General features: G+C 34.6%; 2 protein-coding genes across 4 annotated transcripts; one reads left to right on the top strand and one right to left on the bottom strand.

Annotated features, from left to right (window-relative positions):
• The first annotated feature begins 20,636 nt into the window (after positions 1 to 20,636).
• On the top strand, positions 20,637 to 31,242 carry ASCC3_1 (activating signal cointegrator 1 complex subunit). Of its 2 annotated transcripts, XM_051217445.1 has the most exons (10): positions 20,637 to 21,051; positions 21,113 to 21,198; positions 21,237 to 21,356; positions 21,400 to 21,452; positions 21,486 to 21,611; positions 21,667 to 21,878; positions 23,559 to 24,279; positions 26,255 to 26,326; positions 29,092 to 29,248; positions 30,520 to 31,242. In XM_051217445.1, exons 7-9 carry the CDS (start codon positions 23,692 to 23,694, stop codon positions 29,203 to 29,205), a joined length of 774 nt encoding a protein of 257 aa, XP_051064846.1. In that variant the 5' UTR covers positions 20,637 to 21,051; positions 21,113 to 21,198; positions 21,237 to 21,356; positions 21,400 to 21,452; positions 21,486 to 21,611; positions 21,667 to 21,878; positions 23,559 to 23,691; the 3' UTR covers positions 29,206 to 29,248; positions 30,520 to 31,242. The 2 variants fall into 2 exon arrangements, with proteins under 2 accessions (XP_051064846.1, XP_051064845.1); XM_051217444.1 differs by having other exon boundaries at positions 20,637 to 21,356; positions 21,520 to 21,611.
• Positions 31,243 to 35,081: 3,839 nt separating this feature from the next.
• WC2_17 (blue light receptor) lies at positions 35,082 to 113,886 on the bottom strand. 2 transcript variants are annotated; one of them, XM_051217443.1, is made up of 10 exons: positions 112,504 to 113,886; positions 69,857 to 70,042; positions 66,156 to 66,209; positions 64,381 to 64,836; positions 58,799 to 58,948; positions 53,407 to 53,742; positions 52,653 to 52,739; positions 50,821 to 50,916; positions 39,777 to 40,253; positions 35,082 to 37,902 (listed from the first exon to the last, which is right to left on the bottom strand). In XM_051217443.1, the coding sequence occupies exons 1-10, from the start codon at positions 113,701 to 113,703 to the stop codon at positions 37,186 to 37,188; spliced, it is 3,759 nt and encodes a 1,252-aa protein (XP_051064843.1). In that variant the 5' UTR covers positions 113,704 to 113,886; the 3' UTR covers positions 35,082 to 37,185. The 2 variants fall into 2 exon arrangements, with proteins under 2 accessions (XP_051064843.1, XP_051064844.1); XM_051217442.1 differs by lacking the exon at positions 112,504 to 113,886 and adding exons at positions 72,048 to 72,122; positions 82,134 to 87,128 and having other exon boundaries at positions 39,777 to 47,565; positions 47,768 to 50,916; positions 53,407 to 70,042.
• Positions 113,887 to 123,846: the final 9,960 nt, after the last annotated feature.

Below are 123,846 nucleotides of genomic sequence, written 5' to 3'. Positions count from 1 at the left end.
AGGTTAGAAAAGGTTGACCCTGAAAATACACATCTCGCCTTATTCCACGGATTTCCGTCTCTTTTGATCACTTTGAATATTAATAATCCTCTTTCTTCCAACTAATCAATGTTAATTTAAATGTCATTATGTAATTATTACGTAACGTATCCTTTCAATGAGTATTATATTATTATTATTGTAAAACGTATATATATTAGTGTAGAGCCATGATGAAAAACTAATTGAAAAGAAATTTCTTCGCTCAATTCGTTCCTTCTATCGGTAAGGTTTCAACAATTACAGAGCTAACGCGAAAATCACCCACGAAAAGGTTGTGTGTGATTTGTCCCAAGCAACTGTCCCTTGGGTACTGTGGTCACCCTCTCAGGTCACTAAGACTAACTCTAACCCTATCTCCTTTACATGTACCTCTAGAAGAACTCTTCCACGGTGTTGGCAACTGTGGAATGATAACGGTCTTTATACTTGTGACAGCATTCAAGTCCACTGACTTTTGATCAAGAAATTAATTTGTATAGGGTCAGTGTAAGTAATGCAGTGAATATACATCGGTAGACTTCTTACCGAATATTGAAAAGGAAATTGTACCACAATTTATTCGGGTCAATGATGTTCTCTGTATCTGTTATCTTTTCATTCTGACTCAATTTATTCTGAATTTCAAGTTAATTTCGTAGATTTTCTAGACTGATCCTATTGTACGGTCGAATTCATTCAATAACATGATATTAATAATTAGATATATAATATTTTGCAATTAACTGAACTCTGAGTTGAGATAACTATTCAGTGCAGATGGATCTTGTACAGAAGAAAACTGTATTAAATATGTGATGTTTGTTCTAAGTTTCAGTAATTCATTGGCTAGTTCAATTTGAAAACAGATGGGTCACATATTCTCGTCACTATATCAGAATAATTGAGGTTCAAAAATGAACGTAATTATGTACATGCACACACACTCACTGTACACTTACTCCTGATTGGTTGTTAACTATTTAAAGAATGCAATTCTATTTGGACAAACTGCATTATTTAATTTCGTTCACATTTGTAGTTATAGTAAATGTACGAAATTGTGAAGATTAAGGAAAAAACTGTGTTTATGATCAAGTCTGAACTAAACACAATATGTTTGATACTAATTGATATATATGGACTTCAGGACCTTCATATATCCCAATTCATACATATCTTACACTGCCAAAGCGAATTTTTGTACTCTAGAAATTCGAAAATCTCTCCCAAAGTTATTTATCTGCGTACATATGTCTTATCGTTGTTATAAATTGGTAGGTCTTGAATAAAGTATTAAAGTTTGTTTGTTATTGTCGACATATGTGCTGATGTGCTGTTCATCTGGTTCAGCTTTTTCATCAATAATGGCAGTTGCACATATCTTTGTGTAACGATTTAATTTACATATGTTGACTTCATATAAATGTATGCTTCCAATAGATTTCATAAACAACTGACCTCAATTTCAAAAAAGCATTAAAATTCTGTCTAATCAGTCGAATTATAATGTTTTATTATTTGACTGTTGTGATTGATGTGATTCCTTTCACAAAATAAATGAACGAACAGAACCATATTTACGTAAATATACCAGTTCGCAAGTTCAAAGCTGACATCAGTCACAAATACGACTCTGATTGGCTTACCAATGAATGGAGAGTAATATACAAACACCGATCAAGCTCGTGTTAACAAACTGCACACGTAACATCAAATTCTTTTCAATTGCTTCTCAACCTCTCCTGAATACTTATATTCAATTCACTGAACAATCCGATAGTAAGAATAAATCTTGCTACAAACCAACCAGTTTCGTCCTGTATAGTTTATAGTGCCTACTGTCTTGTTTTGCGGACACTAATACATCGTTACGATGCATCATGTCAAACAACTAAGTATTTCATTGGACTGTAATCTAAAATTAACCATAAATACCAAGTAACACTGACCAGTAGGGTCTGTTTGGAGATTTAGTTAAATCTCTGATTAATCACCTATGTCGACATTATATTCTCGTTTATAAAATATAACAAGGAGACTAGTTGACTTAATTGTGTATGGTGTGAATAGAGAAACAAAGAAGCTATGACAAACAACGGAGAATATTTTTGAGGACGTTACTTCACATGATTCAAAGCTTGTGAAATACTAACATTTATTTTTGTTCCTAGTTTATTCGGTAAGCCATCAAGTTCCGTCTGACTTATGATTCACTGTCATATCCTTTTCTGTTCCAAAGCTATTATAATTTAAACGTGGCCTTTGCTACCCTATTTTCCTATCCTAATCCCCAGTTTAGGACATAATCGTATTTTTCAAATTGTTTGTGGGCTGTGGTCATGTTAGTCGTCTATTTATTCATGTATTTTTTGCGCTAATCTGGACCGGAATCGGGAGTAGAATGAGTAGTCTTCCAGTTGACTCGTCTTCTCTCCCTCACACTCTTGTCAACCAATCAGGTGACATAATAGTCTTCGTCTCTCTACCCAAGGAAGTTAGTCTCAGTTCGAACTCATGTGTTTCTAGCCTCGAGTTTGAACCAGTCATTCCATCGTTTAAGGTCTTAATCTAGATTGAAACAAGTTATATTCTGTATATTAGTGGGTAGACAAACAAAGGACGTTACAGTGTAGAATACATTTTGACAATCTGGTTTTATATCTCCTGTCAAGACATAACGCGTAGAAAATCACATGTCAACAAATTCACATATGACGGAACTGTTTTTGTATCTTCACGTGCGAATCCTTTGGATTCCATTCTTAGAGTATGGAGGACCTCAAGTCACCAAAGACATCGATGTTTCCTAAGGTATATATATATATATATATATATATATATATATATATATATATATATATGAGTATTTGTACATTTTATCCAGTAGATGAGTGTGCCTTCTCGTCCTGTCTTGTGTTCTCACTCGAGTAGTCGGTTGATAGAATAGTGCACAGCGTCGTCGTTTATCAATATCAGAATACAGACACCACCCATCATGACAATTATCTTGCATACGCAAATAACTAACTTTTGTTCATTTGAACTTTATTGGCCCAAAATATTATTCTACGTTTTCGTAATCAAAATTAATTTTCATTGATTAACGATTTTTGGCATTCTTGTTTTGTCTTTTGGGGTATTCGAAACCTGTCGATCACTGGTCTGGATGATTCGACATAGTGTGCATTATTCTGCTTTTGAGTGGTTAAATATAGCCTATAGGGAACCCTGTTTGATCTTGTTTTCGCTTTGTTTGAGATTAGTCAATATGGCACATAAAAGATCTCCTGGAAAGTTTTGATTTCATGTTAATTGACATTAGAGTGTGAGCTGTGTTACAAATCCACTTTGCTGCTGTTATACTCACTATATTCATCACGTTAACCGAGTATGACAGTCAGAAAAAATTGAGTGTTGTGCGCTAACTAATAATATCCAGAATAGCCTAATTTAAGGCAAGCAGAACTTAATGAGCACAGGTGAACATACTAAATTTGGAGTACGTATTAGGCGTGGGATAATGTAAAAAAATCACTATCGTATACAGACATCACACTGAGGACAAATGGATTGGGCTAGAACCAGAATTTGAATGTTTCTGAATGTACAGGTAACCGACTGAATTAACTGAAATATATAACAGTAATGAAAATGGACGTATAATAGGATTGAATGAACACAACTGGACGAAAAAAATATCATTGTTAAAACACCAGAATTGGAACTCTTAATAAATGAAGAAGGAGCATAACGACAACGGAGCAAACCAGAAATTGCCTTTATTGCGTAGCGTATTGAAATAAATCCCAACTGTCCAACATGCCTCAACTGTCGGAGAATATAAAGATGAGATGTCATTAACCGATTATCATGTAGACAGGGAACTGAGCAGAAGCATTCAAATTCACCACATGGCTGAGCACAAGTTAGTCTATGGAACTGCATTAATCCATTTGATATTAATATGCCCATTCAGACATCGTATTCAGAGATGGGTATACAGTTGTGTGAACATGATACATCTGTACTGAATAACAGGATCGTTCCACAGCAATTCATAATTTGAAATACCAGTGTACCGTTAGAGAACCATCTTGGTCTGTCTAATCACATTCAACATCCATCACAATAGGAACGTCTTATCAAAGTTTCAAGCGATTTCAACTGAATGGAATAATCGAATTTCAAACATTCGATTTTAATATCAGCAAATTACCCTTCTTTCCTCCTACATATAACACTAAACTCATCATAATGTGAGTGGCGATGAAGAGAGATTACTTGGTAGTGTAACCTTTTAGGATCATACATCCCGTATTACGTCCAGTGCAAAACACTACGAATAAACACCAGTTCACAGAGGCGATTCAATCATATGTAAAATGATGTTTCCTCTATCGGGAGGGACATGATTTTCAGGTAAATTAAAAATCAATTTTCTGGAAAACCTTGATAGAAGAGATATAAAATAATCAGGATACGGAGAGCATAAAAGTTCAAATGTAATGATTTTACTGTAGAACGTTGTTGAATGAAAGTTAATTGCATGCCTGTTCATAGATCGCTCATATTTAACTTCCGATTACTGATGAGAAAGGTGAAATGGTAGTGTCTCAGGTCTCTAACCACATGTTCTTCGAAGCTGGACAAAGAAAACTGAGCCATCGAATACTTCGATATGGTCAATAAAAGTCACCGCCAGAGCACGTAATCGAAACAATGTGGCTTGGTCGTGCGAGCCCGGTCACTCTGTAGACTTACTGCTTTCGTATTAGGTATATTATTCTAGTACCACCCCAAAAGTATTGTTTAATTGTCTTGACAAAACGCACTACTGACGGTCACCATAGGACGAGTCAGTGAACGATGTGACTTCGACCTAGGATCTCATAGATTTGGCAGACATCATAATAAGTTAACATTGTTGGATCAGGTCTATCATATATGAGTAAGCTAATACCAGCCGTAAACCAGAATGCCATATATTATCATCATTTTGTGCTAAGCCTAAGCACCTCTCATAATTGTTGAGTGGCCATGCTTCAAGAATCAGAACTAAATATTTCACGTGTTACTAGTATATTTCTATGTTGTTTAAAAATTTATCTTCAGGATTTATCAAGCAAAAGAGGAATTGTGAATCTGATGTTACTATGTTTGTGAATGCGAACTTGTATCTTTTTGACCACGTACGTTTGAGGTTCAAAAACTATTTAACCAACTATTAAACCAACAGAATTGTTGGACAGTGAGATTAGACTTACGAATGACAACAGAAATTATGTATCGCCGAGAGAAGTTGTAAATTCCAAGTCGATTCGATCTGATATAAGTTTAATATCAATCGAACTTTCACGTGTAGCAGCCTCATACAATATGTTTTTCAGAGTTATTTGCTCAACGCACATCTGATAGTTAGAACATTATTAATATATACCAAAAACCGAAACCGAGTCTCTGGGGAATTCGTCCATTGATTTGTTGTGTATTTGAGCAGTATTTTGATGTTCAAAATGAATCTTGACAATCTAATACTTTCAGATTTTTCAAGACATAACTGAAAAGCTCTCATGATATCGATTCAGGAAAAGATAGTTAACCTTTAAGCCATTATTGAGAGCCAAGTAAATGTGAGGTTACGTAATCATCGGTTGAAGTTAGATCGTTGAATCGCATCATAGTTGTCGTTATATGCAAAAGGGAGGACCATAGGTTATCGAGATGGTGGAAAATCTCAAGATGTATCGTACGCTCAAGAGTTTGTTTACATTTACTCGTTTGCAAAGGCCAGTATCTTAATACGGGACCTGAGTGCGTACACTGCAAATGTTTTATGGTATGCAGATTCATCATCGTTTATGCATCCTGTGTGACAACATTTCTTCCTTCTCCTTTGAATGCGACACCTCTGTTACTGTCCTCTGTGTTTGCGCATATTATGTTTATTCATTCTGAATTGTTTTCAGTTATTATGTTATTGAGTTGTCGATAGATTTCGAAATTGTCCAACTTCTCGACGTCATTAAACTCTTCACAGTTATTCAACTAATATTTCTTGTAACTTTGCCTTCTGATGGTTGTTGTATCGGATTACTGCATTGCAATTGTGTCTGTGTAAAGTGACTACTTTTATTCAATCTCTCTGAGACAAGCGAATTCCCCATTTGTTGAAAAAGTTTATTATTGATGACTGACAACTCTTGGTACAATTTGTGTGAAGTTCTTATTTATGTTTGGGGACTTACCTGTTATGACCTTGGATGTCTGGTTTTTCCATCACACGATTTATCTACCAATCCGAATGCGACTTATACGAATCTTCACACTAGGCCAACCAATGACGTTCAACCGGTGTGGGCGGTTTAGCGTCCTTATTGGTCCTATGTCCTCCAAGCCCTTCAACTTGAGTCCAGAACACAATACCAGCTTCCGAATCAGAGCAGATCGTTTATTTCAGACATACCCTGTTTATATATCAATCAGACAGACCGCAACGTACCATAAAATAGGAAATAATATTTGTACACAAATAAGCCCAAAAAGTGGCTGTGAATGTGGGAGGCAGTAGTTAATAACTGAACATAGCTTAAGAACCGTAAGTTGTACAATAATAAATTATAGGTCAAAATAAAGCTTATCATAAAAGAAATATAAATATACATAGTGTAATTGTTGAGTAGTTATACAATAAGAATATTTATAGAATATTAGTCCATGAATAGTCCTCGGAAATTATCTGTAATTTAATCTTCACCGGATATAATATTACCTTTTAGTCGGACTGAAGTAACGTATCCTCTCTTATTGCAATAGAATATTTCTCCTTAATTGATGAGAATATTGCCACCGATGTGACAACTCTTTTGTACTGAGGCACGTCATAATTAGCGTCTGTAGCCGTCAGAAAGAGTTTTGTTCAGGTAAGTTCTACCTAGGTTTTTTCCAATGGTACCTCTTTTACAGCATCGCCACATCATTATGAGGAATTCACCAGTCGTTATAATCTTTTTAGTCTATTTGAATTCTAGAGGGAATCAGCAAGTTGAACAATAATGCAGATTCATTGAAACTCCTTGAAATCTCTATTGTGCATGTGGAGATATGACTGACAAGCTTATTTTGTAAATAGTTTTTAATATTATTTGTATTTATTTTGTCAATTTCTCACTGCATGTACATTTATCATTAAATTATTGTACCTGTTGTTTAAGTAAATGACCTTGAAGACTTTTTCCGTTGTGATACTACATAGCGTGACATATCGTTGCTGGTTAACAAATACACTGCTTCTCTCAAATTCCCCGTTCTGTTTTCATTCGAGATTGAGTTAACTGAGATCTAAAAAAAATATTATTTACATTCATAGACTGTGAGAGCAAATACACCATATCTTACTTTGGATTACACCACTGGGGAGTTCATCGATACGTTTGGAATTACCAAGCATCTATAATTGTGGATTTATTGTACCAGATTAAAGCCGAACACGCATCATTTTGAGTGAACTTAAGTAAAGTCCCATTTTTATTGTATTTGTAACATTTAACTGATATATATAATATTACTATTGTTTTTTTATTAACTTTGTTGATACGTTTTGTGTTTATATATCGTCTGGTCCACCATATGCATGCAATGAGTCTACCATCAACCTACTTGAAAAATCTTTCTGCGTTTCAATGTTTCTGTCTGTGCGCCATTACTAATGAACTGTGATTAAGTGTGAATTGGCATATCATGAAATTGTCTCACACATGCATATGCAGGTACACGCCATTTTTACAGGCATGATCTACAAATTACAACATTTGTTGGTGCACAACATGCTTCCCAACTTATTAAGTTTATAGTTGTTATAAAGTAGACTCATAGAGCGCTTGCTGTAAGCCATGACCTTGAGGAGACGCGTACGTCAAGTTTGTTCCAGACGTCAGAAGTTTCATAGCTGTGCCCCCAGAGCAAGATTCTGAAGAAGAAAAGAGAGAAACAAAAGAGCAGCAAGGCACTTGGATATGAACGCCAAACGTTGCTTAACATTGTGTAGTAGAACAGACAGAGGTATAATAAATTAGGTTAAATTCATATTATCTCTTTTTAGGGTGAAATTAAGTCAGAGGCTCCATATTAGAGAACGCAGTAATAAAGAACAATGAGTTTTGTCGTTGAACAAGTTGGAGTAAGCTCACATGAAGGAAGGGAAGTCAGGGTTGGTACAAGGAAAGCGGTTTATTAGAAGGGAGTGTGCATATACAGGGTGGAGTGTTAAGAATACTAATGACCATACCTTTTGTTGTTTAGCTTTTTCTTTTTTTTTGTCCATCCGATGCCAGCCACATAATCCTAGTGTAAAAGTCCGAGTTAGCATGTTATAGGTTGTCTTAGTAGAATAGCTAATCCAGTATGAAATTGAAAATATGAGTCTGAGTGGTGAGAGTAAAAAGACAATCTATATCACAGATTGATTGACTTATTCTCAATCATAAAGAGCCTGATACATTCAAAATGTTCTGCCCCCGCAAACACGGGTGGATTGAAGTCATCGCCCACCATCAATTCTTGCTGGTCAGTAACTCCACCCTCACTTCGGACGAAAATAAACCAACATTTCGAGACATCCTGTAGATCTATTCGCCGAATCCCACTAACAGTGAAATTTGGAAAAGTGACAAGTTTAGACATCAGTCCCAAAGTTCACCAATGTCAATCACAATATAGTCAATTCACGTCTTGAAAACTTTGACTGATAGACTTGGTGAACCATTTTTTCCTCGGGACGTGGACATGGATTGTGTGGACGCGTTCTTGTTTGGTGATCAGAAGAGCATTTTTGTATGTCTTTGTGCCAGTGTGAACAAAAATTCCTACGTGTGTGCGTTTAACTTTACGATAACCTTTGCATACTTTTTAATGATGCAGTTATTTTCAAAAAATTGTCAAGGATACCTCACTTATATTTTTATCTTTGAAGTTGTTGTTATTTTTCATACTACTTGCACTTATTGGTTTCTACGTACATCACCTTGTAGCGGTAAATAAATCCCCAAAATAAATAGCATTAAGTTTTCGACATTGGATGCTGACCATATGTTTTAGTGGACTCATCTAGCTGAAGGCGCTCGGTCAGGCATCCGCACCAGATCACGTGTGGTAACGCCGTGCTCAACATCAACCGCAATCGCTAGCCAGATTAGATCAGAGAATTCCGATATATTGGTCATCGCCAAATATACTCTTCCGATCTCCTCGACTCTGTCTTTTGATTTCTCTTGGTGGGAACGAAATATATTAGAAGGTGTTACTGGTAGAAGCGTTGTCAAACACTGAATACCTGTGACATCATCATTGGTGAACCCAACGTGATCTGGTACACCTAATTGTAACTGTGAGTCTGTTCCTTTTTGGGATTTTTTATATATCATTGCCTTATTTTTTATTTTTTTTTGAACATTGTGATTTTTTTTTTCGTGTTTTTTCTTGGATATATATTTTTTTCCCCTCGTTCATTATCGTACTTCATACTTCATCATGACTGAACAGACACCTAAAGTACTCAAGCTTAAGACTTTGTCCCCACCTTCGTTTCAACTGATGCCTTTCTGGCCCGACAACGTCGAAGCCTGGTTTTGCTACGCAGAAGCCGACTTCCACGAGCACGGCGTGATCGACACACGTGCACAATTCCTCGCAGTAGTCAAGGCACTACCGCGCGAATTCAACAGGTACGTAACACCTAGTATGTTTACTAGTGATGTTTCCGATCCTTACGAAATCTTAAAACGCTCGATTCTTAAACGAGGAGATCTAACCGATCGACAAAGGTTAGATCAACTCTTCAATAACATCGACCTGCAACACGGTTCTGCGACGGACATGTTGCAACGGATGAGAGAGGTAATAGGCCTAAGAACTTTCGACGAAGGTCTATTCAAACAACTCTTCTTGTCAAAACTTCCCCAACAGGTGCAAGCAGTTCTGGTCTCGTTCCAGAACAACGGCTTAGACGAGCTAGCTGCATCTGCCGACCGCATTCTAGAAATTACGAAGTCTTCTACTACCGAGGTATTTTCAGTCAAAGAAAAGCCTCACACGACTCAGAATGATATAACCGACTTATGTCACACACTCACGCGTTATCTTAGTCTTCGTACCGACCGTAAGAGATCACGCACACCACGTAGAAGCATTTCTCGTAAGCGATCTGTCTCTAGACCACGAGAGACAGATAACCCCGACTGGTGCTGGTATCATAACCAGTATGGAAAGCTTTCCAGAAATTGCAGAAAACCCTGCAATTTTCCCAACACGAAACCGACTGATTCGAAAAACAATTCGGGAAACTTCCAGGCCGGCACGCGTTAACGGCAACCGTAGCCGGCGAACAAAGCCGTCTGTTATTCGTCACAGATGTGACAACGAGAGTTCGCCACCTCGTCGACACTGGCGCAGAAGTTAGCGTCCTCCCAGCAAATCCTAACGACCGGCTTCACGAATCGACCCTAAACTTACAGGCGGCAAACGGAAAACCGATCGCTACGTATGGCAAAAGGTACGTTTACCTTAACGTGGGTTTACGCAAACCCATTCACTGGATTTTCGTTGTTGCAGATGTTTCTATGCCAATCATTGGTATGGACCTTCTACAACACCACAATCTGATCATCGATACGCGCAAACGGAGGCTAGTAGACGGGAACACTAATTTGTCCGTTTGCGTAACTTCTTTTACTGGTTGTAGAGTATCCCCAGTCACAGTTAAACATATGATAGACCCACTCTATCAACCACTACTCGATAAGTACCCTGGGATACAACAAACGCAACCGAGATTACCGTGTGTAACCAGCAATGTTACACATCACATCACGACTACAGGACCACCTGTATTCTCTAAAGCACGACGACTAGCTCCTGAAAAGCTAAGGTTAGCGAAAAACGAATTCGATCACATGATGGACTTAGGAATCATACGACCGTCAAGTAGCCCATATGCATCTCCGTTGCACATGGTCCCTAAAAAGGACAGCAACGATTGGCGTCCAACTGGTGACTATCGGCGATTGAATGCGAAAACCATTCCCGAGCGTTACCCGTTGCCTCACATTCACGATTTGACAGCTACCTTGGAAGGTACAACTGTCTTTTCGAAAATCGACTTGGTTAAAGCGTATAACCAAATCCCTATGGCTACTGACGACATACCGAAAACAGCTATCATAACTCCTTTCGGACTCTATGAATTTTTGCGAATGCCTTTCGGTCTAAGGAATGCTGCTCAAACATTCCAAAGATTCATAGACGACGTTTTTCGAGGTCTCAACTTCGTACACGCGTATGTTGATGACTGTCTAATCGCAAGTCCGGACAGAGAAACACATCTCAAGCATCTGGATCTTGTTTTCGAACGACTTCAAAAACATGGCATTACTGTAAACGTTCAGAAATGCCAATTCGGAACCGACTCGTTAGACTTTCTGGGACACACTATCGATGCTCAAGGCATTCGACCTCTTAGGACCAAAGTGGCGGCCATTCTGGATTACCCAGAACCGACCACCGTCAAGCAATTACGCACGTTCAACGGCCTGGTAAGTTTCTATAGACGTTTCATACCCAAATGCGCATTACTTATGAAACCTCTGACCGACCAACTTCGTGGAAATGCGAAATCCATTAATTTGGACGACACCGCACGAAAAGCATTCTCCACAGTTAAGGAACTGATTGCTAAAGCAACAATGCTCGCACATCAGGACACCCGAGCACCCATTAGCATCGCAGTAGACGCATCCGACTCAGCAATCGGAGGAGTCTTACAACAATGGGTTAACAACTCCTGGCAACCCTTGGCATTTTTCTCTAGAAGGTTGCTAGACACCGAATCGAGGTACAGCACATTCGGTAGGGAACTCCTAGCTATGTATTGTGCTGTACGGCATTTCCAACACTACATCGAAGGTCGTGAATTCACTCTTTTCACGGACCATAAACCGCTCACTTTCTCGTTAAGCTCTCCTTCTGACAAGTACTCTCCTCGTGAGTCTCGACAACTGGACTACATTTCGCAGTTTACTTCAGATATTCAACACATCTCTGGAGCAAACAATGTAGTTGCAGACGCTTTATCTCGTATAACTTCCTTGAACAGTTTCCAAGGAATCGACCTTCTTAAACTCGCCGAGCTTCAAAAGAAGACAGTGATCTTCAGCACGAGTTATCGTCCACAACACTTAAACTACGCATCAAACAGATGGGAACAGGTAAAGAAACCTTACTTTGTGACACATCTACAGGTAGGGATCGCCCAATCGTGCCGAAACATTATCGACGCAATGTCTTCAACACATTGCACAAACTTTCGCATCCAGGTGTTCGTGCAACCATCAAGCTTATAGCAGAAAGGTTTTGCTGGCCTGGAATGAATAAAGACGTGAGGGAGTGGGCACGCTCCTGTGTAAGCTGCCAAAAATCTAAGGTTATCAGACACAATAAATGTCCCTTAGGCTCGTTTAAAACTCCCGATGCCCGTTTCGACCATGTTCATCTGGATTTGGTAGGACCTTTACCAGATTCAAATGGATACTCTTATCTCTTAACCTGCGTTGACCGTTTCACTCGATGGCCAGAAGCAGTACCTATTAAGGACATCACTGCTGAAACAGTGGCCCGCACCTTCGTCGAACGATGGGTAGCAAACTTCGGTTGCCCTTCAACCATCACTACAGACCGCGGACGTCAGTTTGAATCTGATCTTTTCCGTCGTCTGACCACACTTTTAGGAATCACTCGCTTCCGAACGACCGCCTACCATCCACAAGCAAACGGGTTGGTAGAACGTTTTCACCGACAACTGAAAGCTTCGCTATCAGCAGCAAACGTTTCACAGTGGACCGACGCTCTTCCACTCGTCTTACTAGGTATCCGCAATGCAGTGAAAGCTGACATTGGATACACTGCGTCTCAACTCGTTTATGGAACGACACTTCGACTTCCAGGAGAATTCGTGGATCCTTCATCCTCTTCAATGAACATGGATCTAACCTCCTACACGAACAGGCTTACAAACGCAATGCGTTCAGTTAAACCTGCTTTCACTCGACCTCAATCAACTGATGTTTTCGTTCAACCTGGCTTACGATATAGTACACACGTTTTCATTCGTCGAGACTCGCATCGACGACCATTCGAATCAGCATACGAAGGACCCTTCAAAGTTCTTCAACGTGAATCTAAGTACTATATAGTCGATAAGAACGGAACAAACGATAGCATCAGCATCGATCGCTTAAAAGCAGCGTATTTAGAAGGAAATCCTATCCACGTCGATTTTCCTTCGGTACAATCGAACGACACGACTCCGACACTTACAATACCTCATCCGACAACCAACACACACGATGATACTTCGACAGTATCCGAAAATAAACTTAAAACGACGCGTTCTGGAAGAAGGGTGAGATTTCCAGAACATTTAAACGACTATTGCACGTAAGGCACTTCTCGACATTTTATATTATTTTTAAAAAAAAACAATTTTAATATGCTTATATATTTTTCTTTCTATTTAAAAAAAACAAAACAAAAAAAACAATTTTTTTAATGCTATTACGTGTTCATGAGTTTATTTTCCATTTTTTTCCGCCGACATTGTGCTTTTACGCACATACGAGTGTATTTCGACATGCACTTACATTTTCTTTTTTCTTTTCCAGGACGGCTGGAAAAGAACGATGACGTTTATGAGGATCCGAAATTTTCATTGTACATTTTCTTTTTTACTATGTTGTACCTCCGTCCCATATAGTAAGGAAAGACGACCAGACGCTGCTAAATTTAGTAAGCTATCAGAAGAGTGTTTACCAACGACAAACTCGTTGGGTTTAAACTTCTGGCTGGCCACGTCTTAGGGTCGTCACTGCCCCACTAGGGGGGGGAGTGATCTGTAGCGGTAAACAAATCCCCAAAATAAATAGCATTAAGTTTTCGACATTGGATGCTGACCATATGTTTTAGTGGACTCATCTAGCTGAAGGCGCTCGGTCAGGCATCCGCACCAGATCACGTGTGGTAACGCCGTGCTCAACATCAACCGCAATCGCTAGCCAGATTAGATCAGAGAATTCCGATATATTGGTCATCGCCAAATATACTCTTCCGATCTCCTCGACTCTGTCTTTTGATTTCTCTTGGTGGGAACGAAATATATTAGAAGGTGTTACTGGTAGAAGCGTTGTCAAACACTGAATACCTGTGACATCATCAACCTTATCGGAGGTGTTCAGTAAACTGTGACAATTTTTTTCGTTACTTTCTGAATTGAGAGACTAGCAGATTTGTTTTGGTTTCAGGTTGTTGGTACTCGGATTGATTGAATTTGTAGTGACTCACATTTATCACGAGAACACGACTGGTTTAATAAAAACAATTATTATTATAGCCAACTGTACCAGTGTTTGTTTTAATGTGATTTTGTTTAACTGTGCTAAAAAGCGTCCATTATTCACACACCTTGATTGTGACTTCGCGCGCATTCGGTTACGTTCTGTAACCAAGCTTGTATCCTGGCACGATCTCGGTATCCTTTCGATACCACGAGATCGCCAGCAAATATATCTCGACTTGGTCCATTAACTGCCTTCTGATATTTGGCTTCTCGGGGATTTTGTGGATTTATTTGGTTACGTTCAACTTTCGCCTTCTGACTTACTTGACACGTGTTTCTCTGTAGCGGTGTTCATAGTCAATTTCGACTCAACTCCACGCTACAAATTAAAGTAACATGCAAACGCTTTTTGTGTAGATATATAGTCTAGTTCGTTATTAGTACTGCAATAATAATAGACCTTATCCTAAAATTGTCCATTAATCATAACGTGACTATCTAATCTATGAGATCTTGCGTGGAAGTCACATAATTGGTAATTCTAACCCGTCGTATCATAGCAATCAGTGATATGATGTTTGGGATTTCTAAAGAACACATTAAGGCTTAACATACAATTATATTTTTAGTGCGAGTAAAGACAATAATAATAATATATGTCAGCAAGTGCAGGCATGATCTACAAATTACAACATTTATAGGTTCACAGTATGCATTTTAAATAAATATAGTCTATAAAAGTGAATATCAGTTTATTCCTTCAGATATACTGAGCAGTCTTCAAAGTGGCATCGCGTCCACGTTACACACCAGATCCGATCCCGGCATAATTGTGTTTACAGGATGACCACGTCTGCGAGGCTGAGCCACACCATCTAGTTGAATGAATGAATGTCATTGCGTCCTCCAATATTAACCTTTTCTTCGTGTGAATTGTTGAACACAAATCTTTACAGTAATCATATTCTCGGCCTCAAAGTTCGTGCGGTAGAGTCCAATGACACTACATAGGTATATAATCCCCATAGACTTTTGGAATCGTAATTCGTTTTTATTTCCCGAGACTGAAATATTCGACACTTTCTTTCGAGCGTATGTCTTGGTGGTATTTAGGTACTTTGTATAATTCATATTTGTAATATTTATGATAAGAGCAATTTTCAACCTGTACATAGCACTTCAAGCTTATCTGCAGAGAACGATGGGTTTCTAGGACTTAACTGGGCTATACGGAATCCATGCTAGTCCATCTTGGAATTAACACAATGAGTCATAACTTTTGCTAGATTACACTTGAAAAATGAAAGCCAAAAATGATTTGGTTAGTAATAGGGGGTGATCGGTGATCAACGACTAAGTAATCCATCGTAGTTCCCATAGATGTGTCGTAGTCATCTAGCTTCATTTTGGTGAACCCATCAGAAAGTACAATCATTATGATTCAAACAGTTAAAATTTCTTCACTCATTTAGGTAGCAGATCGCTTATATGTTATCCTAAACGCGTGTCTTTTTAGTTTTAGTTTACCACTGAAAAATAAGCGGTATTTTGGATTGAACGGAACGGCCAAAGTATATTCTTCCGTACAGCATACAAAACACACTTGGGTGACTCTCATTGAATTATATCGAAAAACAAACTCTTTGATCAATTTAAACGGTTACAATTTAAAAAAGTCATATAAAAGTACAAAATTACTCAGAAGTTGCAGGTTGTGTTATTCAGCCTAAGATTTCTATAGCAAACAATAACATGTTGAAGGAAACAAAAAAGACAATAGTGTTTAATAAATCCTTTTGGATAGCTATTCAGATTATTCTTTGCGCCACTGTTATATACGTGTTGAGTCATGGGGGCTAGGCTCAATTTCTTCAGATGAGGTGTTAAGCGAATTCGGGAACAGCTTTTAATAAGGCGGTCATAAAGAAATTGATTTGGAGTGGAACTGAAAGAGCGTATATTTTTTAATAGCTAATGAATATCAATAAAAGAGGCTGCTCGAACACCACATAGTCATTGTAGCGGATAGAACACACTGAAGGCACCTCTACAGTGTTTTATTGAATAGTATTGTCATTCATTTGTCCCTTTTCCCTGTCTTGAATTCTGACCTTTATTCAGGTCTCTTTTAACCACACTTTATGTTCCTCAACCTTCCATGTCTGGGCTTTAATTTTTTGACAACGGTTTGAGGTTTTGCTCTTATTAATTGGTTTTATTGTTGCTTGTTGCTGGACCATTGACAGTCATGCCGTGTTCGATCAAGCCCAAGGTTAAATCGCGGCTCAGCCGAAGGTTGTTTACGTTTGACCGCATACTTCGAAAGGTTACTGAAAAACTTGCGAACATACCTGATTCCATCTTGTTGAGAATATTTTTATTGATTCTCAGGTATCGAACTCTTGCTTACCAACATTCTCTTTTTCTGTTTAGAATGTTAATTTTTGCTAGAAAAAGTATAATATTTGAAAGGAATTTGAATTATCGTATGAACTAGGAATCCCAGAATTAACGCAATTGAATCAAGAACTACGACACAAGCACAAACGAATGTATTGTATTTGGAATTCAAAATCGAGCATTCAACAAGTACAATAGAATCATTAGTTAATTCGAACACCACAAAAAGTTTTGAATGTATAACACGCGCTGCACCGTCCGAGGAATTTTGTATATTTTTGATATGACTTTATTAAATTGGAACCGTTTAAAGTGATCATAGAGTTTGTTTTTCGATATAATTCAATAAGAGTCACCCAAGTATGTTTCGTATGCTATACAGATGGCGATGAAAATGTTTTTCAAATATGGCTTTAACAATTGTTAATCTCCTCCAACGCACTGCCAGCAGTGAGAGCGTATTACGGAAGCGTCGCACTTATGCGGACAAAAAGTGTATGGAAGTCGTATAGACGCGGACTAAGATAGTGTTAGCACGTGAATGTGGTCAAATTAATAAGCTTACGGAAAATTAACATGTATTTATGCCTTAAATGTCTGGGTGATAAAGTAGTCCGTTCTTTTAAGCGTCTCGAAATACTGCGCAAAAGTGACTAATCGTTTGAGAGTATGACAGGTGAATAAATCCTGGAAATAAGTAAGGTAGAATACAGCGAAAACTGATCTGTCGTGCGGAAGGAATAGCGAAGTATGAACATATTCTGATAAGCGTCAGTAAAGTACATGGAGTGGATTAGTATTTAATGGTTGTGCATTACCATGACATGGAGTTTCCGTTTGTAGGATAAGAATAACCAAGCTGTAAAACAATAACTGAGTTGATGGATGATACTGATTGTTGTTCTGCTGCTGATAATGATCAGAGGATGGAGAGTCACTATACGTTGTCGTTAGTATTATAACTAGATGCATTGATTTGTTGTTGAATCTGCATTAGTAGAGTGACGAAAAGAACAGACTAGTGACGGTGGAGACGAGATACTCGGAATCGTATTCACTTTTGGTTGTAAGTCTGAAAGTGGTTTGCGTCGTCGGAGAGAGTTGCGTCAGACCCTATTTGTTGAGAAACCATACTAAGGCATGTTGAAAATATTATTAAATATGATTTTTTGTGATAGACGAGTGAAATCGATTAGAATGTAATGAAAGAGAATGCATCTTTGAGAGATTTACTTTGAACTGTGTTCTAATTTACAGTGAGATGAGAACAGAATATTAGTCGCATTAGTTAAGTAATGTCAGTCGGTAATGAACGATGCAGCATGCAGTTATATATGTGGACAAATAGATAAGATGAACATATTCGTTACCGATCTGCTGACAATGCAGCGTCGAGTGTTTGATTCGTGCATGTATCATCGATTAAAAAATGGTCGAACGTTTTTAATTGGAATTTAGGTTTAGACTGTCGTTCAAAAAGTAGAAAACGATGACTGCCTAATACAATTGCCGCGAGTGAACACTGATTGCATATCGAGAGCATAGGTTCTAACTACTGTGAATATTACCCCAAACGTATATCTGTAATAGATTTGCAAACCTTTGGCAGAGTTTGGGCAGATGCAACCATGTCGTTATCAGCGTACAGGAGGCTCTCTCGACACCTCAGACTGCCGATTTGTGTGCATGATCATGTTACCAGACAGCCAATTTTCACAGCAGGTTGTTTGATGTGCGAGCGGCCGGTAAATAAGACCGAAGTTTACAAAATGTGATAACCTTATAGCTAAGAAAAGGGATGATAATGAATAATTAGTCTCATAGTGCTTTTGCTTTGATGGATGATTCAGAACATAATGGAGAACGATCTTATAAAAGGGTGGTTAGAATTAAGTGCATCCACAGACATAACAGGAGACGATATCGAAATGAAAAATGTGTATGTGAAATGATAACACAAAAATGACATCAGAATAATAAAATGAGACTAAATGACAAGAAAAAATGAAACCAATTCACCTAAACCTGGAATAATAAAACAACCCAATGAGCTGCAAATGTCTTAACGTAAATGCAATGTTCATAATATAATAATTCGATGAGTAAGTGATATCATTGCGAAAACATACCAATTTAATGTCGATACGATCAGAAATAATAATCTATGTCGAGTGATAATAGGACACCAGCGTGATAACGAGAATAATAATTATTACAGTCATAATGGAATGATCTGCTAGACAGAGTTGACTCAAGTACAAATTATCAGCAAGATGACACGATTTGAGCTTTTCCATATCTCTGATTAACTAGCCTCTCAGATGACATCGGAGTGAAGGTTGAGTTGTTTGAGAAGTTCGTTGACTAAGTCAACTACTTAGTTCATTCACTAGGTGCATAGAGTTCGGATTGTTCGTCGTCTATGTAGTTTTGCAGGTTGTATTTAGTTCGGAGTTGGACTTACCTTTTTTTGATGCTTGGTATCTGGCCACAGTTAGATCGTATGAAGATGCTAGGAACATAAATCTTCTTAGGACACCACAAGTATTCGGAGTCTGGCAACGCTATTACAATTTACATCATTATGATTTGAGCATACCAACCCAGTCAAGTCAGAAGCGAGGGGGTTCGAAGATATTTTCGGAAAGCTAGCAATATGTAGAGGAGCTCGCTTACAGTTGCAAGGGATGAGTAGCACACGTACTCACTCGTAAACTGATGTTGACGAGTGACCGGGCGCCTTTAGTTAGGTGTGTTCAGTAAAATTAATGTGATCAGCAGCAATGTCAAAGACTTGCAGAACGATTTATTTTGAGGATTTAATTACCACTAGACTTCTATCTAACTCCGTATATTACCCAGGCTAACCCCTTTTGTGTGACGGTAGTAATAAGAAGCCAAATGCAGGTTGCGTTAAAGGAATTTATTTCAAGCATTTGTTTATCAAGACAGACGCTCGAAATAAGAGGCTGAAAAGCGAGGCAAAATGAAAAACGCGAGTAAGCCAACTCAATTTGATCAACCGTAGTTCAATATTTATGGTCAGACAAACAGAGCAACATACACAATGAATAGGGTAATAAATACACACATATACACTCATACAAAAACGGCAAAGTTTAATAGGCAACTAGTTGGCAGGGCCAAAGTATGAACTAAGAAGTATGAATGAGCTGGTTTGTCCGAAAGTTAAGATAACCCATGTGGGCTTGACTTAGTAAATGAAACTACACAATCAATCCTAAAACACATTCCTGTAGAACAAAGCGAAGGTAATCCCGATATGATATGTCAGTTTTTGATTTGTGGTAAATGTTACGGTATTCTACGTACAGCTGAAACTATAAGGAATAATCAACTTGAACACGATCCATTTTAGTCCTCATGGCTCAGCTTTTAGGAGGTCACAGATCCTGATGCAACTGATTTGGAGTTTAACTGAACGGAAAAAGTTGCTTACTAACTCAGATCACCTTTTTGCCAAATGTTAAATGGTTTATCAGTGAATGCTATGGTTGTTATTATTATGATCAATAGGCTATTCAACTCACTTCCCTTTCGTTATCTCCGTTTGTTTGCAGATATATTTATTTATTTTATGAGTTGACTTATGTTTTACTTTTGGCTGTCTACTTTCCAATACTCTGTATTCTAGTTTTACGGTTTCAGACCATTCGTCAGGCTGGTAACGTTATGACCTTTGGGTCTAGTAACTGAAATGCCTCATAACAAACGGATTTGCTTAAAATTAAAATATATATACTCTCAAATAGCTATCGAATAATGTAGGACTCTTGCGGCTAAGTGGCTAGATTCGTTACGGTTGTTGTTTATTGGAGTGACCTTGACAAAGCTCAAAAAGCTGAGTAATTTTGGAAAACTGGTAACGTTCGACTGGTCTTAGGCTTCACTGAGGTGCAGTAAAATTAAGTGGACGGCACATATTTCAGATAGTGAGATATTAGTGTTAATTGGGATGTTGATCTGCAAAGTTTTGTTCACGTGGCTAGCATGCGTGTCAAACATGTTCAGTTACAGACTGTTTTAGCCTAGTATTCTGTTTATTATTGTAGTTTAGAAATAACCTTAGAGCGATAGGATACAGAGAAATGACAGACTGCTGCCTGCTTCATTTCCATGGATTCGTCCTCGAGCTTGATGGTCTTTGGGTAATAGTTCAGCACCTATCTATCGGTCTTCCAACGTACTGACCGAGCGCCTTCAGCTAGATGAGTCCACTAAAACATATGGTAAGCACCCAATGTCGAAAACTTAGAGCTATTTATTTTGGGGATTTATTTACCGCTACAGTACAAACGGTTTAGGCTGATGAATATTTCGACAACGGTCAGTGGTATTTCAGTGACTCTACTTCACTCTGTTTGATTCTATGGAGAGTAATAAACATATTCAAGATTGTATTCATGAGTAACAGTGAAATTTTCCGTTTTTTGCACAGACTGGCTTCATTCTCGAAAAATTCTAGATAGCAGCTTCCAAACCCTTCAAATATCACAATGCTCATAGATGGAAAACCTCGGTGGAACTGGCCGTGGTAAATTCTCCTGTAGTTCGTATTTTTAAAATTTTATCCCTAGATTTGTTCTCATGGAGTTTAAAAAAGCCAAAGTTGTCGTAGGAGGCGATTCCGGTAAGTAGATTAATTAATCATTTTTTAAACCAGTACATACAATTTGTAATAATTTTTTTCTAAAAAGGTGTTGGCAAAACAGCTTTGGTACACTTGATATGCAATGGACAAACTCTTCTTCATCCTTCGTATACAATTGGTTGTAGTGTGGATATAAAAGTTGTCGAATTTTCAGTTAATTGTTTTATCACTTACATTGTTTTTGTTAAATTAGATTCATGTATACAATAGTGATCCTGAAAAAGAACATCCATATTTCATTGAATTATGGGACATTGGCGGATCAAACAGTCATGAGAATACTCGTTCGATCTTCTATCAAAATTTACACGGACTAATATTAGTCTACGATTGTACAAATAAGAAATCACAATTGAATTTAAGAAAATGGTTATCTGATGTATTGGGGAAACCAGTTTTAAAGAGGTAAGCCTTGCAAATTGTTTACCCACCTATTCGTGAATTATAAAGGTCTACATATATATTTACATAGTGGTTAACTGACAAAAAGGTTCTCTACTCAAACTATATTCTGATTTTCTGTGATTATTTATTTATTTAAACACATAAACATTGATACAAGGAGGCACCAGATAGATATACGCCACATAGATCATTCGATTTGTGTGAGGGCTGGGATACTGTCCGGGTGCTCAGACTGAAGCAGGTGGTTCTCTTAGGGGGCCACATCCCAAGCCTTAGACCTAAAGGCCTAACCCACAAGGCAGTGGAGCATCGTGAGGAGATGCAGTCCCATGGTAGCCGGTGACCAATGATTGGTTCATACGCCATTTGTTCCCGCAGGATACTGGAGCCCATATGCACCATTGGTTTGGAATCAGGGTTTTCCAACTCCCTTGGGTGGACTCTCCATGTCCACCAAACCCGTTAAAGCGTCAGACATTCACTTTTCCTCCTCTAAATGTCGTAAACAACACCTCCACCACGGGTACTAGGTAGGGATGGCAAATCAATTGATGAAGTAGTGAAACTTCGTCAGTTGAGATGGCTGGAACACGTGTTACGTGTGCCCAACAACTGACTGCCCCGAAGTGCGATGTTTTATGGTGTAGGAGTAGGTTGGAAGAAAGCTAGGGGCGGCCAGACCAAAACATGGCACAAGTCCATGAGGTCACTGACAAGTGGACTGAGTCATGTTGGTAGGTGTAGACTACTTAGTTGGGGACCGCGAGATGATAGCAACCGATGGTTAGAGACCCTGAATGAAATGGCTCAAAATCGTTTGCAATGGCGCAAGTGCATCCACTCTTTGTGTTCTGCCGAATTCTAATCTTCTGAATTCATGTCTCTTTTTTCCTCTTTCCAAATTTATTTCACTGTATTATACTCCTTGAATAACATCTTCAAGCCTTAATGTTTCTGATTGCTGCTTATACTCTTACTACCTCTACCACTACGGAATTTGAGTCGACAACTGCATCTCTGTGCTAATGTGCTATGGCAACTCGAACTGATGTACGTACGTACGAAGGTCTACGTTGTTACTGACTGACTGACCCCCGCCATCAGAAGGCAATGAGTAGGACTTCTCTGGCAGTGATTGTATGCACGTGGCCGTGTGAGAGCATTTCGAGAGGGAGAGCGGACTCTCCCCACTCTCGGCCGTACCTAGGCATTTGTGGGCTTTCTGTGATTACAATAGGTGAATAAAAGAAGACTTTAAAACAGACTAGTTTGTCGAGAAAAATTTATGTATACAATTTTTAGTCGTTATCCAACGGATTATATTAGGTTCACTTCATTTCATCTATTGTAATCACAGAAATAGATGCATAGCTTTTTCGGTATGAACAACCTGGTACGTGAACATCCAAAAGTGTTTGTTAGGTAGCTTAACTGATGAGAACTATCTAGCCTGTATTCCTAGCCACTATTAACCTCTAAAATTGTATAATGAAATGAAGTGAACCTAATATAATCCGTTGGATAACGACTAAAAATTGTATACATAAATTTTTCTCGACAAACTAGTCTGTTTTAAAGTCTCCCTTTATTCATTCGGTAGTACTCATACTAATCTAACGTTTGTAATATCCTTTACTAGTTATAATTTCTGTTGTATGAACCTGATTTCTTCTAATATAGACCGGAGATAGATATTGGAGGAGTAACAGCGGCTGCAGATGGTATCACTGCTCCTATTACTACTACTAGTAGTTATTGTGGCGGTGTAAGTAGTGAAAAATATGGTAATCTAAAAGCAAATATAACAAGTCAAATGACCACTCTTCTGCCTATCTTAAATACAGAAACTTTGGTCAGTCGGTCTTTCACATCGTCATCGGAATCACAAACAAGTAACAATAATCAGCATAATATAAGCTATATAACTAACACGGTCTATCCACCTATTCTTGTTATTGGTACAAAATTCGATTTACTCAGTTCACATAGTCGACGGTCTGTGAATAAATTCACATCACGTTTTAATCTATCTACGTCACCATATATCCAAAATGAATTACCATCAGCTGGTAATTATCATCCATGTGTTCCAATGACGCCCAGATCATGTATATCGTCTGTGCAGTTTTTTGGAAATACTACACCATCAACAACAACGTCATTATCGTCATCGTCAACATCATGGAACTTAACATATCGTAATAATTATGCAAATGGCAGTGTTGGTGATGATCGCGAACCAACAAGTTCAATGCCACAATCGTTGTCATCATCAACGCAACAAAGTGTATATATTGATTTAAGTGATAGTCAAAAACTTTCATCGTCATTGTTGACTTCACCAACAAAAGACAAAACATGGAATTTCGCCACAGAACATGGATTTTCAGAAATTCTACTAGTAAGTTTATGTATATATATATATATATCCAACATCTGGGTGTTGGAATTTAGGGAAGTGTATGACTTAAAAAATTTAAATGGTTAGGTTATTTTAGATGAAGTATTTTTAGGTAATAACTTGTGGTCAAGTAATCAAGGTAATGCTTGTAAACACTTGGCTTTTATTGTTTGTGTGTGTGGCGACCACTGACATAACATCTATCCTATAAATATATGACCTAAGGTCATATAAATTGGGTTACAAAAATTTTAGCTTAGTTTGCGTAAGAGTGAGATTCTAACCTACAAGTTATTGACTGTTTGTCCGAGCCATCTTGATATAAGCAGGCTAGTTAATTCGGATCTGCGAGGTAACCGTGATCCGTGGTTAAATACTTTACGTCATATGATTCATAATTGTTCGCAGTGGTGCAGTCGCATTCAATCTTAATCTTCCTCTCTATCTTCAATTCCAGTATTCCTTCATTCAAATCTTTTCACTCTGTTGTTTCAAACAATGTCATCAATGCTTACTCCTTTTTAACATAACTGGTATGTTATTTCGATTTCCTTGCTACCGATCCTATTAATATTGTCTCTTCGTGCTCATGTAGTTAGTAACTTGAACCGAGCACATCTATACCACGCTTCACGTTGTTAGTGATAAGCGAACTAAAGGGTTAGAGCCTACATTCTACAGCAGCTACACTACATTGACGTGGGAACTCAAACACCTAGAGGGAAAAAAGTACCAATGCAAAAAACCAATATGAGAAATATTTGTTCGAATATTTTTTTATTCTCATCTCAAATTCTATCCTCATACTAATTGTCCACTTGGATTTTTTCTGTGTTTGGTGTCGACATTTTCACATGGTTGGTTCTCATAACTTACGTTATTATGAGATAGTCAAGATCAGAAACTTTTCAAACATACTAGTGTGATGGGAGACAATGAGAAGCCAGTGTGGGATTGAATTAGTCCTACAGATATTCTGCTAGAACTATAAACGCGATAATGGCGACCCGAGAGTATATGTGAAAGTTATAGTCAGAACAAGGACAACTTGACTTTAAATCTTATCTGTTTCTAAACGTAAAAATAAAAATTTGATTAGTACAATAATTAGAGGAATTATAGTTATTAAGTGGGACGCATGAACTTACCGATCAGTATTGCGTGTGATCGAAATGAATTAAAATCATGAGTCACACTAATATAACAGGATAACAACGTCCTTCAATTGGCAGGTTATATGTAACAGGAATAATCTACTGACACATCAGATCAGATCGACGTGGTGGACGTTTAAGTAACTATTTGGTTGGTTAGTTATGGACATAACTAACATCCAGAAGTGTTAGAAATTACCAAATAAAGTGAATTATCCTACCTGTTGTGTATAGAATATTCATCTGTATGCCATAGCCTTTTTGCTTGTGATATAGTATGATGTGTGGTATCACCAGTCCACATTGAACAAGTGCGAGACAAGGACACGGCTTACGCTTGTTATTTTATAAGACTTGGTGAAATGGATCTTAGACTAATCCTTAACTAACGATTCTGAATGCGTAAGAATAACTAAAGGATAAAAAAGTAAGACTGACCCCTGAACTACTTTCTCCTCTTCTTATTCGTAAAATACTGCATATTTACCAGGACCTACGAACCTCAGACACTCACGATATCGGTTTTAGTTAGCTACTGGTTGCACATGTGTAACTGAATTGTTAGTAATGGACCGCTGGACGTTGACCTATTTATATACAAGATAAGTTCAATAATCTAGTTTACTCGATAGTATCAGTTATTGTTTTAGCTCCTTTCTGCAGCTGAAAAGTGTATCACCAAATACATGTGGCAAATAAGGCTTCCAAGTATTCATAGTATTTTATTAAAGTACTGTTTTTCATCAGAAAGATTCTGCTTTTCTATTGTCTATTCTGTTAAATTAACTTGCAGCCCTTATTTTCACTTTTATATTTTAAAGAATTGTAATTCAGTCACTAGTATAAGTCCCGGAAGTCCACAAGATCTTCTATTAAATCGATTTTTTGATGAAGTGAGTTCACAGTTTTCTGGATTAATTCATTGATATGTAAATTATTTTATGTGATTGTTATTACGATCATAATTTTTTAACTTTACGTTAAAACACTGTACTAATTACTTCGAGAATATTCAACAATTAACAACTGTCAGTCAGTAGCAGGCATCATAGGACTGTGCACAGGTGTCCACAGACTGAAGTTAATAAATAGAATTTTGGAGTGATCTATTTACATACTTATGATCTCAGCTTTAAGCTATACACTTCTGGGTGTGTGCCTGTATGTGAATGAGGAATAGTCATGCAAAACAAATATCCGAATAGAAGTTTACGTACATGGTTATTTTATACAAATCCAGGAATATTTGTATGGTAATCAAATGAACTTGAAGTTGGACGAAAGATACCTGGAAAGATACTGAGACAAATAATAGTGTAATTATTTGACTAGTTGTTTTAGTGACGAACATAGATAAATCAACCGTTAGTTGCCCAAACACGTTAATAATCAACCGCAAGATAATTAGTGTGTCAAGTGTTTGGTTTTGCAAGAGAACTTGTTATCATATAGGGTAGTTACAACCTGAACTGCACAGCTCAATCCTATGATGCGACAACATGGGTACGAAGAATCCTGGTGAATGAGAAAGTATTTCTTATTTCTACTGATCTTATGAATAGTTATAGATTTTTCATGTGTTTATGTCTAAAAGTTTGGAACTGTAGGATATCTTATTGGTTATCAGTGATTCGTGTTACGATACTTCTGATTCGTAAGTCGCTCAGCCATACGCAACGTAGAACATGGGACGTGTGTACATAGGTTCAAGTTTTCACATTTGATTAATACTCAGAAATAAAATTGTCGGAGCGAATCTCAGACTAGCAGAAGTAGTAACAGTATTAGTAGTAATAGAAAAACATCAAGCATCTAATATATGGTTCGAGAATAAAGTATGAATCAATGGAATAAAAAATGTGTATAAGAATTTCGAAATGTTAAGATCTAAAGGAAGACAAAAATTCAATGCATCTGTACCATAATGAATGATTCTAACGTATCTAACCGGATACGTGGTAATAGATAGGGAGAATTCTCTTACTATTTTTAAGACAATTTAGTTTTTTATGTTAGAGTTCCACTTGACTTGAACATTCCTACCTTATCACAATTGATTGATCACTGGGTGGTGATCAATGTCATGCTTGTCTAGTCCTTATTAGTGCAGATCGAATGCTATCGATCATGTTGCAATGTGGCCACCAGTGTAGGTGACTCGACACTGCGGGCACTATGTATTGAGATTAGATGTTGGTTGGAGGTAGTCAACAGGAAACCCTGAACCCAGGTTTCGTGCTACTTGGCACTCGTCACCAAGGTGTACCTGTAATCTTGAGGGAACTGGTGCTCCCTGGCGGATTCGATCTCGTGTCACCCAGCTCCACAGTCAGAGACGTTACCACTGAGCTATCCGAGCCGCGACTGACCTCCTGTAGGACTGAGATTCAATCACAATTGATTGATCACTGGGTGGTGATCAATATCATGCTTGTCTAGTCCTTATTAGTGCAGATCGAATGCTATCGCGGCTCGGATAGCTCAGTGGCAACGTCTCTGACTGTGAAGCTTGACACGAGATCGAATGAGCACCAGTTCCCTCAAGATTACAGGTACACCTGACGAGTTAGCACGAAATCCAGGGTTTCCTGTTGACTACCTCCAACCACCATCTAATTCTACCTTATGCTTGTCAGGATAGATTTAGTTTTTTATTATGTAATAGTAAAATACGCCATACAATAATTTTTTGAAAACTTATTAATCCTCTTTTTCAATGTGTTCATACAACTTGAACAACACGATTTGCAATCCTACTATACAACATCCCTACCTTGTTCAGTGTATTGGTCGCCTTTTCATGGAGACTTTCTATTTTGCACGGATTTCACACTCAATTTTAATCTATTAGTCTTAAACATAACCTTATTCTGTTTTATATGTCTACCTTTTTTTCATATACTAGTTCAATAATTTTGATGAACTCTCCGTGTCCACCAACCCGGCTAGAGCGATGGACATTCGCTTTTTGTTCTATCAGTTTCGCAAACAACACCCGCGTCATGAGAAGGCAATGAGTAGGACTTCCCTGGCGTTGGCTGTATACGCGTGATCATGTGAAAGCATTTCGAGAGGGGGAGCGGACTCTCTCCATTCTCGGCTGTACGAGGGCATTTTCGGGCTGTAACTTAATAGATGAAGGCTATTGTCTAAATAGTAGTTTTAATCGTATTGATATAAATACTATCAATGGTATGAAAGTATAATCATATAAAAAAACTGAAGAACGACAACTCCATTTCCAACCGCCATGGTCTGAGGTTATCCTCAATGTTTTTAAGCTTTCATCAAGTATATTGTACCTAGTAATTTTGCGTCAGTTTTTCATTTGTTTAGTGGTTGATTATTGTAATATATCAGAGTGTAATTTTCATCAAACATTTTATTTCAAACAACGAAAGTTATTTGCGACTATCTGTTTGAAAAATGTCAAATGTAGTACAGCCTACTTGCTAGATAAATAGCACAATTATAGTAAATATTAAAACTTGAAATCCAATGTACGGCTTGTGAATCACTCATTGAACATTGAAGAATTTTTCGATCTAACCTCAACTATGGAGAGCAGTTAAACAAAATCACATTAATATAGTAATAATTAAAGAAATTTGGCATGTTCAGTCATTGTTTCTTGTTGTTATCTATTTCGTTAATTTAGGTAATCAATTACAAAGTGTTTTCCATGTCAATGAATTGTAATTTATCACCTGATCTATCCCGAGTTAAACGACGTCCAGTGGATTCACGCAACAATATGTATAAATACAATTGAATTGTGTATATTTATGCATATAAACTCCGTATATTGATAATATGTGAGTGATGGTGGTATTGTTGGACCACCACATTGTTATCGTTGTTCTTATTTCCTGTCCCACTGATACTGTTACTACTTCCACTAATTACTCTTAAATTTTTCTTGATAATCCCATGTCGTATCGATTTAATGTGGCAACTCAAACCAATATATATACCAGGTGTTACGATGTCTATAACCGACTAACTTTTAAGCCTTATGAACGTTTTTGAATTACTGTATCCCACTGTAATTTTGGAGTGATACATAAAGTTTGTTTGATGTCTTTGCAATTTAAGCCCATATTTAGTGCAGTTAACTCTGTATTACTATTATGTTTTTGCGAAGTATAACCTTTTGAGGTATACTATATCGGGATTTCTCACGCATAATAGAACAAATGAGTGAGCATTTTCTGTGTTACACATAGGCCGTTATGTAAGGATAGTAAACCGATCGATAATCTTTTGGATTTTCACCAGTCAATCTAGTTGTGACCTATGTTTGGATAAAACTGGGGTGTGATCAAACAAAGTTGTAGCATCAGTTGATGAAGTCGTTTGGTGAGTACTAGAAGACGTACACTTCTTGGTTTAAGGCTCATCCTATAAATTTAATTTATGGCTACATAGTTTTAGACGATACAACCCATAGACCTTGAGTTAAACACGTTGTTATCGGTTCACTTGTACTATGTTATCAGTCAGTCAGTAACAACGTAGACCTTCGTACGTACGTACATCAGTTCGAGTTGCCATAGCACATTAGCACAGAGATGCAGTTGTCGACTCAAATTCCGTAGTGGTAGAGGTAGTAAGAGTATAAGCAGCAATCAGAAACATTGAGGCTTGAAGATGTTATTCAAGGAGTATAATACAGTGAAATAAATCTGGGAAGAAAACAAGGGACATGAAGAATTCAGAAGATTAGAATGTGGGAGAGCACAAAGAGTTGATGCACTTGCGCCATTGCAAACGATTTTGAGTCATGTCATTCAAGGTCTTTAACCATCGGTTGCTATCATCTCGCGGTCCCCAACTAAGTAGTCTACACCTACCAACATGACTCAGTGCACTTGTCAGTGACTTCATGGACTTGTGCCATGTTTTGGTCTGGCCGCCTCTACCTTTCTTCTAACCTACTCCTACACTATAAAACATAGCACCTCATCGTTATCATAATTATTCGTATTAAAAGATTGTACATTGAACTTCATTTATGCTCGTTTTTATTTTTCTATAGACAATTTTGACATTGATCACTTTTGTTTTTTTCTCGTTCTCATTCTAGTTTTTCACAGGAAACTTCCTTCTAATCTGCTTATTTCATCAAGCAGTTATTGGTTGTTAAAATGATCTATGATATTTTATATACAAAATCATAATCATTCACTAACATTCCTTTTCTGTTTGTTCGGTAATTATTATTTTTTCTATTGCTCATTTTAATTGTCTATTTAGCCATCCATTGATGTTTTCAATTATGGGATCTTTTGTTCTAGTTAGTTTTGTTTTGAATTTGTAAAGGATTTATTTTTCCTCTTTTTTTTTTACATACATACTACTAATACTACTGTTCAGACATTGAAAACAAAGATAATAACAACTAAGGTTATTTTTATTGCGAATAATTTATTTTTCTTGTCAAAAGTTTTACACATTTGTACTTGCATTAACTCAAATTTTGTTTCCATAGGACATATTGGCAACAAAAAATAAACGAACACATGCACATGAGAATTTTTAAAGATATTTTTTGATTTCATTTTGATTAATGTTGTTCTGTGTCTTCGAATCTAACTTGTTAGCATAGTGCGCGCTGTATCTAATTCCTTTAATCAGTGTGACCACAGTACCCGACCATTGTTGCTACCTTGACGTGGTGGTCGGGCTTGCCTATCGTGATGAAGCAACCGAGCTATACTGGCCGGAACAACCGTTCCTCAAGGTCCTACCATGTCAGACAGGTCGGTTGAAGAGCGGTAAGACTAAAAGCACCATACCTAAGGTCTTAAGGCGAAGTCGTACTGCTGACTGTACAGAGGTGTGACGGCAGTAAGGTGTTTCCTTAAGACAACCAGCATGACAGCGATGCTGCCTTCCCACAAAGAGGGATGGGGTTAGAAAAGGTCGACCCTAAAAATGCACACCGCCTTATCCCACGGATTTCCGTCTCCAGCGGTAAGATCTCAACAAGTACGGAATTAACCCAAAGATTACTCAAAAACAGGTCGTGTGTGACCGACCTCAAGCAGATGTTTCTTGGGCATTGCTGTCACACTCAGGTCACTAAGACCACCTCTAATCCAATTTCCTTTTCAGGCACCTCCAGAAGAACCCTCCCACGATGTGGGCAACCGGAAAGTGATAACAGCCCTCATACCTCTAACAGCACCCAAGACCACTGTAAGACCACACTACAACCTCATCGATTTATACTAGAAAAAGCTAGACAAACATAACTTTATCATATACGAGAAATCAATGATGATTTGAATGGCTGAGTAGTAAAGTTTCGTGATATGCTCTCTAATCTCACAAAGAGAATATTAGATCCTCAGAATTACAGGTAAGATTTACTAAAATTCTAACAGGGTTTCCTGCCAAATATGTCAACCCATCTAACAGTAATTGATTGTGTTAAACTGTAAGGTGATAGCTTAAGCAAATAAACCTACAGTCATTCAGTCTGAATCAAACTTTTTACATACACGGATGTGGGCTCCTGGTTGGTGATACTGTTTACGTCTTCATACTCAGTGTGTAGTGGTAGTGATATTTCTTGTTAGACGTAATTTATGTGTGTAAGATCAAAAACCTGCTTGCCATCTACATTATTTATTGAATTAAAATGAGATGATAGGTAAATACTAAACCAAAGTGATCATCGGTAGACAGTTAGGGACAAATTTTGAAATTAACAATTCACTACAGGGAAAAGAACAGAATAACGACAGTGCAGTATTGAATAATTTGGTTCTAATTAGTGTTTTCAATAACCGGGGTTATGGCTTCATCTTACTCTTGCACATCAAAGGCAAGGGACAGCAAATCATGACAGAACTTCAATTTGTAGAATGAATTCACTAGTCTGCTTGTTTGGTGTTTCGGAAAGTAACTAATTGCGAACAAATAGGAGGGACGGCTTCCCTATATCGACAGTGGACTGTTCCGGTTCTTTTATGATGGCGAGTCTCGAACTAGAACAACAATCTAGTGGCTTTGTTGCAAGTAAGGCATCATGTGTCGCGGGTAATGGTGGGGTTTCATTGGAATTGAGGACTGATCTAAGATGGACAATTATTGAAAACACGCAAGCAATTGGCGGTCATCTCATTCTATTACGGAACTCTTCAGCAGTGCGCATCATCCACAAGCTCGCAGCCAGGAACCGAAAACAATGAGAGTTGGTCGTACAATGTTACGGATTGGTTAAAGCTAGACTATCCTGGCTAGGTAGTTCGGAGGTTGTGACTATGCTTGAGAACGAAGGTCCTGAGCTCGTGTGGTGTGTTCTGCAGAGAAGTTTCATACTGGAATGAGACGACTGTCCAATGCCACAGGGTTTTCAATGTTTTCCTAACTTGGATAGGTTCATCTTCCCATTCGTTTGGGTGCTTTTCAAAGATTTGTTCAATTTTCATGATATTTATCCATCAGATATAAGGCCACTGAAAAATAAAGAGCTCGGATTAGTAGTTATATCCTAATTCGAAGCTAACTGTTCAAAAGGCCCATATATGAATGAACTAAGGAATTTTTTAGGTCTCGAGTTAAGCATGACAAATTTAGACCAGTGAGTTGAAACCCTGATTGTCCAACTTTCTAATTATTCAGTTGGCAATATAATACACCAGTTAATCATTCAATATAATAACCAACTAATGAAGTCTGTTTTTCTGTTAGAGAAATTAAAGGCTTAATAAAAAAAAAAGATCAATTATATATTTGATGAGACGTCAGATCAATTGAATTATGGTTGGTTAGTTGTTTAATTGAAGTTAATTCAATTGACCTTGAACTCATTTAATGAATAGGTATACATATTTGTATAGTATAGAAGTAATTAATTATTTTATTTATGAAAAGAAACTGAAATGAACTAAAGTTGAACATTGCTTTCGTAATAATGGTTATTTTTAAACGTTCTTGGCGAAGTATGAAAGGACGAATGTGAAGGAAATAGTAGTAGTATTCTATGGTTGGGAATGACCCTGTCTTCCTAAAATGTTAGTCCAATGGTGATGAAATAATTGAAAAAATTGATTTCGGATTGAAGGTCATAATAAGAATGACGTATTCAGATGCCAGGATGATCTCGTTGTATCAAATGAATCGCTCATTGGCATGGTTGTAAATTTCTGACTAATACTATCTCTAATTGTATGAAATAATTTACATGTACGTGCCAAAGCATATACATTGGACGAACAGAATGAAGAGTTAGTGTTTGCATATATGAGCAACATTTCACAGAAGCTTAGACTAAAAGGACAGGACGTTTACAGAGGTACTACTACTGACTGTGGTCATGATGTGGACAAATTAGTCTTTCAAAATAATTAATCAACCAAGAACATCCAACTTACTACATTTTACTGAAGTATTACAAAAAGATCTAAAAAGAATTTACGCAATCTAAAGCATTCAGTTATTGATGTATGGGCGAGAACGATAATGATTGATTGTCTACTTAGTCAAACATGTAGATAGTCTGACAGGTGTTAGGTAAGTTATCTATTCCCCTATCCATATAATTATTATCATTGATTGTTCATTGTTGTTGGGTTGTGTCGGGTTTTGGTGTGGAGATATATTTACATTTTAGTCAGGCTAATCACGTGTTCTTGATCTGAGTTGTGTTGGAGTCCTGTAGAATGGACACTGGGAGGGAATCTAGTGTAGATATTCGTCTAAGGTAAATTAACGTCCCATGTGTGTAAACAAAGTAAAACCAACCGTTATAACAGTTATCAATCATGCCTTACCATGGTGACCTCGTTCAAAAATGTTTGATGTGCAATTGTTTTATTTCTGTGACACTAATTATTGATTCTCACTTCTTATCTGATTTCTAGTCAGTCAATTTTATTTTATCTTCTAAGGCATACATTAATATTTCATTTCTAAATAATTCTGTCTCTATGCTTATAGATTTCATTTCACAATATTCGTATATTCAATCTCATAAGTACTCACTTTATTTAACAAATGAATGCGTGGAGGCGCACTGCTGAGGAGTCCCACAGTAGGACGAAACGGCCGTCCAGTACTTCCAGGTTTTCCATGATGGTTTAGCTTCAACTGACTCATGATCTTAACCATTGAAATGAATATCTCTTGTTTTTTTTTTCAATACTATTAATCTCATTACGTTATTCTTGATTGATGGGAACTTTTCCTATATAAAGTATGTACACTGATTAATCTACGAAATCGGTAGTTTACAATCGTACTAAGAAAACTTGTTCCTAGCTTTTGAGATAGTGGAGAAGATTTGTAGCTCAGGTGGATGATTTTGATGGAGTTTTGTACTTTGAGCCGGATAGTCTGGTCGTGGAGCTTTCATCGATCCTATGAACGAAATCATCAACACAAACTTCAGATAAAAGTTGATGATGTCGTTCAGAAAAATGATGAGAGCTCCACGACCAAACCATCCAGTTCAGAGAACAAAATCGATATTGTGTAATGAACAGAGGAAAATACCCAGTAACAATCAGATTGTTTGATGTGTTTCGTTTCTATATATTTCACAGCTGAAAATTATTTTTCATTAATGATTGAGAAGTCAAGTGAAAACCACTTTTTTCTTGAGATGGTTAAATTATTGTTTACTTTAATGGAGTGATTCTTTTTTAAACCAGTTGATCAAGTAATGAAAAGATACTAAATAAAAGTTTTTGAACCAAGAATAAATGAAATGTAGCTTAAGTTACAATACACTTGGTGTTGTTTTACTTGTATCTTCCGGAGTGAACATCAACTCTGCAATGCAGGTACATCCAACTGATGAGTTCCAAATAGGACTAAATGCACATCCTGGATACCACTGCTAGCTACTATCCATATTTGCTTAAGTAACAATATTTAGTTTCTTTAAGTCATTCAGTCATGCTCAACCTATGATTAAGCAGACACTCACTTTTATTCAAGTTACCAAATCACATCAGCAAGATGAGATCTAATTATCAAAAGCAACTTCATAGTAGTTTAAGTAGCAATACTATCAGTGGTTGTAGGGAGGCTTAGGTATAGAAAAGATGAACGCGGAACAATATGTATAAGATCATTTTAAAACTGGAAGTCTAATAGAAGACATTGAGGGAATGCATATTCACCATTGCGATTATTAATAAGTCAGGTCACCAAAGTCTCTAACCTTTGGATACAGTAATTTCGCGAACAGTAATAAAGTATTTGATTGAGATCATAAACCGATTGATGTTTAACCACCATTGAAAGCCTGGAAGCACTGAACAGCCGTTCCATCCTATCAAGGGACTTCTCAGCAGTGCGCATCCACAGCCCCGCTCGTGGGACTCGAACCCAGGGTTTCCGGTCTCGCGCACAGACGTTTAACCTACTGGACCACTGAGCCAGCATCCAGCGGTGTTAATTTCTAACCTCAACCAATCCACGAGATTGCGCGACCATCTTCCATTTTACTGAGGTAGATACCTGTCTCTACCCGACATAGATAACCTCCGCTGGTCACGGCTTCTCACTAGAACTCCGAGAATTCCCTCACGAAGCTAGTCGCCAGTGAGCACATGATAATTTTGAGGATAGGGGTTGTGGAGACTAATAAGTTTGATAGGTTCGAATCCCGTAAGCGGGATCATGCATGCACAGTGCTGAGGAGTCCCACAATAAAACAAAACGGCCGTCCAGTGCTTCCAGGTTCTCTAACTACCCATTGATCACATTAAATCAAATGTTCGAAATAACCAGATAGTTATATAAATATATCTCATACTAAAGCATCTTTAACAATAAACACATACATATACCACCATAATACAGAATAGTAAATTGTTTATCTAAACAAAATTTGATTTTCTTTTTCATTACAAAATAATCATATATGGTATATATTTCATTTTATTATAAGCAAACATACATTATTTCTTCAAAATGAAAATCATTGACAAGAGTAATTGAAAAGCAACATGACTACTACTACTACTACTACTATTACTACTACTAATACTATCACTACTACTATTGCATCAAAATTGATTCTTAAATAAGCAAATTATTAATATTAATAAGTAGCATATTAGTAGTATATGTATAATACTTTTCAATAAGCACATAAGCTTGACAGCATAAAAAGTCATAGAAAGAATGATAATTATGAATAATATTCAATTCATAGTAATAATAACTATCATATTGTTATTATTACCACAATTGTTCCAATCAACTTATATCAATCATAAAAAATAAATTTGATTAGTCAAACTTTTCTTTTTGTCGAAAATGTTACAGAAATCAAAAAAATGTTCAATTATGAGTATATAAGTAGTAACATTATAACAAATAATGAAACATTCATTTCTGTTCACAACAACAATAACAATAAAGGAAAAAACAAACGGCAACACAACTTAAACATTCAACAATCTACTCATCAATAGTCGGTATGGATAATAGATAACCTGAGGGGGGTGTAAAAACAAAAAAGAAAAGAAAAGAAAATATTTGGTACTTATCAACGAAATAACAGAAAACAAATTTTTCTTCATTTTCATTCCGTTTTGTTTAAAATAAGATCAATTTTGTTTCTATGTGTGTACGTATTTATGTGTGAGTGTGTGTATATATATATGTATATATATACGAAATGGGTTGTTATAGGTATGAATGAAAGTGTATTTAGGGGATATTCATTTATTTATTATAAATATAAGAAAGTGTATAATAATAACAACATTCAAATTGAATTGAATTTCTATGAATTTGTTTGATTATATAAACATATTCTAGCTACACACATTGTTATCCAATCTGGTGGTGCAACTGATTTCAATAATGATGTAATCATATCTGAATAGTGATATTTATGTTGTATAATTTCATATAATTGTTTGATTAAATCATTGATACTTTCATTCATTGAATCATATTGAATATTCATTATTGTTAATAATGATTGTAGATCATTAGTCTCATTATGATTATCATTATCAATATTAGCTGGTTTCTCATTTTGTTTATTATTTTGTATTTTTTCATAATGTTTAAATAGTGTTAAACAATTGGATGGTGTTAATATAAGTAAAATATGTTCTGGTTTTAAGTTAAATTGGATTGATTTATTTTTATCTAAACATTCACTTAAACTTAGTAGTACATTAAGTTTAATACAAGTTAGAAATAGATCTACACATGGTTGTGGTTGTTGTTCTTGATGAGGATGATGTTCATCACTTTCTACTTTTTCATGTTTTTCAAATAAATTTAACAACGTTTTCAGTGTTACAGCTAAACTAATTGAATGAAGTAATTTATCATCTGAATGTTTCTCTGTATTATTTTTGCTTTCCAATGAATGTCGATTTCCTGGTGAAGGTGTTTTTGTAGTTTGATTATCTAACCAATTTGTTAATAGTTTATCGATTGTTTTTTTAGGGAATCTGATTTTTTGTGAAGATTCGTTGGCTGTATTCTGTATTACATCAAAAAAATTCAAAAAGTTATATCAGTAAAAATATACACGTAATCATTATTGTCTTGTTGTTTAACTACTTTTTTCTTTATAAGTAGTTAAATGTTGCTTAGAGCATTTTTGTAACGAGGGTTAAAGCTATGATTTGGCTTTAGGATGCAACGGTTTGGTTTTAGCATTCAGAGTAAGGATTTAGGATTAGAACTTAAAGCTAGCATCAGGATGTAGGATTGACAATTTAGATTTACAGTTAAGATTATAGTTTAAGATTTATTGTTAAGATTTAATATTAGGATTGTTTTTTCGGTTAACCTTCATCCTAATACTAGGCCTCAATCTAATTTCCGGTTCTCAAACCAAATCCAAAAGTCTAAATCATATTCCTAACTCTAGCATAAATTACCTAATCATAGTTTATTCATTGAAGTGGATCATCTAAGTTCGATTGACGATATTGTGTTTCGGTTTATACTTTGTGACCCTGAAATGATCTGATCACACCTGATTGGCTTGCCTTTATATTTCAGCTTTACTGATATTTGGACAGTTGATTATTCACGAAAATATCATCTGAATTTCATATGTTGAAGGCTTAGTTTTTGTCTAATGCATGCAATTTTTGATATAAATGTATTTTTAGAGTCATATCAATAATGAATCAATGTTAGATCACCATTGAAAATCTGGAAACACTGATAAATGTATTTTTTTATTTTATTATTTTCAATGTTATCGGCTAATCGATTCTCAATACGTTGACTATATTCCATGTAAAAAAGCATTGAGTTATGAATAATTTAGTCAACCGTAGATCTTGATATCTAATTTTACATCCTTTGGATAAATAATAGCGCGTATCATTCAATTTTGTTTGTTTACAGTCATTATTAAGAGTGATGGAAAGTGGTTAAGATAAAGTATATATATATATATATATATATATATATATATATATATATATATTCCGTAGACAAAAGATCAGATGTTATATTCCAGTGTTTTTGTAACTGATTGAAACATAGTACAATGGGATGAAGAAAAAACGATCCTTATTCGGTACGCGCGTTTCGTCTTATTTGGGACTCGTCAGCTGGATGCACCTGCATCTCAGAGTTGATGTCCTGGATTCCACTGTTAGCCACCATCCATAATTGCTTACAAAAAGCTTGTGAATTAAGGCAATATCGAGGCATACACACAGTATGCACATATGCCAATCACATACTGATCAATTGCAGTCTTAAACCTCAATGGGAAGATACAAGCTGAACAATACCAAGTGTATGCTTATTTATATTTAGTTATATGTCATTCAATGCATGTAACTCACTTATGTATTACAGTAATAATTCGAATAGCCAAAAAAAACTGTCATCATGAACTAACTTCTGTTATACAACTACTGAAATCAGAAAGCAATAGATAATAACTGTTTTGTTTTCGCATGGAGCTTTTCGTTATTGACAGTCTATAAACTAATCAAGAATCTCCTGGTGTTCAGTTAACCACTGAACCAACATCTATTGGCTTACATAATCAACTTTATCAGTCTGTACTATTATGCAAACATCTCCATATATATTATTTGGTAGATAAATACCTCAAATCTGAAATAGCTAGATACTAATGACCTTTACTTCTTGCTTGCAGATTTCTGAAACTAGTCGAATTGATTTAGATTCCATTAGACTAACCTTTATTTAAGTTTATCAAATGACCTTTAGTTCTCACTACAAGTCTTTGAAATAACTCTAAAAATAAGTCACTGATAAACATCTGGATTCCATCAGAGACTAATCTTCATTGAAGTTTATCAAATGTAAGAAAAAAACAAACAAACAAACAAACAGTCAAGAAATAAAGAAACAATTTACCAATACAACATATTCATAGTTTGTATTCGGTTCACAAACAACAGATAACTCATTCCAATCATCAATTGTACCATATTTATTCCATAATTGTTCATTGAAATGTTTTAATGGAAATAAGAATGTAACAAATTCACCTTTTAAATCTAATGAACGTAATTTCATACATGTGAATAAATATTCTGATAAACAATGAATGAATAATTTCGAGTTCTCATTGTTATCATGATCGGTTAATGATAAAGGGATATTATTCTCATTTAAGTTATAAAGTAATGGATGTATAGTTTTCAATGCATCTATCAATGAAGCTAATGATTTTGGTGAATCGGAACGCATTACTTCAGCAGACATAGCAATATTGTTATTATTATTATTATTAGTAGTAGTATTGTTATAGTGGAATTTTGAAAATCGTTTATTTTCTGTCATTTTAGCAAAATATGGTAAAGCTAATGCATCAGGTTTTGTGGATCCAATCTGAAATATGAACAGAAGAATAAAGAATACTATTATGATTGTTATATCCGAATGAAGATTAAATCACGAGTAACTTCTGAGACATATTAATTGACTAATATTATCTATACATTCTTATGGTATAACTATTCAATAATTAGATTATGTTTATTTATATTCCCCTTATTATAAGCTTTATTTTGACCTATAATTTATTATTGTACGATTTAAGGTTCTTAAGCTATGTTCAGTTTATTGACTACTGCCTACCACGTTCACAGTCACCTTTTGGTTTTATTGTGTACAAATGTTATTTCCTATCTTATGGTGCATTGCGGTCTGTTTGGTTGATATATAAACCCAGTATGTCTGAAATAAATGATTCGATTCGATTCGCATAGTGGAAACTGGTATTGGTATTCTGGATTCAAGTGGACGGACTAGGCGGACATAGGACCAATAAGGACGCTAGGCTGCTCATACCGGTCGAACGTCAGTGGTTTTGGCACAGTGCTAAGATTGTATAAGTCGTATTTTGATTGGTGGATAGATCACGTGAGAAAAAGCCGGACATAAAGTCACAACAATGATCATTACTGGTAATAGATTGTAAGTTAACCAAATATTATGTTAGTTCAACAATTATTATTATTATTATTACTATTAGTGGCTTTATTCAATACCATATTTTTGGTCCAATATAGAATTCTCAGCAAAAGGTATTTCAACAAGTTCCCTTTTCTAATTTCTTGATCGATCATGATGATAAATATTGATTGGTCGCCAGCTTAGATATTAGCAGTTCAAAAATCAATATTTGAATAATGTCTATTGTTTTCGATGCATATTGCCAGAAACTACGCTATCTCTGATTAGGCTCTTTTGTAAGTTGTACAACGAAATGTAGTGAATGTTTCACAAATTCATTTATACAGGTTATGAGACTAATAGGTATAATGATGTGTTAAAACATACAGAAAAATAGATAACTTATTGAAATATTTAGATGGCAGGAATACGTAGCTCAGATATTCAATGAGGTTAAAGTTTAAATGATCATAAGACCTTAATGTAAAGTTGAAAACATTTCTTAACAAGTAGTCCTATCATGTTGGACGTTGATCATAGTTGAAAACATATTGACAATAATATCTGTTCTTGTGTTAATGATATCTATACCACTTTGAATAGCTTCAAAAATTAGGCATTATTTAACAGTAGTTTATATTTCTGGATCCTTGTGTTAATCTGATGTCGGAGATAGTTAAGCATGAAAATCTTTGTCTATTTTTTTTACTATGCTCCTATTTCATTAATTCTTCTGTTATTCAGTGAATAATGTGGTAAATTTTATTAGTTAAATTTATGAGTTGATTAATATAAAAAACTTGGAGGTACTGGACGACCGTTTTGTCCTAGTATAGGACTCTTCAGCAGTACACATTTAACAGTCATTCAATGATTCCAGGTTTTTCATGATGGTCTAGCTTTGATTAACTCATCAACCCAACTATTAAAAATTGCTACAATATCCACAAAACCCTCTTTCTGATAATAATTATCATGTGCTCACTAGTGACTGGTTTCATGAGGTCTTTCCTCGAGTTCTAGTGAGAAGCCGTGACCAGTGGAGTTCAACCATGTGTATTGTAGAAACAGTTACTCACCACCGGTGGTGCAATATCGTGGATTGGTTTAAGTTAGACATTAACACTGCTGAATACCGCTTCAACGATCTGCAGTTTTAGCGTTCTTGCGCGAGACTCAAGGTCTCAAGTCTGAGTCCCACGTGCGGGGTCGTGGATACGCACTTCTGGTGAGTCAAAAATCAGGACGAAAATGCTGTCTAGTAATTTCAGTTTTTCAGTGGTAATCTAGTTCACATTGACTCATGAATTCAACTATCAATAATAAATCTATTCAGCCGGTTGTGAAATTCCCTCTTTTCAATGATAATAATCTAAAACAAAGAAGTATGAATGACCGTTTCGTCCTATTGTGGGAATCTTCAACAGTGAGCATCCATGATGCCCGCCTCACGAGATTTGAACCCAAGACCTTTCAGTCTCGCGCGCGAGATTAATTTGTAATAAGTTGACAAAATTTATCGAAATAAACAGTTGAATAGAGTTAGTGAGAAAAAAAGTAACCACAACAGATAATATGATTTTAAGTCAACATTTATGTATAGATTAATTTGTGCACGTTTACTATTGTGTAGTTAAATTGTTTAGTTATGGTAATTGAATAAGAAAAACAAAAAAAAAACTAGTAATTGATAAGTAGAACTAAATTGATGAGAACGTTTTAGTTTACATTATGGATTAGGAAAAAAATATACAGTTGAAAGTCAACTTAGTGGTTTAAAGGTGAAGTGGTCAGTTGAAGACTTCAGGGTCTTAGGTTCAACCTTTGGTTAAGTTTCAAGTAACACTGTTGAGAAGTCTGAGATTTGGATGAAACAAGTGTCCAGCATTTCTTAGTTTAAAATGTTCCCCCCTCCTCTTTTATTTAGTTATCGATGTCAACTATAAGATATAACAGTTGTCATCGATTAATATATAGGGGCTATTACTGGTATGTTCTTATGTCCTGTTAGTTGTCACGTGACAAAAGTACCTATTAGAACACCGACCTATATGACCTTGGCGCTGTGCCAAACCAGTTAATATTCACACTGAGACTGGAACCAACTACATTACACTTCTACCAAGTCTTCTAATTTGAATTACACTGTTACTCACATATCATAGAATAGAAACTGATGACTATAGACTATATAGCGACGATGTGCTCAGGATGCACATATGTTTACAGAAACTAATAAATTGCTATACTTAACGTCAACAATGGAGCAGTATATACATTTAAAGAATGAATTGAATTACTTGCATTTATTATTTATTTATTTAAACACATAAACATTGATACAAGGAGGCACCAAATAGATATACGCCACATAAACCACTCCAATTGTGTGGGAGATGGAATGCTGTCTGGGTGCCAAAGCCTAAGAAGGTGTTTTTTTAGGGTGCCATATTCAAAGCCTTTGACCTAAAGGTCTAATCCACAAGGCAATAGAGCAACGTCAGCCAGTGGAACGTTGTTAGAGTCTGATGCTCTTTCGACTGAGCTAACCGGGCTCGACTGGTGGGCGCGGCTTGTTACCCTTTTACTTACATTCATTATGTAAATAAATGTTGAGTTGTTAAACACATATTTCAATAATCACAAAATGTAATTATACTTGCTTAAATAAAGCTGAAGAGGTATCTCATAGTTAATTACATCGAAATTCAAGAGAAACGAATTTGAAGTTTGGAAAAATACAACTGTACTACTTATGAGTAACTAGTTGTTCATCGTATAAATTTCGAAAGTTAATCATAAATCAACTGATTATTGGTTAATACACCTGTTTGATTTTAATCAACTTCAGGTGAATTGTTCTGGTAAGTGTGACAATCATTATGGTATTTGATATAATGTTACTGATTATCTGTCGTTTTGAAAGAAAGAAGAGACTAATACACTGGGATGAGGATGAACTCTATATGCTTTCAGTAAAATCTGTCAAGATCGATACATAGTTGAACTACATGGTACTTTGTAAAAGAAAGAATCAAATGCATAGTTACTAGGTTTAAAGAAATACCATTATTCTACGTTTCATTGAATATTCACTATATTATATTGATTTATTTGTGATAGAGGGGAAAAAGCAAGTATTTAGGCATAAGCTAGGGTGAGCGCAAATTGAAATTTTCTACTAAGTAAAATAAAACCATTCAGGTGTAAATCATGTGAAGAACTTGAAATATTGTGAATATATGCAGTGGGAAATCAAAGAAATCCATCTAAGTTTCCTAAATGTTCTAGAATATCGTGATATGGAGAGCCAATCAAAAGTAGCTTAATGAGAAGGTCAATCGATAGCAATCAGAAGGGACCTAAAGGCGAGTGGATTTCATCGGCTAAGAAATAGGTTGGTTTACCAAAGATTAGAGTGCCATGTGTACAAGTCAGTATTTATGTATTTCATTTTGTATCCCAATACACTATCTCGCTTACTCTTATGTTCTCGCTCAAGTAGTTAGTTGGTGGAGCGCAGGTGGGTTAGTATGTATCATACCGTGTATCAGTATCAGATTTTGAATACTTCCCTTCACAACACATCTGATCAATGACATATATATCACCAGCTACAACTATCGCAAGAAACTGAACTAAAGAGTAGACTAAAACCATTAATTTGAAAATTGCTTGGAATGACGTGATATTGAACAAGATTATCAATGAGTATTTCAAGAAATCTGAACATGGTTAACAACATTTGAAACTATCTTAGTAAATGTACACAACCACACTATCAATTGGTAGTTGGAGGTAGTCGACAGGAAACCCTGGACCCAGGTTTCGTGCTACTTGGCACTCGTCAGCAAGGTGTAGCTGTAATCTTGAAGGAACTGGTGCTCTCCGACGGATTCGATTCCGTGTCACTCAGCTTCACAATCAGAGATGTTAACACTGAGTTATCCGGGCCGCGACCGACCTCCTGTATGACTGAGATGTAATCACAATTGACTGATCAATGGTTGGTGATCAATGTCATGTGCATCAAGTACTTCTTAATTCACATCGAATGCTATCGACCAAGTTGCAATGTGGCCACCAGTCTAGGTGACTCGACACTGAGTGCACTATGTTGAGATTAGATGGTGGTTGGAGATAGTCGACAACCCAACTATCATTCATTGTTCAATAACAAATCAAAATGAAATCTAGCAAATGAATTTTGCAAAGGATTCTATTTTTCATGAGTTTCCTACTGTTAATTGAATCATGGTGAAAAAAAGACGAACTGTGCGCTTCTTCATGTGAATTCAGCAGATGGTTGTTATATGCGTAAATGCGTGAACGGATTTGAGAATGATCATATATTTTGCTACCTCTATTGTCTAAAATAGTATGTTATAGTATGTTACTATAGTTTTAAAACCACAACCTGAAATTCTGATTCATGAAATTCGATCAGTGCTAAAAACTAATCAATTTTGATGTTGGCTACAATTCAGTAAATCATCAATTTCAAACACCTTAGTTTTACAACAGACTAGCGGCCACCTGAATAGCTCAATAATAACCTCTAACATTGTGCAACTGAATGAATCGATTTTAAATCCCAAAGCAAGGATAAGTTTCCTGTGGATTGTATATACATCTTGTTAATGAATATTAAATAACATGGAACCTGGGTCGAACAAAGTTTTTTGACGACTATCTTCAATTGGCTATCATTGGAATGGATCTCAGTCTACAGTGATTGAAAATTTTGCGAACAATATAGAGACTAGTTTATTTAAATATTCTCCATGTAATATGTATTATAGTAGTATAATCAATCTATAAATTGTCAACGTGAATCGTTTATTTTAATTGATTCGGTTGAGAATGTTTGTGCTAGAATATGATAATCTATGGATCAGAATTATTCATTACTGTGCTTTATTCACAAAGGACTACATTAGTTATATAGTTAGATGGTAATAAGAATTGTTCAATTCTCGTTTAAATGTGATAATGTTTATTCCCCCCAAAAAAATCACTTTGCCTGTGCTAAGTTCGAGAACAGATTTGAAAATCTCATTTGGTGAAATAATATTCAATGTCAAAATATCTTCGAAGAATAATTATGTAATTCATACATTTTCAAAAATATAGAACAGATTAACTAAGACCACTGAAGTTGAACACAGAAAACTAAACATCCCTTCTTTATCATATGGTACGGCGAGACTATAATTTATGGACAAACCAATCAGACATAAGAATACAGGTTTCGAATTTTGGCGCGAAATTCACTTTTCCCATTGGTTAAATAGAGTTTTCGCATTATAGCTAATGTCAGTTCGTAATAAAAAAAAACCTAAATCATAATTCCTAACCTTAACTATCAACTGTAAATTATAATTCGTATTCCTTACACTGGTTTATAGTCTTCATTTGGTCCTAGTTATTAGGTAGAGGTCACTCAAGGTCACTTTAATGTCGCCCAAAGGTCGTCCATGAATTATAGACTCACCGATGTGAATGTTGAGATGGAAATTACCGCTGTACTATTGATCATTGATCATTGAAGCAGAACGAATGATCATAAGTTGTGAGGATAAAATAATAATAATAGTAATAAAACAACTAAAGCAATACTAATAAATTTGAAATCTAACGCGGTTAATATTTTGTATAATACAAAAATGCTCAATCTATCCAATAAGATGATGTTTTAAGAAATCATTAAAGAGTCATTATATTAAAACAATATTATACTTGGAGAAACTTCACCTTCATCAAACACCATTATTAAGAATATATTATGTTATATATTGAATATAAGAAAAGAACATCCTAATCAACTTAATTCATTGAAGAAGTGTAATTGTTTATAAAACATAGTGATAGGATTATATTCAATGTGTTTACCTGTGGTTTGTAACGAATAAGCACTGAAGATGTCTAATTTATTAAAGTGAATATATAGGTTTATTATTATTATTATTATTAGTAGTAATAGTACTGTTTATGAGGAGTGAAGATTTATTTGTTGACACATTATAAAAGGAAGAAAAACACACACTAGAAACAAAATCCTGGAGTTCTAGTGAGAAACTGTGATCAGTGAAGTTTAACTGGGTCTGTTGTGAGATAGTAACTCACTGATGACAATGGTGGAGATTGGCGCAACTTCGTCGATTGATCGAAGTTAAACATTAACACTGTTAGGTGCCAAACGGTTCAGTGGTCTAGAGGTTAGGCGCACGAGCACGGAACTTATAGGTCCTGGGTTCGAGTCTTGCGAGGCGAGACCATGGATGCTCACTGCTGAGGAGTCCCATGCTAGAACAAAGCGGCCGTCCAATGCTTTCAGGTTTTCCATGATGGTTTAACTTCAATTAAGTCATGAATCCAATTATTAAAATTACTATTATATCCACAAAACTCCTCTTTGATTACAAAAAAGATTTGTTGAAGATTATTTTAATTTATAAAAGGTATTCATCATGGATTGAATTTATTTGAGATACAATGAACAATTAAGTAGCGTTAGATAACGCTAGTTAGTTTTCGATGCTTCTTCAGTCAATTTCATTCTGTGATGTAATATTCTCCTAAAAAGATTGATATCTCATAAAGAGTACAAAATGAAAGATTTGAAATGTTTAACATTTGTTTTTCTACACTAAACCATTTATTAATAATTTATACGAATATTCGTCAAGATTAGAACGAATAGTTTGACAGTAATTGAGCGCCGAGTATAGAGAAGTCATTATATGTGAAAATTATATTTGAAGTATTCTCAGCGATTGAAATATAACTAATTAACTGTATAACTTGTCTGGACTTCTCAGGGTAATAATCAAAACCCTGAAGAAGTCCAGACAAGTTAGCTGGACGAAACGTTGGAATTAGTTATATTTCAATCGCTGAGAATACTTCAAATATAATTTTCACATATAATGACATTTATTAATAATGTATAAAATATGTTTGAATTTCAGTTAGGTTGTCATTTGCAAACGCTTTAACATTCACTTATTGGACTAGAATAATATTCTGTAAAATACGTTCATACCTTCACTTGGAGCGTTTCAAAGGCTACTGTCGGTCCGGAACCCAAATAAAAGAGGAGAGCTGAAAATGGGATTAGCAACACCATTTGGTAGGAGACAATCTTGCTAAAGAAGGCTTACCACAAACAAAACCATGTGAAAGATTCAAACCCTGACATGGGAGTTGAATGATATTCATACTAGAAGGGTTATAACGCCTCATGGAGAAAACTGGCATTTATCAGATACCACAAGGCTGATACCTGTTTTGACAACCAGATCAACAGTTAATATAGGTATATAGAATGTCCGTATAATATGGAAGGCCGAAATGGCCAATTAAGTAGCTGTGGAAATTAGAGGATACAAATTGGTGATACTCGGAATAAGTAAAACCCATTGGACACAGGCTGAGCAGAAAGCATTAGATTTGGAAGAGATGCTGTCGTACTCTGGTCATGAAGAAGGAAATATTTCGCGCATACAAAGAGTTACACTGATGCTGTCCAAAGAGGCACTAACAGAATTTATGAGATGGGAAGCCCATGGATCCAGAATCATCAAGACATCCTTCTAAACATTGAAAAAGGGGATTAGAATGAACTCCATCCGGACCTATGTTCCCATCAATGATAGCAACGTAGACGACAAAGATCAGTTTTATGAGAACTGAACCAATTGGACATCGAAGCATTACACACAGAACTTCTAGTACATATCACACCACTAACGATCGAAGTAATCAGGATGGCTACCAAAAAAATTAAGAGTGGTAAAGTAGCAGGACCTGACAATGTACCAGTTAATCCCTAAAGTCAGACACAAAAGTAACTGCAAAAATGCTCCACATTCTATTCAGGAAGATTTGGAAGGAAGAACAGGATCCAACGGACTGAAAGGAAGGACACCTCGACAATATATCAAAGAACGGAGATCTGAGCAAGTGTGGGAACTACAGAGGCATCACATCACTATCGGTACCAGGAAGTGTTTTCAACAGAGTGCTGCTTAACCAGACGACCAACTTAAAGATCAACAGTCTGGATTCCGTAAGGATCGGTCGTGCGCAGACCAAATCACGACACTACGGATCATAGTTGAGAAGTCGGTCCAATAGAACTCGTCATTATATATCAACTTCCTTGAGTATGAGAAAGTATTTGACAGTGTGAATAAGAGAAATTTGTGGAACCTTGTTCGAGACCATGGTGTACCTCAAAATCATACGTAACCTATACGACGGACCACACTGCAAATTGGTGCATGGAGGACAGCTGGCAGATGCAGTCCAAGTGAAGAACGTCTTCAGACAAGGCTGCTTACACTCACCTTTTCTCCTTCTTCAGTTGATCGATTGGATTATGTAGACCTCAATATCTCAGTAGAAGCACGGAATACAATGCACAGCTTAGATGCATCGTGGCGATTCGACTTTGCAGATGGCCTAGCCCTTCTATCTCATACACACCAACGAATAAAAGTCAAGACAAACAGTTTAGCAGCAAAATCTAGAGCAGTAAGCCTCAGCATACACAAAGAAAAACGAAAGATCCCGACTAGATCACATTTGGTGGAGAAGTTTACTTACACCGGCAGCATCATCAATGAACAAGGAGGATCTAATGCAGACGTGAAGGTATGGATTGGGATAGCAAGGAAGGCATTCCTACAACTGAAGTATATATAGAACTCAAAACAACTGTCAGCCAAAATCAAAGCTAGAGCCTCCAATGAGAATGTCATGACAGTTTCTACTGTACGGAGCTGAAACTTGAAGAACTATCACAACCATCATCAAGAATGTACAAATATTTCCAAACAGTCGTCAACTCAAGACAATCAGTGAAACGTTGGTCGGATACCATCAACACCAACCTATTGTGGAAAAGGACGAACGAGTTTCCAGCGGAGGAGGAAATTAGGGAAAGATGTTGTAAGTGGGTAGGACACACGTTACGGAAATCATCAAACTGAATCACGAAACAAGCGCTAACCTGGAATGCTGAAGGGAAACGGAAAAGTGGAAGAAAAAAGAATACACTGCGTTGAGAATTGAAAGCAGACATGAAAATGATGAATAGAAACTGGAAAGGGTTGTCCAGGACAGAGTTGGATGGAGAATGCTGGTCGTCGCCCTATGTTCTTCGACGAGTGGTGATAGGCATTCAAAGTTTATTTGATATAATTAGTATACAGTAAACAAAAGAGAGCTTAACTATTCTCTAATGAGAAGAAATTATTATTCAGATAAACTAAACGAGTAAATGAGTAAATGATCTTTTTTTCGTAAATGCAGTATCCAATGGATGAATGAATAGTGAGATTGCTATAAATTTTATGCATACAAATACATAGAGAAGAGATAGAGATTTAAAGACTTGAAAGATATCAAAGTGTTAAACAATACCGGATGAGAATGTTTTCAGGACCTTTTCCCTTGTATCAACGAACACTTAATTCACACGAATCTATCTGCTAATAATTTGAATGAACTGGAAAAATCTGAGAATCAAATTAGAAATAACAGTATATGCTATTCTCAGCAACTAACAAATGAATATTGAAAATATCAGAATATTATACAAAGACTTTTTTAATCATAGACTGAAACGTGTCGCTGATGTTGCACATAGACTTCTACCTGAAGTTTGTCCCGATTATGTCGTTTAGAAGAACGATGAAAGCTTCACGATCAAACCATTCAGCTCAGAGAACAAAATTCCATCAAACTCATCAATAGTGCTCGTCTACAACCCTGGATCTGGGAGTCGAATCCATTACCTTTAATCTCGCAAGTAAACACTTAACCTTCCTGTTCCTTCACACTATTTAAACCGACCCTAATTCAATCCGGTCATTTATTTATTCGCTCTGAAAATGTAGCTTATATTAAGTCACGAAACATCAACACATTCTAATTTCTACTTATCGAAATATCAAAAACAAAATAGACCTCTATATTTTTCTAATGAAAATACCTGATTGTTTGGTGTTAGTTTGTAATCTGCTATAAATAACTGATCACGTGTCTCTGTGCCCGGTGTTCGATTAGATTTTTCTAACAGAGTCGATCTCTGTGAAAAAGACATTAAAAAGGAAATAAGGAAACAATATTTGGTTTATTTTACTAAAAGTTCGTGTGTATATGGTTTATTTACGTAATAATACCAGGGGGTACGTTTTAGTAATTTCTGCCAACGTTAAATGTTATACTATGTATAAGTTGTTTAGTCGGCTTTCCGAGAACTGCAACGGAGCCTCCAGAAACCCTAAAGGAGCCGAAGAGTCCTAGCCAATCAGAGCATAATGGAGCTTTCTATAATGTCAACGTGGCGTGCTACTATTGATCAGTAGCATAATATGTCTTTTAGCGGATTGGCCAAAATATGATGTTGATTTAACAAATGTTAACATCTATAGATACCCGTGTTTTTCTGTACAAAAATGAACCTTTGGAGTAAAGTGTTTTTCGCTTGTTTTGTGTCTTCTCTCTCGTGTTCAGGTCGCTGTCTAGTTCTAGCTTGGAGGTTACAGAATAGCTTAGGAAACGAATATAGGGTTGTATGTTAATGGGTCGATCTTGAATAATATGATCTATTCGAGTGATAGTGATAATAATTGTTTCTACTATCATGTATATATAATATTTACATAATATAAGCAGGTAAGTCGTGGCCCATTATCGGTAATAATTACTTCTTTGATTATAATAAAACGTTGATGAATTGAGTCCCGCCAAAATTTGACTTAAGTGGCTGATTATTATAAGTCTTGTGACAATCAGTTTGGCTCCAAATACCGAATAGAAACATCAGTCCTTTGTTAGAACGTGTTAATCAGACATAAACACAATAGAAACGATTCCCAATGTTATTAGATCTATGAGTTGAATGGAAATGAAGATAATATTCTAATCGATGAGACGAATCGATTATTCTACTGATGTCTTAAGTGACAGTACCAATCATGATGGTTGTATAAGGTGGAGCTAATCTATGTCGCGTGTGAGACATCCACCAAAGACAATCAAGGATGGCGGCACAATGTCGTGAATTGATTGTGGTTAGATACTAACGCTGCTGGATGCCGGCTCAGCGTTCTAGATAGCAAGCGTTCGGGTGCGAGATCCGAGGTTCTAGATTCGAACACTGTATGTGAGGTCGTGGGTGCGTACTCCTCAAGAGTTCCATGCTACGACAAAACAGACGTCTAGTTCTTCCAAATTTGTAACGGTGGTCTGACATAGATTTCGATGATATTATCTTTTGTTCAGAGTTATTGTGATTTCACTTTACTCGTATTTCACTTTTTTCAACTGTAAAGTCATAGTTTGTACGAAATTATATTTTTCTCATTCCTTATACGTTGTAGTTTTGTTATTTATATATTTATTCATATACCTATCTTGAGTTGTTCAAATGAGGAGTAAGTCGGATGTATTGTTCCTATTAAATTATCTTCCCATTCGGCTTCCCAACCAATCAGGTCAGCAGTGGGATAGTTTCTTCTCTCTGACCTCAAAGTAGTTCATTCACAAATGGAATTCACGTGGTACAAGTCTCATGGTTATAACATATTCGCTATTACGTCAACGCTGAACACAACATCAAAACATACTAGTGGGTAGATCAGACAAGGATAAAACAGATTTGATGATATCTTCCAGAATGGCAATAAAAACTCCACAATCAAATTAACTTTCTTAAAAAACCTAATAAAATTGCAATATATTAACAACAACGATACATATCGAAATAATCAGTTATGATTTAATATAAACAAACTCAAGGTTATTTTTAATAGCACTTACTTGTAATGAATGAAGACTAGTTACTTGTCGTTCTGGCGAAACACTTAATTCTCGTTTGCAATTTGGTGATTGATATTGATTGTTTATCTGTACAAATAAAACATAAAGCAAATATATTTAGCTTGTATTTTTCACAGCTTAATCTTAATTGAAGTGTCATTTGAAACTTTTATTAATAAAGTGAAGGGGTGTCTTGTCCTTCTTACCATTGAATATCTATAATAGTATTGAGAGAACAGAAAGCGAAGGTTTGGCTCCTTAACTGGTTTCATAGACACGGAGAATCTACATAGGAAGGTTGAAAAACTCTTATTCCAAACCAATAGTGCACATGGGCTCCGTATCTTGAAGGAACAAACGGCGTATGAACCTATTGTTTATCACCGGCTTCCATGTGACTGCATCACCTTACGATGCTCCACTACCTTATGGATCAGACCTGTAGGTCGAAAGCTCCGGGTATAATACCCTAAGAAAACCAACATCTGTTTCGGTTTGGTCACCCGGGTAGTATCCTAGCCTTCACACAAATCGAATGATTTATGTGGTGCATATGTATTTGGTGTCCTTTTGTACCAATGTTTATGTGTTTAAATAAATCAATAATAATAAACAGTCAAATAAAAATATCTATAGTAACATGTTTTTTGATTAACATTATGAACCGATTGATGTTAGATCACTATTGAAAACATGAATTTCCCTACGAAGATATATCCTACAAACTATATTCCATTATCTTAAATTCACTAACCTTAGTACAATGTATTTGTTCTGTATTTGGTTCTGTTTGTTGAACTGTAGATGAATAATTATTTCCTGCTGTAGTTTTTAATTGTTGTTTAATTACAATATGATCTTGTGCAGTATGTATTTGTTTTGGTGGATTAGTTTTATGTCGTTTTAATTTTGGAAATTTCGGTGGCCAATTATATACTTCACTACATTTATATCGTTCTGTAATAATTTTTGGTTTACGCGGTTTTAATGTACCACCATTATTATAATGATGATCAAATTCATTAAATGACATAGTTGCGGCTTGATATGTTGGTTGATAAACACGAGGTCTTGTTGGATAATCTGTATACTAAATAGATTAGAAAAATACATATACAATGAATATGTGAACATAAATAATATGAATCAGAAGGGGGGTTTTGTGGAGGTTTTAGTAATTTCACTAGTTGAGATCATGAGTCAATTGAAGCTAGAGAACCATGGAAAACCTGGAAGCACTGGACGGCCGTTTCGTCCTATTGTGGGACTCCTCGGCAGTGCGCATCCACGACTCCGCTTAATGGGATTGGGACATAGGATCTATCAGTCTCTCGCGCAAGTGCTTAACCACTCGACCACTGAACCGGTTGGCATCCAACGGTGTTAAATAATCACTTTGTTTATCTAATCATATTTAGATTTAAAAGATTAATGATTGTCCATTTATCTTTTACAGTTCAATGTATTTACGATATTTCCTTCTTGTGGTATATTAAACTCATTAAGTAAATAAAAGAACTGATATTCGGTAGGAAATCTTAACTGACAGTTCTGACTAAGGTAAGAGCATATGGACTGAGACCTTCATGTAGGTGTACAGTCGAACTGTTTTGTTATTCTGCACCAACCACGTAAGCTTATAATGGGATTAGAGCATAGATATTTGATATTCTTTATAATCAATTAATCTATCACCTTCCTCTACTAAAAAGTGTATCTTTCATTTGCCGTTCAATTGTACGCATTGAAGGCAAGGAACATTAGAGTTAAGCTTTAAAATATTTGTGAAGTTTTATATTTTTGATTGTAGAGAACTAAAGTGTTTGCAAAAATTGTTGTCATTGTATTTTCTTTTAATTTACGAAGGGAACTAACTATATTTCAGAAAGACATTGTATGATGTAAGTTTGAGTCTCGTTGGACCGTCTTATTTTCTCAAGATAGCTAATACAAGTTCAAAACTAATACGAGATCTAAATCAAGCAATGCTTTCTATGTAGTTCTTTTGATGAACTGACATATTATTGATTAAATCTTGATAGAAGCCAGCACTAGGATCTAGAAATCAAATCTCATCTTATTTATGACTTGTTGGCCAGATGTATTTACATACCACATAGATATGGAATACAAACTATGACAAATATATTTAATACATCATTTAGTATAGAACTAAGTATCTTGATTTATTCATGTAGAGTGAAAATTATGACAGAAAGACAATTTTTGTTGATGGAGTTTTGTTCTCTGAGCTGGATGGTTTGGTCGTGATATGGAGAAAATATAGTTGTTCCCAGAGAACAAAACTTCATCAAAATCATCTATCTGAGCTACAAATCTTCTCCACCATCTCAAGACAATTGTTCTCTTTACAGATAATCCAAAATTTATTCGGTTTGAAGACTGTCATAACTATTGTTACCATTTTAACAATTAATGATTACATTTTTGTATTGGCTGTTTGAATCTTTCCAATGATGTTTAGGACTGTAATTGATCAGCCTCTGTTATTGGCATATGTGTATTCTATGAGGATTGCCTTGATATGGCTATTAAACTACAAGCATTATAAATAGAGATGGATAGTGGCTAGCAGTGAAATTCAAGACGCACTTTTCGTCCTATTTTGCACTCATCAGACGGATGCGCCTACATCCTAGAGTTCAAGTCTCGGAGTCAACAACAATCCCAAGATGCAGGTACATCCAGTTGACGAGTCCCAAAATAGGATGAGACGCAAGCCTTGGATTCTATCGCTAGCCACCATCCATTTTTGTTTATAAAAAAAACAATTTATTGTATAAGTTTTATAATGCATGACACGAACTTACATGATGATAATTGTTAGCAATAATAAAGAATATATGAAAGAACACCAGTGTATTAAAAGATAACACACATAGCATAGATAGAAGACAGTAAAAGATAATCTAAGCATTGTTTAAATCATAATTATGAAGATAATGATAAAGATTAAGGTTTTATTAAAGTTATTAATCGATATATAGTATGGGAGATTTGTGAAGATTGTTGACCTTTATAATTTGTATTCAAGACTGATATAAGCTATAAAACCACTAAAACATAACCCTGAAATCATTTTATAGCTCTTCCACATCGGTATGTAACTCCTTATCATTGCAGGTACATGATCTAATTTGGGATGAATATAAACTAATATGAACAAAAACAAATCAGGGTTTCCCATCAATTATTTACAATCACCTAACACTACAATATAGGACAAGCAATATTAAGTCATTTAAGACAATTATCACATTACAACTAATCGATAAAGCAAACAAGCACAAACATTGTTTACTACTTAGTGATCAATTGTATTTGTATATACAGAACCGAATTGTCAGAAGCCTTTGACTTGGTAATTTACTTCAAATAAATATCCATTTATTGTCTTTATTACCAGTTTACACAAATCATTCTAAAATGTTTACACAAAATCAATCATACTTAATTAACAATCTTTATCAGCTTGCTGTAATCGGACAAGAACCGGTGCTTTCAATGTGGTATGGTCACCGGTAGCAGCTTTTAGCTCTTCTAGAGTTACTGCCGGTCCCAAGCCCGGGTAATGGAGGAGGGTTGGACATGTGTTAAGCGACTGTATCCCGTAGAAAACTAACTCGCTGAAAAATACGCTAACCAGAAAAATTATCAGTTGGAATAAATCGAATTAAAAAAACGGGGAGGGAACAAAATGATCCTTAAAAAAAGGAAACAATGATCAGAATGTCAGTGATTCACTAGTGAATACTACAAAAAAGAAATAACATCAGTTTAAAATCATTAGATGTGACGATACTACTAATAAGACTACTACTGTTGTAATCATATAAGCAAAATGTGAATTTTATAAAATTAATAAAAAAACAATTACAAGAACAATGCTCTGTATACAACATGTTTTTTAATCATTAAACTACTAGTAAGTTGTTAAGGTATGTCTCTTACTAAAATGAACAAACGAATTGATCAAGGTGGTTTTGTCATGTGTACTATTGATATCGATAGATATAAGCAGTATGTATCATCAATCGAAAGTGAAATGTCTGGTGACAGAAAGTTATGAAGATCAATGAAAAGAGAATGAGAACAAAAAATTATTAAGTTTTAGATTGAGATCATGTGAGTCCGTTCATACATGTGAAAATTCGGGAACTATTCTATAAAGATTTAGTGTATTTATCATTGTTATGTATCTACTAAATATATTCGGTTCACTTTATTCTTATCTTTCTCTAACAGTAAGCTTTCATGTAACTCTTTAATTGTTGACACATCCCTTAGGTGGAGGTTTTAGAAATGTCACTGGTTGAAATCATGAGTCAGTTGAAGTTAGACAACCATGGAAAACCTGGAAACACTGAACGGCCGTTTCGTCCTAGTATGGGACTCCTCAGCAGTACGCATCCACGATCCCGCACCCCACGAGACTCGGACCCAGGATCTATCAGTCTCGAGCCAGGCGCTTAACTAGCTAGACCACTGAGCCGGCATCCAACGGTGTTAATGTCTGACTCCAACCAATCCACGAAGTTGCGCCACCGTACACCATTATTTTCAGGTTTTCCATGGTGGTCCAGCTTCAATTGACTCATGATTTCAACCAGTGAAATTTCTAAAATCTTCACAAAACCCATTCTGATAATAATCACCTGCTTACTAGTGACTGATTTAGGGAGATACTCCTGGAGTTCTAGTGAGAAGCCGACATCTCTTAAGTGTTTAAAAATTAAGGTTCACTAATTATGTAATCTGGTATTCATTTGTAATTGAGTAGGTTGGGGGTAGACAAAATTGTGTGTGGGTCAATCACCATTAACATCCTTTGTAGGCATACTGGTCAAGGCAAGCTGTTTAACATTATTTTCACAAACGAACTCATCATTAATGAAATAATTATGTTTATATTTCTATGAAGTGGGGTTATAGTGGTGAAATCATATTAGTAGCTTATCTTAACATGGACTAAAAAACTATGGAGAATTATTATAATTGTCATGCATTATCATTCTTCTTACTGAACTTCTTCAATAGTGTATACTCATAATATCAATGATGAAAAACTGTTGTCTTTGTCTGATATATCAATCAAAAAAATAATTATATCCTTACTTCTGATTAATTTTAAGGTCATTCAAGAAGCAGTGATAGGTAGCAGCAACCAAGTCTGAAATGAAGCGATCACTCATCGATAGCGTTGTTAGATGATTCATTTACACCATGAGATGTGACAAATCATGATGGAATAAGGACAACTTCATTTTGAATTAATTAACAACAATAGAAGGACTAGATAGTAATATATCTGCCGATACAAAAATGTAACTACTGAGAGGATATAAGTAGTATATTTTGGATAGAAAAACATTGTTTCCCAAGTTTATTCATCAAGAGGTAATTCAAGAATGGAAGAATTAGTCTACCTTACATCATTTATGTCAAGAGCAAAGGATGACTGTAAGTCGATGAAAAGGTGTTCTGTTTTAATATGCAGTTTCAGGGAAAAAAACTAATCACTGAATATATCATAATATTTCATTTTGGGAAGTATCAAGCAAGATAAAATTTGGTTTTATATACAGTTTAGCTAATTTCTGCCATGTATATTATGAAAACGATTTGGAACTAAAAATGGGATATTCTGTATGTTTTCGTTACCAAAAGTACTCAATGTACATTTATTGCAAAAAATTTAACGAAATATTCAACTTTGTTTCCATTACAAAGTATCCGACTACATAATCAAAGAGATAAAAAAAACCTGCTTCAATATGATCAGTATGAATGGGAGATGTATTGTGTAGCTACAGTTAATTCTAAATTGAACTCTTTCAGGATATACTATTTACTAATAAATCAATAGTATATATTTTATCTAACAATTTTTAAGGATCTCTGAAGTTGTGTTAACTGAATCATGACATTCATATTGCATAAAACACTTAATATTTGATAATTCCTTTGACTTTGATATTACAATAAATATTGAAAGATGTTTGTATACTGGTTCAGATGAACTAAATATGATTTGAATATTAGTAAACAATACTAGTTCAGCTCTACTTCATATTAACTTCGATAAGGATTATTAATATATGTATAGTTATTATTCAATTTCTTACTCTCATTGTTTGTACACGTCGTGCTTCAGGTGATGAATAATATTGTTCATATTCTTGTGGATATCTTCTATCCAAACTTCCAGGTGATACAATTCTTCTCTCTGATCTCATTGTATACGAATGATTTGGTTGATATTGAATTGATAATGGCTTTATTTTGATAGATTATTATATGTGATGTAATTCACAGTGATACAAGGAAACGAGTATATAAATACTAAGAATAACTAGATTTAATCATAGGCAACAATAATAACGATTATAATGATAAAATAATTTCAACATATAACATTATCAAGCTTGAACATTCAATAGAATTATCATTTACGCTACTAAGCACAGTGGAATAGAAGGATAATATCACAAAAAGGAATAATTGATGGATTTTCTATTCTAACTATGAACATGAGTCAAAATGGCAAGCATAAAATTAAAATAGCATACTAATAGAAATATTTCGTTAGTAATGAAACTTAAAAGGCAAATAAACAAGCTATTAATGGTTAAATAAGTGAATTTGACAAGTAGTTAATTCAGTAGTATAAACCGTTCGTTAAAGAAACATAATGTTAGGATTTTTAATAAAAATGATACGTTACAGCACATATACAAGTATTAAATGCATACGTTTCTTAACTATTCATAATGGATGAACGGAAATATCATGCTGTTTAAAATAAAATAAAAGCCTATGGATACATGCCAATTGATGTTAACCACTTCATTGATTTTGACATTGCGAAACATTTAGTTGAGATTAGTCATTAGGTTGATATCGAGTCAGCTTTTTTAATGTTGCACAAAATCTTTCAGAGATGTATGCTAAGGTTTATTGAATCTTTGGCCATATAGAAACTGAAATCCCCTTTATATGTTCATAAACAATTTGCTCATACTCTTAACTTAACCTGGTAATAATGATTTATTATCCAGAATGATTATCATATTGTTTTAAATGTACTTCATTTTTCTTTGTTACGATTTACATTTAACCTGTCTATTTGACCTTCTATTTTTTTGGATTGAAATCATCAGTCAATTGAAGCTAGACCACCATGGGAAACCTGGAAGCACTAGACGACCGTTTCGTCCTAGTATGGGACTCCTCAGCAGTACGCATCCATGATCTCGCACCCCACGAGATTCGAACCCAGGACCTATCAGTCTCGCACCAGGTGCTTAACCAACTAGACCACTGAGCCGGAATCCAACGGTGTTAATGTTATTATAAATTGATTCTTTAATTTATGAAATCTTTATGATTTAAAGAAAAATAATTGTTAAGGGTGATCCAGAAAACTTCTTGTTAATGACAAGAAAGGCTCATGGAACAGTAAAAAGCATTTTATTCAATCAGTGTTCACTTGTACTTTAGTCAGAAACATCAAGAAAGTGAAAAGTTACATGTAGAGTTTCTGATTGGCTGATTACTATACTGCTACTATCTTTCATAGCATTCTAGAATTTTCTGGAAAACCCAACGACATTTAAAATACTATAAAAACCCTATATTTTCTGTACTAAAACGAATCTTTGGAGCAAAGTGCTTTTCGTATATTTTGCGCCTTTTCTTTAGAGTTCAGGTCGCTGTGTAGTTCTAGCTTGGGGTTTACAAGAATAGCTTAGGAACCGAATATAGCGTTCATTTACCAAGATTTATCCACAATGACTAGTTTTATGGAATATAGAACTATAAAAGATTTTTGTTGGGTATAACAAATTTTGTTTCAATTATATCGGAAGTATTTTCATTTCGTCAAGGTATTTTTTCTTAACAGTTGAATTCACAAGTTGATCTAAGCTGGATTACCGTTGAAAATCTGGGATCACTGGATGGTTGTTTCGTTCTAGTATGTGATTCCTCAACAGTGTGCACCCATGTGCCCGAACCTGAGACTAGAACTTAGGACCTTCGATCACTCAAATGAGCATGTGATCTCTAGACCACTGAGCCGGCCCAATAATAGCTTGCTTCAAGATGAATTTCCTCAAGTTCTAGTGAGAAACCATGTCGGGTATAAAACAATTACCCACCAAAGACAATGGATGAAATGTGCAAGATTATAGATTGATTGAGGTTAGACATTGATACCATTAGATGGCGTGTCAGTAGTCTAGTGATTAGGTGTTCGTGTGAAATCGGAGGTCCTGAGCCCAGGTCTTGCGCGCGGAATCGTGGATGCACATTGCTGAGACGTCCTTTACTAGGACGAAACGGCCATCCAGTGCTCCCAAGTTTTCACTGGTGGTGTAACTTACATTGACTCATGAATTTAACTGTTAAAAATGCTACCATCTCCACAAGTCCTTTTGTTAGTAATTTTCTTACTTAAAGAATTTTATTACTTAAGTACCTGTTAAGCACTTGGTAAATATTTGTTAGAGAAGTAGTTGATAAAGTTATGGTGTTTATCCCTCTTGGATTGTAAGAAAGACATAGGGTTTAAATAAGTACCTTAGGTTAATCTTTATCGATTATTACTGTATGAAATGAATGCCAATGTGTAGATGTATTGAATCACTCATTCAATCACGTCAGTTTTGTAGAGTAAATGTTAAAATCTGTAGTCATTAAACTCTGTCCAAAAGATGATCTTTCTAGGCAAAAACTATTCAGTATACTTTAGTAATGAAAAAGAAGACTGTTTAATTTGAAAATAAAAATATGGCGTTGCTGTATTGTCATTTCAGAGACCAAGTGTAGGAAAGAGATCGTATTAAGTAAACCATTTTACACATAGCATGTATACATGATAATTAACTTTCACTAACCGACAGTTGTATGAGATTATTGAGAGTTACATTTTCTGTCAGAGCATATTCGGACATTTAGAATTAGCATAACACATTACAGATCAAATGAAGAGTTTACACACTGCTAGATGCTACTAAGCAATATCTCATTATTCAAAAACCATTTCTGGTGTTTTTTTATGAATAACGTTGACTGTATACAGTTAAATTACTTTATCAATGTGTTACATTGTACATAAATGAAATATATTTCATACACATAGTTCCCTTTATGAAGTTACAAAGAGTAAGAACGAAGATTAGTACAGTTCGTATTGTTGTTAGGTGGTCTTCGGATAAAAGCTTAGACTGCGGTGTGGATGAAACGAGATATTGGTTTGCGATATTAACTAGTTTATATTTAAACCAGACTTTCTTCTCTTCACTTACTGGGTGCACCAGTCTGCACCAATCTTCTTTCTTACTCTCTTTGAAATATATTTAGTTTATCCTTACAAAATATCATTGTTTACTGTAATGAAACGATAATTATAACGATGGCTATACTATATTTTCTATAAAAATTAATAGTTAGGTCGATTCAGGAAAAGGAAATAAATGAAAAGACTATCTACATTAAAGACTAAATTCGACTAGAAAACCATTGGTAACCAGGTAGCTCATGTCATAGTATAAAATTCCTCATCAGCGCAAACCCAAATTAATGAAAGAAATCAAATGTAGACCTGGTGAGACCATAATTCATGGACGACCTTTGAGCAACGCTAAAATGACCTTGAAAATATCCATCTACTTACTAGGGTTAAATAAGGGTTATAAATTAGTGCGAGGGAATAGGATTAGGATGTACAGTTGAATGTTAGGGTTAAAAATTATATTTAATGTTTTCATCACGAACTGACATCAGCTATAATGCCAATTTGGTATTTAGCCAAAATCTAAGACCTGCTAACTTAAACTTGATTGGCTCGTCCATAAATTATAGTCTCTCCACAGAACCTAAAGCCGTTCGATTATGTATTCTACCTTCATGTAGTTCACGTTTCTTAGATGAGATATTATTCATTCATCGTCAATTACCTTACATCTTACATCCAGTATATCAGAAATTTACCATAAAAAAACTAAACCACTTCCAGGTATTTTCTGATTTTCAGTGACGATTCTAGATGAAGTCGTCTGTACTTTAGCATATCTTTACGGTGTGAATATCATCCGTCATAAACCTCTGATATTAGTAAGAAAATATGTCATTCCGACAGTATATATATTACAAGAGGTGACTCTATTATTATGAAATTCTTTCAAAAGTCATTGAAGTTACTGGAATGAAGTTGAAACAAATGAAACTATTCATAATTCAACACTGAATCTAAATAAACTTGGATAAACAAGACAAACTATCTATGTCTCAATATACTACTTAAATTTGTGTTAGTTAGTAATATAATGCTATTAAGCTCTATATCAATGTCATATCATTGTTAGGCTTGTAATTCATCAGTAAGTAAATAAGAAGGAAAAAGACGGTTTCATGAAGAATCAATTTATGTTCTGGGTATTCTTTATTAGATAAGTAAATAAGTATGCAAATATAAATGATGCATCAGAAACATAGAGTTATTCTAACTTCAAATGAAACATAAAGAAGGTAAGCAGCTATCATGGATTATTTGCATTTAAAACACAAAATTAAAAAAATAATGAAAAATATATGGGTTAGTTAATTAAAAATGATACAACATATAGCCATATAATGGTGTTATGTTTAGTTATGAAGGAAGCAAACTCTTCTAGAAATTACCAGATGGGGGGGTTGTGGAGAATTTTACAGTTGAATTCATGAGTCAATTGAAGCTAGACCACCATGGAAAACCTAGAAGCACTGAACGGTCGTTTCGTCCTATCAAAGGACTTCTTAGTAGTGCGTATCCACGATCCCGCCTCGTGAGATTCGAACTCATGATCTATTAGTCTTGCGCTCGAACGCTTAACCTTTAAACCAACGGTGTTAATATCTAAATTCAACCAACCTACGAGATTGAGCCACCGCCTCTGTCTTCTAGAAATGTTTGATTGCTGACTCGATAGTATTGAAAATTTACGACTTGATAGTTGTATTACCATTTGTTTGTTTAATTTTTTAACTGTAAACAGTATATATTTGTTATTTGAATCGATATTGATTACTGTTACTATTAACAACCACATAGCTAGACATAGAAGCAGTTAGTAGCGAAGCTCACAGTATTCCTCTGGATGATCATCTGTGGAAAGATTAACTTTTTTGTTCAGTTTCTAAATCATGATTTATAGAGAATATGTCTATTTATTTACTTAGGTCTTTGGTAATGCGTTACACACAATTGACGATAATAAAGAAATTTCTTGAAGACAATTTGATAAACATGTCTTGAATATTCAGTTTAATGACAATATCAGCATCATTACCGACGTTTGCCAAGTATCAATGTTTATTTGGATACTGAAACTATCCTGAAGAAATAACAATGTAAGGTAACTTAATACTGAAAATATCAAGTACCTTATTATTTCTGCAATTCGGTAATGTGATTAAACATTGTTATAACTGGATTCAAGTATAGGTAAAAGTGAAAAACAAAACTAAATCACCCATTTGTTACTACAAAAATGCATAGATTTAAGGGATTAAGTTGAACCATCTTATAAATCAATCAAGCTATATAGGTATCAAGCAATGTATGATGTATTAGTTGAAGTGAAATTTAATATAGATCTATGTATGTACCCATTTATCTACTTTTTAGCGCTTTGTTAGTCTATGCGTGATCATTTCATTACCTTACCTCTGTGTTATAATATCCAACAGTATCGTTGAAATGTCCATGATCATAATCTGTAAATTTGTCACCGGGATTTATTGAATTCATTAAATCCAATCGGCGGATACCTATCTGATTTTTTTCATCTAATTTATCTTGTCTTTGATGATGATCCATAGGGGATAGAAGTGGTGGATTACTTGGTCGTGTCGGTTTTTGCGACGACAACTGATGTTGGGTAGAAAGAAAATCTGATGTTAAATAAAGCTTCTTTTGTTCATGATAATTATTAGTTGGGTAACTTTGTGATCTAATCGATAGATTAGGTGTTGAGTGTTCACTTCTTGTTAAATAATATTGTTGATAATTCATGTTTAATGGCTGAATAGTTGTATCGTGACTATTTAATTCGTCTTTCCAATAAGTTTCTCTGTTGGATACCACACTGTCGACTATAGCTGACGCTGCAAACTCCTTTGCCTAATATACGATAAGGACATTTATTTATTTATGTACATAGGTTAATGTATAGTGTAGTATTAGAGTTTTAAAAGGGGATGTGGGGACTTGCTTCCGGTGGAAAAAACAACATTATTGATTTACTATGATTTAAAATCGATATTTCATTATTAGCTAATTCTGATTGACAGTAAATTGTAACTTGTTGCATAAGCTAATTTTTTAAAACATTTTAACTACTGAAATAAATTAAGTAGTTAAAGTTTGATGAAACATTTTACTAACTGTAAATCATTATTTCTTCTCTGAAGCACATACAGTTTAGTTCTAGTTATTGCACTCATTTTAGACAGCTCCTTAAAACAGACTATTTACATATTGAAGTCGCTTTCACAGCGAACTTAAGTAACATACAGAATCATTAGAAAACTATGGTACACTGAACGGCTGTTTAGTCCTGTCTTGGGATACAAATCAACGGCGTTTATCCACGACCACAAGTAAAATTCAACTTAAAATATACAGATACAATGGCAATTATGACGGCGTTCGGTCACACAGATAAAGTACAGAAGTTTATATTTTCATTTTTGATGAATTTTATGTACAGATAAACCATCTTTCAATGCTATAAGAGACATCATTTTCTTTTTCCAGTAGTTAGAGAATCTTCTTGAAGTTGGTCACTAAAATGGTGGTTACTGATAGACTTAAAGATCTTAGGTTGGGTCCAAGTTGATATTAAAAACCTTCGCTGTAGAGGAGCCTCAGACTAAGACGAAACAGCTTTTCAGTGTATTCTTCAAGGTAAATAATTTACACAAACTACCAAACTACTATCTTCAAACCATCAATTTAAGTGTCTCATTTTAGTTCATTGTTACGGTTACATTGTGATAGCTTGGTGGGTCGTTTGATGAAAAGTAATTTCCTTATATAATATATAATACTTGTACTAACTGAAAGTCTTGATAAAGAGCATAAAAGTGTTATTATTAGTGAGTGTAAACATCAAACAGGAAAATCACACAGAATTATAACAATCGTGACACAACACAAGTGATCAAAAGAAGGGAAACATGCAACATGGTGCATTCACTTCACATCATTGTTAGGGAACTCATTTTAATCTCAATATGCATTGTAAATTTGTCTTGACAGATATTATGCACACATGCATACACAATACATATTGTGTGTTTAATGTGTATAGGTATGCATTTGAAATCAGTATTTATATGGGAGAGGGGAATAAAAGAAGAAATAGAGTAAGGAAAAAAAACTATTTTTTGAGGTGGAGGAGGGAAGGGGTGAAACATTCTCAGAAAGATAATACTAACCTTTAATGCAGTTCGTAATTCTTGACTGTTTGCATAAACATGCTTATCATTTTCCTAAATAAATTGGAATATTTTTCTATTTGTCATACAGAAATTTTGTTTTAATTTGCTTAAATTTATCATTAATAGATTAAACTAAATTTTCGGAACTACATTAATAAAATTGATCAAATTTATAATGAAGCAAATGTCTCACGCTTTAACTGGGTTGGTGGATATGAAGGATCCATCTAAGGGAGTTAGAAAATCCTGATTCCAAACCAATGATCCACATGGGTTGGCTCCAGGATCCTAAGGAAACTAATGGAGTACAAACCAACTATTGGTCATCGGCTACCATGAGATTGTATCTTTTGACGTTGCTCCGCCGCCTTGTGGATCAGATCTTTAGTTCGAAAGCTCGGGGTATGGCCCCCTAAGAAAACTACCTGTTTCAGTCTGGGCATCCCACACACAAATCAAGTGACTTGTATGGCGCATATTTATTTGGTGTCCCTTTGTACCAATATTTATGTGTTCAAATGAATGAAAAATAATAATGACGACAATTACATTAAGAATTATTTACTTTTATTGTTAAATTATCACATGCATCACCAATAATAGAATATTTGAAACCATTACTTTTTAGACTGTAATAATCAAAGATTAAATTTCTAACGGTATTCCTCTATTGATTTCATTTTGAAGTAGGACTGAGATATTGAAGAAAACTGTTAAATCTAATAGGAAAAAGCAAATCTTTCCTATTTAAGTTGTGGTTATGTAACCGTATGATGTTTAAGTATACAATGAAAAAGTGGCATCAGGATGGAGGAAAGGTTTAATCATAAGTATAGACCACTCAGATATTTTCTTCTGTACTTCAGTACTGATCGTAGTACTACCTTGTTGAGTTTAAGTTTTGTAATTACCCGACTAAATTGTATTCAGTGAACATTTGTTCTTTTAAGCTTCATCATACCAAGCAAACTAGTTGGAGAGAAATGCGACTATAAGCAATAAACTTAGAGCCAGAGAGAGAAGTCATACTACTGATAGTACAGAAGTGTGACTATAATAGAGTGCTTCCCTCGGATGACTAACTTCTTCAGTGGTGTTTTCTTACCATAATGAAAGAAGAGGGTTAGAAATAGCACTTATCACTTTGTACCATGGAGTTTCGTAGTATTCACTGAAACTTTTAGAGTATGGGACTGACCAACATAAAACTACTCGTAAAAAGGCTGTATGTAACCAGCCTCAAGCAGTTGTCTTTTAAGTACTGCAGTCAAGTTAGGTGATCGTCAGAACCACTACTAACATGGTTGGTTTTACAGGTACCACGGAAAAAGTGTATGCAGATGAGAAGTAACAGTTCTCATATATCTAACTGCAACATTCTCTATTCCAGTTGAAATTTTGGACAACCATATGAATGACAGAAAATAGAAATAAATTTTATAAATATTTCTTCAGAGATTTCCGATCAGAATAATCAATTTTTGTACTCCTAATTTTCATCACTGAACAACATTCGAAATCTGTTTGATAGACGTTCACATATCAAACCGGGAAGAAACAATGCTGGTCAACTCCACTGCGTTCTACCGGTTTTATTTTAACAATCTAGTTATTGCAGAAGCAGTGATGCAGAGACTGAAAGCCCCGATTTTACCAGTGATCAAGCCAAAAATTTGGATTCGTCATCGTGAAAACAGACGAGCTGGAAAACACCTACAATCTGATGAACAACATCTTTGACGACATCAAGTTTAAAATGGAACAGGAGTCAAACAACAAACTAACATTCGAAGGTGTAATAATTATCAGAACCGACACGGGAAAACTGGAGGCTCAAGTATATTGAAAGCCGACCAATACAGATCAAATTTTAAATTACAGTAGTAACAAACCAAGAGCTCACAAAATCAACTGTATACAAACCTTGTTCAAGGAGGCGAGGACACAGTGCAACACACTTGCAGCGCGGAAAAGTGGAGAAAAATGTCTGAAGATTATCTTTCAAAAGAACGACTACTCAATCAACTTCATCAACAAATACCAACCAACCGCAGCAGCAGAAACAAAATGAAGCACAGAAACCAACAAAGGGATCATCTTATCATATATAAAAGACCTATCAGAAATTACAACGAGATTGTTGAAGCCTTTTGGAATATATCTAGCATACAAACCAGTAAAATCACTTCAATCAATCCTATGCGAACCGAAGGATGAAATGACAAAAGAAAAAAAACCGAACATCATCTACAAAATAAATTGTTCCGATTGCGAAAAACACTACATCGGACAGAGTGGACGCACTCTTCATCTTTACATACACGAACATTAATTAACGGTCAAACGCAATGACACATCCTCGCTTACATCAATGCACGTGGACAACTGCAGACACAAATTCGACTGGGAAAATGTTGAGAACTTGAATAGATGCAATTCTAAAAACAGAGGATTTTTAAAAGCTTGGCACTCAGGTCAATCAACAAACACATTGAAGACGATCAACTTTATCAATCAATCACAAAATCTACGGACAAATATAGGACCAAAAATCAAATCAATGCAAGATACATTCAAAATAAAGAAGCAAACCGTAACAGGTTAAATGTCAACAATAACCAATTAATATTGAGGTTTACAGGATAAGCTGTGAGCTATATGTGGAGAAATTCAAACACTTCACTTCTACCTAACGTTTGTGCTGATGATGTCGTTCAGAGTAACGATGAAAGCTTCACGATCAAACCATCAAGTTCACAGAACAAAACTTCATCAAAATCATCCACCTGAGATACAAATATTCTCTACCATCTCAATATTTAGTTTATGTGAGATATTTTGAAACTGTAAGCAACAATTAGTTAGCTATTCAGTGCTTCCAGGTTTTCCATGGTGATCTGGCTTCAATTGACTCAATTTCTACAAAACTCCTTCTGATACTAGTTAATTGTGTACCTTCGATCGATTCAATTGATTTACTCCCACAGAAACATCGCTATTCTCAACATTTTCTATGTTGTATTCAGTTCATTTAAAAATGTGATATGTTATGATAATTCTATCTCAACCAACCATAACCATTCATTATGAACGTGTTAATATAATAGAACATGATATACCCAAATGGAAAACACCCATAAATATACTGGATGTTTACATTTTAAAATGAAATTCCTAGCGAAAATTCAATATTATGATGTATCAAGCATCTATCAAATGAAATAACTATGAAAATGATCAAACTTTCAGAATACAACACATTCATCTATCACTGGAAATATTATGAATAAACTCATATGTATCTATTACAGTGAATATTAATCTTTCAAGATTTGAATATTACACTTTACGAGTAGAATATTCAAAGAATTCATTAGTAATAACTTTCTCATCTGATTAGAAAAGTGAAAAAAATATAAGTCAATTGAAGCTAGATCATCATGGGAAATCTTGAAACACTGAACAATTGTTTCGTCCTAGTATGAGGCTCTTCAGCAGTGAACATCCACGATCCTGCACCCTGCGAGATTTGAACTCAGAACATATCAGTCTCTTCTTTTTGTAAATGTATTGACCAATTGATGTTTATGGTTAATATATTACTTTTAATAAACTATACACTTATTGAAATGATACATACACAGTAAATAAATAAGAGTATAATGTAATTTTATATTGTTCAAAATGATTTAACTTACATCAGTTTCTTTTCTATCTATAGTTGGTGGTCTATTTGGTTTAATTGAATGATTCACATAAATAGGATTATTTGGATCAGATGACATTTTAGTTGGAATTGCTGGTGGTGCAATAATTTCAGTAGAATATATTATATCAATATCTTCTTCTGGTCTTTTAAGTTGTTGTAATGAATCAGTAATTGACTAGAAATATTGAAATTTGAAAGAAATAAACAAATAAATGATTAATATCAAAAAGGGGGCTTTTTATGGATATTATAATATTTTTAATAGTTGAGATCGTTAGTCAATTGAAGCTAGACAACCATGGAAAACCTGGAAGCAATAAATGGACGTTTCGTCCTATTGTAGAATTCCTCAAGAGGTATTTCCTGGAGTTCCAGTAAGAAGCAGGAAATAGTGGAGTTCAATCGGTTCTGTTGTGAGATAGTAACTCACCGAAAACAATGCTGCATATGCCGCTCAATTTCGTGGATTAGTTGGGGTTAGACTTTAACACAGTTGGATGCCGGCCGGCTCAGTGGTCTAGAGATTAAGCGTTCGCTCGCGAGACCGATAGATCCTGGGTTCGAATCACGCAAGGCGGAATCGGGGTTACGCACTGCTGAGCAGTTCCTTGATAGGATGAAGCGGCCGTCCAGTGCTTCCATGTTTTCCATGGTTGTTTAGCTTCAATTGACTCATGCTCTCAATTATTTAAAATAAATGATTATTTAGTAAATGATTAAATCAAATTTATGGATAATTGAACATTTTTACGTTGTTCAATGAAAATCAATAAAACTTGTTAAATTTATGCATCTAGGGGAAATACAATTAGCTTTTCTTTCATTTTCTAGAAGCCTCTTGAGTTCAAGCCTTACAGCTTTCTTTTGACATATATGAATTCATAAACTTAAAATCAATCAATATTGAACAAGTTGACGTTAGTCTGACATACAGGTACCAGGCAAATATTAGCTATAGTCTATCACGCTCACAGCCAATTTCGGCTTGATCTGATATAATCGTTATTTTCTATTTTATGGTGTAATGTGATCTGTTTGGCTTGTATATAAACCAGGTATGTCTGAAATATATGATTTATATAGAGGAGACTGATATTGTTTTTCTGGAATGAACCGGCTGAGTTAGTCGAGAGGCTACTATCTCAGAGGACCAATAAGAACTCAACGTTGACTCTAGACTGATGGTACTGGTTCACGCGTCATTGGTTTGCAATAGTGCTAAGGTCGTACAAGTCGGTGTTCTGATTGGTGATTTTATCACAACGGGGAATAATTTTTTTTGATATCATAGAATAAAAGTGATAGTATTAAACGTATCAGATGCTTGATTTATCTCCTGCAGATAGTACAATCAAGAGCAAACCACCACCATCTGTAAATACTAACACTAAATTACTGATTCGATGGCTCTATACATAATGGACTAATCAATGACATTTAAGATAGTGTCCCATGGGTTTTTGTGTTAAATTTATTTATTCATTCATTCATATGGCTACAAAGCATTCATGCATGGTAGCTAATGTCAGACTATGATGAATACCTTGACTCTAATGTATAAACTTAGAGAAGAATAATATGGAAACTCCTAAAAAATCTTTTAATGCTTATTTCAAGGTTGAGGAGAAAAGATGTTCCCTATTCTTGATGCAGTATCTTCCTTAGTCTTGATCTTTTCCACTTGCTTTCAGGATTCAATGTTAAGGTTTGCTTCGTAATGCAGTTCGATGATTTCCTTAATGTGTATCCTATCCACATGCAGCATCTATCCCTTATTTCTTATTCAGCGTCGTGATTTCTGAAGAATCACGGTTTCCTGTATGAGGTGTGATAACCCTTCTATATGAATATCTTTCAACTCCCAGGGCAGAGTTTAAATAGTTCAGTTCGTTTTTTCTGGTAAAACTTAATTTATAAAGGTTTTTTCTACGGGATGGTGTTGCTGACTCCATGCCCAACCCTCCTCTTTTATCTCAGCTTGAGACCGCCATTAACACTTGGTCCTTTCAGTACTCTTTAAACGTGTGTTTATTTATTCTGGTAACTCGGAAAACATCAGAAATACTAATTACTATTCATTAGAATATCACAACAAATAGAATTATGATCAATGGATTATCTATAAATACTTGTATCAACCATCATCAAAAAGGTATAAGTATTTATAAATGATTACCTACACAAGATACTTAATGTTCATTGGTCGAATATCATCAGTAACATCCTACTGTTGAAGAGAATAAATCAACTTTCAACTGAAGAGGAAATTAAGAAAAGACATTAGAAGTGGATAGGACTGACATTGAGGAAATCACTAAACTATGTCACAAACCAAACAAAAAAAGCGGGAGATCAAAAAACACACACCACATTAAGAATTTGAAACAGACATAGAAAAAACGAATAGTAACTAGAAACAACTGGAAAGGATTACTTAGGACATGATTGAATGAAGACTACTGGTGAACAGCCTATACTCCTCCATGTGAAGTAACTAGCGTAAATAATGAATATTGAATATAGAACAGTATAATATAGATAGGTCTTAGGTTCGAATCTCGCGGGGTGCAGGATCGTGGATGCGCACTGCTCAGGAGTCCCATACTAGGACGAAACGGCTGTCCAGTGCTTCCAGATTTTCCATGGTGATCTAGCTTCAGTTGACTCATGATTTCAATCAGTGAAATTTCTAAAATCTCCACAAAACCCCTTCTGATAATATAGATTAGTTTACATTTAGTAATCAGTAACTAATTCACATGGCATATATGTATTCTAACATTAAAAATATGTGTGCTTAACATAATTTTTAAGTAAAATATACAATGAATAAATTGAATTTTATGCATTAACATTTAAAACAAAGTGGGGTTTTTCTTATTTTCTTCATAGAAATTTACGTTCATGTGTCATTGAGAAAAAAAGGATCTTTTTTTTCTATTTTTCGTAACATGTGAATATGAAAATGTTTTATTATTTCGATTATGTAATGTATACAGTTAGTTACATTTACTGGGTATTGTTTTACTTAAATCTTCCAACAGAGATGGATGGTGACTAGTATGTTTCGTCTTATTTAGAACTCATCAGCTGGATGTACCTACATCTCAGGATTCATGTACACTCTACAACTCGAACCTAATACCGTTCACTTCAAACATTTTCGATTATTCATTGCTAGGCACTATATATATTTGCTTAGAACGCTTGTGAATTAAAGCAATATCGAGGCAATCCTCAGAGGATGTACATATGTCAATAACAAACTTATGAATTTCAATCCTAAAAACATCAATGGGAAGATTCAAGTAAACAATACTAAGTGAATTAAAACTTCACCCTATTGCACAAGCAAGTGGCTATCAAAACTCAGTAGCTAAATGGATAAAGTGATGGCAATTGAAGCGAACGGTACTATCCATTATCTATTTCTACTCATATAACTAGTTTATCAAATGTTTGCTTTACTAATGAGCATGTTTAAATATTCAGTGGTTTTTTGTTAATTACTCAATTGTTTGTAGGTCATGGCTGATTTATCAGAATGGAGTGTCACTTATTGAACCTGGGTGCTTGAGATTTATAATTAGCGTTAGAGTTACGATAGACACTTTAGTTATCCATTACAGCGACCTTTAAACGTTATCTCAATATGAAAGTGTAAACCATGTCAACACATTAAAGATCATTCCTCTATGTTTTTCGTCCTTTGATTGTCTGAAAGAGATCATGAATTTGTCATTCAAACTTATCGTTATTATTTAAGCCTACCAATTGTTATTTTCTATTATTAAGATATGTAAAGTGACGGGTTTGTGTCATCTACTTGATTCAAATTTACTATTAGACAGGACATATATAATGTTAACAGAACATATAATCGATTGTAGTTAAGCTGAGAGATAAAGCAGTCAGGAATGATAACTGTTAATCATAAAATGAACATAACTGTTGACCGTTTGGTTAAATTATAGTATAGAGATGAAGCAATCAGAAGTGAGGAAATGACCTTAATGTTTTAATGAGAAATTCCAGAACGAATGAATTTTATCTTTCATCATGTTAATTTAGGATTGAAAATGGCACTAAAAGTATCAACGTACTCAACACTTTGTATTCAGATAATATATATATAACACATGATTAAACACTGATTCTTGATCCTAAGCCTAAACCCTTAATTCTAGCTTAAATCTAAAGTTACTACTGTTCATCCCGCAATGCTGTGCTCCTTATTCCTAACACAAATCTTTGACCTCAGCCAGAAAAAAGTTTGGGACTCCTGAAAGTCGTTTTATTTCTAGATACAATTTCGAGAAGACCGCTATTCTAGACGTGTGTGAAAGAGTTTATATAACATCGTTTTATTGATTTACGGACAGATTAACGGTCAAAGAAGTTTAACAGATCCATTAATTACGTAAAATTTATCCACATACTACAATATTATTGTTTTTTTACCTCAACTATCGATTTACAAAACTGTTTACTAATGAACTAACAGTTGTCTAAATATTCATCATGATTCCTTCAAAGTCGTGCTTACACTATGTGCTTATCGAATCACTTTATAAAGTAAATGAAGTAAATAAAGTAAATTCACCATTTATAACCATACTCTCCATCACTTCTAAACAGTCTAGTATGTAATGTCGATCTGTATGTTATGAATAACTCGAGAATAACTGTGAAATCACGAAGCCTTAACTGAAAACAAAAATTGCACTAATCACGAGTTCGCGAGCGAGACCGAAGGTCATGGGTTTGAATCCCGTAACTGGGATCATAAATGTGTACTCCTGAAGAGTCCAGTGCTTCCAGGTTTACAATGGTGATCTAACATCAATCGATTCATGATCTCAATCAAAAATTTAATAATCTTCCCAACATTATACTGATGATTACATAATACTTATTGTTACAGTGTAATATTACAAATCATTAAAAAAATCAATACTTGCTTTATGCCACAGATACCAACATTATTGTAACTGTGTGGATTATTTCTCAGTTTTTTTTCTATTTTAAGAAAAATAAAACATTTACATCGTACAGTTTGTTTGCTTTCCGTTTTTCTCTCTCTCATTCTCTCTCACACACACACTCTTGACAAAAATGTATGTGCACCATATGAGCAAAAAAACAAAAGAGTAATGAGCAGTTCATAAATCATTTATTCAAAATTCAATTTCAAAGTGCATTTATATACTTAAACAAACAACAACAAAAATCAATGATTGAACATAGAAAAAAAATTTTGGAATTCAATTTTAGTGGCCCGTTATCTAATTCTAATTTGATAATATGTGGGCTTAACATAGCAACTGATACTACAAAACTAAATTTTTTTTTTACTGTTTCAGGATTGTTTCTATTATCTGTGATATGTGTCTTTTTTTCTTACAAGTCACTTTATGATACTGTTTGATTGGGAAGTGATCATGTATGTTTGTCTGATCTGTTTAATACTGATCGGATTCAACTGGATAAGTTGTTATGTGACCGTTAGTTTAAGATAAGTGATACGGTTTCGAATCCTATCAATAGTATCAGTTGCCTCAATGTTAAGCTTAGGAATAATTTACATGTAATAAATAGTATGAGATCCAAATTCAAGATCCTTTCCTGACTTCCTTCAATCGATTAACAGTCTGACCTGACACAATAAATTACTAACTCACTAATAATTTCATTATTCACTCGTATTTGAATGGTTAATTAATGTATACCAAGCCAATATACATATATCAAGTGGACTGACATAAAGTGGTGATATCAAATGAATGTTCATCTATATAGTCTTTCCTTATCATTTACATCAAGATCCATAGATTCATGTAATCAAAATTGAAGAGTTATGTTGTGACTAATCAGGTGAATGGATAATTAAGCAAGGCAACAGAATTGATCAACAATGGAAAAAATAAGTATATTTTACTAGTTATCAGATATAAAATTGAAGACAGATGAACTAGATTAATTATTAGAAAATCCTTATGAAACTTCTATTGTCTTGTTATCTGATTATTACTTAAAACATTGTAGTTTATTGAATGATGATTGTTGGTTCTTGTTTTACTAATCAATATAGATCTTGTTTTGACTGTGAAATTATTTATAGTCCATATGTACATATTGCCCAAGTGTTTTTGATTATGAACACCTATAAGTATAAGCATACTGATACTCTGAATGAAAAAGTTTCTAGGTTATAAGGAAAAATAATTCATCTCCCTCTCTCTTTATTATTTCATTACAAGAACCATATGATAGGATGTCATGACTAGTCCATTGGTTTTTAGATCACAGTTTTTACACTAATAGTCAATTTCAAATTATATGTTTACTAATGGATATAGTAGATTTGTTAATGTACCAACATTATAGACGTTTTTACGATCGACAAATCATTAAGTAATTTCAATGGTTGAGATCATGAGTCAGGTGATGCTAGACCGGCATGAAAGACCTGAAAGTACTGGACAGTCGTCTCGTCCTATTGTGGGGCTCCTCAGCAGTGCGCATCCATGAGGTGGGATCGTGGATGTGCACTTCTGAGGAGTCCCTTGATAGGACGAAACGGTTGTCCAGTGCTTCCAGGTTTTCCATAGTGGTCTAGCTTCAATTAACTCATGATCTCAACCATTGAAATTACTGTAATATCCACAAATACTCTTCTGATACAAATCATTAAGTGGTGACCGATGTCATGTATTCCTCTTAAGCGCTCAGTATTAACATCTCTGACTGTGAAATTGGGTGACACGGGAATGAATCTGTTAAGTAGTATCAATGGCCTAAGATTACAGTTATATTATGTTGAAGAACGTAATTTGAATCCAGGGTTTCCTGTTGATTATCTCTAACCACCAACTTACGTTTTGGAAGATGGCTCAGTGAAATTACTAATTAACTGGAGTTAAACATGTAATCGTTCAACATGAGACCTGCATGTCCTAGGTTCGATCTTAGGTACGGTCTTGTGTGCTGGCTACTGAAAATCGAATGATAAGATGAAATAGCTATCCATTGCTTTCAAGCTTTTTATGGTTTTCTGATAATAATAATAATTTCCAAAAAAACTCCTACAATAAAACTTCTATAGTTACCTTAAAGTACAACTTCAACTCAATTGTATTGTACACAAAAAGTCGAGATCGATAAGTAACATAATTTTCCAATATATAATCTATGCATCCAAGTGCACCTAAATCAATTTGAATTTGTCAGTGTTTAATGCATTATTATTATTATTACCGATAAACTGTACTAGCTTAGATTGAATCATGAATTCAATTATTAAAATTCCTACAATCTCCACAAACCTCCATTCTAGTAATAATAATAATAATCAACATATGCTCATTAAAGACTAGTTTCATGATGGATTTCAGTCGAGTTCTAGTGAGAAGCTATGACTAGTAGAGTTCAATCGGTGTTAGATATCAGACAGTTATCCACATCAGACAACAGATAAAAGATCATGCATCGATCCAATATCGACGTTCGCACACTAAGCTAAACGTTGAAAGTTTCAGTCCCGTATGATAAATCATAAATGTGTATTGTTGAAGAGTTCCATACTAGGACGAAAATAATCATTTCATACTTTCAGGTTTCCAACAATAGTATAGCTTAAATTAACTCATAAATTCAACTATAATAGAAAGTTTTTAGTCGTAAATCAATATCATTATCATTATCATCATCATCATCATCATCATCGGTACTTTCAATGTGTGTATTAAATTAAAGCATTCCAAAAGCACTAATTCATTCATTCATTCATTCAAAGGGAAGAATAATAAGAAAGAAAAATCTTTCATTTCATATGAATGATAAACTAATTATGATTCAAATAAACGATAAGTTGATCTTACATTGTAAGGATATATATATATATATATATACATATATGTATATATTACTTATATTTGATATAAATTGATTGTCATATGAAATGCATGATATGTACTTTCAGTAAATATTCAATATATAGAATTATCGTCGATTTTTATTTTTTTATTTTATTAAATAGATGAAATTATAAAAGTTTTTGGAATGATGAAATGGAACTCAAAGTTTATTATCATTATGTAAAATGTGTGCTATTGTTCATAGTTTTCGGTTTCTATGTGCTTGTATGTGCGTGCGTGTGTGTGTGCACATATGCGTGTGCTTGGATGTATGTATATAAGTGTATGCATATACATATCTATATACTTGTGAGTTAGTATTATTATTATTATTATTATTATTATTAATACATAAGATTACTAAGATATATTTTTTAAAGAAAGAATAAAATATTTACGGTAAAAGGTTTTTTCAATAATAATTACCGAGTTTACAAATTCTATTGCATAATAGATGACTTAGTAACTAGTGATATTCAACTGAAAATCAGATTGATAAAATTCAGATTAAGATTTTGTTGTGCATGTGTGTGTATATATATGTATATACGTATGATGTGGAATGGATTTGAAAAATTTAGACTTGAAATAACTGAAAGAATAGGTTAATTTACTTGGAAAGGATTTTCTAAATTGCTGTGGTTAATATTAGAGACTGTAATTTATCAATTCCTATATATATATATTACTTACGCCTTTTACTCCTAATGGAGCATAGGCCACCGAGCAGCATTCTCCAACCAACTCTGCCCTGGGCCTTCCTTTCTAATTCTATACAATTCTTGTTCATTCTTCTCATATCTGTCTCCATTTCTCGGTGTATTGTGCTCTTTGGTCTTCCACTTCTCCTTCGGACTTGACGAATACAAGTGAGGGCTTGCTTTATGATGCAGTTGGGTGCTTTCCTTAATTTGTGTCCTATCCACTTTCAGTGCTTCTTTCTGATTTCTTCCTCCGCTGGGATCTGGTTTGTTCTCTCCCACAGTTGGTTGTTGCTGATAGTGTCTGGCCAACAGATCCAAAGTATTTTCTGTAGTCAACTGTTAATAAAGACATGTAAATTTTAGATGATAACTTTCGTAGTTCTCCAGGTTTCCGCTCCGTACAGTAGAACTGTATTGACATTTGTATTGAAAATTCTGACTTTGGTGTTGGTTGACAGTTGCTTTGAGTTTCAAATGTCCTTCAGTTGTAGGTATGCTGCTCTCGTTTTGCTGATCCGCGCCTTCACATCTGCATCAGATCCGCCATGTTCATCAATCATGCTGTCCAGATACGTAAATGTTTTTACATCTTCCAAATCTTCGTCTTTAGGTGTGATTGGGTTGTTGCATGCTGTGTTTTATCGGGGAATCTTGCTTTTCCCTTTGTGTATATTGAGACCAAGTGATGCTGAAACTGCTGTTACACTAGTCGTCTTCTGTATTTGTTGATGCTTGTGCGATAGAAAAGCCAAATCATCTGCAAAGTCTAGATCATTCAGTTGCATCCTAGCTGTCCACTGTATCCCTATATATATACATTCTGAGTGTATCGCTTGAATATTAACATTTAGTTACTTCTTCAGGGTAAATTGTTTAAATTATACACTTTTTACCCCATGTCCAACTTTGATATTGAAATTTTACATTTAGTAATGTGTTTTGATCAAGATTGGATAGTCGAAATTAGTTTTGTCCTGATTAGAATCCATCGATCGATTATATCTGCATCCAAGCGTCAATGTTCATATTGAGACATTAACTATGTGTTTATCTTTTCAAATATCGACGCTTTATACCCAGTGTTATTAGACTGTACTGTAATATAGTCTTTATTATCATCAATAGGGCAGCTCAAACTCGTTAATATATAAAACTATATAATTGTTAAACACGTTACTGGCTGACTGGATTCAGTAATATTATCAACACTAAGATAAAATTACATCCATCTAATAAGTTCTAAATACAACGAAATAGTCATCATACATCCCACTGCTAGAGATATATCAAGTTTTAATACAATGGATATTATTTGTTTGACGAGTAAAACAAAATCATTGTTTGCTGAGACATTAACCGAATTCATGACTTGTTAAATTTATACTGAATTACTCTCCTTATATATGTACCTCTCTAAGTCGAATGATCGAAAATTTCACATTGACATAAATAGTACTAGAATTTATAACTTAATCTGCTATAAGAGACAGTTACGTAAATTATGAACGTTACTAAAATGATACAAACAACAAACAATATTGAAAAGTTTATCCGTAGCAAGGGATTTGAAAAAGAAAATACATTTAGTTGGATAAAGTGATTAAAAAGTGGTTGAGAAGAAAGAGGTTGAATGATTAAAGACTCAATGTTTCAGTGTTTATTGACAGAGATATAGGAAAATAATTGATTATGGAAGAAATGGGTATTTTATATTAGAAATGTTAACTTGTTCATTGGTTATAGCTAATCAACAGTAAACCTTAGACCTAGATTACATGAAGATTAGTACTCTTCAGACAAGCGTTGCTTCGGTCATGATATTCCCTGTGAGATTTGGAGTTGAATCAATTAGTTTCACAGTTCAAGACAATAGCATTGAAGAGTTTGATAAGTACGTTATTGTCCACTTCAGAGTGATCAGTTGGTTAGAAATGTTAACATATTTCACAGTGATATCTAGAATACACATTTCGTTCTATTTGGAATTCATCAAAGGGATGTACTTAAAGCACAGTGTTGATGTTCACTTTGATATTTAAAGCGAATCCATTTTACTTCAGACGTTTAACGTCTAAGTCCGGATACTCACTGGCTTTTTCAACAGGTATGAGTTTTTGTTTTATGGGACTTAATTTTTTCGGACACGGAGTGATCGATCACTACCCTCATATAAGATTTTTTATTGCAATGTTTCGAGACTAGCGTTCTGGATTTCACTGTTAGCAACTATTAGTATTTAGTGTAAACTTTGACCATATGGCAAGAACGAAGCTGTTCCTTGAGGATGCACACAATCCCAAACAGGCTAATGGGTTGTAAACCATAACATCTATTACGTAATATTACAAACCCTTATAAACAACATAAATCTACAATTTACCATGTACAACTAAGCGCTCGTGAGAGAGACCGAAGGTCCTGGGTTCAAGTCATACATGCGGGATCGTGGATGCGCACTATTGAAGAGTCTCATATTAGAACGAAACAGCTGTCCAGTGCTTTCAGGTTTTCATTGTTGGTCTAGCTTACAACGACTAGTGAATTCAGTTGTGTAAATTCTCGAATCTCTACAAATCCTCACACAACTAATTTATCAAGTTTCATAAGATTAAAATTGTAACAGTTAACACTGAGAACTGAATAACTAAATCATATATATAATGTCTTCATTAACTGCTTGGTGATAAAATTATGTTTCCTTAAAATATTAAGTTGATAGATACACACTGTTCCAACGAATTGAATCTGCAATGATTTTAAATACATAAACCTAATCTTGAAGAAGTTTCAATATTTACTGAAATGAAGCTGATGAATTGGCAAGAGGACGACGCATACACTCTGGTTATTGTTCTCTAATATGTAATTAATGCTACTGACTGCACTATAAACTTAAAGTTAGTTTATATTGTATACTAAAAAACTACCATTGAACATCGATAGTCTGTGGACAGTTGTATTATCTTTTGTCATCCAAACTTGTTGGCACTACACGCTCACGATGTTTTAGTTTACGTTACAATTTGTTCATGCTGTTTTTATCAGTTAGTTATAGAGATGATGTTGAAGGACGTCATAAGGTGCACCTGAAAGTTAAGTTAGATTCGTATTTGTCTTGGCAACTTGAAATAGTGAACATTAGGCCAAATGGACAACTGATCTGGCCCGGTACTATTCAACATTTTAGTTAGTAGGTCATAATGTATTGCTTCTGTATTTTAAAGACTCTATCACTCAGTCATAGAAACCCATGGAGAAAAGTGATACACGCTATTTTTAAAGTCAATTTTCACAAACTTAATCTTTCCATTGTAAGAACAAAGCATCGTTATTACAAATGCTAGTTATTTCAGTGAAGCAATTTACTATTGTCACATACCACTAAATTTGATATCAACCACAGATCATGTTCTCAAAATAACTTGCCTGAAGTAGTACGAACATGATTCTCATAACAAGGTACAAGATAATTCACATACCCATCTCTTTTTAAACTAAGTTATTTTATGCTAAAGCGATTATTAATAATGCTAATACTGCTATTACTATTACCACTACTACTACTACTACTACTACTACTAATAATAATAATAATAATAATAATAATAATAATAATAAAATCAATAAACAACTGAATATAACTTACAGAAACGTAAATAAAACTGAATCACTACTTGAGCTTGTCATACAGTAAGAAATTTATGCCACTTTTTACAAACAACGATTGTTGCCAGATAATAATGCAAAAAAAGTGTATGGTAACTATTGATAAGTAATATGAGTACTTGAGAATATATCTATCATTGATTGATTAAAAGCTTTTTACCTGTTTGGAATAGTGTACTACAAAGAGATACTACTAACTAACTAACAAATTACCTTACCGACTTACTTAATAACTAACCATCCAATAAGCAAACAATCTTGGTTGTGCAAACAAACAAACAAACAAGCCAATACATTCATTAGACACCTCCTCCACATACACATACACATACACGCACAAGCTTATTACTAGTCAATAAAAAAATCTTTTATGACAATATTTCACTTCAACTCTACAATTGGTTGATGATAGTGCAGAATTATATTTATGAAAGTGAACTTAATTTCTAATTAAACTTAAGGTTAATTGATAGTTTTCTTAAAAATACGTATTATTCCTTGTTTGTCGGTTTATGTGTGTGTGTGTGTGGGGATGTGTGTGAGTGCATATAGATAGAAATGACAGTTTTATAATAACAAGCACATGTTTTTGTTTCCAATTATACAGAGGTATTTAAGTGCAACAGTTAAGCAATTGATTAGATTTCTCGATATGATTACATGGTGATATAATTAGATAAGAAAATTTTTGAAGTTTTGCGTTCTCTGAATTCGATAGTTCAGTTGTAAAGATTTTAACTATCTTTCCAGACAATATCCACATTTCAGAAGGGTTTTTGTGGATATTATAGTAATTTCAGTAGTTGAGATCATGAGTCATTTGAAGCTAGACCACTATGGAAAACCTGGAAGCACTGGACAGCCGTTTCGTCCTATTGTGGGACTCCTCAGCAGTGCATATCCACGATCCCGCCTCGTGTGATCACTCAACCGCAATCCCGTGGTCCATTATTTTCTTTGACCTTAGTTAATTTTATGTTGAAAAGCTGGGGAGAGTCGAGACATATCATATACCTGTTCTCACAAGCCATTTCAGTGTCAAACGGAAGGTAAGATATTGTAATAAAAGGAGTCCTTTTGAAAGAAATCCATTAAGCTCCTACATAAAGTTTCAACCCATATGTCTTCGTTCAGGTTTGAAACAACAATCGTAGATATATAGTTACTATAGTTCTAATCTTTTGCGAATCGTGAAACTTCTAACAATGTCAGCGAAATTTCCAGAAGTATGTCATTCAGATTAGTTGTCAATCAGTTTACATATCAAGACAAACTCAATTAATAAATCAATACCAAAAATATCACTCAACTACATGATCACGAGCAAACTAGTCAGTCAACTTGAATGTATAGATTAATATAGAAACAAAAAACCCAACAAAATCATTTTCAAACAAATTCTTCAGAACAAACTGATTGAACGTCTATGTAACAACTAAGAATCTCACATATACATAAAGTAGGCGCTTCTGGTGATGTTCAGAACGACAATGAATGCTACATTATGAAATCATATAATTTGGAGAACTAAAACAACACCAAAATCTCTTCATCAATCAATAATGTTTTTTGATTTTTTTGAATTGATGACATAATTCAGTATACCAATATATTGATTGACATAATGAGTAGAAAATTTGGAAAGAATACCAACTTTCAGAGAATACACACATACGTTGTTAAAGTATTAATACTGTTGACCTTTATTATTTAACTGTGAAAGTTATTTCAACTGAAAAACAACTAATTATCAGTCTGAATATTATGCTACAGTGATTAATTATAAGGTTTTTCAGATTATTGAGTTTATATTGATATCATGAATAGATCAATGTTAGACTAGCGTTGAAAAACTGGAGGCATTGAACGACTGTTTCAACCTAGTAGTACATATCCATGATCGCTCATGAGGGACTCGAGCTTAGGACCCTCCGTTTCCTGTGAATGCCTAACCTCTAATATTTATCGACTCATGATCTCAATTAAATATCATGGTCATTGTTATGTTTATTTACATATCTGTGTATTATTACTATTATTGTTATTATCGGTTTAACAGCATTATCAACCTCCTGAATACATGATTCATTTACTTCGCATTTATCCCACCTTATTGTTTCTTACTAAATTCATATCAGATCATTACATATTAAAGTCATCTACTAAACACTTGATTAAATTAGTAAGTGCACTAATATATCTCTCCCTATTTCTGGTCCATATTCACTCTGATTATGAATCTTATAATTTTATTTAAAGTATAAGGTGATTCAAGTTTACATTGACTCTGAGTCATCCCAACATGAACAAATTGTAATTTTATATTTACTTGTTGTCGTTTGCTTGTATCTTCCCATTGTTATTCAGAATTGCGATTGATCAGTCTCTTGTTGTCATATGTGTATCCTATTTGGATTAGCTCGACATTGCCTTAAGTCACAAGCTTTATAAACAAAGATGGATGGTGGTTAAGAATGGAATCCATGACGCACGTTTCGTCTTATTTTGATGTTATTTTGCTTAACAATCCTAAATTCATATGCTATAACACTGTAAACAATTCATTTTGCCGTAAACCTGACCACTTTTCGGATTATTAATTTGGATTATATAATTGTAGAATCTAAAGAGAATTTATTGAAAAGAATATAGCTTATTCATTTATTCGTCTTTTATTATGATGAGGATGTTTAGGCAATTAAAATATGAATACCATCATACAGTTATATTAAATGCTTTCATCAAATAAAAGATTCTCTTCTCTTCTTCGTCCATTTATAATTAAAGTAATATACCATCAACATTCCAGCTGTAGCTATCACGTCAAAATCTACTTTAAAATATTTTATACTACTTATGAGTAACCATTAATCAATTACTAAATATTTCTGTAGTGGAAATTACGATTTCAAATGAAGTGTTTAAATAAGATCTTTTAAATTGGAATTACAGCAATTTCTCCTTGAAAGAACAGATATGTTCTTGAATTATTGTTTCATGATCTTGATTTAACATTTGATACACCAGTATTTTATTTATGCCAGTAGAAGTTTTATTCCTAACGAATTAGTTCTAATTTAATAGTTGGATTTAAGAGTTAATTGAAGATAGACCATCATGGAAAACCCTGAAAGCACTCAACTACCGTTTCTTCCTAGTATGGCACTCCTTAGCAGTAGGCATTATTGATCCCGCCTGTGGAGTTTGAACATAGGACCTAATGGTCTCGCGAAAGAACCACCGATATGGCATCCTACGGTGTTAATGTCTAATTTCAGCCAGTCCACGAAATTCCACCACCATCCACCGTTGTCTTCAGTTAGTTACTATCTCACTACAGACCCGGTCCCATACTAGAAAGAAACGGCCCTCCAGTGCTTCCAGGTTTTCCACGGTGGTCTGGCTTCAGTTGAATCATCAATTCAACTATTGAATTACTATAATCTCCACAAAACCCCTTTTGTTTTAATTTTAATTTACACTTAATTTTTCTTCCCTATGTTTGGTTAGCATATAAATCAGTCTGAGTTTAATAATAATCAATAGAATGTAGTTCATAAGGTAATAGCTAATATATATACATTGATTAATCACTAGGTTGTGAGTAATCCCACATTTTTCTGGTCGTAAGTGACATTGATTCAGTAGAACAGACTGGAGTGTGATCAGTACTCTTAGTTCTAAATATTTCAGTTTTATAGTAGGTCACCAGCAATCCGAATAGCTAGACGATTAATAACATGTAAAACTGCAAGATTGAGTGACTATGGTTCGGATCCACTGAGAAATGTTAGTCCCCTAAATATCGTATGTACGTTGTGCTTACGTATACCATCTAGCATGAATCCCAGTTCTTGAAATTCTTGATTGCTATCTCTAACTAACTGGAGTTTGAAGTCCCTTCACCTTCTTTTCGTCCGTTGTTAGGATTTTCCAGAAGCACGTACTGCGAACTCTGAAGAAATAATAGTCTCAAGGCCTAATTAGAAGCATGATAGTTTGATATGAAAAAAATTGGGACCTATTGACCTTCGTCTTCAACTCCACAAAGCTAGTGATAAGTCGAAGTGATCATTTATACCCTTAGGTTTTTAATGTTGCCAATACTATACGCCCCAACTTTATTCTTCACAAAGTTTTGATAAAATTTTATAGTTCACATCAAGGGCTGACTCTTCTTTGACGATTTTTGAAGAACTGGAAACACAGGTAAGCTATTTTTTTTACAGTATTAGACTCATTAGCAGTGATCACTTTCGACCTGACAGAAGAACTAACCCAACACTTATAGATTTCGAGTTTTTCGTTTAACTTTCAGATCACTGAACCGGTACCCATTGATTTCTTTGTCTAACTTCTGCCCAAATCCTTTGGTATTCATTTAATGAAAATACTATTTATTCAACTTTAATTTTTGGAGAATTGACTGTTATGGATAACCTGTAATGTAAACTAATCAAGGTGTCAACCATAGTTAGACTGACTCCACTAATTAATATCTTATTTCTGCAACATTAAATCTAAGCTTGACCGTCATTAAGTAACTTATTGTAACGCAGTTTTTTAATTATTATCTAGCTTTGCCTCTATGGATGAATTTTTATATAGAGAAGAAAAATCTCCTCACAGGACTGTAATCATACCCAAGTTCATTCAATATATTGAGACAATTATCTAGTGTTTTCAAGCATTTTCCCACTGATTTAGCGGATGTGTTTTGAATTTAAGGATACAATTTCACTGAGGATTTCCTTTTACTAATGCAAAACTTACTATTTAGCAGGATTAGTCTAGGATAAAACAACTATCTAATCATCCTCAGTTTCTAAAAATATCTTAAATGAGATCAATTCATGACGAATATAATCTATATTATGAATAAGTCATACAAATGAACTTAGATACTATGGTATATGTAAGTGACTACAGATCATAAATACAACACTATAAGATTAAAGATTCATATCAATCATCATTTATGTGAATGAATAGGATTAAAATTGAAAGTAGAAATCATTTAAAAGTGATCCTAAGTTAATAATAGTAATACTATTAAAATATCAATCACATATCATAATGTTAATCTACTTATTAATTAAGAGATATTATTACTAATTGATATAATCTGTTCCTGAGTTCGATTTGTATCTTGAACGTGTTTAAACGAAAAAAAAACCCCGGTTTAACACAAAGTGAAATTCAAACAATCACAGACATTCATTTCATTGCATAAGCAAGTGATTATTAAGACTCAATAGCCAAGTGGATAATGCAATAGTACTGGGTCCGAGTCCTGGAGTGAACATAAACTCTGACATGTAGATACATTCAACTGATAAGTCCCAAAAATAGGATGAACCACACGTCCATTGCTAACCACTATCCCCATCTTTGCTTATCATCACAAATATTATACATAAATACAATGACTTACCAATATTTTCAATGAAAATCAGTAACATTAATAATCCAAATTGAAGCAATAACACAACAGATCTACTAATTCTACTAATCAGAAACTATTAGAATAATACTATCAAATCATTATCAACCAGATATTGTCGATATAAACATTGAACACATAAATGTAACTAATCACTATCCAATCACAATGTTTTAATTGGGAATAATTAATGTAAATGATTAAATTGACATATATGATTGTTCATTATTTAGGTATATGAATTCATATGTCTTCTTTCTTTTATAGGATGATATAGATATGTCAAAAAATGGACACTTAATTCCCTTGTCAAATCTAAGGAAATAACCTTGAAATAGATATGATGTCAAAAATGTAACCAATCAAAATATTGAAGAAGTTTAGTCAGTTATTATCAGTAATTATCAGTATGGAGATGATTAAGTTTTTGATTAAGATCCTGAATTGATTGATGTTAGACCATCATTAAAAATCTAACAGCATTGGACAATCGTTTCGTCCTATTGTGGGACTCTTCAATAATGAGTATCCACGATCCTATTCGAAAGGATTATTTTAAACAAATCATTAACTGAATGAGTTAATGTAAGGTGGTTGGAGATAATCGTCAAAAAACTCTGGATCATGATTACAGATTAATTAACATTCGTCAGCAAAGTGTGTATTAAGAGTATTGATACGTATATTGAGATTCAAATGTACGTCATTTGGCTTCATCGGCTAAGACATTACTTCTAAGATCTTCGAGCAATAACTGATCTCCAGTAGGACTGATTACCTTTAATCACCTTATTTTAAAATAGTAATTAATCAGTTTAGTTCACTAATATTTTTATTGATTTATAATTTCTCTTTAGATGTACATGTAAATTTCCAACATTCAAAGTACATATGTAATAAGTTTCTCATCTGTAATGGAGTATACAACGAGTAAAGTAATTCAATTCACCACGGTTTGACTGAATGAAGAATAAAATTCTAATTGAGATCATTAACTGATTGATGTTAGATCAACAGTGCAGACCTGGAAGCACTGAACGTCCATTTCGTCTTATTGTGAGACTACTCAGCAGTGCGCATCCACAACCCCACCGTGATCAGTGGAGCTAATCTATATCAGGTAGGGACAGGTGTCTACCTCAAGTACAATGGAAAATGGTCATGCGATTTCGTGGATTGGTTGACATTAGACATTAACACAGTTGGATGCCCGATCAGTGGTCCAAACGTTAAGCGTTCGCGCGCGAGACCGAAAGTTCCGTGTTCGAACCCCGAGGGTAGGATCGTGGATGCACACTGCTAAGGAGTCCCACAATAAGACGGAACGCCCACCCAGTGCTTCCAGGTTTTCAACGGTGGTTTAATATCAATCGATTAGTGATCTCAATTAAAAACTTAATAACCACCACAACCCCATACTGATAAAATTCTATACTGATAAAACAATTGGCGAGTTCAAAAATATTGATTGATATTTTTCAATGATTTAAATACTCTAAAAACGAATGACAATTCTTAAATATAGTGTAATAATACATGAAAGTTTAAATACCACCCTTGTTACCTAGGAATATTCACTAGCATAACTGGCTTAATAATTTGCAGTTTGTAAATAAGGCATTAGTTCACTTTTGAAACGAATTCCCATGTATATATTTTGTATTTAATATAACGGAGAACAATCTACCTCCATAGGTGTCTTAAACTTAGTCAACATTTAATTTAAAGCAATAATTTACTCACTTAACCCAAAACGATCAAATGGCTAGTGTAAATTTACTTCAAGCAACTTCAGTTTGAACAGTTAAATAGTCATGTCAGTAAAAATCTTGAAGTATACTCAATTCAATGCTCAGTATATTATTCTGTAATTGAGTGCGTAATAAATGTGATCAACACTTTCAATACGAATGTTCGATATGAATAATAAAAGAGAGGGTCAGTTCAAAAAACTGATCGATGAGGAAATTTTACTTTAAAAGGTTAACTACTTAAAAGTAGGTACATATATATTTGACTAAAATTTATGGATAAGTTATCCTAGAACTTTCTCATTAATACATACTGTATTGTAGGTTGTAGTGAAGGAGAACACAGGTGAGAACAACCCAATAATATTTAACACAGTTACAGACTTACTTGGTAAAATAGAAAAACCGTACTATAATAATTAATTTGCAAAATATTCAGTAATTGTCTCGAACTTCATTGTTCTTACATTTCCATACTAATTGCTTTCTATTCCCGCCCTTCCTTTCTTGATCTTCCCCATCTTCTGCCGCCAGACATTACATTCCTGACTCTCGTCATATACTAATTATATCAATATAAGTAGCACGCACCACGAGGTCAGTTATCTGAACTGTTCTACTGATAATAATGACTTTAAAAGTTTGAACTTTAATTAATATAAAGATTTCTGAGGATTCGTGTTCAACAGAGAACTGGGAAAATTCTAGGAAACCACTCTTAATTAGAAGGAAGGATATAAGTGATCAGTCAATTATAAATACTGCCTGAACTCTAGGGAAATATTTAGGGACATGTATACAGTAATAAACATGTCTTTGTTTTAAATAGAGATCTCCAACTTCAAGCAGCATTTATTGTCATGCATTAGAGTAGAATTATTTAATAAAGACAATTATTAGCATAAATATTGAAAACTAGAAACCACTAGAGAGCTCTATCGTTCTATTACAGGATTCTTCATCACAGTTTATCACTGACATGAAATCTATACTATCAGAACGCCAAGTTAGTGTGTGATGTTTAGAGTATTAAGTTGTTATTTAATGATTTACATTTCTAACTTCGGTAAGCTTATGACATTGTGATTGGTGAGATTTGTTTACTGGTCACTAACTTTGAGAAGTGGCATCTGGAATTCCAATGAAAAGAACTAACTAATGGGGTTCAAACATGCCGGATGTAAAGGACTAAGTTACACATCACAGATATGTTAATCATTGTATATTGACTCAAAGATCTATAAACTGAATAATCATCAAGACAAATGAAGGTTAAGAATAGAATGACTGTAGATGAGTACTGCTGAATAGTTTCATACTAGAAATAAACATATGTTGAGCCGTTTCTTAACTTCCCCTTATCATCTAACGTCAGCCAGTCTATGATGTTAACTGTTTAACCTGATAATTTTCTTAAAGAGAGCAAGAACAAACATTGGTGCATAATAATATGGATTCATTTTATTTCTCTAGGTTCGCATCAGCTGCTTACAACCTAAAATATTTAAAATTCAACATTATTACAGATATTGACATACTTATACATAAGAGGATGAATAAATGTATCATGGTGTAGCGAAGATTCCAATAGAGTTAATGAGATCATAAAATTTTGTCTCGAGTAAATAAAGTTTGAGAGGGAAAGTTCCGGAACATTGAAATAGTGACTAGAACACATGAAAATAGATTAATGGTAATAAAGAAAATGTGAATTCAAATCAGTCAGTTATATATGATGTGATTTTAAAATTCAGGAAGAGTTGTATTAGTGAATGACGTAATAAATAATTAAGAGGGGGGGGTATTGCTACCAGGGTAAAGAAAGATTTATTACTGTCTTTTTTTGTATACATAGGTCTGGTTTTAACCGTTTGATTGCTAATGCTTCAGCTTGATTGTTTAATAATCACCTTGAAGGATTTCAGTGTATCTACTTCGTGTCCTATGTCAAGGAGATGTCTTGCGATGGCATTGTTGAATGCTTTCATTCCATTTGATGTTAAACTTTTGATAATTTTCAAATAAATCTCTATACTAACTGAAGTTCTATTAAAAATACCGATCCCCTTACATTGGAAATGCTAAGATTTCCAATATATAAAAGTCCTTTATGTATTTAGCTCTAATATGTCATATGATAATATTTATTACATTACCATTAAAAAGATCTAACTTGATCTACCGTTGAAATTGTTTTTTAATCAAACCATTGACTAAAAGGGAATCAATTATCCTATTATGTAATCTTATCACTATTAATCAATCAATCAATCAATCAATCAATCATGTGACTTGTGAATTTGGTTAATTTATAAAGGGAAATAAACAGGTAACAAAGTTTGTACATAGTTTATGGACATCTAAAGAAACTTGTTAATTCATAGTTAGAATAAACTACATATTATAGAAAGAAGGTGTAATTATGAAATATTGAAGATAAGAAATTCAACTGTTAAAATGAATTTATTATTGAATTCTTTAATAATTCATTTCATGGAATGATCATGGTTGAATAACCGTTGAAAATCAGGAAAGAGTAAAGAGTTTTTCGATGGTATTATATAGGATTTCTTACGTACGTCTACGAAACTACAAGGGATTGGATCTGAAATAATTTTGCTTTAGGGTGAATACTTAATCATTAGAGCACTGAGTTGGCATCAAATGGTGTACTTTTTTATTAGATCAAACAACTTCTAATGTCATCAGTAAGTATCTAGTTTTCACGCAACACAGTTGAACTCCACTGGTCACAGTCTGAAAGTCCTGGGTTCGATATGCGCACTACTGAGTAGTACCATATTAAGATGAAGAAAAGCTGTTCAGTTAGTCTTTCTTCGTTTATGAATGGTAACTTAGCTATAGTCATTTCATGATGTAAACAATGAATATCACCGATCTTCACGAATTCTTTATCGGTTTAATGAAATTTAGACACTGAAATCATATCAAATTTATTGTTTTCATTGTGCAATTTTTGTACATGATCAGATAAGCGTCGATAACAACAGTAACTAATAGTGACTTTTGAATATTGGAATGAGAGAGCAGGAATAAATAAACATTCCGAAGAATTTATAGTATCAGTAATTGACATAAGTTCGACAAGAAAATAAAAACCAGTGTTGATAAATGAACAAATGTATTGCCATATCACACTTTCATTATGTAGTACACAACCATAAGCTTGACAGAAATTGGGCCAAATACCTCTAAACCTTTCTATGTCCGACCATAAAAATTATCGCTAAGTCAACCCCCCCCCCTTAGTGATAGGTCTTATCGATTGAACGCTATACTAGTTTCCTAAGCTATTCTGGTAACCCGCAAGCTAGAACTACACAGCGACTTGAACACCAGAGAGAAGACGCAAGTATGAGGGAAAATACTTTACTCCGAGGTTCATTCTATTACAGAAAATATAGGGTTTTCATAATATATCTAAATGTCCTTGGGTCGCTGGAATATTCTGGAATGCTACTAAACATAGTAGCACTGTAGTAGCCAAACAATCAGAGCTTCCGCATCTGACGTTTCTCTACCTTGATATTTCTGGCTAAAATTCCAAATGAACGCTGATTGGACGAAACACTTCTTAGTGTTTCTTGATGCTTGCTTTTCTTTTACAAACGATTTCTGTATCACCCCAACACTTAATTAAATTTAGAGAAAAATCCTAAGAAATATTTCTTAATGTCAATGAAAGTCTAAAACCAGTACAGTTCAACAATGGAAACATCTTCAATGAGATAAGAATCAATAACGATTATGCAATTTTACTATTGAAATATAACTAGTCCATGATATATTTGGAAGAATAGTTCATGTAATATTAAAAAAATACCATTTTTTTCTCCACTTCGTACATGAAATATTCACATTCATAAATTAATAACCAGACACTTATATATATAAGTTATTTAACTGACATGATTACGTCATAAATTGAAAGTAGTTGATTACATTAGATACATGCAGTATTAACATCACTGAAGTACATCATCATCATCATTATCATTATCATTAATCAACACTCTTACCTTCCCCCCACCCAGCAACAAAAATACCCTAATAATTTAATACAGAAAAACTAGAACAATACAATACACTATAGAGAAATATTACATTTGATCATAGTCTACGTCAAACACAATGATTATGATTATTCTTTATTCCCTGTCTATAAATATTACAACGTCATTAGTGATTATATGTGTATTGAAATTTAAGTTAAAGTACATATACTGTGTAAATGTTTACTGATAGTTTGTTGTTTTGTTCTTTAACCAATAATAATAATAATAATCAATAAAAATGTCCAATTATGCATTAGACCATTTGTTTATTATAAAAAATCAATGAACCAGTTAGTGACAAATGGATATATGGATAATAATAATAATATTAATGATTATTATTATATCAAAGTTATTTTATCTCTTCATAGTTATAGTTATATAATATACCCTTGTGGGCCAGAGTAATTTTACATTGGTTTTCAGGAGAACCAGACACCGTATAGGCTTTAATGCTACAATCTGGATGGTACAGCTCATTCCTGTGGCGCAATCACACAAGTATCAAGCACCCTGATGGACTATTCGCACCATTCATATACACATTCACATCACATGTATTGTTATTCCGATCGATAATCGCGTGAATCAATTATGGACAGCACGAATAGGCCAAAGTTGACATATTCCGCTTACACGACCGTCAAATTCATTATGCTAGCAGTGGCGACATGCCTTACACTGTCCTAATGATAATGGCCCTCGAGAACACTGAAAAGCAACCACCAGTATGAATGAAATCGGTTAACCAGCAAAACAATTTTGTGCATGAACAGTCAGCAGAACTTGCCAAAGCAATGCCGAACCATCCTCAATACTAATGGCGAACCCCCAGCCTCATATGAGACCTTCAGCACTATATAGCCATTTAGCTTATACTGCATACAACACATATGTAAGGTAGTGAACAAAATAGTCCGGCCTGAAGCGTTATGGCTTAAATAACGCTCAAAACCCATTGTATGGTGTGGGAATACTATTACTGGACCACCAAAATCATTTTTATCACATTTGCGAAATTTTCATTTTTCCGACTTTTCAGACCCTGAGTTAAGGGTAGTATCCCTTATTTTATCTCTTAACAAAGATTTTTTGTAAGTAAATACAGATGTTGGCTATCGGTGGAATCCTAGACACGCGTTTCATCCTATTTAGAACTCGTCAAATGGATTTACCTGCGTCTCAGAATTGAATGTTTACTCTGAGACGCAAACCATGTAGAGTTAGTTTCAATCGCTATCACGTTATCCACTTAGCCACTGAGTTCTGATATCCACTTGCTTGTGCAATGGAATGAAGTTTAAATTCACTTGATGCAGGTAAATTCAGCTGAAGAGTCCCAAATAGAACGAAACGCGTGCCCCGGATTCCACTGCTAACCATTATCTATCTTCGCTTATAATGTTTTTGAATTAATGTAATATCGAGGCAATCCGCACAGGATGTACATATGCCAATAACAAACGAATCAACTGCAATCCTAAACTTCAATCGGAAGATTTAAGTAAAACAATAATAAAATGGTTTTTAAGTTACATGATCACAGATTGATCTCATTTGAACAACGAATAAAAACAAGGGAGTACTGGATATCTTGTCTATTCTTATATGGGTCTTCTGTAGTAAACAGTTACAAACAATCTATCAGGGATCGGCTGCATAATATTCAGTTCTTGCAGCAAGCATTCAAACACTAGAACTAAAGTTTATGCAAAATAGGGTAGGGGAAACCAAAATATTGTGTTATGTCTTACATCAACTCACACACTGTTTTTGTGACATATGAAAACAATACATTAAATATACTAATTGCACACAATCCATGAGTTGTTATTTTAGTTGCTTTCTGTTTTCCTTTTTTCTCTTCATTTTCCTCTTTTACCGCAATAATTCTACTGTCGACTCCTGATGCATACTACTTATTTCTATCCGAACAAGTAGTACACACCACAGAACTATTGACCTCCACCAGTTGCCACTTCCGATTCGAATACTGTGAATGTATTCAACGAAATTTGTCAGAAAGAAGTGGATAGATTATTGTAGTTTGATTGGAGGGACTTTATAGAGATCAGTTAGATTTTAATGACAATAAGCCGAATACTAGGACAGAATATCTATCGTGTGTCTACTTGTTTTCAGTGGCACCCCAACTGACATTTATTTCTGACGAATACGACCTACAGGTGAAACAGTTTCCATGAAGACACTTAAACGAGAATAGATAATTTACAATGACTTATCAACTTAAAGATTAATTCTCCAACTGAGAAATAACGGACGTTTGAATGATAATAGGGATCTAGTACAATTTCGTTTGAAACAGTTAATCCAGATTTAATCACTCAAAAAACACAAGATCAAAGCAAGAACATTCACAATCACGATGTGATGAATTATATTTCGCAATGAGTGTATACCTATGTATACATAATATGTATGCTTACAGGTTATATGTAAATTCACAGTCCCATATGAGTGACATATTGTATTATTATTATTATTATTATTTCATTTTATTCATTTATTGTTACCAAGAAATGAAAAGTTGATGAATCAAGGTATTGTTATGGTTAATAAAATAGTTTTTTATTCGATTTCCTTGATGGTTTATGAATAGTTTATTGATTTATAGATTTGATAGCTTCAATTCTACTATTTCTCACGTGACATCACTTTGATTGTATACTTTTTTTCTAAAGTACATTATATTGTAGTTTCTATCCTGTGGATAAGGAAGTTTTACATAGAGAATGGGGAAATGGAATTCAAATGCTTATTATGAAAATATCCCCCACCGAATGCCCTGGTACGGCTGAGGGTGGGGAGAGTTAGCTCTCTCTCTCTCTTCAAATGCTCTCACATAGCAGCGCGTATACAGCTACTGTCAGGGAAGTCCTACTCAACACCTCGGGGTGTGTGTATTGCTTACGAAATTGAGTGGATGAAAAGTGAATGTCAGGCGCTTTAAATGAGTTGGTGGATATGATGAATCCACCTACGTGACTTGGGAATCCCTCATTATAAACCAATGCTGCACATGGGCTCCAGTATCTTAAAGAAACAAATGGCGTATGAACCAATCGTTGGTCATCGGCTACCATGGGACTGCATCTCCTGACGTTGCTTCGCCGCCTTGTGGATCAAACCTTTGGGTCGTAGGCTTAAGGTATGACCCCTAAGAAAACCATCTGCTTCAGTTTAGGCACCTGGGCAGTACCACATCCCACAAACAAATCAAGTGCCCCTTTATACCATTATTCATGTGTTCAAATAGTAATAATATAATAATAATATTATGAAAATAAGAAGGATTTGAGTTCATAGTGATTAAAGTTATACCGATATTTGTATAAATCGGAAAGATGGAGTATGATTAATAGTAATATCCAGAATACATGTTTTATCTTAGTTGGAGCCTTTCAATTGAATATAATTGTCAATAGGTAATCAATTGATCGTCTAAGTTTACTGATGTCAACCATTTATCTCTATTAACACCTATGAAGTAATCTGCTCATGATACTCATAATATGTTAACAGAGAATGATTATAGAAATTCCTTATTGTTAACGACCAGCAAACCTAGATATTTATACATACAAAACACTTTATTGATGTTTGATGTATTATTAATTATTTACCTGTCTTATTGTTTTAATGGCGAGACTAGAATTTATGGATGAACCAATCAGGTATTATAGCTGATATCAGTTCGTGATGAAAACCCTAGATGTAATTCCTGACACTAGCCGTCAACTGTAAATCATAACCCTCATTTGGTTCTATTTATCATGTGGACACAGTCAAGGTCAGTCTAGCATGGCTCAAAGGTCATCCATAAATTACAGTCCCATTGTTTTAATTATATAGTAACAGATATCTAATCATAAGTATATTTATGGACAACAATGAATGATTTTGACGAAATATATTACTAGTATATTACTAGTAGTGTGCAATTACAATTCTATACAATATTGAACACAACAAACTCTATATCGTTGAAATCACTGTTTCAAAATACCACTAATATATATATTTTACAAACCCATTGTTGGTTGAAAGTATTTTACTGACATATTTGATATAGATCCTTGTCAGAAGATTATAGATACGATTATGTATTAAGCTAATAATTCAAAACTCTAACTTTAATTGATATGAATGAGTCTTTTGTTGTTATGATCCATACCGATTGAATAAAAGAAATAGATCTCCAAATCTATCTAGAAGTTATCTAGGTAGAGACCCATTAATAATGAAAAACAATGAACAAGATCCATTCTAAATCAATAAGTACATTTTGAACTTGATGTCATCTTCACTTCGTATTTAAGGATCAAACATATTCATTAAAAATGTATACGTCGTGAATTCCTCTGCCTGACGTAATCACAATCTATTTTATATAACCCGGAATAAAATGTTTATCTAGACAATCTCTACAAGATGTATTTTTATGAATAAAGATTGATCAACATTAAGATCACAGCATCAACAACGAGATAATTCAAATCATTTCTGATAATAATAGTTGAGGTCACCTGTATTGTTTGTTACAAATTCAAATTATCAAGAAGTGTTGAGAACTATTTACATCTAAATACCGAAACGTTTGCCATTGGAAATATTCTTTTGTTCATTCTATTGAGAATGACTGTAAAGTTTAATATTCGAATCAGTAATTATTTGGCATTCAAAATTAATTAGTTCTACCTTGGATAGTTAGTTTACTTCAGGATGATAGATTTGTGAAGCTCATGCAATTTAAGAATAGATCACTTGACGAAATGATCAAAGTGCATAAGAAACATTTTTCAAATCCTAGTTCCAGATTCTTCAGAAGTTCTCATTGCTCACTACTGTAGTGACCAAATTGACTGAAATTTAAAACACCGATTAAAAGATATCAATCAAGTATTAGTTCTGAATGATGAGCACTTTGATCCTATAAGTAACATAAAATCATTTAACAACATAGACGAATCTTATTGATAAGTGAAAACTAGTTGAAAACAAATATCTATGACTTCTTGTCGACTAACTATAATTATGTAACTGTTGGGGACGTTAGATCCCCAGAACTCACTTGGGAAAGGACCTAATTTTGTAATTTATTTAGAATATTTGAATTTCTTTGTTTTCGCGCCAAAGACGCTCTTGTCACCTTCATATCGTATTTCCCATTGGTAAATATCTTAGATGCTATTGGTCCGTCGCGTCTTTTAGTATGCTATTTGGTAACTCTTTCCAAGGACGGTTTTGTACTGTATATATATGTTTTGAATTGTGTTTGTTGTTGTCGCTCGTTTCTGGGTGAAGAATATAATTCCCATTCCAAGCTTGGATTTCTCCCTCTAGTTAGCGGGGCTGGGACGCATCAAATAGCTAGCTTACGGGTGTTTGGTCACCGAGTCTTGTTCTTGTTCGCAGATTAAGTGAAATCATGACAGCTTCAAACCTAGAGAGCCAATCGAGTCTCTGAATCCTCGATTCTTCGTTCCGTTCCGAGTAAGACGAATCAGTAGTAGCATTCAAGTTAACGAATATAACAGTAGCATAGATCTAAATCTTTTCCAGTGATCAATTGATATGTTCAATAAATATAGATTAATGATTGACTGAATTAATCCTGAAAACAACTACTCATTATTTTCAATTTATATGATTATTTAGAAGAAAAATTTGTTAATTTTGAAACTATTGAAATTACTACAATCTCCACAAAACCCCTTGTGATATGAATCAACAAATGCGCACTACTGACTGCCTTCAAGGTGTATATCCTGGAGTTCTTGTAAGAAGTAGTGACCAGTGGTGTTTAACCGGGTCTGTTGTGAGATAGTAACTCACTGATGCCGATGGTTGATGTGTCACTCAATTTCATGGATTAGTTGAAGTTAGACATTAACACTGTTGGATGCCCGCCGGTTCATTGGTCTAGTGGTTAAGCGCTTACGCGCGATAAGTCCTGTGTTCAAATCCTGCGAGGCGAGATCATGGATGCGCGCTGCTGAGGAATCCCTTCACAGGACGAAATGGCCGTCCAGTGCTTCCAGGTTTACGATGATGGTCTAGCTTTAATTAACTCACGATCTCAACTGTTAAAATTTTATAACTGACAAAATAATGTTTCAATATTGATTTTGTTGTGAATAAAAGTCAGACAACTAATATTTACCACTGGTAACCAGTAAGAAAGGTCAAATTCAGTATTGAAGTGACCTTTTAATTTACTGACAATTTTTTTTCCTGAAACATGTGAATAAAATTTTATGAATAATAAAGAATGAACTCGTAACTCAATTACGATATCGGACCTAATAATGTGAATAAAATACTTTCTTTAACGTAAAGAATGAAGATTTATGCTAAGCTTTGATTGTTTTTACGGTTATCACCTATCTCAGATGTGTGGGTTTCTTATGACCTAAATAAAGGTTATCATAGCTAGACAGAGTGATCTGGTTACACGTATTTTGACATAGCTTATACTGTTTCTAAAACAAGCAAAGATAATGGCTAACAATAGAATCCAGGACGTGCGTTTAGTCCTATTTTGGACTCGCCAGCTTGATGTACCTGCATCTCAGAGTTGATGTTCACTCTGAAACTCCACTGCTAGCCACTATCTATCTTTGGTTTGAAAGCTTGTAACCTAAGGCAATATCGAGACAGTTCGTACAGGATGCCCATATGACAGCAAGAGACTGATCAAGTAAATAACACCAAGTGAATGTTTCTAAAATAGTTTAAAATTTTTTTCAGAAAATAGATGTTTTATAGGTAGAGATGAAATTAGGGATCCGCTACTCATTTTACTAAGAAATCATCTGAATGCATTTTTATCTCTCTCTTCACTTTGGAACTGGAATCCACTAATTTGAATTGTATCTCTAAGTCTATATCATCAATTATTTGTTTTATTTTTATGTGTGTCGATACACATATGTATATACATAAGGATCGTTTCAAAAAATGAGGTTTTTAGAAAACCTTTCATTTCGATGGATGAGATATGAATACATTTAAAATCGGCCTCAACCTGTTAAAGAACTTGTGTCTAATGTGGTATGTACATATACGTCAGAATATATCAACATCATCTACTTGAGATATTTTATCTATTAACGCTATTGAAATATCTGGAAAAAGCGAAAGGTATACCGGTAATCTGTTTATCACTATAATGTTATGATGTCAGATGCAAAGTGAAGTGATAAATTTCTTCTTCCAAAAGATACTTAAACCCGTCTTATTAACCAGCCCTCCATTACTATTCTTCTTCTCAGTCTATGTCTTCTTTGTCATAGCGGGACATGTTTATTACATTTGAATGTTGAAATTAAATGCTCTGAATGGAAGCTATTAGGTTCAGCACAAACATTTTAATGTTCACTAATTGTGTTTTAAACAGAACTTTTATTTGTTTGTTGGGTGATTGCTACATTTCAAATCACAATTTTTATTGAAGATCTCGTTTCAAGCCCTAACAGTCCATTATATAATTGTGTCTATCATCAGTCACATGGATCTGCTTACACTGAAATTCTCTTAAAATACAGCTGCGCATGACTCCAGACAATTGAAAACTTATTAAATATTTTAAAAATGCTTTCCCTTACTTCAATGAAGTGAAAGTAATAGCTTTGATTTATTCTAAATTTCTTTCATAAAAGAATAGTCATCGTTGAATAAAGACGAAAAACTACTCAATACTACTTATATTAGTAATTCAGTAGATTTCACTTGTAAAATAAACCATTTTTTAAGTGAATGTCTAGTATTAAACTAAGCATTTTTTCACGTCATTTAAGCGAATGTATATAAGTATATATATAGGTATATACATTTGAATGTAAATGAGATGAACAAAAGTAAATCGATTTACCCATTGTCTGACCTAAATTGACAAATTCAAACATTGAAATACAAAGTTTTCACTCATTATAATTAATAGTATAATTCAGCGACACAGTTTATGAGTAAAATGCTCAAGTCGAAATACTTGATAAAAGCATAAATTTGTATTTAATTGAATGATGAATTCAATGTGAAACATGAGCAAAACTCTTATAAAGTTCTTAGTATGGGGTTGTGGAGATGATTGAGATTTTGATTAAGATCATGAATCGATCAATGTTAGATCATCATTGAAAAGCTGAAAGCACCAGACGATCGTATCGTCGTAGTACGGAACTCTTCAGCAGTGCGCATCCATGATCCTGCATGTGGGGATCGAACTCAAGACTTTTGATATGGTGCATGAACATCTAACCTTTAAACCACTGAACTGGCATCCAACGGTGTCAGTGTCTAACTTTATAAAGTTATTGAAAAAATCTATTTTCTAGCAGACTATGTTATTCACACTTTTGCTCAAAATTATACTTGTTCGATTAGATTTATGAAACTTCTATCCATTAGAAATTATAAAAGGAACTGAGTTGATTTTATAGTCCATCCCATAAGAGGTTAATAACTGAATAGGTTGGTCAGTGGGTATATTTGGTAATAATTTGAATGTAATTAGTTCAATGTTTCTCATCGCATTTCAAATGAATGAGACAAATTACTGATGTGAGAGTACAACATGTTACTGTCAAATCTATAATTGTATGATAGAATTTTATTCATTTGTCTGTACTGTTATATTTGTACATTCATGTGAATGGATGATATAAAAGTCGTACCTAACTTAAGTGTGAGTAAACCTACAGTAACATAAGGAGAAGACATTCACAAGATGAGTATCGAACAAGTCGAAACATTCATAGTAGCGATCGTAATGATAAAGATCAGACATTGAGAATATTGTTCAAAAAAGGTGTATATAAATTAATACTAGGATACAAGATCAAGAACAAGAAGCAAAGTGAATGTATCTATGTCAATCTGCCTCATTCTGATGCATGTCACTCCATTTCTTTAACAACCGATTGAGATCATCGTACTGATTCTAACCTGATAGTCTTTATCTACTAAAATTAATTCTGATTAAAAGTCAATAAATTTATAAACCGGTTTATGCCATGATTTGATGTTACATAGCTTGTTCATAGCTACTACCTTTTACAACTATAATTATAAGTCAAGGAAAACAGTAGTTGAACATACTAATACAGTTTGAAATAGGCAATTTCACCAATTAATATTGTGCTTAACTAAAGTTTCACGCAACACTAGTCATAGTAATCATTTAGTAATTATGAAATTAACTCAATCATCTAGAAGATACAAGTGTTTATTAACAGTTGTCTATGCAAAATACTTTGAATCCGTTGGCCAGATACTACCAGCAACAACCTACCATGGGAGAGAACAAACCAGATCCCAGTGGTGGAAGAAATCAAGAGAAAGCACTGGAAGACGATAGGACACACATTGATGAAAGCACCCAACTGCGTTATAAAGTAACCTCTCACTTGGAATCCTCAAGGTCAAAAGAGAAGAGGAAGACCAAAGAGCATTACGCTGAGAAATGAAAACAAACATGAGAGGAATGAACAACATTTAGATAGAACTAGAAAGGAAGGCCCAGAAAAGAATGGGTTGGAGAATGCTAGTCGGTGGCCTATGTTCCTTCGAGGGTAACAGGCATAAGTAAGTAAGTAATTATGAAATTATTTATCGAATAAAACGAATTCTACTAATTTATTTTGTTTATTTAAAAATAATTGTTTTTGTAATTAAAAATGTAACATCAACATTCAACTTGATTTAATGTTGAAATGGACACATGAATCATGTGACTTATTCAGGTATTTATTTATGTATTTGCTATTTGTTTTATTTATTATCGAGAACTGGAAAACGACCTTTTACTGACATATCTATTCAGTTCCCATAGAATACGATTTTATTAGTTGTTTTAATTTCACTGGTTGAAACCATGAGTCAATTGAAGCTAGACAACCATGGAAAACCTGGAAGCGCTGGACGCCCGTTTCGTCCTAGTATGGGACTCCTCAGCAGTGAGCATTCATGATCTCACCCCCACGAGATTCGGACCCAGGTCCCACCAGTTTCGCACCAGACGCTTAACCAACTAGACCACTGAGCTGGCATCCAACGGTGTTAAAGTCTAACTTCAACCAATCCACGAAGTTGCGCCACTGTATATATCATGTTTAGAAAATAGATTTTAATCAGATATTTCTAGAGAAATAATGTTTTACTCAATTATTTCATCAATAACTGATAAACAAGATGAGGTAGGATTGATTATATAAGAATCACTGGTTAAATGTTTCGTCTTGATATGGAATTGTTTAATAATGAGAAATAATGATCTTATCACAGTTAAAAACTTGAACTTCTGAGGTTCATAGGGAATACGTTATGATTTGTACGATTGAGTTGGTATCTAATAATCCATAAAAATAAATTAGTTCATTAAGATTGCTGATAGCGATTGGACTACTTGAGTTTGCTACAGAATCATACATGTTCAGAGTTTCGTTCCAATTTCAGTCATAGAGGTCTAATCTCAGAGGGGGGGGGTATAATGATATAAAGTGAAATCTACCCAACAGTTCCTACGTTTCGAAGGATGTCCAAGTAACATTAGCCTGTGGTTTCTGCATAGCTGAATAACCTTCCCAAAATTGCTTCTTTCAATAAATCCCATTAATGACGAGTAGAATAACACATTAAAAAGAATTTAGATTTCTTGATATTCACTTGTTTGATAAGTAATCCAAATTATTACCAATAACTTGTACGGTAGTCAAACAGTCTTTGACTTATACTGTTTTGTAAGTTAATTAAAGTTGAAGTGGACATATATCTCGCATGAACACTTAGCTTAGATTATGACTAACAGTGGAATACAGGATACTCGTTTTCTTTTATTACAAAATCGTCCAACAGATTCACTTGCACCCCAGTTCTAATATACACGCTAGAAATAAAACCAATCGCATTTCATTTAAAACGTCAACACATTATCCACTGAGTTACGGAGTATCATTGTGAATATTAATGCTGAGATTCAGGTACATCCATTTGACGACTCATAAGTCCAACGGAACTCACCTACTAGACTGCAATGCTAACTTCTACGCAACTTTATATAAAAACTTGTAACTTAACAGTATTATCATGACAATCTTCTCAGAATGTACATGTGTCAAAAGACTGATCAACTGCAGTTACTGACACCAAAGTTCAATCATGTACAGATAAATAATGTTTACTGTTGAAATAACATTCTTGAAATCAGATTAAAATACTTAATCATCATCACTTAACATTCGGGTGGAGACAAGTATCTACCTCAAAAAATGGAAGATGGTCGCACAATTTCGTGGATTAGTTAAAATTAGACATTAACACCGTTGAATGTCAGTTTAGTGGTTTAGAGGTTGAACGTTCGCATACCAGACTCAAGGTCTTAGGTTCGAATCTCACGTGAGAGATCATGGAGTCGCACTGTCGGGGAGTCCCATGCTAAGACAAAATGATTATTCAGTGCTTCCAGGTCTTTAATCATGGTATAACATTGATCGATTTATGATTTTAATCAAAAACTTAACATACACTAATACTAGTATACAGTCAATGTATGTTTACGTTAATTTTCTCATCCAGTCAATAATCTAAATATGATTGGTAAATTGTCTAGTTTTAAACAATTTATTATTATTTATAATTATAAGTTTTGTTTAAATCAATGAAATTGTTTTGAAAAACCCGAATTTGAATAGTCTGTCAAAATGGACATGTAGTTTAACTGTAATTTTCTGCTAAGTCAATTTCATTTTCGTCATTCTCTTAAATATCTGATTTTCAACTTGGTAATAAGTTTAAATAGTTATTAACACAGACCGAAATGAATTAAGTAATAAAGTTGTAATCAAAGCAGATGCATCAGTGGGCAGTAATAGAGAGAGTGAGAGAGAGACGTAGACGGCATATTACCTCGTGTCATGCTCTCAGAGACCAAAAACGTTTCATAGGAATAGGTTCATTTAGAAATAAGTTCACTACTGGAGATTTTTCATTTGTGAATCGCCTTAGAGATCCGTCAAATCAAAGTACTGTGCACCAACCATGTATGCTCTTTCCGTACTTTCGTAGAGGTCGTAACATGAGACTTACTGAAGCAAAGAAATTACATACCTATGTTTTCAATCGTTTCGTATCCTGGAAACCTTTACAATTTTGCTTATTCTCTGACAATATAAAACTCAACATTCAGGTTTTTGAGCAATTCTATTACACCTAAATTTCGCCATTTAGGATTACGATAGTGTTGCGAAAAAAAATCCATCTATGAGAATTCCAAACACCAGTTACAAACAACACATCCAAAGTAGTGTTAAGCCTTATGGAGTATATGTTTATTCGCCTCCTGAAGTGGCAACAACCATGAAACAAAGATCGACCAATTTTATGGCCCTTCGGTTTAGAGGGACTAGAAGCCAGGTGACATCTTTTCACTAATCAATACAGTAGTCCTAACATTTCCATTAGTTGAGTTTTACATGTCCAGTTGAGAATACAAATAATTATTTGTCATTTAAGTTTCCTAAATCACATATTATTGTGCATGTATATGCCATGAAATTAATCATTTGCTTTAGATACTAAACATCATTCTAAATAATCCATTTTTATATTGTTTGTTTGAATCTTCTCATTGATGATTAGGACTTCAATTGATCAGTGTTTTATTAGCATATATGTATCCTGTACGGATTGCCTCAATATTGCCATAAGTCGCAAGCAAAAGATACGGAGTTCGAGTCTCGAAGTGAAAATCAACTCTGGAATGCAGATACATCCATTTGATGAGTCTCAAATACGACAAAACAAACACTTTGATTTCCACTACTAGCCACTATCCATCTTTGCTTATAAACACTCTGAATACTTCAGTGAGATGTTAACTGTTAAGTTCTAGCTAACATGAAGCCTATGCAAAGCCATGTTACGGATATATATATATATATATATATATATATAATATGGAGTGCAATTTATTATTACCGTGAATTATAAACTTTAAGAAACAATAGTTTTGCGCCTTTCAAATTACTCCAATTGTCTGCCAGCAAACCTGGCCCGTCGTTCCTTTCCCCCGGAAACCTTAAGAAATTAGGCTGTAAACTCTTATTTTTATCAGATTTCATTTTTTTAGTTACCGCCTCTGTATGTCCATTTAGCAAAGGGGTTACGTAAAGTAATGTAGGGGTGTAATGGAAAGTGTTGATTGAATTATGGATTATAAATCTGAAAAATGTCATAACTAACAAGTGAAGTGGTTCAGTGCTTTCATTTTGTGAATAGGGAATGTAAGTGGTCATTTTTTAAAAGAATAAGCCCACTCCTAGACAAGTTTATCATTGAATTTTCGAATAATAATCTTCATACACGAGTAAAGAATAGAGAAAGACGATATCTATCTAGTCACCGATGCATTCTGAGAAATAGGAGCATAGTTTTTAATGTCTACATAGAAAAACAATTTTCATTCAATATTATCACCATTTTACCTGAATAATATTAGACCAAATGCGATATGAAATTTATAATTTGAATCTGTTATCATATTAATGAATACTTCTTCATAATTTTTCATATTACCCTCTTCAAATCTGTTTCCCGGCATTAACAATCATTCTTAAAATGATATAATCGGTTATTATTGCCGTAATGCCCTCACATGGTCACTCGTATACAACCACTGTCAGGGAAGTCCTATTCACTGCCTTTTCGTGGTGTGTGTTTTTACAAAATTGAGAGGATGGAAAGCGAATGTCCGGCGCTTTAACCGGGTTGGTGGATACGTAAAGTTTACCTAGAGGAGTTGAGAAACTTGATTCCAAACCAATGTTGCACATGAACTCCAGAATCCTGAGTGAAAAAATGGTGTATGAACCAATTATTGGTCACCGACCAACATGAGACTGTATCTCCCAACGTTGCTCCAATTCCTTGTGGACTAGACCTTCATGTCAAACGCTCGGGGTATGGCCACCTAAGCAAACCATATACTTTAATTTGGGCATCCGGGCAGTATCACAGCCCTCACACAAATCAATGATAACTACTACTGGCCTCATTGTTATTGTGTGACGCATTTGTATTTGGTGCCCCTTTGTAGCAAGGTTTCTTTGTTCAAGTAAATTATATAATAAATTTAAGATGAATATAGAAGCAGATAATTTGTCCATTGATTAGAATCATGGTGATACCCTCAAAAGTTATCGATCAGACCAAGGTAAAAAAATTTCTAAGTGGTTTTAATGTCAGTTGTCTTAAAATGAATTATTTACTCAATATATTGATATTTCAATTTCTATGACCTCTTCTATTGACTTTATTCATTTACCATATTAAATTACCTCAGTAACACTATATTGACAATGTTATTCTTATATTTACATGATCAGTTTTAATATAGGTAATAAATTAGTTGAAGCTCGACAATAACGCTGTTGGATGCCGATCGGCTCAGTGGTCTACAGTTTAAGCGTTCGATCACGAGACCGATAAAACCTGGGCTCGAATCTCGCGAGGCAGGATCGTGGATGAGCACTGCTGAGGAGTCCCACAACAGGACGAAACAGCCCTACAGTGCTTACAGGTTTTCCATGGTGATCCAGCTTTAATTGTCTCATGATCTCAACTACTAAAATTACTACAATATCCACAAAACCCCTTCTGATTCATTAATTGTCTCATTTATTTAATCGTCAACTAACTCTTTTCATTTTGTTATATCTATGGCATCAATTAGGGAAATGAAGTTTAAAGACTATCGGATATATTGGATAGAACGAGAATGATAAGCTGATGGACGATCCAGTTTGTAATTCCAGTTCTTCTGATATATCGAATAATGTTTTTTAGATTGTAATTTTCTTTAGGGTAAATGAGAAAAGATTACCTTCTATGTGATATCCCTATATTTATAAATCTATTCATTGTTAAGCAACTTATACAGTCAATGCAAAACAAATCGTTGATGATCATTCTTGATAAAGTCAAATTTACCCTTAGGGAATATTATACTTTAGATTACAACTAAGATATGTACAGTGATAATGTGATTATACAAGATGATTTTGATAAGTTCCAAATACTAAGCCATGTCTATACGAATTCTGTTCAAGTTTCTATGCTGAATAACAGAATTAATGATAATATTCAGATTGAAGTCATTCCTAACAAATTACAAGCTGATAGTACCTAACTCATTGAATAATTAAAAGTTGATTACCATACAATTGAAAAAAAAGGAATCTAAGAAATTTAGTCTCTCTACAGTTTGTTTGGAATTTGATTACAAGTGGAATCCAGGGTATGGGTTTCGTTTAATGTTAGACTGGTCAGCTAGATGTACCTGTTTCCGAGTGTTGTAGAAAAATGCTTCTTGAATCCCTGATTTAATTGCATACCAATCATTCTAAAAAAACTGCACTATTTCAGTTATTTAAGTATTAATATAATGACTTGTGCATTTACATTCTAGTTTAGGCGAGATATCCGTCTACCAACCAACGGACGAGTTTAGTGGGCAGCAGTTCGTTCCATCCTACTTTATGGCAGTGAAATATGGCTGGTAAGAGTAGAGGATATTCGTAGTTTACTAGTAGTCGATCATAAGTGTCTTCGAAGCATTTCTCGTATATCGTGGAACCACCGAGTAAGTAATGGAGTTGTTAGGAATCAGGTACTAGGTAAGGATGGCAAATCAATTGATGAGGTAGCGAAAATTCATCAGTTGAGATGGCTGAGACACGTGTTACGTATGCGCAACCACTGACTGACACGATGTGCAATTTTTCATGGTGTAGGAGTAGGCTGGAAGAAAGCTAGGGGCGGCCAGGCCAAAACATGGCACAAATCCACGAAGTCACTGACAAGTGGATTGAGCCATGTTGGTCAGCGTAGTCTGTCTGGTTGGGGACCGCGAGATGATAGCAACCGATGGTTGGAGACCTTGAATGACATGACTCAAAATCGTCTGCAATGGCGCCGGTGCATCCCACACTTTGTGTTCTTCCAAATTCTAATCTTCTCAATTCTTCATGTCCCATTTTTTTTCTCTTTCCAAATTTATTTCACTGTATTATACTCCTTGAATAACATCTTCAAACCCTGAACTTTCCGATTACTGCTTAAACTCTTACGACCTCTACCGCTATGAGATTTGAATCGATAACTGCATCTCTGTTCTAATGTGGTATGGTAACTCGAACTGATCTACATGCGTACGAAGTTCTACGTTGTTACTGACTCACTGACTGATTTATATTTTAGTTGATTAGTGGTTCGAGAAAGTCTACAATATAGATTTCTTCAGGTTAGATAAACATTGGGTGACTACAAGAAATTATATTAATGACTCCATCTAGTATGGGATTGATAATGAATGATGAGTTGTCTGAAGATCAGATCCCAAACTATCAGTGCTTGCAATAAGTTAAAGTCGAATAGTCTACAAATGTTTAACTACAGACACTCAGCGATATAACATATTCAATTCAGTTGTCTTCAATCAATATTCTGTGCTCTAATTAAAGTGCATTAAAGATTGATATAGATTGACTTAAAGGGAAGAAGACAAAGATGATGGACGAAGGTTTTTCCTATGTAATGAAACGAAACAAAATATCTGAGTACACAATGTTATATATGTAATATTGATACTAATCTATAGTGAAATACAAAGTGCATCGAAAGTACTGGCTATGATCTATGCATACATTAGAAACAGTTAACTTCATTATCAGTTAACTCCCATTAAAAAAATCCACTGAGAATGTAAAGAATACTTAATCATCTGGTATCAACTAAGTGTTTTTTTATAAATATCCTATTTGCTGTGAAACACTCAAGACTTTGGCTCTAATCAGTATAAGGTAGTGGATATCTGAATTCAGTCCAGAATAAGATAGAATGACCATTTTAGTACCTCTTGAATACTACTGTTTATCAAAACATATTGATGAGAATTGTCTTTTAACTGAATTGACTAAATTGGCTGTTCATCTAAATAAGTATCGTCAAATTATTACAAACTTCAAAGATCATTCTATAGAATCAAATATAACTCAATGCAATGTTTTAAAAAAACGTATTTGGTAATTAAATCAACGTTAATTTCAGTGTGAAAAATCTATTCCACCCTTCAACTGTACTTTGGATTGTTCGTTTTAAGAGAGAGAGAGAGAGAGAAAGAGAACCAAGCACCCCCCTATCAATAAAAAACGAAAGATCTACCTTACTTTTACTAACAGATAAATAATCTCAATGGTTAATATCATGAGTCAGTTGAAGCTAGATAACCATGGAAAACCTTGATGCACTGGACGGCCGTTTCGTCCTCAGCAGTGCGCATCCACGACCTCACCCCCTGCGAGATCCGGACGCAGGACCTACTGGTTTCACGCACGAGCACTTAACAACAAGGCCACTGAGCCGGCACCCAACGATTTTAATGTCTAACTTCAACTAATCCACGAAATTGAGCGACACATCTACAATTGTCTTCAGTGAGTTACTATCTCACAACAAACCTGGTTGAACTCCACTGGTCACTGCTTCTCACTAGAACTGCAGGAAATACCTCTTGAAGCCAGTCACTAGTGAGCATATGTTGATTAATATCAGAAAAGGTTTTGTGGATATTATAGCAATTTTAATAATAGTAATTCAATAGTTGTAATTTTAACCGTTGATGCCGGCTCAGTGGTCAAATGGTTCAGCGCCCACGTCCGAGACTGATAAGTAATGGGTTTGAATCTCGCGAGGCGAAATCGTGTAGATCGTGATCACTGCTTCCCACTTGAACTCCAGGAAAAACCTCCTAAGGAGTCCTACAGTAGAACGAAACGGTCGTCTAGTGCTTTCAGGTTTTCTATGGTGGTCTAGCTTCAATTGACTCATGATCTCAACTATTAAATTCTATAAAACAAGTTCTGAAATATATACTCATCAATCGAAGTAGTTCACAACCAAGTTACATTGTAATTTCAATCTATAGAAATAGATTAGCCCGAATTGTTATTAAGACAGTGTAAAATTGATCTGCACTAGGTGATCAATCAATGTAAATAAAACATTTCATATAATCAATAATTTTCAGACAAACTAGACGCTTATAATTATTTAATTAAAGTAGTATTTAACGGAATGTAAAATTTAAATCAATGTCATTCACTAGTGAAGAAAGATAGTTGTTAGTGTTTCTAAGGTCACTGATTCTTATTACATAGAAGTTTTACGAGAGAAAAATTGCTCAATATTGACAATACTTTCTTCTTTGATACTGAACAAAACGGAAGATTAATTAACATTTCTTCGAATGAAAAGTGAAAATATTTTCAAGAGTGATCATTGATTACATTTGAAATGGAATCCGGATTCCGTCTTTTTAAAAACCAGATCACTAAAACTTGTAAGGCAACTATAAGCTCAGTGTCAGTATGTAAGACCATGAAGCCTGCAAACACAGGCATAAATTCGATAGAGAACATCATTTCGTTAAGATTTCAGGTCCTCGATACGAAAGAGCTCCACCACGAACGATACCTAGGCCCATGGTTTATCACCGATTCCCTTCAATCATCTAATAGCTCGATATGGTGTCATTTCGTTTAGCCTAGTGTGCACATTGCGATTTGATCGACACAATTCAGTTATCACTAAAGCATTAAATAAGCATGAAATTGATCACTACTCATTAAATAATCGATGATTAAGATGAACACGTTGAAATTCTAAGACGGGAGACTATATCGTATGAAAGAAGGAAAGTTGGAAGTTTGACAATTCTTTTCAAAAAACGAAGCATTAAGTTATACTATGAACGAAAATAAAATAATTGAAAAATACCCATTGAACAGCACTTCCATTGTCTGAATTTGTCAGACCTACCACGAATTCAGTACATCATGTAGTTATAAATACGAACTACAGTAAATGTATTTTCAAGCTGAAAAGTGGAAAAATTCCCCCTTAAATGGTCTCACCTCATAACTTGAATAATACAAGTTTATATATATATCATGTAAACGCTAGTCTTTCTTTCTCTATCTCTACATACAAATATTTCAAACTTACGATATTCAAGGATTGTGCATTGGATAATTGTGATTGGTTTTCTTGTAGTTCATTGGAATTTCGATAATACTGATGATGATATTCCTGATGAGAAGATGAACTTGAAGGAAAATTTGACTGTTTATTTCTATGATCAATATAATCGTTATTATTATTATATGCATGTGTTGTCATTGATTGTTGACTAGTGTATGTATGATTGTTCTCAACATTATCATGATCATTAACTACACGTTTGATTGATGGTTTATCTTTACGTTTAAAACTTTTTCTCAGATTAGTAAATACATGTTTAATATTTGATTTGATTGTTGGACGTTTATATTGAGGTTCATGCTGGTCGACATCGTTTTCATTCTGCTGTTGTTTTATTGATGTCTTCACATTAGTTTCATAATTATTATCATTATTATTAGTATCAATCTGTGAATTGTCATTTAATTTGTCATTTTTACCTATTACATCATCATTTTCTCCTCCACTATATGAAAGAGATACTGATGTATGTTTAGTTTGATTTAATTTTGGTGGAGGTGGTCGGTATGGATGTTTCGGACTATTTTTCTCATCATCTTTATCATTATTTATAAGTGATTCCTCTTGTGTTGTAATATAATGTTCAGCTGATTGATTTATTGATGAATTATTACTAATCGATGATTTATGGGTTGATATATCCGGTGAATTTTTTATTAAAGATAATTCAACTTCTGTTTTAATATCTTGATTATTTTCCAAATTGTTTTCTTGTAGTTGTTGACTTATCTCCGTATGAGTTTTGTCTTGTTTCGTTTCAATCTCATCTATGGAAACATCAGTATTCATTGGAATCACTTCATTATTGAATGTATCACTATGAGGACTTATTGTTTCATTTCTTATTATCATTATTCCAGTAGTTATTACATTTGTTTTGTTATGATTCTGTGGATTTTCTGTTTCATGATCATCTACCTTTGATTCTGAAGCAGTAGTTTCATGAGAATTAATACTTGATTGTAAATCATTACTATTAGACATATCTGAATGAATTGTCTTTGTTAATACTTCAGTTTGATTGTCATCATAATCATAATGATCTTCAGTAGTCTTATCAGTAGTTACATTATTTACAGTGCTACTCGAAGTAATAGTAATGGTTGTTGTTGTAGTTTCTTGAACGGCCGAATTCTCTGAACAGTTGACCTCGATAGATTCCATTTCTGTTTACAAATAATTTCCTTGACAATTAGTTCTTAACTATTTTGTTCATTTCGTTTTTGTTTTTGAAAAAAAAACCAGTAAAAATTTGTAGACCTGATTTCCTCCAATGGTAATTATTGTGAATATGACCAATCTATGTCAGAGTAATGGTGATGATAACAATAATGATAATAATAAGAGTATTATTAATGATAATAATATTGTGATTTCTTGTGTCATGTAAGTACATATGCACGCTTACATGTTAGTTTCAGTGTGTGTGTGTGTGTGTGTTAGATAAATATACAACACTGTGTGATAGATTAATAGAGACAAATTCGACGAATGCGTTCAATCTGTAGGTGTATATATATGTGTATGTTGTAGATTTATACGTGTTTTGCACACATGTGTTATGTATATTGGAACCAACTCAGCCAACAACGAAATTACAAATAAAAATGGTCTCTTAGCGAACTTGGTCTTGCTCTCTTTCTGTTTCTCTCTCTCTCTCCCTCTGAATCTAGTCAGTTGTTACTCTTTTTTTCTTTAGAAATAAAGTTTGATTAAACTTTACTCATAAGTGCAAAGTGCAAGTACACACACTACACATAACAACAATAACAACACACTCACACACATACACACCACATACACAAAATGAAATCCAACCTATCTGGTTTTTTAAAATGATGTGTTTATTCACATCATTTGTGTTTGTGTTTCTATATTCCAGTAAATCAATTAACTTATTACTTATTTATACGTATTATATATATAGAGAGAGATATGTATTCGATGTAGTGCAAAAGTCAATAGATTTCCATGTGACACTTCATTCAATTAGTCACATGAAATCATCAACATTATAATATCAGTAACATTGAAGAAAAATAAAAGAACATTGTACATAGTAATAAAATTAATGATTGAAAGTTGATGTTGTTTATTATCGTAAAAATTGATTAGGGGGAAAATATTTTAAAATTCAATAGACTTCTATCATTGTTGCTAAGTATCACTTATTAATAAAGGGTATGGGTATTGCATTGAGTTATTGTTATTGACATTAATGATAATCTTATTATGACTACTGATGATGCTTTTAATGGCCGAAACTGAGAGTAATTGTATTAATATTTATAAAAAAAGTATATATGAACCAATAGAAGTTAATTTAATTTACTTAACTACAATACAAGTATGAGAAGCTATTGACCATTTATAGTAATGCTGTTAATCCAATCAAAAGTTTGTTTCCTTGTGTGTGTGTGTGTGTGTATGCTAGTGTATCTATAATTGTGTAATGTAGTACTAATGGTAGACAAAAGTACATACTGATATTTGACATTTTAAACACAAATTGTAAACTAATTTGTTTAGGTACTGTAACTTTTGTGTATGTGTGTGTGATATGAAACCATAAGTGTTCCTTTTTATTTTTGAAGCACAGGTTTTTTATTTGTTTTTTAGAAAAAAAGAACCATTAAATGGAATGTAAAAATTGATATAAGTAGCATAGAAGATAATTCGAAATTATTACTTTTCCATGGTGAATAAAATCTCATTATAAGATGATGAAAAACCAATTATTAACACTGAAGGTCGAACAAAAGTTGGGCGAGTACTTCTAGTTAGTCAACAACTGACCAGTGGACTTCAACCAGGTCTGTTGTGAGATAGGAACTCACTGGTGACAATGGTGGATGTGTCGCTCAATTTCATAGATTAGTTGAAGTTAGACATTAACACCGTTGGATGTCGATCAGCTCAGTGGTCTGGTGGGTAAGCGCTCGCGCGCGAAACCAGTAGGTCCTGGGTTCGAATCTCGCAGGGGACGAGGTCGTGGACGCGTACTGCTGAGAAGCCCCACAATAGGACGAAACGGTCGTCCAGTGCTTCCAGGTTTTCCATGGTGGTCTAGCTTCAACTGACTTATGATCTCAACCATATTCAAATTGTCTTCTCAATTTGACAGGTTAAACTCACGAACAGTTTTGGGTATTTTATTGAGTCTACCGAAATTTCAGTATTAATTATAACTCTATAAATAACGTATATTTTAATACTAAGTGAATGAGGTCAATGTGTCAGAAACTCAGTGCAGACTAGCATTTCATGTTAGATGAGATTCTTTAACAAGGTTTATTTTAATATGAACTAATTGATCTCATAAGATTGGAAACCTAATCATCCTGATTGACTGCCAGTAACGTCATCACTAAGTTACTAGTCCAAAAATGCCTTAATACGGCTAAGAAGGAGGGTGAGAAGAGCTTTCTCTCTCTCTAAATGCTCTCATATGGCCATGCATTTACCCACACTCAGGGACACCCTACTCACCTCCTCCTCATGGATGGGGTGTTGCTTACGAATTTGAAAGGATGAAAACTAAATGTTCGTCACTTCAACTGTGTTGGCGGGTAGGGTGGATTCACTTGAGAGATTTAGGAAACCGTGATTCTAAACTAATGGTTCACATAGGCTCCAGGATCCTGAGGGAAGAAACTACGTATAACCTATTCTCGGTCAACGGCTACTACGTGATTGCATCTCTTAACGTTGCTACATTGTCTTGTAGATTATACCTGTAGGTTAATGGTCTCAGAAGTGGATCTCTGGGAAAACCACCTGTTTCTGTTTGAACACCCGGACGGAATCCCAGCCCACTTACAAATTTAGTGATTTATGTATCGCGTATAAAAATCTGTGTCCCTTTATATCAACGTTTATGTGTCTAAGTATATAATAGTACTAGAATTACGATCACATGAAGGACTGAGACGTTTACATTGATCGATCAATGTGTAATAACTAATGTTATGTTTGTTTAGTCTTTATACTGTTGAGATTCCGTTGATTAGCATATAGTCTAGGTCTTGTTATTCCATTGGATCCCAGTCATTTTCAGAATAGCTCTGTGACAATACTTCTAGTTATGACCTAGAATAACACTAGTTCAGATCTCAATTATATTTCATCAATACTTCGATGTTTTAATAAAGGACTTTTAATTAACCTGTTACTGCATGAAACCCCAGTAACGAACAAGTAACGTCAGCCTATGCTACACCACGATGGGTAACAGGCGTAAGTAAGTACTTAGATAAACAGTGTTTTGTTTTTGTCAAGACCACTGATAGTAAATCTAGGGCTCTATTTTTATTGTAATGGTAAATAACTCTCCAAATTCAATAGTCTTGAAGGCATTCTGCATTTATACTCACCTTGTTAGTTTAGATGGAGACTGCTATTTGAAGGTGCTTGACCAAGCATTGTTCCCTCCTAAACAAACAACTTGTAGGTCACAAGTTGTTCCGTCTACACCTACGTTTAAATATACTGCATTTCCTTCTTCACGTTTTGTCTTTAAGAACCACTTTCAGGGTATCTGGATATCACTATTGTCTGATACTGCCGTGTTCAGAATATCGTCACTACATATTTGTAACAGAACTAATAGAAAACATGGACTCCCATATTTTCAAAAGTTTAATAAGGACTTGAGAAAACTAGATCAATAGATACAGGTAATTTAAATTTTTTGGACTTAACATTCCTCTATAATGAATTAAGTGGGGCTAGCATTGGAATTCGCCCACAACCTTCCAGGGCTAGAATCCAGGATCTTCAACGTCTTGTGACGAAAGCCCAGCAGTAAAAACCAATTGGTTGGTATTGAGTAGTACTTTTTGAGCTCATATATGTAGTGAAAATCATCCAGTGCCGTTAGTCAGGACTGTTTCGGTCTCTAAATGTCTGAGGTTCACTAGTTAAGACTTTTCACTAGAACCTCAACGATACAACAATCGAAATTCGTCAGTGATTAAATAAAACCTACCAACTGTGATTTACTTGTTAATTATATTACTAGACGAATGTCAGTTTGTTCTTTGTATTGGGAGCTAAATACACTTCTAAATGTAGAAGTCGTTAGATGATTGAAGATAGTCGATTGGGATGCATAAACCGAGGTTTCTCGCTCAATGCCACTCATCGGCATGCCATAGCTGCAGTTTGAAGGGAACCGATGCTCCTTGGTAAATCCGAACCCTGATTAACCAGTCTCACCATTATCATTGGGGTATTAGATCCAAGAATGATCTTTTGTAGGACTGTGTTATAAACACTGATCGATTATTGAATAGTAGTCAACATCATGTTTGTCTAATCTTGTCGATTACATTTCACCGTCACTTATGAAAATGTAGTGAACATGGTGTCAAGTAACATAGTCTAATTGCCACATTGCAACTTGATCGATAGAATTTGACCAGTACGGTAAACCGATAGGCAAGCATGACATTGATTGTTATTCAATGAGTGATCAGTCAATCGTAGACTCTGTATTTCAGTCGTGTTTATTACATACTGAGAGTACTTTAGTCTTTTGTCATGTCGAGTGATTTGCAAAATATTATTCTTCTTATCAACTTGTCTTGTAATGATTGAAAAATACAAACTTTTCTTTGGCAAACAAACGAAAGTTGTAGTCAAGAGTATTTAATATTAGGATTAGCTACAAAAATCAAAGTAGTTTTTCACAATTTGAAAAAATGAAATTTTCTTGCACGCTATTTGGCACAATCGACAAAATGATTCTGCACGGGTGTTTTTTTCGGTAAACAATTTAACCATAAATCAATAACGACTATAAACGGGTAAAAGTATATTCATATTGTGAGATTGTATCGAATTCAATTAATCGCATATTTTATTGTTTAGATAAATTATTATTTAAGAATTAAGAATAATGTTTGACACTGGTTATTTGAAAGAACCTAATTGTGAATGCGGATGTTTCTACTGCATATTAAACTTCGGAAGATGTGTTCAAATTCAAAGACAACCAACACTGATCTACTGATTAACAATATCTATTTAATATGAACTAACGTATCCATCAAAAGAGTCGATAGCTAACATCATTCAAGAGACTAATGAACATCTATATTAAGATTGAAGTAAATAGTACCGAAGGATTGGTTGATGTTAGACACTAACACCATTGGATGCCGGCTCAGTGGTCCAGTAGGTTAGGCGTTCGCGCGCGAGACTGAAGGCACTGGGTTCGAGTCCAGCGAGCAGGATCGTGGGTGCGCACTGCTTAGGAGCTCCACAATAGGACGAAACGGTCATCCAGGGCTTCAATGTTTCCAACGGCGGTCTAACATCAGTCAGCTCATGGTCTCAATTAAAATGTACTGATACAAACCTTGCTAAATTCCGCTGACGAATCTTCAATGGATTCTAATGTTATCTAATTAGTTAAATTATAACTAGATTGTAAACGTTTAGAATGTCGATAGAATTCGTACAAAAAAACATGAATGTAAACATGTAGTAATCAAATTCTGTCCAGAATATCAGCAGTAACTTGGCAAAAGTTGTGTGAACAGTAATTTTGTCATGAATCGATCCCCATTGTGGAATCGTTGAAAATTTATAAGTTAAAATAATCTTAACAAAACCTGTTCAGTTAAATTGTTATATCTACTTCAATACTAACTTATCTTTTTGGATGGGTTCTTGAAGTTCTAACAAGACTTTATGATAAGACTATAATTTATGGATGACCTTTGAGTGACACTAAATTGACAATGAGAATGTTCACCTAATTGCTAGGGCTAAATGACAATTATAAAGCAGTTTGAAGAATACGGATTATGATATACATTTCGGGTTTTCATCATGAAGTGACACGATCTAAAATACCAAAACACTATTTAATCAAATAGATTAATGAATTTCGCGCCAAAATCCATGACCTGTTACCCTGAATCTAATTGGCTCGTTCATAAATTACAGTCTTACAGAATTTGTGACTGGTATAGCTTAGATATATGAAAAGTAAAACATTTGTTATCAATAGGATTGTACTTACTTACTTACTTACGCCTGTTACTCCTCGTGAAGGAGCATAGGCCGCTCACCAGCATTCTCCATCCAACCCTGTCCTGGACAATCCTTTCTAGCTCCGTCCAGTTGTAATTCATCGTTTTCATATCTGCTTACATTTCTCTACTCAGTGTGTTCTTCGGCCTTCTATTATCCCGCTTCCCTTCAGGATTCCAAGTTAGGGCGTGCCTCGCGATGCAGTTTGATGATTTACATAGTGTGTATCCTATCCATTTCCATCGTCTTTTCCTAATTTCGTCTTTAGCTGGAAGCTGGTTTATTCTCTCCCACAGAAGGCTATTGCTGATGGTATCCGGCCAATGGATGTTGAGTATCTTGCGTAGACAACTATTTATAAATACTTCTACTTTCTTGATTGTGGTTGTTGTAGTTCTCCAAGTTTCAGCTCCATACAGTAGAACTGCCTTGACGTTCGTATTGAAGATTCTCACTTTGATATTGGTTGAGAGACAGTTGTTTTGAGTTCCATATGTTCTTCAATTGTAGGAATGCGACCCTTGCTTTGCCGATCCTCGCCTTTACGTCTGTATCGGATCCTCCTTGTTCATCGATGATGCTTCCCAGATATGTGAAGGACTCTACATCTTCCAGAGTTTCGCCATCAAGTGTGATTGGATTGCTGTTCTCCGCTTTGAATTTGAGGACCTTAGTTTTCCCTTTGTGTATGCTGAGGCCTACTGATGCAGAGACTGCTGCTACACTGGCTGTCTTCATCTGCATCTGTTCGTGTGTACGTGATAGGAGGGCTAGGTCATCTGCGAAGTCCAAATCGTCTAATTGATTCTGAGCTGTCCATTGTATTCCGTGTTTTCCTTCAGATGTTGAGGTCTTCATAATCCAGTCGACCACCAGAAGAAAGAGGAAGGGAGAGAGTAAACAGCCTTGTCTGACTCCGGTCCTTACTTGGAATGCATCTGTCAGCTGTCCTCCATGCACTACTTTGCACTGTAGTCCGTCGTATGAGTTCCGGATAATATTGACAATCTTCTCAGGAACTCCGTAGTGTCGAAGAAGTTTCCATAATGTTCTCCTATCTACACTGTCGAATGCCTTTTCATAATCCATGAAGTTGATGTATAGTGATGAGTTCCACTCAACTGATTGTTCGACGATGATCCGTAGTGTTGCAATTTGGTCTGCGCACGACCGATCCTTACGGAATCCAGCTTGTTGATCTCGAAGTTGGGCGTCTACTGCATCCTTCATCCGGTTCAGCAACACTCTGTTGAAAACTTTCCCTGGTATTGATAGTAGTGTAATGCCTCTGTAGTTTTCACATTTGCTCAGATCTCCTTTCTTTGGAATCTTGACGAGGTGTCCTTCTTTCCAGTCCATCGGCACTTGTTCCTCCTCCCAAATCTTTTTGAATAGAAGATAAAGCATGTTTGTGGTTGCTTCGATGTCTGATTTCAGTGCTTCAGCTGGTATGTTGTCGGGTCCTGCTGCTTTCCCGTTCTTGATTTGTCTGACGGCCATTCTAATTTCTTCCGTAGTTGGTGGATTGAAATCTATGGGAAGATCTATGTGTGCTGCTTCGATGTCCGGTGGATTCATTGGAGCCGGCCTATTCAGGAGTTCCTCGAAGTATTCTACCCATCTGTTACGCTGTTGTTGAATTTTGGTGATTTTCCTGCCTTCTTTGTCTTTGACCGGCCTCTCTGGTTTACTGTATATCCTTGCTAGTTTCTTCGTTGTATCGTAAAGTTGTTTCATATTTCCTTCCCTTTCAGCTTTTTCTGCCGTCGTTGCTAGTTCTTCCACGTATTTCTTCTTGTCGGCTCTAATGCTCCTCTTCACTTGTTTGTTTGCTTCTATGTATTCAGTTTGTGCTTGGACTTTCTCTGCTCGTGTTCGGCTGTTGTTCATTGCTGCCTTCTTGTTCTTCCTTTCTTTGATCTTGTCCAGTGTTTCTGTAGAGATCCATTCCTTATGATGGTATTTCTTTAGACCGAGAACCTCTTGACACGTTGAAGTTAATGCTTCCTTGATGCCTTTCCAGTTGTCCTCCATAGTAGTTTCTTCTTCTTTCAGTAGATCTTGTAAGGCCTGGAACCTGTTGTTGAGAGCTATCTTGAATTCATTGAGTTTGTCAGTATCTCGAAGGAAGGCTGTATTGAACCTTTGTATTGCTGTTTGTCCACTTGTCCAGTTCTTTTTTAGCTTCAGTTTTAAATTGGCTACAACTAGGTGGTGATCTGAAGCTACGTCAACACCTCTCCTGGTTCTCACATCTTCCATTGTCCTTCGGAATTTTTTGTTGATGCAAATATGATCTATTTGGTTCTCTGTAGTGTGGTCCGGTGAGATCCATGTAGCCTTGTGTATACGCTTGTGTGGAAATATTGTGCCTCCTATGACCAATTTGTTGAATGCACATAGATTTGCAAATCTTTCTCCATTTTCGTTTCTTTCTCCCAGTCCATGTCGTCCCATAATATCTTCATATCCAGTGTTGTCTATTCCGACTTTGGCATTTAGATCTCCCATCAGAATAGTTAGGTCCTTTCTTGGGCATTTCTCAATGATTGACTGCAGCCGCTCGTAGAACTGATCTTTAATTTCGTCGTTGCTATCATTGGTGGGTGCATAACATTGGATAATATTCATTAAGATCCCCTCCTTCTTTGTTTTGAATGATGCTTTGATGATTCTGGATCCGTGAGATTCCCATCCTACAAGTGCATTTCGTGCTACTTTGGACAGCATAAGAGCGACTCCCTGAGTGTGTGGAGCATTGTCCTCTTCGTGACCGGAGTATAGCAGCATCTCTACCGTAGCTAGCCTCTTCTGTCCAGCTTGGGTCCAGTGGGTTTCGCTGATTCCCAGTACTGCTAAGTTGTATCTCCTCATTTCCATTGATATTTGACTGGTCTTCCCGGTTTCCCACATTGTTCTAACGTTCCATGTACCTATAAAAATTTTTGCTCTGGTTGTTAGAAGGGGCATCGGCCTCGTGGCTTCCGAAGGAACTCGGCTTTCACCATGAAGCGTCATAATTCTTCTAAACGAAGACCTTCTAACTCCCAGGGCAGAGTTAAAATGGTTTGGATTATTTTTTCTGGTAAGCGTTTTTTTAGCGAGTTAGTTTTCTACGGGATGGGGACGCTAACCCCATGCCCAACCCTCCTCCTTTACCCGGGCTTGGGACCGGCAGCAACCCTATAAGAGCTACAGGCGGAGTTATCAATAGGATTGTATAGTAGTTAAATTAACCTCTTGTAAAAATGAGGTATTTACAGTTAATTGATTATTGAGAAGTGATATATATATATATATAATCTTTGTCTAGTATTTTAGTGTTAACTAAACCTTATCAGTCACGTAACTTAAGTCTGAAGTTATTTGTACACTATTTTCAACCATCTCACATCATACAACATAGTACACTTAATGTTGAGTAACTCATGCTAATGATAAACACCATAAATTAGTCGACAGAATTCGATTAGCATGAAAACATTAGAAAAACGTGACATTGGTCATTACCTAGAGATCAGTGAATACAATTATTAAAATTTATAATTTAGTGAACTTCTAACCTTTTTTTTCACTCCATTAAACTGATAAACCTTATTGCTTGAATTTAAATTATTATCAGAATGAGAGTTTGTGGAGATTGTAGTAATCCTAATAGTTGAATTGATGAGTCGATCTGAACTAGACGTGAAAGAACTTGACGGGAGTTTTGTCCTAGTATGAGACTCCTTAGAAGTGCGCATCCATGATCCCTCATGAGAGACTCAAATTAAGACCTTCTGTCTCACATGCAAACACTTGACTTGTCAATCCTGCATGATAGATCACGGGCGAGTACTTTTGAGGAGCCCCACACAAGGACGAAACTCTCGTTCAGTGTTTCCAGCTTGGATTGACTCATGCAATCAACTACTAAATTTAAATTGCCGGTTGCTATCACTCAAAGCTGTATAAAGTTTGCTTATGATGTAGCAAATTAATTGTGTGATATGATCAAACTATCACAAAAATTTTTCAGGTAACTTTTCAGATTCGAGAATCTGCATCTGTTAGAACCAAAACAGTAGAAGTGATATTCAGGTTAAAACCTTACAAAAAAGTGATTGAAAATCTTTTAATATAAATAATTAGCCATCACACCATAAATATTATCCTGAGCTTAATGTTTCTTGCTAATTAGTTCCAATTTGAAAGCATCAGAGCATATGTTGAGTTACCTAGACCAGTATCCATATAGTAACAAGTCCAGTGTAATACAATCAGTAT

This window comes from Schistosoma haematobium, chromosome 5, assembly GCF_000699445.3.
Source record: "Schistosoma haematobium chromosome 5, whole genome shotgun sequence".
NCBI lineage: Eukaryota > Metazoa > Platyhelminthes > Trematoda > Strigeidida > Schistosomatidae > Schistosoma > Schistosoma haematobium.
The sequence above is the reverse complement of the archived record's forward strand: the minus strand, read 5'-3'. Positions and strand labels throughout refer to the sequence as shown.

Coding starts and splice junctions, on each gene's coding strand:
- ASCC3_1 (XM_051217444.1), top strand. CDS start 21,410: ATGGAGTTTAAAAAAGCCAAAGTTGTCGTAGGAGGCGATTCCG. Junction 21,612..21,666: donor GTTGTAGTGTGGATATAAAA/GTTGTCGAATTT, acceptor TTGTTAAATTAG/ATTCATGTATACAATAGTGA. Junction 21,879..23,558: donor GGGAAACCAGTTTTAAAGAG/GTAAGCCTTGCA, acceptor CTTCTAATATAG/ACCGGAGATAGATATTGGAG.
- WC2_17 (XM_051217443.1), bottom strand. CDS start 113,703: ATGGAATCTATCGAGGTCAACTGTTCAGAGAATTCGGCCGTTCAAGAA. Junction 53,743..58,798: donor GACGTGTACAAACAATGAGA/GTAAGAAATTGA, acceptor TAATCTATTTAG/TATACAGATTATCCAACAAG. Junction 40,254..50,820: donor AACTAACACCAAACAATCAG/GTATTTTCATTA, acceptor TTCATATTTCAG/ATTGGATCCACAAAACCTGA.